Below are 144,179 nucleotides of genomic sequence, written 5' to 3'. Positions count from 1 at the left end.
TCCCTCGCACACCCAAACGTCTTTCACCTGCATCTGCATCATCATTCATGGATGCAGCGGTAGGTGTTCTATGGGTACTGCACCTCCTGCCAGTGCTGACTGGCACAGACATGCTGCTAAGGCTGGATGCCTCACTACCCTCTTACCCTGTAACATTGCTGTGCTCACCAGTACCAGCCTGCATCTGTTCAATGGCAGTGGTTATTTGGTCAAGTGCTTTGGCCACATCCCCACAACAATGGCTCATATCTATTTGCTGTGCCACCGACCTACGTGACAGCAGTGCAGTGCTGTTGCATAACTTGTTGTTAGACCTGGTATAGCCAGCCAAGCACATCATGAACTGGCGATGCCTCCTCCTCTGTGTGTTGTGTCCCTCCTGCATCACACAACCCAGCTCCTGCAGTGTTGTGTTTGTCTGTCTGTTTCCTTCCACAACTGCTGTAGTCATATCCCTCACACAGTCGGCCATGACTGATATGTTCTTATTAATTTTTGTAATTTGCAGAATAATAGCTCCCATGTGTCTTGCTTGCAGGCACTGCACCCTCATCATCTGGGACTCCATGCCACCCCACACATTGGGAGTTTCTGCCTCCTGTGCCCCGATGAGGGCCCTTGATCTGCATCTTCGACTCATCCGGACATGTGCCTGAGGTGTAGTTGTGGGGCGCACACTAGGCTGGATTGTCTCAGGAGCTGTTTCATGATCCTGATCTGTCTCCATTGGCTGCAGATGTGTGACTGTGACCCTGCGTCTTGATGGTGCCTGGGGTATGCTTGGTGGTGTCACAGGTGTCGACACGGCAGCCTCTATAGTAGCCTGTGTGCTGTCTCCACATTCACTGTCATCAGTGTCTACTTCTGCAGCACCTGTGGTGTGAAGCAGTGCAAACTTATTTTGTGTTGGTGCTAATTTTGTGCCACGTTAAAGTACTTTACATTTAATCTCTCACTGTCTCTAATCACTGACTGTAATGGATTTTTGTGACATTTAGGCTTACAATGTTGATTTTGACTACCAATTTGGTTCTGCAGCCTACAAGTCCCATAATGCATTTGGGTCCCCATGTAAAATGTGGACTGGAGTTTATTACTGTAATTTTGATGGTCACTTACTGATTGGGCACATTTAGTATGTACATTGATAAGTATATTTGAATGCATCTTACCTTGTGGACTACTGGCTGTCCCGGATGTGTCCAGCTGCATTACTCCCACCACTGCTTCTGACTGGATAGTGCCCTCAACCAGGTCCTCCAGGGCTGTGTTGTCTGGGACTCCTCCTCCGGTCCCCTTAGCCTCCCCTTAGCCTCCTTCAGTCTTTGTGCTATTCGTTCCTTGGCACGGCTACGCAGGTCATACCATCTCTCCTTTAAATCTTCGATGCTGCAGTGTGTCACCCCCACAGCATTAACTCTGTTCTTGATCCTGTTTCATATTCTTCGTTTTTCTGCCTCAGGTACTTTTAGTGAGAGCTTCCCAAAGAGCTTATCATGGGTCTTTGCTACCTCCTCAATTAGGTACTCGAGTTCCCTCTCACTAAACTTTACATTTCTCTTCCTGGCCATTGCACCCTCTTCTGTTGTTGTTTGGGACATTTTGACTCTCTTCAGCTGTTACCAAACCACAGTTTGTGATTTTAAAACTCTCCCCCAGCTCTCTGCCTCAGGCTTTCACTTCCTCTGTGCACAGAAAGTAGCATGGGCTGATTGACTTCCTGGTTGTGAGGTCATCAGCCTGCTCACAATGCAACTCGGTAATTTTGCGATCTCGCAATTTGCGATATCGCTAATTGCGATAATATAGGTTTTCTATGTTAGCAAATCTTTATTTTGAAATCGCTAATTTATTTTGCGATTTTTAGCAGTTCTTTATTTTCTCGCAATCTGCATCATGCATAGGTAATAGCAAGTCCTTATTTGCGATTCCTTAATATTCGCAAATAGGGATTCTCTATTTCTTTGCTTGATGCATATGCCTGTTGGTGTATTCCACCTCCTTTCTGTTGCCATCAGCCTGAAATTGAATGTAGGTCCTAGTATGCCGCAAACTGTTATTTTTACATAGTGGTTGACTTTTTCTAGACGCATTTGGCCTTAAAACATTTAAAATCATCTCTCTCATTCCTGTTAGCCTATTTAATTGATCTTTTTGATTTTTGCTCATTCATTGTTTCCTCTACTTTTCTAAATTAGTTTAGGAATTTTATTGTAGTGTGCAGTTTACTTTTAAATTGTTGGTACTGTTTGACCTTAGCACTCAGTTCCAGTAGCGGCCCCTCCCCAGCCAAAGCGGTGGGTGAGGCTAGAGGAGGGAAGTGGGGGGGGGATTCAGGGGACAAAATAAGAAGTAAAAACCCTTACCTTAAAGCCCCCACTGTCTACAACCTCATTGCGCTCTTCCTGCTTCTTGGCACAGGCTCCCAGACTGCACTGTGGTCAAACCTAACCCTGCATGAAAGCAGGGTTGGGATTGGCCTGAGCGCTGGCAACTTGCGCTCTTAGGTGGAGAGCCTTTACCTGCTCTCTCCAGCCCCAGCAATACAGTTGGGGCTAGAGAGAGCTTCACTGCTCATGAGGGTTCGGCCAGCCTGAGACAGCTGCCATACCTTCATTCACAGTGAAGGGAGTCCAGACACTACACCACCAGCAGTGTGTGTCATCCCCTGGGCCCACCCCAAAGACTTGTCAGAGTTCTGGGAATAAAAATAAATAAATAATAAAATAGGTTTTGCCTGCTGCATGTTCAATAGCTAACAGGGGTTGAACAGAGATTCTTTCAGAACTGTGTTTTGTAGTAATCAGAGCTGATAGGGGTAACATCCTATCAAATTCATGATCCCATTTCTGACAGGATGCAATTATGATTTCTTAGTTTCTCAGATTGTCTTGAAGAGACCCTCTTACAGAAGGACAGTTTCTCTGGATTCTTTTAAAGGCTACAAACCCATGTCTCACAAACACTAAAAGTGTGGGTTGACAGAGGCTGCAAGAATTTGGGCTGTTAGTTGAGATGGGTGGAAGCCCCACTCAGGCAACAATCACAATCCTAGTCAGGGTGAACCACACAAGTCGCTAAAGTAACCTGTGCTTAACCCTCTGGTAACTGTTGCACTTAGCAGTCAGGCATGATTTAGAGGGAAAGTGTAAAGTATTTATGCAGCACCCAAACAGTAATAAAGTGAACACACAATACAAGGAAAATCCCAACTTAGAAAACTAGAGCACTCTACTTCAAATCAATAAAACTGTAACAGAATGACATAAATCCAATCAGTAGAACAGAAAATTAAAGCTGTTAAAGTTTTAGGTGAGAACAGCACAACAAAGCAGAATGCCCCATTGAAGTTATCAGGTAAAGCTGGATCTGGACAAAGTCACAAGTTTAGGCTGACCACAATGAACCAAGTTCTGCCCTGTGGGAGTTGTACCTTGGTGTCCTTGGTGTTGAGATTCGCAATACTGCGTTTGCCTGCACACCACCTTGTCTGTTCCAGTGAAGCCATCGATCAGGGGTTGCAAGGCGCTGTGATGCAAGGTTGTTAGTTGAGTTGCATCACACTGTATTTGTTACAGTGAAACCAATGATCAGGAGCTGAAAAGAGCTGCTACGTGTGATCTTGTGTCGAGTTGCATCGCTCTGCGTCAGTTTCAGTGTAACGTTCTGTTGTGCCTTGCGAAGTACACTCTGACTCCAGCTGAGAATCCAGCCCCTTAAGGAGACATATGGTGATCAGCCCTTTTGTACCGCTTTTGGCCGCCATAAGTGTGGCAGGGTATGCTCAGACGTGAGTCCCTTGCTCACTTTGCCACTGGATTCAAGCAAGCCGGGCTGAAGACGGCTGGAATGCCAGAAACCGGTCGTCGGAAGCTTGTTTCCGGTCCAGGGAAGACATGGCTTGGCAGTTCGGGCTGGACTGTTCCCATGAGGCTCAGGGTCAGACTGATTTGCATATAGCCATGTCTGAACTGGGGTGGCAGAGTGGGCTAAAGAACGGTGATGGATTAAACCCAGATCTTTTCACTAAGTGTGAGTGTTCGATTGATTCAGATGCTCTGCCCATCACCACCCCCTTTTGTACCGCTTTTGGCCGCCTTAAGTGTGGCAGGGTATGCTCAGACGTGAGTCCCTTGCTCACTTTGCCACTGGATTCAAGCAAGCCGGGCTGAAGACGGCTGGAATGCCAGAAACCGGTCCTCGGAAGCTTGTTTCCGGTCCAGGGAAGACATGGCTTGGCAGTTCGGGCTGGACTGTTCCCATGAGGCCCAGGGTCAGACTGATTTGCATATAGCCATGTCTGAACTGGGGTGGCAGAGTGGGCTAAAGAATGGTGATGAATTAAACCCAGATCTTTTGACTGAGTGTGAGTGTTTGATTGATTCAGATGCTCCGTCCATCACCACCCCCTTTTGTACCGCTTTTGGCCGCCATAAGTGTGGCAGGGTATGCTCAGACGTGAGTCCCTTGCTCACTTTGCCACTGGATTCAAGCAAGCCGGGCTGAAGACGGCTGGAATGCCAGAAACCGGTCCTCGGAAGCTTGTTTCCGGTCCAGGGAAGACATGGCTTGGCAGTTCGGGCTGGACTGTTCCCATGAGGCACAGGGTCAGACTGATTTGCATATAGCCATGTCTGAACTGGGGTGGCAGAGTGGGCTAAAGAACGGTGATGGATTAAACCCAGATCTTTTGACTTAGTGTGAGTGTTTGATTGATTCAGATGCTCCGTCCATCACCACCCCCTTTTGTACCGCTTTTGGCCGCCATAAGTGTGGCAGGGTATGCTCAGACGTGAGTCCCTTGCTCACTTTGCCACTGGATTCAAGCAAGCCGGGCTGAAGACGGCTGGAATGCCAGAAACCAGTCCTCGGAAGCTTGTTTCCGGTCCAGGGGAGACATGGCTTGGCAGTTCGAGCTGGACTGTTCCCATGAGGCACAGGGTTAGACTGATTTGCATATAGCCATGTCTGAACTGGGGTGGCAGAGTGGGCTAAAGAACGGTGATGGATTAAACCCAGATCTTTTGACTGAGTGTGAGTGTTTGATTGATTCAGATGCTCCGTCCATCACCACCCCCTTTTGTACCGCTTTTGGCCGCCATAAGTGTGGCAGGGTATGCTCAGACGTGAGTCCCTTGCTCACTTTGCCACTGGATTCAAGCAAGCCGGGCTGAAGACGGCTGGAATGCCAGACACCGGTCCTCGGAAGCTGGTTTCGGGTCCAGGGAAGACATGGCTTGGCAGTTAGGCTGGACTGTTCCCATGAGGCACAGGGTCAGACTGATTTGCATATAGCCATGTCTGAACTGGGGTGGCAGAGTGGGCTAAAGAACAGTGATGGATTAAACCCAGATCTTTTGACTGAGTGTGAGTGTTTGATTGATTCAGATGCTCCGTCCATCACCACCCCCTTTTGTACCGCTTTTGGCCGCCATAAGTGTGGCAGGGTATGCTCAGACGTGAGTCCCTTGCTCACTTTGCCACTGGATTCAAGCAAGCCGGGCTGAAGACGGCTGGAATGCCAGAAACCGGTCCTCGGAAGCTTGTTTCCGGTCCAGGGAAGACATGGCTTGGCAGTTCGGGCTGGACTGTTCCCATCAGGCACAGGGTCAGACTGATTTGCATATAGCCATGTCTGAACTGGGGTGGCAGAGTGGGCTAAAGAACAGTGATGGATTAAACCCAGATCTTTTGACTGAGTGTGAGTGTTTGATTGATTCAGATGCTCCGTCCATCACCACCCCCTTTTGTACCGCTTTTGGCCGCCATAAGTGTGGCAGGGTATGCTCAGACGTGAGTCCCTTGCTCACTTTGCCACTGGTTTCAAGCAAGCCGGGCTGAAGACGGCTGGAATGCCAGAAACCGGTCGTCGGAAGCTTGTTTCCGGTCCAGGGAAGACATGGCTTGGCAGTTCGGGCTGGACTGTTCCCATGAGGCTCAGGGTCAGACTGATTTGCATATAGCCATGTCTGAACTGGGGTGGCAGAGTGGGCTAAAGAACGGTGATGGATTAAACCCAGATCTTTTTACTAAGTGTGAGTGTTCGATTGATTCAGATGCTCCGCCCATCACCACCCCCTTTTGTACCGCTTTTGGCCGCCTTAAGTGTGGCAGGGTATGCTCAGACGTGAGTCCCTTGCTGACTTTGCCACTGGATTCAAGCAAGCCGGGCTGAAGACGGCTGGAATGCCAGAAACCGGTCCTCGGAAGCTTGTTTCCGGTCCAGGGAAGACATGGCTTGGCAGTTCGGGCTGGACTGTTCCCATGAGGCACAGGGTCAGACTGATTTGCATATAGCCATGTCTGAACTGGGGTGGCAGAGTGGGCTAAAGAACGGTGATGAATTAAACCCAGATCTTTTGACTGAGTGTGAGTGTTTGATTGATTCAGATGCTCTGTCCATCACCACCCCCTTTTGTACCGCTTTTGGCCGCCATAAGTGTGGCAGGGTATGCTCAGACGTGAGTCCCTTGCTCACTTTGCCACTGGATTCAAGCAAGCCGGGCTGAAGACGGCTGGAATTCCAGAAACCGGTCCTCGGAAGCTTGTTTCCGGTCCAGGGAAGACATGGCTTGGCAGTTCGGGCTGGACTGTTCCCATGAGGCACAGGGTCAGACTGATTTGCATATAGCCATGTCTGAACTGGGGTGGCAGAGTGGGCTAAAGAACGGTGATGGATTAAACCCAGATCTTTTGACTTAGTGTGAGTGTTTGATTGATTCAGATGCTCCGTCCATCACCACCCCCTTTTGTACCGCTTTTGGCCGCCATAAGTGTGGCAGGGTATGCTCAGACGTGAGTCCCTTGCTCACTTTGCCACTGGATTCAAGCAAGCCGGGCTGAAGACGGCTGGAATGCCAGAAACCAGTCCTCGGAAGCTTGTTTCCGGTCCAGGGGAGACATGGCTTGGCAGTTCGGGCTGGACTGTTCCCATGAGGCACAGGGTCAGACTGATTTGCATATAGCCATGTCTGAACTGGGGTGGCAGAGTGGGCTAAAGAACGGTGATGGATTAAACCCAGATCTTTTGACTGAGTGTGAGTGTTTGATTGATTCAGATGCTCCGTCCATCACCACCCCCTTTTGTACCGCTTTTGGCCGCCATAAGTGTGGCAGGGTATGCTCAGACGTGAGTCCCTTGCTCACTTTGCCACTGGATTCAAGCAAGCCGGGCTGAAGACGGCTGGAATGCCAGACACCGGTCCTCGGAAGCTGGTTTCGGGTCCAGGGAAGACATGGCTTGGCAGTTCGGGCTGGACTGTTCCCATGAGGCACAGGGTCAGACTGATTTGCATATAGCCATGTCTGAACTGGGGTGGCAGAGTGGGCTAAAGAACAGTGATGGATTAAACCCCGATCTTTTGACTGAGTGTGAGTGTTTGATTGATTCAGATGCTCCGTCCCTCACCACCCCCTTTTGTACCGCTTTTGGCCGCCATAAGTGTGGCAGGGTATGCTCAGACGTGAGTCCCTTGCTCACTTTGCCACTGGATTCAAGCAAGCCGGGCTGAAGACGGCTGGAATGCCAGAAACCGGTCCTCGGAAGCTTGTTTCCGGTCCAGGGAAGACATGGCTTGGCAGTTCGGGCTGGACTGTTCCCATGAGGCACAGGGTCAGACTGATTTGCATATAGCCATGTCTGAACTGGGGTGGCAGAGTGGGCTAAAGAACAGTGATGGATTAAACCCAGATCTTTTGACTGAGTGTGAGTGTTTGATTGATTCAGATGCTCCGTCCGTCACCACCCCCTTTTGTACCGCTTTTGGCCGCCATAAGTGTGGCAGGGTATGCTCAGACGTGAGTCCCTTGCTCACTTTGCCACTGGATTCAAGCAAGCCGGGCTGAAGACGGCTGGAATGCCAGAAACCGGTCCTCGGAAGCTTGTTTCCGGTCCAGGGAAGATATGGCTTGGCAGTTCAGGCTGGACTGTTCCCATGAGGCACAGGGTCAGACTGATTTGCATATAGCCATGTCTGAACTGGGGTGGCAGAGTGGGCTAAAGAACGGTGATGGATTAAACCCAGATCTTTTGACTGAGTGTGAGTGTTTGATTGATTCAGATGCTGCGTCCATCACCACCCCCTTTTGTACCGCTTTTGGCCACCATAAGTGTGGCAGGGTATGCTCAGACGTGAGTCCCTTGCTCACTTTGCCACTGGATTCAAGCAAGCGGGGCTGAAGACGGCTGGAATGCCAGAAACCGGTCCTCGGAAGCTTGTTTCCGGTCCAGGGAAGACATGGCTTGGCAGTTCGGGCTGGACTGTTCCCATGAGGCACAGGGTCAGACTGATTTGCATATAGCCATGTCTGAACTGGGGTGGCAGAGTGGGCTAAAGAACGGTGATGGATTAAACCCAGATCTTTTGACTGAGTGTGAGTGTTGTTTGATTGATTCAGATGCTCCGTCCATCACCACCCCCTTTTGTACCGCTGTTGGCCGCCATAAGTGTGGCAGGGTATGCTCAGACGTGAGTCCCTTGCTCACTTTGCCACTGGATTCAAGCAAGCCGGGCTGAAGACTGCTGGAATGCCAGAAACCGGTCCTCGGAAGCTTGTTTCCGGTCCAGGGAAGACATGGCTTGGCAGTTCGGGCTGGACTGTTCCCATGAGGCACAGGGTCAGACTGATTTGCATATAGCCATGTCTGAACTGGGGTGGCAGAGTGGGCTAAAGAACGGTGATGGATTAAACCCAGATCTTTTGACTGAGTGTGAGTGTTTGATTGATTCAGATGCTCCGTCCATCACCACCCCCTTTTGTACCGCTTTTGGCCGCCATAAGTGTGGCAGGGTATGCTCAGACGTGAGTCCCTTGCTCACTTTGCCACTGGATTCAAGCAAGCCGGGCTGAAGACGGCTGGAATGCCAGAAACCGGTCCTCGGAAGCTTGTTTCCGGTCCAGGGAAGACATGGCTTGGCAGTTCGGGCTGGACTGTTCCCATGAGGCACAGGGTCAGACTGATTTGCATATAGCCATGTCTGAACTGGGGTGGCAGAGTGGGCTAAAGAACGGTGATGGATTAAACCCAGATCTTTTGACTGAGTGTGAGTGTTTGATTGATTCAGATGCTCCGTCCATCACCACCCCCTTTTGTACTGCTTTTGGCCGCCATAAGTGTGGCAGGGTATGCTCAGACGTGAGTCCCTTGCTCACTTTGCCACTGGATTCAAGCAAGCCGGGCTGAAGACGGCTGGAATGCCAGAAACCGGTCCTCGGAAGCTGGTTTCGGGTCCAAGGTTGACATGGCTTGGCAGTTCGGGCTGGACTGTTCCCATGAGGCACAGGGTCAGACTGATTTGCATATAGCCATGTCTGAACTGGGGTGGCAGAGTGGGCTAAAGAACGGTGATGGATTAAACCCAGATCTTTTGACTGAGTGTGAGTGTTTGATTGATTCAGATGCTCCGTCCATCACCACCCCCTTTTGTACCGCTTTTGGCCGCCATAAGTGTGGCAGGGTATGCTCAGACGTGAGTCCCTTGCTCACTTTGCCACTGGATTCAAGCAAGCCGGGCTGAAGACGGCTGGAATGCCAGAAACCGGTCCTCGGAAGCTTGTTTCCGGTCCAGGGAAGACATGGCTTGGCAGTTCGGGCTGGACTGTTCCCATGAGGCACAGGGTCAGACTGATTTGCATATAGCCATGTTTGAACTGGGGTGGCAGAGTGGGCTAAAGAACGGTGATGAATTAAACCCAGATCTTTTGTCTGAGTGTGAGTGTTTGATTGATTCAGATGCTCCGTCCATCACCACCCCCTTTTGTACCGCTTTTGGCCGCCATAAGTGTGGCAGGGTATGCTCAGACGTGAGTCCCTTGCTCACTTTGCCACTGGATTCAAGCAAGCCAGGCTGAAGACGGCTGGAATGCCGGAAACCGGTCCTCGGAAGCTTGTTTCCGGTCCAGGGAAGACATGGCTTGGCAGTTCGGGCTGGACTGTTCCCATGAGGCACAGGGTCAGACTGATTTGCATATAGCCCTGTCCGAACTGGGGTGGCAGAGTGGGCTAAAGAACGGAGATGGATTAAACCCAGATCTTTTGACTGAGTGTGAGTGTTTGATTGATTCAGATGCTCCGTACATCACCACCCCCTTTTGTACCGCTTTTGGCCGCCATAAGTGTGGCAGGGTATGCTCAGACGTGAGTCCCTTGCTCACTTTGCCACTGGATTCAAGCAAGCCGGGCTGAAGACGGCTGGAATGCCAGAAACCGGTCCTCGGAAGCTTGTTTCCGGTCCAGGGAAGACATGGCTTGGCAGTTCGGGCTGGACTGTTCCCATGAGGCACAGGGTCAGACTGATTTGCATATAGCCATGTCTGAACTGGGGTGGCAGAGTGGGCTAAAGAACGGTGATGGATTAAACCCAGATCTTTTGACTGAGTGTGAGTGTTTGATTGATTCAGATGCTCCGTCCATCACCACCCCCTTTTGTACCACAATGAGCGATGCAGCCTACTAGTATCATTTCATTTACAGGCCCTGGGTACACACAGGGACTTTCTAGCAGATTAAGTGTGCCAAATGCGTGTAGGCCAGTTTTAACATGTTTTAAGGAAAGAGCGCAAGCACTTTATCACTGGGTAGCAGCGGTAAATAGTACAAAGTCCTAATGCCAACAAAAATGATTTTTAAAAAGTTAAGGAATGAAGGAAAACATGATTTGAGAAAAACCGCGCCAAGGATGTTAGGTCTGACAGAGACTTAATGGGTGACAGGATACATTATTTTACTCACTACTCCACAGATTAATAGTGGCGCTTCATGGGGCAGCTCAATTAGTCAGCAGCTAAGGAAACTTTGAGCTCATTTCACCTAACTGGAAAGATCTACATTATGTCCATCTCGTCTATTTCCGGGTAGTCTGGGTGTGTTGAGAGGGGTTGTACAAGATAAGTGCCTGGAGAACTGAACAATGGACATCAAAAGTGTCACTGCAGACTGAACAGAGGCAGAAGTACCTGAGTTACCCTATAGGATGCAAATGCAAGGGAGGGGGTATGGGTGTCTGTGTGTCTCATGGAATCTACAATGTACGTAATCTGGAAAAGCCTCGATATCTGGCTTCTAAATTTGATGCATCTGGTTGCATAGGCAGCAACTAGTAGCTTGTCTTTTACCAGGTCCGAAATACACACGATAGCAAATGCACTCCCTAACAGGGCGTTTTCCAATATGAATTAAAAGTCCTTAATGATCTCTCTTTGCACTCGAGACTTTCGTCCTCTTATGGTTCTGGATCCGTAACATGCATGGCTGAAAATGAAAAGCACAATCCTAGTCCATTTTAAGATGGCCACTGAACACAAATTCTTCTCCAAGATGGCCACCAAACATCAACACCATTTTAGTGTATCTCTTTCTGAGACCAGCCCTTCCCTGCCTGCTGCTTCCTGTTCAGACCCTAGCTCCTTTCTGTTCTACCAGTATACACGGAGCCTCATATTAGATTAGCTGCGCATTGCAACTCCCCCAGCTTGCTCCTGCTGTTGGAGCCTTTGCTCCTGCTCTAGCTCCAGCTTCTGCTCTGCTCCGGTTTCTTATCTGCTCTAGCTCCTGTTCTGCTTCAGCTCCACTCAAGTCTTACTAGCTGCAGCTATGCCCCAGGCCTGATAGATTAAGCTATGATTCAGTCCTGATCATACACATGTTCTGCTCCAGGGCTCCTAACTTCAGCTCCATCTCATCATCAGTCCTGATCTAACTCTGCCTCTACTCCAGGCCTTTTAGTTCCAGCTCTGCTCTAGTCCTGGTCTTCCTCACTCCTGCTCTCCGCCAGTCCTTGTCTTACGCAGATCCAAACCTTCAACCCTGCAAGAACTGTCCTACAATCGGGATCCAACACATTGGAGGTTTATAAAGGGCATCTTCTCTGTAACTTTTGCTACATCTGGGACAGACAGAGTGGCTTGTGGTAGAGATCACCCTTTCCTTAGAGCCTCTATGAAAGAGGTGAAGGATTGACCGCTAAATCCAGCTTTTGGTCCAATTCTGGAAAATATCTCAAAGCTTATCTCATAGGAATCTTCCTACCCCTTAGACATTATCCTGCTCCCCTCAAATTCTATCTGTGATATCCTGTTTTCTACTGCATTTATTGCCTGTAGTTTATTGACTTCCCAATGTAAACATACCTGCAAGCCTTTCATGTGGGATATATATTCTGCAGCTATGTGGAATGCGTCGCTGCCTCTGGGACTAGGTTCACACATTAAAAATATCTGCATAAAATGAATAACCCAAACTTCACCTCAATTACACAAAATTGTGACATTTTCTATTGCAATTGAGTACAAAACTCTTACAAGCATAATACTAAACTGCACACTCCAGATGGAGAAAGAAAATTACATCATTACCATGCGCATTCAAAATATTCAAACAAAAGCAGAAATCATTGTAATACCGACGGGAAAAAATAAAATAGCTTTGATGTGTATAGTACCAAATCATTTTTTCAAATATCTTTATTGCGATTTTAAGATGCTATACAAGTCAGGGCAGGTATATCTGTATACGCATGGTATACATTCGTAAAAGCATGATGCAAACAATATATAACGTATGTATACTTATGCACGAACATTAGAACAGGTGTCCAGTCCTTTAACCTGATCGAAGGTACTCGGATGTGACGCTATTTGCTGTGAAGGTTTGCCAGCATAAATATGACACATAAGACCCCTGTAATGGAGGCTGAAAGGTGAAAATAACAAACCTATGTGATATGAGGTGAAGTACCATGGCTTATTTGCGGTCAGGAAGGCCTGTTGGAGTCGTGTATTGAACATGAGCATGGACATGCACACGGGTCACCCCCTCCCAGTCCAGCAAGGATTCATGTTCACAGGGTGTGCACTTAAGGTGGGCAAAGGGTGGATAAGTGCAAACCTTGGCTTGATTTTGGAGGGCAGTGCTTTCCATCCCTATGAGAGGAGATGCTTTCTCATGCCTTGGTCTCCTCCCTCTTGAGTGCGCCATTCTTTACCTCTGCCCAAATCACCATTGATTGATGCAACATGGACACAAATGGAGAAGCACTCGCCTTCCCATATTGGGTCAACACACAATTGCAAGCAGCAAAGTGAGGTCTAGGAAGCAGGCTCCAAGTTTGTTCTTCGGAGTTTGCCGAAATAGCCCAAAAGGAAAAAAATCCCAGGTGTGTCACTTCTTGTGATGTGAGAAAGATGTGACGTCCCTCCCTCCAGTATTGTGAAAAGGAAGGGCAAGACCATAGCATGTGGGTCATGTCAGCACCAAGCAAATGACAGTACATTCAGGAGGAGTTTGCATCAAGGAAGTACTCGTTTGTGCATAGTACCAATTTAAAGGGCAATGTCACACAAACACCTACACATATAACACAATCTAAAAAATAATCTAGATAGGTGAATGCATTACTGGTGGAAAGTGGGTTATTAGTAGTAGTAAATATGCATCTATCTCTGGCATTAAGGCCACTATCAGTCTCTGGCTCAGAATAGGTCTCAGTAAATTATTCCCATGCCCAACCCTGGGTAGCTTGACTACCGAGCAGGCAGGCTAAACTTAGGAGACAGGTATGTAAAGCATTTAAAAACACCAATTCAGTAAACAATAAAGGCACAACATACAATAAAAATCCCACACCAATTTATAAAAATAGGAAATATTTGTATCATTAAAATTACAACAAAATGACAATAATCCTTTGTAGATAACTGGAGATTTGAATTTTTAAAGATTTAGCACTATATAGCACTTGGAAACCTATAGCGACACTCTGTGACATCTGGTCGCGTTAGACCGGGACAAAGTCACATTTTCAGTCTGACCGTGTTGGAGCCCTGCTCAGATTCCCCTCACGGTAGGCCTTGGTCAAAATGTTACCTTCTGACTTAAAAACCTTTCTGGAGAGTTTTTTTCCGAGGTGTCTCGATGCTCTTCAGCAGGCAGGATTTGGAGAGGTTTTCCCAGCTTGCTTTTCAGACAGCTCCTGGTCAAACTCTGGAAGTCAGACCTCTGGAGCTTTTTAGCAGGACGAACCAGCAGCTCAGGCTGGTTTGCCGTTGACAGTGGCCCACTTGGCTCCTGCAATTGAGGCAGTCGACTTATAGAGATTTTTCCCAAAGCTGCTCCAAACTTCTCCAAATTTCAGGAACTTCTTCCTGAAGTACCTGTTGAGGGTCCAACGTGTATAAAACACAATCCAAGGGTCTGGAAGCTCCAAGATGGTCACTGAAAGTTTGGGACCACAATTTCCCCAATGCACGTGGACAAAACCCTTACAAATCCACTGGACACATTGCAGGAAGGAGTATCTTGGTGGTGATGGTCCAGGTGAGCTCTCTTAACTTGTAGCTTGCAAGGATTGTACTCTTCAATCCTTTCGGAGCAAGGTACATCTACAGGGATGTAGTTATAGATAATGCAGCAGGTGCAATCAGTTTGAATGCAGGCATGATGGTGCAAATCAAGTTTCCTGCTTGGCAAGCCTTCTTCTTCTCTTAGTTTCAAGCAGCAGACCTGAGAAGCCCTGCACCTCTCCCATGTTTATTCGGTCTTCTGTGGGGTCAAGCAGGAGAGCCCTACTGTCCAATGAGGCTCATGGCAACACCCCAAAGCATAACCACTTCTAGTGTAGTATAATCTTTACCCACAAAGCACTCCTCCTACAAAATTCAGTATGACTGAAATTTTAGCAGGGTAGCAAGAACTAGTTAAACCAACCTCCAGTATGGCTCATTTTCATAGCTCTCCGCTCCCTACCATCTGCAAATTCCTGCTTAAGCCTGCCATCTAACTGGGTAAGAGGGGTTGGTGGATAGATGGACCTGGCATTCTCCGCCTGTCCTATTACCCCTTTAAAGCTTCATTATTTACGACCTCTCCCCCCGGCTGTGGCATTCCTGTTTAGAAAAGCTCTCTCCACAAGATAGCCTCTCTCAAAGCAGCCTGGATATTGCTGTTAACGCTGACCAATCAGGGGAGAGGGCAGGAATGCTGAATTTTGGTTTACAGACAAGAAAGTCTTATAACTTATTTTTCTGTACTATTTCGGATACATAAGGCAATGGCATATTGCTGGTTTTATCAATATCATTCTCCTTAGTCCTTAAATGATATTTTAATTCAATTTCTAGCGATAGTTATGCATTCATAAACTATTGACACGTTATTTAATGAGGCTTGGCATCGACAATGGGGAAACTGCAATGTGCAATTACTCCATCATCAGGGCTTCTAAAAACACATGCCAGCCACACCAGGTAGATTTTAGAGGTCCTGAATATGCAAATATAATGTAGATCCTCACTCTACAGTGCTCCTAGCACCAACTTCGATTCTGGAGGCACTTTTATACAATAGTGAAAGTGAAATGTGCAATTTCTCTATCCCCAGGCAATATGAAACATATTTTAATGGTCCTCTTTATAATGACATGCCCCCCACCCCTGAGACACATAGGAGAGACACTGGAGGTACTATACATTTCAAAATATTGTGGTTTATCAGTGTTTAAGTGCCTATACCACCACAGTCAAGTTTGGGTGCTATTTACTTTAAAATCAGTGCTGCAACACAGGGCTGCTTTTAAGATGGCCTCAGCCTTTCAGCAGTGCACACATGAAAGTGCAACAAAGGTTGTTGGCCTCTAAACTGCCATGCTCTATTATATACTAGGGACTTAAAGGTAGTTTTAATCCCCCACTCTATTATCTGCTAGGGACATATAGGGTAGCTCATGCCCATGGTAAGTGTGCCTTACTATTTAGTGTACCCTAATGCATGTCTTTTTTGTAACATAATAGTGGGTGTTTTTAACATAGCACTGGATCTGGACCTGCCCAGAGAAGCCAAGGGCACATCCAAAGTCAGAAAAAAAGCACTCAGGTGTCTCAAAAAGGGAAAAAAAGTGGCAAGGCACTGAAAACAGGTCCTGATTTCTAATATTTCTTCTGTTGCTGGTACTGTTAAGTCCTCAAGTTGCTATATCTGCCATACCAATGCCATCCTTGAGGATGGAGGAATTTAAAGAACAAAAACATGGTTACTTCATTTTCCCATGCAAGATACCAGAAGAGAAACACCAAATATGAGGCTATAGTATGGCCTCCCATCCAAGGGTGATGCATTTGTTCTCAAAGATTGTCTCTTTCATTTATATACTTTCCAAGAAATGACTGCAAAGCTATCATCCTTAAAGTAAGGATAGCCCTAAAGCTCCATGGGTAATCTGGTGATCCTGCTAGGGACATGGACCACCAGCCTAGTCAAAGCTTTCAGACTCATGCTCTTGCTATGAATCTTTTGGGATCTAGCATCAAATGACTGTTCAGGGATTTTTTCAGTTTTTTCATTTGTTGACCAGGTGCATAACATGAGAAGTCATATTTCAAACCACCAGTAAAAAAAAATGCAAGAATATACAGTTGCAAATGGACAAATATTCTTTCTGATTTTGACTACTTGTGCAGGGGTTTTCCAAAGTCCAGGTTGAGAAAAAGAATATCATTTGTTTGTTCCTGTTACTTCTAATCACCACCGCAGAGCACAGATTTTTTTTCGCTTACAATAGCTAGCCGAGGCACCCTTGTTTTCTTTGACTCTCCAGTTATATCTGTAATTTAGAGGTCAATGTTTACTTTACAATACAATATCCTCCACCTCAACCGATGTCGCCTTCTTCACAGGAACCTGGATGAACTCCAGCTCAGCCCTGGACATTGTAACCACCATCTTCAACGGATAAAAATTTATCCACAAGGACCGCGTTAACTCTTTTGGTGCTCATGATGAGCTCAGCTCGTCATGAGGCACAGTGGCGCTGTGGTCATGACGAGCTCAGCTCATCATAACCGCCGTGGAACGACCACGCAGGGATTATTCCCCTGCTGTGCTGGGCGTTCCATTAAGCGGGCATGGTCATGACGAGCTTAGCTCGTCATGAGCACAGCTCCACCGTGCAGTGCGCGGCCACCCTCCCCCCCACGCCGGGGGTAATGAGCTCCGCAGGCAAAGGGGTTAACCGACCAGAAAGGAGGTATTGCCATCATACACAAAGGCACCCTCCACCTCACAACCAGCTCCGAAGACCACTCACCCAACATTTAGCACCTCTACTTCCAGATCCTGACCAACCTGAATGCCACCCTCTGCTGTACCCTTGTCTAAAGTCTTCCCGGACCCTGTGCCCCCTTCAACCAAGCCATAGCTGACTTCATTGTTCACCATGCTCTTGCCTCTCACCTACATCCTCCTCAGTGACCTCAATTTCCACCTGGACAGCCTCAAAGACCACAACAGCTCATCCCTACTGGAGAACCTCGCCATCATCGGACTCAAACAACAAGTCACAATGCCAACCCACTCAGCAGGACACACACTCAGCCCCATCTTCTCTGCAAGCAACTAGATCTCATTCAGCCACACTTCCGAGCCACTATGGACAGTCCACCACTTCAAATCCACAGGCACCGCACACCATCGCCTCGTCCCAACTAGAAAGAAAGCAGCCATCGAGGATCGCATCAACGTCAATGCATACAACAACTTCACAATCCAAGCCTCCTCCACCCAACCCACAATCACCTCATCCAATGTCTCCTTCCCACAGTAGACCTTTGCCAACTGGACTATCCTCTCCTCTGACGTCCCCTTCAGGATCATGAAGAGCATCCCTCCAGAGCCACCTCGGATCCCTGCCCTCACCACATCTACAACAGAGCCAGCACCTCCATTGCCCCAAAATCTGCTGCACCATTGACTGCTCCATCAAGTCCGTAACTTTCCCTGAAGACTGGTAGCACACAGAGGTCATCCTCCTGCTGAAGAAACTGTCGACCCAATGGACCTCAAGAACTACAGACCCATCTCTATGCTCCCCTCCTCAGCCAAAGTCGTTAAGAAAGCCATCACCACCCAACTCTCTGAGTTTGTTGAAAAAAACAACATCCTGGACCTCTCCCAATCAGGCTTCAGAAGCATCCATAACACTGAGACTGCTCTCCTCGCCACTACAAATGACATCTAGACCCTCCTCAACAGAGGCAAGACTGCAGCCCTCATTCTCCTTGACCTCTCAGCCACCTTCAACACTGTCTCCCATCAGACTCACTGCTCAAGACTCCTTCCTCACTGGCAGAACACAGACAGTCAAACTTCCACCATTCAAATCACAATCCACAGGACAAAGATCAGTTACAAAGATCCTCAGGGATCCTCCCTGAGCCCCCCCTCTTCAAAATCTACATGGCCCCACTTGCAGCCATTGTCAGAAGCAACAGAATCAACATTGTTTCCTATGCCGAATACACCCAGCTGATTCTCCCGATCACAGACAAACCCAGAGACGCCAAAAGCAACTTCCACGACCGGATGAAGGCAGTCGCATCAAGCTTAACTCAGACAAGACTGAAGTCCTCATCCTGGGCTCCTCCCCCTCCACCTGGAATGACTCTTGGTGGCCCACAGCACTCAGAAAACCCCCCACACCCATGGATCACACATGAAACCTCTGCATCATCCTGGACTCCTCGCTCTCAATGAACCAACAAATCAATGCTGTCTCGTCCTCCTGCTTCCACACGCTCAGCCTCATCTGTAAGAACTTCAAGTGGATCCCCACAGACTTCAGGAAAATGGTCACCCTTGCATTGGTCTGCAGCAGACTCAACTACAGCAAAGCACTTTATAACGGGCGTCAGCCAGAGATTAAAAAAACCCTGCTGTCTGTCCAGAATGCCTCCTCCAGACTCATCCTGAGAATCCCACGGTGCAACCACATCACTGGCCACCTCAGAAACCTTCACTGGCTGCCTGTCAACAAGACAATCACCTTTATGCTTTTCAAGCATGCCTAAAAAGCCCTCCACAACGCCTGACCTGCATACCTCTACCACTGCTTCTCCTTCTACACTCCCACCAGACATCTCCACACCGCCTAACTGCCCATGGCCACCATCCCATGGATTTGCAAGACCACGGCTGTAGGAAGATCCTTCTCCTACCTTGCTGCAAAGACCTGGCACTACCTGCCTCTGCGGGAAACGTCCTTCAAACCGAAGTCAGAATCCCGCTGTGCCTTTACTGCTCCAGCAAAAGAACGAACGCGTCTATAGTATGCATTCGTTTAGCACGCAAGTCTTTATAATGACTTGTCTTAGATGGATGCATTGGTGGAATGGTGTTGGATTTAAAATCCCACACTTTCCCTACTGTTGCACATACTAGAGTTGGAATAGTAAATTAATCTAATCCAAAATTCAGTCCCCCCCTAAGGCAAGTCGTTATAATGACTTACGTCCTGAACGAATGCATAATAATGATGCATTCATTTTAATGACAGTGCTGCACAGGCACAGCTTGATTCCAGCTTGTGGAATACTGTCACATATTTGTCTCTGCACCTCAGGCAATTACCATTGCTCCCGCAATTCATGAAGGACCTCAAGACCTGGCTCTTTGACTGAACTGCACATCTAGCCCCCCGCCCGCCAAGCATCTTGAGACCCTTTCGCGGGCGTAGTTGCGCTTTATAAGACATTGATTGATTGATTGAATATAACACAATATTTATATCAGATACTACGTGACCAGTCAGGATTCTGTCTTTTCAAAAGATTAGTTCTTCATAACATATTTAGAAAAATAGAGCACATTACACATGTCATGAGGGTAAACAACTAAAGCTCCTGACAATAACTGTTGATGTTTTATGACCCTAAGGGGCAGATTTTCTGAAAGGGAGAGAGCAGAACTGCACCATATCATTTAAAATATGGTACTCTCACTGCTGTGCTAGTGCATTTTATGAATCCTTGTGCCATACACATACCCTTGCACAATAGTGCAAGGTTCATTGGTGATGTCAGGCATAGGTTTGTACTGGAAAGGGTCTCTTCTAGTACAAAATACCATGCTTACACATATTTTAGAATTTTTTCAAGTTGTATGTGTACTGTAATGTGCAAAAGACATGCAAGGCCCTCTGTCTGGTTTTTAAAGCTCTCCATGGAATAGGGCCTCTGTCTCTGCAATCTAAATTTGCCTGGCATGCTCCGATCAGATTGCTTTGCTCTTCATCGGCTAGACTGGTGAAAGTGCCTCGATTTAGGAAGATCTGGGGCAGATCCTTTGAGGTGGCAGCGGCCAAATTATGGAATCTGCTCCCATACGAGATCAGGCACATTAAGGAGCTCCTTCCCTTTAGGAAAAAGGTTAAAACCTGGTTGTTTCCCAAGTAACGCAGTCTGACCAACCCGCTTTAACACTCTTCTGCCTTTTTGAGTTATCAGCGCCAGGATGCCTGCAAGGTGATAGTGCGCTTTACAAGACTAACAAATAATAAATAAATAATAAATAAACACTTTGGAAACATTTGGAGAAAAGAAGACTTTTCACTAACATTAGGCCTGCCTTTAGATTACTTATTGTTTTTTTTTTTACACAAATCTGTTGTTTGCTGAGTTAGAAGATAGGGATTTTGTCAAAACCCAGGGATGGTTGCATGGGATTCCCCATGTACCTATCCATAAAAGGTAATGGGAGGATTTCTTCTAAAAAGTCTAACTAGCAATTTCTTGGGGAAGCATTCCAGCCAATCAATTTTCACCCACTGTGCCACTTTGCAAATCAGTGACCCTGCGCCTTATGAAATCAATTCATAATCCATCTCGAACTGCTAGACAAAACGACCGCTCTAGAAAGGACAATAAGCTAACCGTGACCGGTTTCAGCCTAGTTATGCCTTATCATTGAGGTGGGGCTTGGGGCCTATGGCACAGTGAGCAAGGGACCCAAGTGTGGGCATACCCATGGCTACTTCTCACACAAATGGCGATGGGAAGAATACTTGAAAAAAAGTCTAACTACTGGCAATCGCTCAGGGTAGCATTCCAACTCATTATTTGTTGCCCACTGTATTATTATAGGCAGAGGCTGGCCTTATGCAAATCAGTATTGACCCGGCTCCTCCTGGGAACAATCCATCCTGAACTGCCAGTTTTTGCGCATGAAAGTAAATTTAATTACAACAGGTTGTGCTGGTTTGCACCACTTTTTCCCAAACAGCTGTTACTCCAATACAGTTCTCAGAGCATACAGCTTTCTTTGTCTTACGGTAAATGTATAGGTCACAGTTAATTATTTGGAGGTCAATATCTTTGAAATGGGTGGTGGTATAGTTCTTTCTGCTCCTCGTGCCTGTAACAGTTGCAGAGATGCATCTACAGAGCAGTGAGCCTGAAAGATTCATCTATCATACTAGACACGGTCCCGTATTTTTGTTTTCTTTGACTGCAACTCATGCGTAAAGGTCCCCTGCCCACCACAGAAGCCGAATGTTGCCCAAATAGGAGTCCAAGGCCATGCCTTCTATTGAGATCCCTACTTGAATACTTACCATGCAGTTAAGATTCCAGCTTTGGTCTCCTGGATATTCTCTTCTTGCTGTCAGTCTGTCTTAGGGTTGGGAAGCTGTTTGAAGTCCATGATTTCTAGCTCGTCACTATCTTCTCATGAGCTCTGGAGTGGTTATTTTCTTAAGGCTGCTTTACAGCTCCAACGGAGGTCCTTGGAGAACTGTATCAAAGAACTAGTAACGTTAACAACAGTGGATCTGTGTCCACCATTTAGCATGATGCATGCATAATATACTCACAATAATGGACGACTGAATTTTGCTCCATCATCAGACTCTGAACTCAAAAGTAAAATAAAAAAAATGCTCTTTTAGCATTAATATTCATGAGGAACAGTTTTGAGGATATACAGTAACATTCCAGACTTGGATTTTATCTGGAAGGTCTTGTGGGAATGGCATTAATTCCTTGGATATAGCAAGGTGGTATTGGTCCTCCCTAGGAGGTTCAAGGTAAGAGAGGTTTCCTAGGGGAATTACGCATAGTTTGTATTTTTTCATCAGACATCATTTAGAGATGATTTTGTTTATGCTTTTCTGTTTATAGAATTCACCATTTGCATACATTCCTTACCACAAAATCATCATCACAACCATGGAAAAGAGGTAAGCAAATATTAGGATAGTTATCATATTTCATAACATCCTTATTTAACAATATCTTTTGTATCTATAGGGAATACATGAACACACCCAAAAGTCATCAGAGGAGAGACAAGAGTAAAGTCCCTGCACACAGAAGGATCTGATAAACGGAAAATATAGCTCTTTTTTCTGTTTTCCATTCAATTCCCATTTCCCATAAATACTGGCACTTTGTGGATTTGTTGATATGGAATCTGGCATAGTCAGTAGTTGTCAGACAAATTTGGAACCAGCTTCTGAAATCATATCTTGCTCCCACAGGGTTACACTACCTGCAGAAGAAAACTGGAGAGCAGCTTTGTGCAAAAGGTTACAGTGCCTGAGATACTGATAAGCAATGAGGGTAATGTTTAAGTTAAAATTCTTGTATCTTGGAAACCACTGGTCACAATCCTGGCATGTCCCTAAAGACTTGGAACTTTTTTTAGAACCACCTAACTCAATGGGTAAAGGAACATGGGCACACTGAAAAAGGGCAAAGGAGTTTAAAGTCTGAGAGTCATGGCATTGCTATTGACTACAGGAACCTTCACAGTGTAACAAGATTTGGTTTATTCCAGCTGTCAGGGATTTTCACTAGATCTTAGGACAGTATCTGGCACATGCATCAAAAATGCCATTTGCGATTCCTTATTAGCGAAAAATAAGGTATCGCTAATAAGGAATTTCCAAAAGCCTATGCATGTAGTAATCGCTATAAAAATTGCAACATGCAAATTGTAAGTCGCAATGAAGGAATGGCTTCCTATTCATTCCTATGGGCCTTCAGGCAGGAATGGGAATTGCATGTGCAATTTGTGAGTACACATTAGGTACTCGCAAATTGCTCATGCAATTTCAAGGGAGCAAGTGTCAAAAGAACACCCTGTTGCACCCCTGAAATTAATATGTTCACCCATGTTGTGCACACACATGCCCCAAGTGTGTGTAACATGGAACGTTGAAAAATGCACTTTGGTGCATTTTTCAAAGTAATCGCAATTTACCATCACCTTTCATTTCACGGTAAATTGCGATTCTTAATTGTGAAATTGCTATTTTTTTTAACTGTATTGCATTGCATTAAAGGAATCATAAATTGTGATTCAATAAAATTGCAATCACAATTAAATGTAATCGCAATTTTGCGATTACTTAAATTGCGATTTTTGCATTTGGGATGATGCATTCCAAATGCAAAAATACTGGTCGCGAAGGGGCAGATTCTGAGAGTCTGCCCGTTTGCGACAGGTTTTTCCTTTGATGCATGTGGGCCTATGTACCTAAAGTTATTTCTTAAGAGTATCTACCGTTTACCACTGATTTCCTAGGGTCTTAGGCACTACTCAATAGCTGGGTACCACCAGAGGCTCTTCCTTGAGTCTTACATTTCTTCAGGTAGTAAAGGTTGGAGCTTGGTATGTTTGTTTGTAGATTTTTATAGCGCGGCTTATCACCTGTAAGGGTATCCAGGTGCTGTCTATGTGCAAGGGAGATGAAGTGATTTGCACAGAATCACAGGATGTTGCGCCGCTGCCGCGACTCAGACCCGGATCCCCAGCTCCTCAGTCGGCAGCTCTGGCTGCTGCGCTACATCCTCGCCTCAAAGGTTTAGAATAGCATGTGGTTAGAATAAGTTTAATAGATGAGTCCCCACATACTTACACCAATTTTGTATCGTTTTATGTTTCACAGTGAATGCCAACTCCAGTCCATGTCCTGAGGAGAACCCCCAAACAAATTCAGGGTTCGAAACGCATTGACCCTGTGCTGGAACATGAATTTCAATGAGTGCTACAGGATTGTAACTTAGGATATAATGCCCCTGTAACTAGACCCTTAAAATAAATAGTTTTCAGCGCACCTAAACGAGCAGGCCGGTATAAATTGGTGAACGGCCGCTTGTTTGTTTATATGTTATTAGGAATGGTGTCCCTTAAATGAAATAATTAGAGGCATCCTTTCTTTCCCTCCGGTTGCATATGGTGTTTACATGAATGTGTTTCACTTATATTGTTTGTAATATGTTTTTGTATTAATGGTGTCAAATGTGAATGTCCTGCCAAGAGTGTTTTGTTTTTTGGATATAATGAAATGTTTTTGTAAAATATATGCAAATAAGTAAAAAAGACTAAATGAAAAGTTTGCCCGCTTAGGATTATTGGCTAGGTGTGATGTTAAAACACTAAATGAATCTATCAGGCCATTTTTGTTGTTTAGTAAATTAGAGTGGTCTAGGCCAGGTAGCAACCAGACCCAAGCCTTCTTTGATTTCACGGTCCCTCGTAAAGACACCAATCTCATCTCTTAGAAACCATGACTTCAAAGCAGAAATATTATAAAAGTGCCTCCGAGTTCCCAGCCAAGTTATATCTAGATATCTCATTATTTCTATACTTATTGATAATGTTGTACTTTCTGGACTACATCGAGCAGTAGAGCTGATGATCCTCTATTGTTGTTCTTCTATTGTTAGGCAGCCTTTTTTCTTCAATCATTTGCTAACCGCAGGTCTCTACCAGAAGGACTTAGGATCTTGAAGTATAGGTCACGAAGTATAGGTCACGTCCTCTCTGAGGGCCGCAACAACACATGGTCTTGTACCTGGTGCACCTCATTCTCAGATCAGGTGCAGGGGGATTCTTCAAAGTAAAGTAGGAACTACAGAAATGACTCAGGGCGCCAATATAAATCCATAGTTGTGAGAAGTGGAAGGTAATCTAGGTTCCAATCTCAATCATGGGGGTCAGCCACCATTGAAATTTATGTGTGAGTCCAATCTATTCAAAGGGAGAACCAGGAAAGCACCAAACCATGTGCAATGTGTGTAGGGTTCACACATCTCATCCAGTCCTTTGTTCGCACTCCTGTTGCTTGACAAACATTCCTGTGTCTGTTATGAGCATTAAATGGGGGAAAGACACCCCATTGTGCTAAGCACTGCATGTGGCCCATTGCAGACAGGCTTTGGGCTATATGCATTAGAATTGTAAAAGATTAGACATGGAGAAACATCTAAGGGAGGAAAATGTGTCTTAGGACTCTAAAGGTGCTGACAGAGCCGGGTCAGATGCACAGGTAAATGTCCTTTATTGCCTCAATGAGCTACCCATTTTGTTTCACATTCATCATGCCCTTCTAAAATGACAACATCCCATGTAAAACATCATATTACCTTGGAAAGGTCGAACTATAACCTTTGCACTGGTAGCCCATTACTCGCAGCATGTTTCTGCTGGAGATTTCTGGCCAGCGCTTGTTTTGCTTTAATAACCTAAAGATCACGCGGAATACATTTAAAACCAACTGGGATGCTCAGACTCATGGCTGCCTTACCCATCTTATAACCATCCAGGGTCATATGACATTTTCCCTTTTGTACGGTAAGGGAATGGAATTACTACACAGAACGGGTGTCCCCAATCAATTTGAATCTCTAGTGCACATACATATTTAAATTATTTTTTTTACCCTCAACACAAGAAGTGCATTTTTTGCAGTTTCTTTTCTGGACAAGCACCCAGTCAGAGAAATCCAACAACACCAAGGGGCAGATTTATAAGCCCCCTGCGCTACCAGTACGTCTCTTTTTGGGACGTACTGGTGGCGGCGTATTTCACTGCTGCTTGTTTACAAGGACAGGAAAAGCCACCCTGCGTGACTTTTCCTGCCTCTGAAAATATGGATCCCTTACTTGCAGCACTTAACTTGAAAGGGACGTTCCATGGGTGTTGCTGTGGGTGTACCCACGCAACACCCATGGGACCAGACACTTTTCCAGATTTACGAGGAATCGTAAATCTGGAAATGCGTCAGTATGCTACGCCACTCTAGGGGTGGCGTAGCGAGGCACAACAAGGAGAACCATTTTAATTTCTCCTCGTTCTTTCCTCTTTCAATGCGTGCAGCATTCTACAGCACACATTGAAAGGGGAAAATGCCTGCAGTGATTGTTTTTGTGCAGGAAGGTGCCCCTTCCTGCACCAAAACAATCTCCCCATGACACAGGCATCCTTGCACCATCATTGCCGGTGCAAGGCAGGCAGCCAATTATGCACTAGCACAGGGGAGAGGACAGGAAACCAACATATTATTGTAAATATGTTGCGTTCCTGTGCTCTGAAAGTGACTCAGTGCAGCGCAACCAAATCTCTTGCGTAATGCACTGAGTCACTTTTTCGTAAGTCTGCCTCCCAGTATTTTCACCAAATAAAATATTTTCCACCCATGGTGCCATTCGAGCACCTATATTTAATATCAACCATGTCTCTCACTTAGCTTAATATTTATACATCATCAGAAAGACAACTACATTTTAATGACAAAAGAAAATATAAAACATGTTCCTTTTGCCAAAAACAGTTTCCCACGTGAGAACATTTACTCTGGTCAAAGATAGGGAAAGGTAAGAACTGAATCCTGTCTAATGGGGCTGAAGAACTACTTTGTGATCCAAATGACCAGCTGTATAACACAGTGTTTTCGGTTTGGCTGAGAAAAATTAAAGCCAGTCAGAATCCATCATTCTAAATAGTATGAGTATGATACACTTTACACTTATTTAATAATCTGTGCTCACCCTCTGGTAGCTTGGCACCAAGCAGTCATGGTTACCCTCAGGGCTTGAGTGTAAAGTATTGGCACATCACCTCCCTCACAACACACTGTGTACACCACAAAAGTACTCCACATCGTATGTATAAAACCCTTGTCTTTGTATTACACACTCACTCACTGAAATCAAAATAAGATACCCATTGTAAATACACTTTACATTTATATGCAATTGTAGAGATTTTCCATTAGCAGAAAGGTGAAACAGTTGCAGGTCATTGACTATGCCTCGTGACCCAGCCCCTCAACTCCACCAGCCCATGATACACATTGCTCTGGCTGGCACCCTGTTGATTAGACAGTTGGAACCACCTAACATGAAAAGAAGTTACTTAGTTTCATCCATCCGGATTAGACCTCCGAGTGCCTGGCGGCACCTGCAGTGGCCCCCCCACACTCCTTAAACTCCTCATGTCCTGGCACCTAAGATGGCTGCAGATCTTTTTGAGCATGCTCCTCTTCCACCGGAAGATGATGGCGTATGTCAGGACGGTCCTTGTCCCAACCATGATCACTTCCACCTGTCTCCGCCTCACCCAGTGCAGTCCTTACAATCTGGTGGAGACCGTGGGATTCTTTGTGTCCCTGGGATCTCGTGGACATGAGTCTAGCTCACCGGCCCTTGAAGAGTACATCAAGACCCAGGTCACAACAGTTTGCTCTTAGCTGTAGGCCAGCAAAGTCCCGGCAAAATCCACCAAGTGAAAGTCCCCATCCTGGAGCACGACAAGCTCCAAGCCACCACAAATCTGCAGATAGTCCAGTTGCAGTCCCTCCAGCCCTAATGATTCCTCGTGTCAGTGTCCCAGTATCGTACCAGCATAGTATGGTTCCAATTCCAAGAGTATCTCTACTTTTGAAGGCCAAAGCCCCAGTAGTTGTACCCACTAAGGCCTTTGAAGATACGATCAGTTCAAAAGGCCACCTTCGAAATGCACAGGCTCTTTCTGAGGGGCTTAATTACAAGCCCCTTGCGCCGCTGTTGCATTACTTTGTATGTGGGAAAAAGTGAAGCACCAGCAGCTCAAGGGGCTTTTAAATAAGCCCCTAGATTTTGTACTGTCTTCCATCCTACCCTGGGAGGTTTGAGCACCATCTTTAGTGGGGCCAAAACCCTGCCACTTGGAATGCACGTAACCGTCCTCAGAGTCAGAGGTCCACAGTTTCCAGTGAACCCCTTGTCTATCAGGAATGCACAGATGTGGCTGTCCCCGTAGCAATCATAAATCAGTTGTGAATTAGAAAACAGGCCTCCAGGCACACAGATTCATCCACATCGAAATACTCACTTTCCCAAAGTGACATTTCCATCCATGTAATGTCGAATCTCTTCCCACTACTAGACAGGATTTGCCATTACGAACTCATCAGTAGCAAACACTGATGTTACGATTCTGCCTGCATGCAATAATGTTCAACAGCCTTTACCAACACCCCCTCATGCAAATCCAACGCAAGAAACAAGCCCCATCATACCAAGCACACCATCCTGTGTCATTCTAGAATGCTTGCAGGTAATGCATACACATACCTGCCCAACCTCTTCCCAACACTGCACCCTGTCACCAGGGGGAACTCAAATATAGCAGGAGACAGTCAGAACCTTGTTAATTAGGTTTCTAAATGCCAAAACAAGTAACAGTGACACGTGCAGAAAGGCTCCACTAGGCCAAACCTGTGGAGAAATCGATGAGCTACCTCCGTGGATGGCACCCTGGTATAGGTCTTACCCCATGACAAGGATAGCTTGACTCCAAAGACATTGAGAGCACAGGACCCACATCTGAGCATGCCCGTCCCACTCGGGTGACAAATGCAAAAAGAACAATAAATGGACAGAATGCAGAACAATGTCATACATTCACCTAGTACAGAGATCTGGGCCTAAATCCATTGTTTTTTTTGCTCACCATGCCATTCCAGTTTGGACTCAGCCATATGCAAATCAGTCTTGACCCTGCCCCCAATGGGAACAGCCCAGCCCGAACTGCAAGGCCAGGTCCTCCCAGGACAGGAAACAAGCATCCTAGGACCGGTTTCGGGCTTTCAGCCCTCATCGGCCAGGATAGCTTGACTCCAATGGCATGGAGAGCACGGGACCAACGTCTGGGCATACCTGTCCCACTTGGGTGACAAATGCAAAAAGAATAAAAGATGGACAGAATGCAGAACAATGTCATACATTCACCCAGTACAGAGATCTGGGCCTAAATCCATAGTTTTTTTGCTCACCATGCCATTTCAGTTAGGAACCAGCCATATGCAAATGTGTCTTGACCCTGCACCCAATGGGGACATTTGAGCCTGAACTGCCAGGCCAGGTCTCCCTGGACTGGAAACAAACATCCTAGGCCCGGGTTCAGGCTTTCGGCCCTCATCAGCCAGGATAGCTTGACTCCAATGACATGGAGAACAAGGGACCCATGTCTGGGCATACCTGTCCCACTCAGGGTGACAAATGCAAAAAGAACAATAGATGGCCAGAATGCGGAACAATGTCATAAATTAAACCCAGTACAGAGTTCTGAGCCTAAATAGGTCATTTTTTTGCTCGCCATTCCAGTTTGGACCCAGCCATATGCAAATCAGTCTTGACCATGCGCCCAATGGGAACAGTCCAGCCCGAACTGCCAGGCCAGGTCCTCCCAGGACTGGGGGACAAGCATTCTAGGATCATTTCCGGGCTTGGATTATAACCAGATCCTTGTGACTGGGGGTGAATGTTTGAATTGTACAGCCTTCTGTCCATCATTTGTTTCTTTTGCATATGTCACCCTTAGTGGGACGGGTATGCCCAGACATGGGTCCCGTGCTCACTACACCACTTGTTTCAAGCTAGCCTGGCTGATGAAGGGAGTTGCCCTGAAACCAGTTCCAGAATGAATCTTTCCGGTCCAGGGAGGACCTGGCTTGGCAGTGCGGGCTGGACTGTTCCCATAAGGAACAGGGTCAAGACTGATTTGCATATGGCTGGATCCAAACTGAGGTGGTGTGATGAGCAAACGAATGATGGAGTTATACCCAGATCCTTGTGACTGGGGATGAATGTTTGCATTGTCCAGCATTCCGTCCATCAATTGTTTCTTTTGCATTAGTCCTAAGGCAAGCAAAACAAGATCAAAACCTGTGATCGGCAGCAAAAAATGTTAGAAAGGACCACGCCAAAAGAGACCAGGTCTAGCACCAGCTCACTGAATTTTGTGACTAGAGGAACCAAACAATGCCTGCGGAAATCATGGACACCCTAGCAAGGTTTGTCACAAATTGACTGTTTAAGTCAGTGAGCTCATAGTGGAACGATGTTAACTGAGAAGCATGTCAAATGTGCTCTTAACAACTATCAGTAAACAATTTCTTGGTTGTCTAAATGCCCAGGCAAATGCCGATGATAATCATAACGCATGTAAATGTACCTTTGGTACGGAGTTATCCACACATTCGGAGCAAAATATGTTATTGTGTATTGGTTAGTTCTTATTTCCCATGTCAACTGCATCTTTTCAGCTGCTGGGAACCATGGGTCTTTTTAAGAGGTGATGCCGCCAGTGAAACTGGTCTTAATACAGATATGTTCTTACATTTCAGTTGATTATAATTAATGTCCTAAAATTACCTTTCCTTCCTAAAAATTCGTAGACAATGATGGGCATATTATCAAGGACAGGCGATACATTATCGCCGCTTTTATTGGCAGGAAACTGCCGATAAAGCGGCGATAATGGCCTAGATAATATGCTCTATGAATTCCAATCGAAGCCCATGTTAGATGTGGTCAAGGCCATTATCGCCGCTTTATCGTCAGTTTCCTGCCGATAAAAGCGGCGATAATGTATCGCCTGTCCTTGATAATATGCCCCTGAGTACATAGAGTTTATCCGTGCGCCCTGTACTCGCCGTTTTTTTTTGTTTGACGGATCTTTGATTTGCTGGACTCTTCAACAATTTGCTGTAGGAAGTGTACGGTGAAGCGATTTTCAAGAGACGGTTTTCATCCTTCAACGTCCGATGAAATGCACAGAACAACTTTGACTGAATTTGCTGTGCACGAGACTGCTCTGATCATATATTTTACGAGCCAATGCAAATCAGACTGCCAAGTCTGAACAACTTGCAGTCTTTTGATTTGTCCCTTAGGCGTTCAGAATATTTACATTTGCAAAATCGATCTGGACAGTATCAGTGCTTTTATGAGGAATGCTCTTGTGTGGGTTGTTACAAAGAATTAATATTTCTGGCTAACTTCAGAAAGAAGTTGTAGTTTCTTTCACCACAACTTTCACCTAACTGTTAAAGACTTGTCCCAGGTTAAATGTTCCTCCTCAGTTCTGAATAGCGGTACATTTATAGGTGTTGGTCTCAGTCCAAAAAAGCCAAAGGGAAGATGGATTACTAACACCTCTGTAACTAGAGCACAACATTGAAGATGGACGACAATTCTTGAGCTGGTGCTTTTTAGTAAGTATGAAATCACCTGGGCAGCATTCTGTTCCATAGTTCCTTTAGCTCATCTATGATATTATCAAAGGGTGGCAGCCATATAGAAATCGTGGCTTCCAAAAAGGACAGTTCTAACCCAACTAGTAGGCCACGTCCTCTATGCACAGGTATACAATCAACCACAAATGTGTGTAGAAATCTTCTAGGGATGTGTTTGCCTTCTACAGGAGTGGTGGTGTCACTGCAGGCTTGATCCACACTAGCAGGTCCCATGTTTTCTTATATTCTGGCTCACCAACCAATCCAAGATGACTCACAGCACTAGGTCTCTCTTGGCAGTAATTTGCATCCTCACAGTTTTGAGGTCCTTATAGTCATCACTATTTGACTTCACAGCTTCATACCTCAGACTGTTTCTAGGTGTGCTCACAGCTTGGGTCAGTATAGTTGCTCCTCTGGGTCTTGTCATCTCTAGCTAGAGCAGAAGCTCCTTTGTGTCCTTTCATCCATTGGCATCTCCAAGCGGCCATCAAATTCCCAAGTCCAGCCAGTGTTACAAAATATGCTCAGTGATTTAGGCCTTAATGCAAATGCATGTGTCTTTAAAGTCTCTAGTCTCCAAAACCTTTTCTGTATAACGTATTCCTGCGGTCATAAGCTGCATTTACCGAATACTGTTGTCTGTGCACTGGTAATACTAACTCCTCACAGTGCTTAGTACCCTAATCATTATTGGTGTCAGAAACGTCTCTTACCCATCACATCATTATATCATTCATATATATATATATATATATATATATATATATATATATATATATATATTACCTACTGGCGGTCGCCAGTAGGTATATATAGTTAGGATTTTTTCTCTATGGGATTTTTGAAAATTCTATGTCAAATAACTTTGGCGTTTGTGGACGGAATTGGCTGAAATTTTCAGGAAAATGGCACATTTTGTTTCTGAGCAGCCCCTGAAAATTGGGGGGGGGTTCGTCCAGGGGGGGTCGAGAAAAAAGGGGGGTCCCAAAACGTGTTTTTAACATTGAGTTTTCCATAGGGCGGTTGGCCTCACTTTTAGCCCGAACGGCTGAATGGATTTGCACGAAACTTGGCAAAATTGTAGGGACTGGTAGCCCGATGTGCCTTTTGTAGGTCTCAATATATGTGCTTCAGTGGATTTTGAGAAATTAACATTTAAAAAAAGATATATATCTGTAACAGCGGACCGGGCAGCGCTCCGGTTCGCGGACTTTTCGCGCAACGGAGCTTTGTGAAGCGAAGCTGATTGGTTCTCCGGCGTCTGTCAACATTCCAAACAGTCCGTAGCGGCCGCCATTTTGTCTCTCGGTAGGATCGAGAGACAAGAGGAGGCCAAAGCGAAGGGGCAAATGACCATAAGGGGGCATAGTAGATCCTCGCTGACCCCCTAGGTTTGATGTGGAGGTTTTAAAAGGGCCCCGCGGGGCAAAAAAAATAAATAATAATAATAATCGAACGGCTGAATGGATTTGCACGAAACTTGGTAAAATATTAGGGACTGGTAGCCCGATGTGCCTTTGCTAGGTCTCAATATATGTGCTCCAGTGGATTTTGAGAAATTAACGTTCAAAAAAAGATATATATCTGTAACAGCGCTCCGCTTCGCGTAACGGAGGTTTGCGAAGCTGATTGGTCATTCTGTCACTGGGCTATAGTTGGGCTACATCTGGCTGATATTTGGGCTACATTTGTTTTTTTTGTCTCTGGCGGCCATCTTTGGGCTACATTGGCCTACATTGGGCTTCATTGGGCTTCATTGGGCTACATTGGGCTACATTTGGGCTCCAACATATATATAGGCCAATGTAGCCCAATATATATTTTTCAAAGTTAATTTTCGTAAAAACCACTGGAGCATATATCTTGAGACATAGCAAAGGCACATCGGGCTACCAGTCCCTACAATTTTGCCAAGTTTCGTGGAAATCCATTCAGCCGTTCGAGCTAAAAGTGAGTCAAACCGCCCTATGGAAATGAAGGAAATGAATGGGTAATTTGTAATTAGCAAATAGCTCATCGCAAACTAGGAATGGTAAAGAATCGCTATTTATTCCTTAAAGTTCGCTATTTAGGAAATGCAAAAAACTTTGATGATACATATGGCGGTTCATCTCTAACAAGATAAGAAGCATAGGGATAGATTTATGATGACTGGCGCATCACCAGGGATGTGTTAGTCATTCTGTGCCGCTGTTCCGTCACCTATGGTGTGCTGCATTTACAATGCGGCGCATCATGGGGCAAAAACAGCACAGATGCGTGATGTATCTGTGCCGTAAAGGTGGCGCATTGCTGGAGTTGTATCGCAAGTGTGATGAAGCTCCAGCAAGGGTCGGGGGTGCCCCTGTCGCAGGGTTTCTGTTCTCACACAGAACTGTGGACAGAGGATTGGAACCTCGGCGAATTAGGGTGCCCCAAAACTCACCTTAGTAATCAAAAACCCCTTAGCAAGCTAGGTACAGTGTCACATTGGATATAACAAACTCTCAATGTTTAGACAATCCAGAATATGAACTTATAGTACCTCAGGATACGTGGAACTCATGAACAGTCGGTCGTTATATATTTCTTAGAAACCAGAACATGGAGTTAAGAAGAACACATGTGTATTTGAAATGTTTATTTACTAATGCCGTCTTCTCAGGCGTAGTATCTTAGATAATGCAAGTACACATATTATCAGTAGCAAAATTACCAGCATAGTTACTAGTACATAAAAAGCGAATGGTGACAGTATGTTAACATGCTGTAAATGAATAAGAGTTAGCAACACTTATAAGCAACAAAACAAACAAAACAAACAAAACACAAAGAGCAGAACAAGTCTGAAGAAAAGTGTGTGCCTACAACAGTAGCCGTGTGGTACTGGTGATGCATGCGTGAAACACGGGTTTGCCAGAACCATTGGTTGGAAGTCGAGGGAGGCTGACACGATTCCCATCAGACCACCCATGCGGTGGAGTTTGCGTCATGTGGGAAAGGTTTTGTCATGCCCTCCCACAACCGACCATATAGTGCCGGTGCAGGGATGGATGTAAAAAACACTTATAAGCAGCCACGGGCCGTGGAGGGAGTTACGGTGGGGCAGGGAGGCGGGGAGGGGGAGGGGCAGGGTGGAGAGGGCTCCACCCTGCCCCTCCCCCTCCCCGCCTCCCTGCCCCACCATAACTCCCTCCACGGCCCGCGGCTGCTTATATCTCACCCTCCCTAATACACATATTATATTATTTGCTAAGAAGGTCTGTTTGTGTTGGTTTAGGGCGTGCCCATACTTTAGTGTCTTAGATTTGAAGGAATCACATCAGCATACACCAGCTCTCTCTTCATGTGAACCGCATCAACTGTTGTGTATGTGTGTTCGGCAAAGCAATATAAAACCCGCCTCATGCCCAGAATTGGCAGAAGCTGCACTTATGTTATGAGTATGAAGTCGTGGAGATCAGACCTCATAACAATTCTGTATCGTGTTGTTCTTGAAACTTCAGCACTCGCTGTACAGATATAGTTTAACAAGCAAAGCAGATAGTAGAGGAATAACATATTATTCTCATGTAAACCACGATGAACTACTAGGTTGAAAGCTAAAGCAACAACTAAGTGTCGTGTGCAGAAGTTGCAAAAAAGGAAAAATGGCGTTTAAACCGGTAATGAGCCCATGCTAACTTAACACGGTGTAAAGATATCCAGGACCTAGATGACACCTCCCCATGATCCGGAAACGAACTGAATAAGATAATAGAAGTGCCATCTCATGAGAGCAGATTGCAACTTTATATGTGGACGGTCCGCAAGGTAAAACATTAAAAACTAGGAAAATTTAATGCTAAAGAAAAATAAAACAGCCAAGTACTTTATCGAGTCTTAAGCCAATAGGCAAGCTAAATAATAAAAACTTGACAAATAAGTCAATGAATTGTCAATGAAATGCTAGTACTCAGCATATCAAACATGAAAAAGGTCTATGACATAACTGTGTATGCAAAATAAGCCTCCAATAGGAAGTCACCGTCTTCATCCGAAAAGAGTTCAGCCATCCAATTTAAAAGCGGAAAAGAACATACGTGCTCTCCCAGCACCGGATCCTCTATCACCATCAGAGGACAGCTCGGTGGGTTTTCAAGAAAGCTCTGTTCCAAGAAAGACTGTGTTGCCGCCAGTAAATTCCAGGGACCAATTAGTCCATGCATCAATGCCACAGCCATAATCCTTTCGCCAGGACAAACCAACACGTGAGTAATGATAGGAGTCATCAGCTGATTAAAGTCGACGTCAGGAGAAACCGGTCCGCAGAGACACAAATCAATGGCCCAATCGAAATCACAGGTCAGGCAGTGAAATACAGGCTGGACACAGGTGAAGTAGGAGAATCGAAAAGATAATCCATATGCCGTGCTTAATATCGCCAACGGCATTGTGCCATAATATTCTAGCATACGATTGCGGAACAGTGTCAGCAGCTGCAGGGCGGGAGCTTGCACAGGAGGGACATCCATATTTAAAAATGGAAAAAAGCACAAGAGCGTCCGCTGGTAATGCAAGTAAAAATGGGAATCCACGAAGCACAGTGGAAAAAAATAGAATGAAAGAAAGCAGGGATGACTCCAAAGATTTTCTCAAATGAAGTCACGAGACCACTGGTAACAACTTTAAAAAAGTGCGCCAGGCCCTTTGTGGAGGACGCGTTAAAGATAGTCCGAACCATCTTGCTGAAATGGAAAGGCGAATCTGTATTGAAAAGGGTCTGCACCTCTGTACGGGTGTTCGCTATGTGAAGCACGAAAGTTTCACGGGCCGAACTCAAGGCCACCTCTCTCTGAGACAAAAGAGCTCTTATTCTTGCCATGCCGTTGAAATCTGCTCCCAAGGTTGGTATTTGTGGCCAGATTGAAAACTCCCTATGTTCATGTGTGGGAGGAAATAGAACATTTCTGCAGCAAATAACCCGTTCACTTACTGTTACGATAAAAGGAATACTTTTAATTAACCCAGAACAATCTTCATTATTGAGCATCAAATAACTACCATTTTCCAACAACTTGAACGTGGGGATGATAGCAGGAACTGGCGTGCCTTGCAACACGCAAGCCATATTTGGTCGGTGTTTGTTGCATGAACCGTGTAACTGTATGTGCCTACACATTAGTGAATGATCTGGCGTCTCAGTGCATTCCTCTCCATTCAGATAAACTTCTTGATCATCTTTGAAACATCTGTATGTGTATGGAAGCGACCAGACCTCATGAAGAAAAGCACTACCTAAAGGTTCATAACGACCTATTGGTATATATTTCATACAATTTGAAAACTTATATAAAGCAAAAGGCAGCGTTATTAAACCGTGGATAAGGCACGTTGCCAAAAAACCCGCAATCCTCTGCTGATGATGTCACTGAGCATGTCATGAATGATGTAATATGTGACATCATCAGCAGTGGATTACGGGTAATAGTATCTCTAGTTTACTCCCCTATAGCTGTCTTTCTTTTAACATAAGTGTCTGTTTCCTTCCCTTATACTTACTGTTCTTTTTTTTAAAAAAAATGTTTGGTTCACTTCCGGTTCGCGTACCGGCGAGCGAACTGGGAAGCGAACTACGAGAAATAGAGGTTGGCACAGTTCCAAATATTGTACCAATTTTTTAATAACGGGGAGGTAGTTCTGAAAAGAACTTTTTTTTATTGTTTTTGTTGTTTTATATTTTTTTTATTATTTTTCTGAACATTTTTTTACTTTTTTTGAATTTTTCTGAACAGTTTTATATTTTTTGGGGTTTTTCTTGCAGGGGGCAATGAAAACGATTCATTGTAAAGGGCTCAACAGGAGCAACAAAACAAAAAAAAAGTATTTATTATTTGGGGCGTTTCGTACAAACTTGCATATGATAGTCAATAGCTCTGTTGATCAGAGTGATGCTTCTTTCTCCGTAGCAAATGAATCCATTGCAATGTACGCAGACGTGTTTTACTTCATGAAATCTCGTTTGAATATTTGGCACCATCTCCCTGCCCTCTGGTCCCGTTACTTCCGGTACAACAGATCTTCTGGCCATAATAGGGAGATTATCTAGGTCGTTACGAAACTGTGCAGCACTGTAGTTGTTAGGATGCCACCTAGTCATATGGCGATGCATTGTGTAGTTTCCGAAACTGTCTTTTTTGTCGGTCCCTCTGGACAGTCTATCTTGACATATAAGGCAAGTTACGTATCTTGCATTTACTTTTTTCTGACCTTTGGGAATTTAAAAAAATTGCCAAATTAAGTTTTCTTTCCGGTGAGACGTCCTGGGCTCCTCAGGCAAAAAGTGCCTCTCTTCGTGCTCGTCGTCCTGTTCCTCTTCTTCCTCTTCTTGCTGAATTATAACTTGAGCAGGTGGTCCACTCTTCCTTGGATGTGGTGGAGGTGGTGGGGAAGCACCAGCTGAAGCTACTAAAGAAGCCATTGCTCACTGGTAACAAAGGGTCTTTCTCTCACAATGATGAAAGTCAGAGTGAGGAAAGAAGGAGGGATTTTCATCATTTGGGAAAAACAATAGTTCTCAACCAATGAAAAGTGTTCATTTTAGATTATATGACCTAGTCTTACATCATTAGGAAACCAAAAGTGAAATGAACCAATGAAAAGTGTTATTACCAAGTCACATGACCTGCTGTGTTTACGTTAAGCGCTTTGCAGGGCCTCCCGGTTTGCTTCCAGAAACCTGTGCTTTGCGACTCGGTAAGCGTACCAGTTCGCTAACGTAGCACGTCATATGACGTATCACGCGACAACGCGAAACGTCATGCGGACGGGAGGCGTCACGATGTTGTTTTCTAACGTGGCAGTTGCGGTAAAGAAACGTTTACCGGCTCGCGGTCTATTTCGCGGCATCAAGGTCAGCTAACGGGAAGCTTCCCGATTCGCGAAGCGGGAACGAAGAAAAAAAAATATTTAAAAAAAAAATTATTAATAAACATATAAAATATATTTTTGGATTTAAAGAAGAATACATTTTACAGCTACAGATATTAGCTGTTAAAAAACCAATGAAATTCACTGAAAAAACCATAGGTTATAGACCATATATAGTTAGGAATTAGCATTTACAAAACGTTGAAAATTCACTGAAAAAACCATAGGTTATAGACCATATATAGTTAGGAATTAGCATTTAGAAAACCTTATTTTACTCACACAAAACCATTGAAATTCCATATATAGTTTGTTGCACTAACTATATATCGCGCACCCGCAATCCACTGCTGATGATGTCACATATTACATCATTCATGACATGGTCAGTGACATCACTGATGACATCACTGATGACATCACTGATGACATCACTGATGACATCTCAAATGACATCACTGATGACATCATGACACACCAATACCAGTTACTACATACGCACTCACTGATTCCTACGTCTACACACACATTCACTCATTCACCCATACAATCACTCATACATACAGTCACTCATTATTACAACACTATCATATGCACTCATACACCTATGCAGACAGTCACACACTGCCACTCATCCATGGAGTTACTCACACACCAAGTCAGTCCTGTAAAGAATCAATCACACTTCCATTTCTTCATCTATACAGTTAAACACAGAACACCATACTTCAGTGACATCACTGATGACATCACTAATGACATCTGAAATGACATCACTGATGACATCTCAAATGACATCACTGATGACATCATGACACACCAATACCAGTTACTACATACGCACTCACTGATTCGTACGTCTACACACACATTCACTCATTCACCCATACAATTACTCATACATACAGTCAGTTATTATTAGAACACTATCATATGCACTCATACACCTAGTCAGTCCTGTGAAGAATCAATCACACTTCGATTTCCTCATCTATAGTTAAACACAGAACACCATACTTTTCAGACATATACTAACACATACTTACTCTCTTATACAATCACTGATACAAGTACACATTGATATGCACAGCGTCACACACCTCCCAGCCAGCCACACACACACTCAGTCTTCCATCCATCCAGTCATTCTTCAATATGTAAAACGTATTTAAACTTTACAAAAATACACAGACACTAGATGATGTCATCAGTGATGTCATCAGTGATGTCACTGACCATGTCATGAATGATGTAATATGTGACATCATCAGCAGTGGATTGCGGGTGCGCGATATATAGTTAGTGCAACTAACTATATATGGAATTTCAATGGTTTTGTGTGAGTAAAATAAGGTTTTCTAAATGCTATTTCCTAACTATATATGGTCTATAACCTATGGTTTTTTCAGTGAATTTTCAAGGTTTTGTAAATGCTAATTCCTAACTATATATGGTCTATAACCTATGGTTTTTTCAGTGAATATATATATATATATATATATATATATATATATATATATATATATTACCTACTGGCAGTCGCCAGTAGGTATATATAGTTAGGATTTTTTTGAATAGGGATTTCTGAAAATTCTATGTTGAATAACTTTGGCGTTGATGGACGGAAGTGGCTGAAATTTTCAGGAAAATGGCACATTTTGTTTCTGAGCGTCCCCTGAAAGTTTGGGGGGGGGTTTCGTCAAGCGGGGGCCGAGAAAAAAGGGGGGTCCCAAAACGTGTTTTTAACATTGAGTTTTCCACAGGGCGGTTGGACTCACTTTTAGCTCGAACGGCTGAATGGATTTCCACAAAACTTGGCAAAATTGTAGGGACTGGTAGCCCGATGTGCCTTTGCTATGTCTCAAGATATATGCTCCAGTGGTTTTTACGAAAATTAACTTTGAAAAATATATATTGGGCTACATTGGGCTATATATATGTTAGAGCCCAAATGTAGCCCAATGTAGCCCAATGTAGCCCAAAGATGGCCACCAGAGACAAAAAAAAACAAATGTAGCCCAAATATCAGCCAGATGTAGCCCAACTATAGCCCAGTGACAGAATGTCCCAGAGTGTTCTAAAGAACAACTAGAGCGCTAACAGTCTTACTTATGACAAAAGTATGGCACACCTGAAGTCATCTTGATTGGAATAAAGTGTTAACACTTAAAACATTTAATTTGCAAAGGAACAAAATGAGGGGGCTCATTTTGCCATAGAAATTATGATTAGTGCTGAAGAAAGAAAAATTAGGGCACATTTTGAGTGACTTCTCAAATCCTCTTATATTTCATTAAAACATATCTGATATGCAGTCTCCCAAGATGGCCACCAGAGACAAAAGAGCCCAAATGTAGCCCAAATATCAGCCAGATTTAGCCCAACTATAGCCCAATGACAGAATGTCCCAGAGTGTTCTAAAGAACAACTACAACGCTAACAGTCTTACTTATGACAAAAGTATGGCACACCTGAAGTCATCTTGATTGGAATAAAGTGGTAACACTTAATACATTTAATTTGAAAAGGAACAAAATGAGGGGTTTCATTTTGCCATAGAAATGTTATATATATTACCTACTGGCGGTCGCCAGTAGGTATATATAGTTAGGATTTTTTTGAATAGGGATTTCTGAAAATTCTATGTTGAATAACTTTGGCGTTGATGGACGGAATTGGCTGAAATTTTCAGGAAAATGGCACATTTTGTTTCTGAGCGTCCTCTGAAAGTTTGGGGGGGTTTTGTCAAGCGGGGGCCGAGAAAAAAGGGTGGTCCCAAAACGTGTTTTTAACATTGAGTTTTCCATAGGGCGGTTGGACTCACTTTTAGCTCGAACGGCTGAATGGATTTCTATGAAACTTGGCAAAATTGTAGAGACTGTTTGCCCAATGTGCCTTTGCTAGGTCTCAAGATATGTGCTCCAGTGGATTTTGAGAAATTAACGTTCAAAAAAATATATATATCTGTGACAGCGTCCTGGTTAGCGCCCCGGTTCGCGTACCAGACGCGTAACGGAACTTCGCGTGGAGAAGCGGATTGGCTCTCCGGTGACTGTCAACATTCTAAACAGTCCGGAGCGGCCGCCATCTTGTCTCTCGGTAGGATCGAGAGACAAGAGGTGGAAATAAACGAAGGGGGAAATGAATGAAAGGGGGCAAGGTAGACCCCTCCTGACCCCCTAGGATTGATGTGGGGGCTATTAAAGGGCCCCGCGGGGCAAAAAAATAAAATAATTTTTTTTTCGATTTTTCGCGGTGGAAGATTGATGTGGGGGCTATTAAAGTGCCCCGCGGGGCAAAAAAATAAAATAATTTTTTTTTCGATTTTTCGCGGTGGAAGCGCTACCCGGTACGCGAACAGGGTAGCTCACCGGTAGCGTAACGGGAGTCCACCATCTTGTGTTTCGGACGAATTTAGTCACAAGATGGAGGATAAACAATGTTGGGAATGGGTATAAGGGGGCACGGGAGACATATCCTGACCCCCTAGGTTTTCTGAGGGTGGCTGAGGAGGCCCATATATGTAAAAAAAAAAACACATTTTTTTTCCAAATTTTCGCACGTTTAGCGTCCGGTCCGCGCACCAGGTAGCGTTCTGGAAAGCGTAACAAGGGGAAAACCAAGGGAAATATTAAAATAATATTTTAGAGTGCTTTGAGGTAGGGTAGCTCTGAATAGAGCTGTTGTGTTGTGTGGGTGATGTAAGTACCAACATGTAGGTACCAATGAAGAGTCTAAAATTCAATGTACACCGTCTCCTCTGTAGATATTTTGTATGTTCTAATATGGGTTATTTAAATGTAAATGTGTGGAAAAGCACTTCATGCTTTAAAGCAATTGTATTTTTGAACTGATTGTTCTTTCCTCTTAGTCCTCCTCTTTGTTTTTTTTCCCCTACACTCGTCTTCAGCATGATAGTTGATAAATTCGTTCCCTCAAAAAATGTATATACATAAAAGAATTATATTAAATACATATAAAATATATTTTTCCTTTAAAAGTAGAATACATTTTACAGCTTTTGATATTTGCTATTAAAAAACCATTGAAATTCACTGAAAAAACCATAGGTTATAGACCATATATAGTTAGGAATTAGCATTTACAAAACCTTGAAAATTCACTGAAAAAACCATAGGTTATAGACCATATATAGTTAGGAATTAGCATTTACAAAACCTTATTTTACTCACACAAAACCATTGAAATTTGCATATATAGTTAGTTGCACTAACTATATATGGCGCACCCGCAATCCACTGCTGATCATGTCACATATTACATCATTCATGACATGGTCAGTGACATCACTGATGACATCACTGATGACATCTCAAATGACATCACTGATGACATCACTGATGACAACATCCAGTGACTGTATGTTTCTGTAAAGTTAAAATATGTCTTACATATTGAAGAATGAGTGGATGTATAAGTGTCTGGATGAAGGATTTAGTAGGTGCATGACTGACTGTATGAGTGAGTGATTAAATGTGTCTCACTGAGTGCATGGGTTAGTGACTAAACTGTCTTAATTTGTGCATCATTATGTCTGTTGTTCTGTAAACTGCTGCATGTGTTGATCAGTAGCTATATGAGTAACTATATGGGTTATTGATTGGTTGCCCAAGTATTTGTATGGGAGACTGAGTGTGTGTGTGGGTGGCTGGGAGGTGTATGACTCTGTGCATAGATGTGTGAGCAGTTGATTCACTAGATGTATGGGTTCAAAAGTGGATGTGGAAACAGCTGTATGGGCGGTTGACTGTGTGCATGAGGGTATTGGTGAGTGAATGGATATCTCAGTGCTACATGTCAAAGTAAGTACATATGTAAAACACAGTACATGTGAGAGTTGACATATATAAATAACTGTGCATAAGAGCCAGTGAATGTGTGAGTGGCTGTATGGATCATTGTGAACTTGTATCAGGGATTGTATAAGAGAGTAAATATGTGTTAGTATATGTTTGAATAAGTAAGGTGTGTATAACTGTATAGTTGAGGAAATGGCGGTGTGATTGATTCTTTGCATGACTGACTAGGTGTGTGAGTAACTCCATGGATGAGTGACAGTCTGTGAGTGTCTGTTTACAATGAGTGTATCTAAGGTTATATTAGAGTCATTGTTAAAACAAGGAGGAAGGAAGTCAGTAGGCAAAGCCTATGCATATGGGTGAGCATTAAATTATTGCAAGGGTGTACTGCATATAGGGTGATTGTTCTACAGGTACAGCTTGTAAGGAAGCACGTTTTAAACTCGTATTCGAGTGTTAAACTCAGCTAACCTGCCTACTGTGCAACTCATCAAGCCAGAGAATGAGCAGAAACAAAGCTATCACCTATCTGAAGAAGCACTGATGGTTGTGCATACTATATGGTGTCTATTTTATCTTGTATTGTCATTATCAGGCTGTCAAAAAACTGTTGTGAGCAAAAATATTGTATCTGTAAAAAACAAGGATTTTACAAACCCTACACTTTTCTGAAGAGATTAAATAATCTGTGTGGGCATGACAACATCTTAACAGAATACATGTTTGTTTGCTGCAGTTACCAGGCTTGGTTTGTAGCCTCATTTTTTACATTAGTTCAATTTCCTTTGATACACTACTGAAAGGCATTAAGTAATTGTTTAATCAGATTATTCTTTTATTCTTACATATAGTTCTGCAAACATTCCCAACCAACACATAGTTTGTCTTGCCTCTTCACTAGGACTTTATCAGGACTAGAAAACACAAAAGTGTCCATCTCCAAAGAGGGCAAGACCACAACCCATGTAAAGACAAAATATTGATAAGAATTCTCATTAGTGAGAACAAAGATCATTTAGTCTAGAAGAAGCTAGACAAACCACTAAGTGCCTCTGAAGATTCAGAATTAGCTAGTGACTTGCTTTTTAGCACACCAACCAGCAGAACATGGGAGGAATTATCAGATTATGTTGAGGGACCAATCAATCAAGCAAAGATTAACACCACTTTTTTAGATGAAAGGAAGAGAATAAGGTTGGGCAGTTGGGACAAGGGTACTTTTACGGATGCAATCAATCAATCCAATTGATACTTGTAGAGTGCAGTGTATTACCTGTGAGGGTATCCAGGCGCTGAGCTGCTGGGTGTAGTTGAAGAGCAAGGTTTTGAGTCTCTTCCTGAAGTCAGTCGACGAGGGTGATGTTCGGATGTGGAGAGTGTTCCAGAACTTGGCGCCGCAATAAAGCAAGGTGTGAAACAAGGGAGGTAGATAGCACAAGGGAAAGAAAGGGCGTTCAAGCAGGATATTGGACCCACAGGAAGTGAGGACAGAGAGATATTAAGTTCATACAGCGGATTAGACTATGTTGTCAGTTCTGAAGAAAGACTTGGGCTTTTTGCCGTAGTGTTGATTTTGGTGTCAACTGAATCAAACTGACCATTACAAATTTGTATGAAAATTGTACTTGAGGAAATATTTTGAGAATAAAGCCAAGACTGTTCATCACTGTTCCACCCAGGGTGATTACTGAAACATTAGTTCACTTACAATACAGGAAATATATTATACAAACACCACTTTGAATAGTAGTGAGATCGATAGAGACCCAAATACAACTATAGATCTTGACATTCAAGGAGGATTAACTAAAGTTGGAAGATTGAAGAGAACATCCACTTGTATGCGTCTATTACCAAGTGAAAATATTGATTGATTTTATCAAATGGTACTAAAGGAAATTGATAAATGGACAGATAATATTGGAGGCAAAGTTAGATCGTATGTCCATGATAATCTGACACCTTCTGAAAAACTAGAATTGATACATTTGAAAAAGAATCACGATACCATTATAAGGGAAGCTAATAGTGGAGGAAATATAGTTATTATGCATCAGACTGATCATGACAATGAGATTACGACACAATTGGGTGCGGAGGGGGAGTGTACCAAATTAACATACAATCCGTTTCAAGAGATTACGAGGAACTAAAGAAGATTGATAACTAACTTCTCAATGGAGATGAGTATATTTTCCCCAAAATCAATAACCTATGGTACCCGTGCCTATAGACTTTACCAAAAATACGCAAGAGACTACCATTTCCACCAGACAGACCTATAGTTTCTGGTATTGATTCCCCGACTGAGCATCTATATATCTTTTTGAGACCTGCTGTCATGAAGCTCTTATCTCATTTTAGGGACACCATGCGTATTCTTGATATTTTTAGTAATGTACCACAGGAACAAGGGTTAATGCTTGTAACTTTTGATGTGGTTTCTCTCTCCTCTAATACTGAGAACACTTGGAGTCTGGAGACAATGCAATATTATCTGGCAAAATCGCTGGCTAACTTCTATGAACATGTTACCGGATATGGCAAATCTGATTCTGACTAACAATTTGTTTCTAATTAATAATTAGTGGTGCAAACAAGAGTGTGGGAATGGTATGGGCTCTCAATTTGCTACCTCTTATTCATGTTTCATCAAAGAGTGGTACAAGTGGAGACATGTCTGGGGCCCTGGAAGTGATGACTGGACCGATCATATATTGTGCTGGGATATATTGGTGATATGGAAGGGTTCTCTTGAACAATTAGAACAATACACGATGTATCTAAACAACAGCCCATACAACATTCTGTTTTCACTTGAATACAGCACAGAGATGATCTGTTTCTTGGATGTGGAAATATTTGTCAAGGAGAACAAGGTTGGGAGTCGCTTGTAATGCACTTTGCATGCCATATGCATACAAGAAATAAATTACGTGCCTATCCATATGGGGGAATAGTGAGGGCTAGGTGAAGCTGCAGTGAGGCAGTGAGGAACAGGAATTCATAATGACATTAAATTATATTGACAACAAATTTAGAACAAGGGTTGTTTTTTTTTGTGCTTAACTTAAGGCTGTACACTTACCCACCTCATATCATTATGAATCGTTATATTATATAAGTTCTATCTCTAACCTACCTCATGTAATGTAAAGCGCTCTCATACTTAAGGGTCTTGTTTGCGCTATATAAAACTCTATAATAAATAAATAAATAAATAAATAAATAATAAATGAAAAGTAGGTAATAAAACAGCAAAAGATATGGCCCTCAAACTGAGGAAGGATACTCTTAGAAATAAGAACAAGAACATGCGCAAGAAAGATAGTATGTGACTCATACCAGCATACAGTCAAGATACATTACAAACTCATTAGGGTTAAAATAGACAGTGGAACATCTTGACCAATGATTTAGTGACTGAAAAATGGATCACAAAGAATCCCAGAATTACATTTAGATGGGGTTGAACCCTCTGAAGCATAGCTAGCCCGTGTTTCACCCAACTAGCAAAGAAATTAACTAGATGACACACCAGAACACAGGGTATTATAAATGTGGGGACTGCAATGATTTCACATTTGCTGATAACAACATAATTTCAATATAACACCAAGACCATACATCATATATGCACCAAAACTAATTGTTTAACTATGTATGTGGTGCATTTGATTGTTTGTGGGGTTATCAATGTAGGCAGTGTGATTAGACCATTATGAGAATACATCTTAGAGGATTTGAGAGCTATAAAATACAATGATGTTAGATACCCCATAGCTGTACACTGGCATCTCAAATTAAATTCATGGCATACAGTATTTGCCAATTGATGCCAGGTCTTGAAACAGAGTATTTATGCTACTAAGAACTGAAGCGATCTGAATTTTGAAACTACAAGCAGTATATAAGGGTTTAAATGTCATCAAGGGATAACCTGTTTCTACTTTTGTTACAAAGGAATTGTAATAATGAGACTTGTAACGTTAAGAGTTTGTTATTTTGCTTTTGCAATCTTATTTCACAGGATAACACAAATCATTGGGCTTATATGTGGCAATGTATTCTGCCCAGTGCAACAAACAAAGAAAGTTTCTTTCCATTATGCCATGGCAATACAAAGCAAACATGATCACCTGTTAAGAAGAGTGGCATTTGCTGTAAGGACTTTTCTAATTGGTGTCAGGGGAGTTAATGGGTAAAACACGAAGAGGAAATATATTTGAAGTGGGCTACCTGGTTGTGGGGATTCAGCTCGACTGTCGAATAAATCCAGAGACACTGGGGTTTTCGGAAGTGCGGGTTTTATTACTTTATACAGTCTCCTTTTTATCGCTGGTATTCGGTAAAAGGGAAGAGGGTTTGCCACCTCCTCTGCCGCCTCTCGCACTCCGCTCCGCCGTCTCGTCTCCCGGTGCCTGCTGGGCGTCGTAGTCCGTGCTTCCGCCGTGGTCAAGATGATTCCGGGTGGGGATCCGCCCAACGTGCAACAAAACAAAAGGAAACCAGTATTACTCGGTTGTCCCAGCACAATCAGTGAGAGGAAGGGGATGTGAGGGAAACACGCGTGCAAATTATCTACCCCTCAGTAAGTGCGGGATGGTGAAGGGACCATAAACAGTCTAGAGGGGGATATGTCTAACGGTGTCCCGTAGGGGTCAAGGAGGCTTGCCCAGGGTACGTCCAGCCCAACCCAGGAGTCGTGACCGTACCTGTCCTAGCCACACTTCCCGGGAAGCGTGGCTGGGCGATGCGCCTTCACGGTGGCCTCCGTCCTCGGTCCTCCACCACTCCTCTCCGTCCAGTCTCGAGTTCCGCTCGTCTTCGTCCTTGATCCGCCACCACTCCTCTCCGTCTTCACTCCTTCGCCGCTCCCCTCCGTCCTCGCACTCCAGTCTCCACTCTCCGCCTCCAGGTGTAACACACACCTGTCCTGGGGCAGGGCCGGTTTTTATGGAGCTGCCGTGGATAGGTTCCTGCTCTGCTGCCGCCCATTTAAAGGAACAGGGTCCCTCACTGTCCATCACCGGAAGGCAGCTGACCACGTCTGTGGTTTTCCAAGTGTCGGTATGCTGAAACAACAGAGGGGACACATGAAAAGGTAGGCCAGGGGGGCCCGTATCCGGGTCCCCCGCGTCACACACCTCCCCCCTAGGATTCTCCCGATCGGGGAGAGGAAACCTGGACAGACAATCCGCATTGGCATTGTCACACCCCTTCCTGTGGCGGACCAGGAACCTGAAGGGTTGCAGCGCCAGGAACCATCTCATTACCCTTGGGTTGTTGGACACGTTTCTGCTCATCCATAACAGGGGCGCGTGGTCAGTATACAGCACGAACTGACGCCCCTCCAGGTAATACCGGAGTTTGTCTATCGCCCATCTTATTGCGAGACACTCCTTCTCAATTGTGGGGTATTTCACCTCTCTAGGGAACAGTTTCCGGCTGATATATAGTATGGGCCTCTCAACCCCCTCCCCTGAGTCCTGGGACAACACTGCCCCGATACCGAAATCGGAGGCATCAGTTTGCAGGATGAATGGTTTGGTGAAGTCCGGGGAGGTCAGCACCGGGCTTGTTGTGATCGCCCGTTTCAAGGTCTGGAAGGCCTTCCACATGGCGGGCGTCGGATTATGGAAGTCGCATCCCTTCGGGTTTTTTTGCAATGTGTCCGTCAAAGGGGCTGCGATGTTCGAGAAAGAGGGAATGAACCTCCGATAGTAGCCCACCAGTCCTAGGAAGGCTCTCATCTCTTTCGTGTTCTTGGGAAACGGCGTATCAGCGATGGCTCTTATTTTCTCAATCTGGGGTTCAATGACACCATGTCCCAGCAGGTATCCGAGGTATTTCACCTTCTGATATCCAATCCTGGATTTTCTGGAGTTGACGTGCAGCCCTGCGTCTTTCAACAGTTGGAGAATGATCCGTAGGTGTTGTAGGTGTGTCTCCCAGGAGGGGCTAAAGATGATAATGTCATCAAGATATGCCGAGCTGTATCCATGGTGTCCCCGCAACACCTCGTTCATTAGTCTTTGGAAGGTGGCCGGGGCACCATGTAGGCCAAAGGGGAGGACGTTGAACTCATATAACCCGTCTGGTGTTGAAAAAGCCGTCTTCTTACGGTACCCCTCCCGAAGGGGAACCTGCCAGTACCCCTTGGTTAGGTCTAGCGTGCTGATGTATCGGGCATCAACCAGTTTCTCAATAAGCTCGTCGATTCTGGGGATGGGATAGGCGTCAAAGGAGGACACCGCGTTGAGAGCTCGAAAGTCCATGCAAAAACGGCTGCTGCCGTCGGGCTTTGGCACCATCACGATGGGAGAGGACCACTCGCTTCGGGAGGGTCGTATCACCCTCAACCGGATCATTTCCTCGACTTCTCTCCGTATGGCTTCTCTTTTTGCGGCAGGAATCCGATACGGCCGTAGCTTAACGGTTACTACGGCAGGGGTATCTATCCGGTGTTCCGCCAAGTGAGTCAGGCCCGGAAGGTCCGAGAACAGGGATTCGAACGGTTGTAGGACAGCTTGTAGTCCCTCCTTCTCTTTCTCGTACAAGTCCTCGTTGACCACCAGGTCCCCCAGCGTGGTTTCAGGATGGCTACGTACTGCGTCTGCCAGATGGGAGGTCACCGGGGCTGTGCCCAGCCATTTCTTCAAAAGATTAATATGAAAGATCTGTGTCTTGTTCCCCCGCAGACGTAGACGGTAGGTGGTTTTTCCTATGGTCTCGACGACTTCGTAGGGCCCTTGCCACTCGTTCTGGAATCTTTTGGATGTGGACGGTAAGAGCACCAGGGCCCAATCGCCTTTCTGTAGGTGTCTCCATTTCTTCCCTCGGTCATAGTGTACCTGCTGCTTCCTTTGGCTGCCTTCCAGGTGGGCGAACGCCAGTTCGCGTATCTTGCCCAACTTGTTCCTTAGATTCTGGCTGTATTCCAACAGCGTTCTGGTCTCCCCCACTGGCTCTGATTCCCACACTTCACGGGTCATGTCCAGGAGGCTCCGGGGTTGGCGTCCGTACAACATCTCGAAAGACGAGCAGCCTAAACTGCTCTGCTTCTGGCCACGGATAACGTATAGGGCCAGAGGAAGCAGTAGGTCCCAATCGCTTTCGTTCACTGTCAACATCTTCTTGAGCACCACCTTAAGAGTCCCGTTATAGCGCTCCACCAGGCCGTCAGTCTGGGAATGATACACTGACGTTTTTATCTGGTGTAGCCCCAGGAGGCGGCATACTTCCTTCATTACCCGGGACATGAAGGGAGTCCCCTGATCCGTCAGGATCTCTTTAGGGAATCCGACCCGGGAAAACAGTTCCATGAACTTGTCCGCGATGTTCCTGGACGTGGGGCTTTTCAGAGGGAACGCCTCCGGGAAACGAGTAGCGTAATCCACGATTACGAGAGCATATTTGTATCCTTTGCGTGTCGGTGGTAGGGGGCCGATCAGGTCCATTCCAACCCTTTCAAACGGGGTTCCGATTATGGGAAGGGGTTGGAGGGGCACGGCTGCAGGTCTCTGGGTGTTCTTCCTTTGACACAGGTCGCACGTCTGGCAGTGGGCTTTGATGTCATGGTAAATACCAGGCCAGTAAAAGCTGCGTAGAACGTTTTGGGCGGTTTTTTCACTCCCGATGTGCCCCGCAAGCAAGTGCGTATGGGCATAGAACATTATTTGTTCTCTAAAGCATGTCGGTACAAGCAGTTGCAGGGGGTCTACTTGTTTGGCTTGTCTATAGAGGAGGTCCTCCTTAATCAGAAAGCGAGGATAGGTAGGTTGCGGATTGTTTTGTTCTTGGTGGGCCTGCTCCCAGGCGTTGAGTAAGCCGGCATCATTGGCTTGAGCGAAACGAAAGCTCCTGTCGCCCTCCCAGGGGTCGGTAGAGGTGAGAGCCGGGATAGCCCTGGTCCCGTTCTCGGTCTTTGGATGCAGGCAGTCCTTGAAGAGGTCCAGGAAGTGGGGATTGTCCGTCCCTAGTATGAGGGTCTCTGGAAGGGCATCCATAACCCCGACCTTCACTACCAGAGTGTCCTTTCCCTTTACCTCGATGGGGATGTACGCTACCGGATACCCCTTCACGTCCCCGTGTACACACTTGATATACACAGACCCCTCTGGCATTACCTGGTGGGGCCTCACAAAACCTCCCTGTATCACTGACTGCTTACATCCCGAGTCTAGGAGAGCCTTGACTATCGTCCCATTGACTGTAACACTCACGTGATAGGCTCCACCCAACTCCGCTGAATACATGACGGCCTTGGGTAGGAAGTTGATGTCCATGGGTTCCTCCTGCGAACGTTTCTGGGGGCAAAGGCGGGCGATATGTCCCCACATCCCGCAGTCGAAACACTGCGGGCCCCTAAAGGGAGCCTCCGTGGGCAATGGTCTAGGCGGTGGTAGTCCAGGAGGAGCCCGTATTCGTCGTTCTGGCCGGGGTACAGGCCGGGTCGGTTTCTCTGGTTCTGATAAGTGCAGGCGTGGTTGTGCGCGCGCATAGGTGGTAGCCATTTCCATCGCCTGTAAGGTGGATAACCCGGAGTGTTGTCGGAGCCACCTCTGAGTCCCAAAGGGGAGGGCCTCGAGATACTGCTCCAGGTATATCTTGTCCATAATAGCTTCCTTGGTGCTTGTGGCGGGGAGGAGCCACTTGTCTGCGGCTGTCTTCAAACGAAAGAACAGTGTTTTCGGGTTATCTCCAGGTTGTCCCCGTTCCTTGCGGAAGCGCACCCTATACGCCTCCGCATCTAATCCCAAATGATCCAGAATGATCACCTTGATTTGCCCATACGGGGTCTGTCCGTCGCCATTGGCGACCTGATAGGCCGCCTGGGCCTCACCAGTCAACAGGGGGGCCAGAAAGAACGGCCATTTCTCCACGGGCCATCCGCATGCTAAGGCCACCCGCTCAAAGTTAGTGAGGAAGGCGTCGGGGTCTTCTCCGGCGACATATTTTTGCAAGGAGATACCGGCTGGGGGTCGGCTCTCCCTCACCGGAGCGCCGGTTGCACCGACGGCGCCGCGCACCCCCTCGAGCTGGCTCACAACAGTCGTTCGGAAGGTCTCTCTGTCCAGTTGAGCGGCGGCCAGCTGTTGTTCCACCACCCATCCCAACTGCTCTTGGCCTTTCACCAGGGCTTGTAGCAGGTCCTCCATCTTTGTATCCTGGATGGGCTCTTCGGTTATGCCCGCATTCTCCACCACTTGTGGGGATTCAGCTCGACTGTCGAATAAATCCAGAGACACTGGGGTTTTCGGAAGTGCGGGTTTTATTACTTTATACAGTCTCCTTTTTATCGCTGGTATTCGGTAAAAGGGAAGAGGGTTTGCCGCCTCCTCTGCCGCCTCTCGCACTCCGCTCCGCCATCTCGTCTCCCGGTGCCTGCTGGGCGTCGTAGTCCGTGTTTCCGCCGTGGTCAAGATGATTCCGGGTGGGGATCCGCCCAACGTGCAACAAAACAAAAGGAAACCAGTATTACTCGGTTGTCCCAGCACAATCAGTGAGAGGAAGGGGATGTGAGGGAAACACGCGTGCAAATTATCTACCCCTCAGTAAGTGCGGGATGGTGAAGGGACCATAAACAGTCTAGAGGGGGATATGTCTAACGGTGTCCCGTAGGGGTCAAGGAGGCTTGCCCAGGGTACGTCCAGCCCAACCCAGGAGTCGTGACCGTACCTGTCCTAGCCACACTTCCCTGGAAGCGTGGCTGGGCGATGCGCCTTCACGGTGGCCTCCTGGCGTGTCGCTGCAGTCTCGCTTCTCTGTAGGGCTGTCTCCTCCGCTCTCCGCTCCCGGTCCGTCCTGGTCCCGCCTCGTCCCGCTTGGGTCGGTGTTTACTCCTTTCTCCGCTCCGTCCTCGGTCCTCCACCACTCCTCTCCGTCCAGTCTCGAGTTCCGCTCGTCTTCGTCCTTGATCCGCCACCACTCCTCTCCGTCTTCACTCCTTTGCCGCTCCCCTCCGTCCTCGCACTCCAGTCTCCACTCTCCGCCTCCAGGTGTAGCACACACCTGTCCTGGGGCAGGGCCGGTTTTTATGGAGCGGCCGTGGATAGGTTCCTGCTCTGCTGCCGCCCATTTAAAGGAACAGGGTCCCTCACTGTCCATCACCGGAAGGCAGCTGACCACGTCTGTGGTTTTCCAAGTGTCGGTATGCTGAAACAACAGAGGGGACACATGAAAAGGTAGGCCAGGGGGGCCCGTATCCGGGTCCCCCGCGTCACACTGGTTTTAACATTAAAATGAACCCTCAAATGTATGTGTGTCTTAGTTTAGATTATTGAACTCCACATTCTTTATTCATTTGGGTTCTGCCCTTTAGAGATGAGATTTTGTATACTGTTTCTGTGAGAGTACGTTTAAAGTTTACGTTATATATTTGGATGAATCACTCATTGAATTCCGATTTTCTGAAAGTAAGCATTCTCTGCTCCAAAGTAAGATGGTGTCTCTACCGTGACTAAATAGGTTGCTAAGTGTTAACTGCTCTGTACATAGAGGGATAGTAAGACACCTATTTGGTACACACTATACACAGAAGAGAGAGGATTTCTTTTGATTTTGGGACATGTTCTCGATTTAGACTACAATGAAACTTGGTTCCACTTTCTTGCGATAATCTTGTGGTTTGGGCACTACAAAATAGCAACTGCTACTTTCATCCAGACACATGGCTAATCCCGACCCTTTAAAAATGTTATGGATGTAGTATACAGTGACTACGTGTTTACTTGTTCCCGTGCAGTATCTGGTGCTGCGTTAGAAATAAGTTGTTGTGTTAACATTACTGTTTTAGATTTTGTGTTTTGTGTCCGAGTTGATTGGCACTCATAATATATTCCTATTTACAGGGTCCCAGATGATATCTGGACGACTGGTTGATATGCTACACACGATCAAATTTATTTGAATTTGAAGTCGAGAAGACTTAACACTAGTCTAAGATCAGTGAGTTTTGTGGGTTAATTTGGTGTTGACATGTGATTTTTTACAGTCTCTGTAGGACGGTTTAGCTGGAGTAAGGGTCTTTTTCTACATGATTTCTATACAACTGGCTGGTTGAAACTATTGACATGATTGGGTTTGTTTCCTTTCAATATGACTTTCCTATACTTGGTTGAGATATGTGCATGATGGCACTTTACTTTCTTTGGGAAACTTTTACGCTCTCACAACTTAGGTTGAGGTGAATGAGCATGTGTCTGAGTTTGACAACATGACCGTTTGATTTCAAGAAGAACTGTTCCTTGACCTGGTACATCAGATCTGACACTAGTGCCCAATTATAATCTCGTTTGGAAAGCATACTGACCGAATTGGTTCAGGAATGCCTTCCGTATGACTCGGATCGGAGGAGTTCAACCGAACGAGCACAGTGCATCCGTATGCATTCGAATACGATTTGGTCAGACTCCCCTTGACTTCAATGGGAGCATGTGTTCCGAACGAGAACACAGGTTCCCTTTGAAGAAATGGGTGGGTGAGGAAATCCTTGCACCCTGTGGCCGGCACCCCACGGTGCCTGCCACACTCTGCATGCTTGGAAAGGGGAGACCCATGGGTAGCCCCACAGTGAAGGACGCTACAGACAACCGTTTAGTTCCGGGCAAACCAATGCGGAAAGACTATCCAAATCGGTCATCATACTCACTCGTTCTGAAACTAAGTCCATAGAGCTGCACAAATTGCCTCCGGAAAGACTCGACCTGTCTGAATGCCTTTCAGAACCGATTCAGTCAGCCAGAACGGTTTCCAGGTATCGTACTTGGTCGTTTGGAACTGGCAACGAGTCGGTCAGTAACAAGGGCTCCGGAACGGATTTAGCAAACCCGAATCCGACTCGGAGACCTTCCGACCGACATCGGAATCAGGCCCTTACAGTGTTCCACGCCCCTTTTTTTCTTTTCTTTTCTCTTACAGATTGAGAATTATATTTGGTATGATTGGCCTGATATTAGGATATAAGATTTGTGACTTCATTGAATTACAAAGAGAGGATTTCCATATATTACTGTTAACATTACTACACCTGGGTAACACTCTTCTCATGTCTTGCCTCATAGGGATTGTACATTCGGATTTGTACACATTAATTGCAAATATACAAATATAACCATAATTTTCTTTTGCATCTTGAATGTTCTTACTCATTTTACCATAGGACTATTTTTACAGGTTTAACACATTAGCTCTGATTCTAGGCTGATAACAAAACTAGGTTGGTTATGTAATCACTCCCACCTTTCCCTCGTTTCGAGGAACCCTAGTTATTACACAAGCATGGGGGAGAGTACCCCCTGCCTATAAGGCCTAAAACTCGTCAGAAAGCCTCCGTGCGCACGCCCATCTTGAAACCAACTGCTATTGATAAAATGTTACAGCAGGCAATGGGGACTGTCTCTAGTGAGATTGAATGCACAGAACAACGGCTTTCTCTGACGCCTCATATCCCATTCTCACCTATGGCTCTTGGAACTTGAGCTTCTGACTCTTCTCAGTTTGTCGATTACTCCTGACCTAATGCAAGTCTCTGAAAAGACAACTCCTGTAATTGTCAACAAATCTGATATGGGGGGACAACCAGGAAAGGAGGCCAAAGGAAACAAAAAGCTCACAAGGGGTGGGGAGGCAAGTGAACTCCTCTTTGAGACTAGCGCCAAAGGCTCAGATAGAGGGCAATATGGCTGGCGGTAATAGTCCACCTAAAGTGGAGCCCCCGATATGGGCATCAAATTTGGCAAGAGAACTTAAAACACATATGGAAATTTTTATACATAGTGAGTTAGAAGTTGTCAAGAAACACCTAGAGAAGTTTACATTGTTGGTTGATTTATGGGGGATTAAATTGGACATTTTTTGGCCAACTCTAAAACTTTAGACCAAGCTCCTACCGACCAAAGCAACCTAGCGACCACATCTGCCCATATTGCCCTACCAGATTCTAATGCTCTAATGGGGTTTACGGGGCCTATCCCCCTAACTAATCAAACCATAGCCTGGGCGGGCTACAATCTGGGGCATCAAAGGACGGGGTTGATGGCCACGGCCCATTTAAAATGCTAACAACCCTAGGCCCGCAAGTTGAACACAATCTTCCTAGTATTAGCAGAGGAGACTATGGGAACAATTGACCAACATAATAGAGGTCCAACTAAATCCACCCTGCCACATATAGATCTACCCCCGGCCTCGACTCCTTATACTGTTATCTCAACTGGAGTACCTGAGCTGGAAACTGCTAGAGGGGAGACTTATTCTGAATTAAAAAATAAAATCATCTTTTGGCTAAACAAATATCGACCATTGCCACCCTTAATCCAGTGTGAAATTCTCTTTTCTAGGCGGGTCAGTTGGCTGGGACAGAGGAAGAAAGATATCCCGGGGGATTGTGTACAGATTAACTTCAGGGACATCAGGGCGGTTCAATATATTCTAAATTGGGACCAAGTAAGGGAGACCAGCGGTATACGGATGCCTCCTCTACGTTATTTCTATCCTTCTACTACCCTGATAGAAAGTATGGGAGGTGTATAAAAAAATGGGAAAAGAGAGCCCAGACTGGTTACTTGTTAAACATGGGCCGGGGCTCTGAGACAATCCCGACCTTTAATATTCCAGTCAGTAATAGATATAGTAGCTTAGATCTAGTCGATTGACTGGATCCTCCAGTAGAACCAGCTGAAAGTATAGCCATTTAACCAGTGTTACAAAATTGCCTTAGATCTGAGCTCGGGGTTCTTCCTCTCAGGGAAATTCCTGAGGTTATAGTAGCCCCGGGTGGATTGGGCATCCCGTTAAAAACACTGGGGTATTCTTCAGGTAATACACAAGATTGGGAGGGGATACTTTGTCAAACACCTCAGCAGGAGGTGGAAACCCCTAATATTCAGACTGAAAAATCAAAAGACTTACATAACACAAAGGTTCTATCATGGAACATAGCAGGTCTTGCTTCTAAGCTGGATCATCCCAATTGGGGAGCATACAATGACATCATCGCATGAGCATTATATAGGTTAGGATAGGCAGCCTATTCATTTCTAGCCCTGCAGGGGCCCAGGGGGAGACCTTCAGGGGGCCTATGTATTTAGGTTGCTACCCATTTGGGGTGCACAATTAAAGTACTGGATACTGGATCTTTGGATATACTGTGTATTCTCCTCTCATTTGATGACCAATTTAAGTTGTTTGTTCTTAATGTATATCTCCGCCCAGTGAAGTTGGGGCAAACTTCACAGACCCTAGACTCCTTGGCTTCATTCCTTCTTACTCTATCTGAGTATTTTAGGGGGAGATTTTAATTGTCACTTTGAACCTCTTATGGTATAAGTTCCAACATCACAAGCAAAGAAGACTCTGTCTGGTCAATTCCTGATTGTAATATCTATCTGATAAGGGGGTGGTCCCCCCTTGTTCTTCAGATGACCTCACTTACACTTACCCATTCACTTAGGGCCTGTAACGGTCGATTCCCCTCAGATAGCCGGGAAAACCAACTTTTAATAAAATAGGACAGGCCTCTACAATTGATTATATCTTGGTAGATGTAGAGAATTGGTTCAGAATTAAGGATTTCACTGTTCAATTTTGATGTGAAAGCGACCACAATCCATTTTTACTTGAGATATCCTAACCTCAACTCAAGCACGACCAGGGTCTGCTAACACATCCACCCCCAAATTTAACTGTAACAGAAGGTGGTAGAAGAGTTTGCTGGGGTACACTAGCTGTTTCAGACGAAAAAATGGCCTCCTTGTACACACAGACTAATGATTTTCTAGAGATTGCTTTCTATGTGATTGAAAACCACCAAGGCCATGAATCTATGTTGCTGATAAATACTATAACACAAAAGGGCACTGGGCTAAACCAGGTACCCTGAGGGTAGGAGAGGTAAGGACCGGAGTATGTCCTCCCAGAGAAGTACAACACGACAAAATACTCCAGTGGACCCCAGGGTGGTCAATTGAGTAGAAGGTGAAGAATTTTAACCTGAGGTCTAGAACTAAAAAGGTAGGAGCCACACGAATAGAGAAACTATAAGTACTCTAGAAGGGTTGGCAACCAGGCCGAAGGTCAGGCGCACAGCTGTGGTTGAAACTGTACCAAGAAAATGATAATCACAGTGAACTCTAAGAGAGAAAGGGACAGGTTACCATACAGTCCCCGGAAAGCCCTGGATGTAAATCCAGAGATCGTCAAAACTTGAATTGGTATCCCTCTGAGCTCCACAAAACAATAGTAATGCAAACTTTCGCAAGTTATTATAAGGAATAGTTCAAGTGCAGAGTAATGTCTTTTTTGATGGAAGATATATTCGTTGAAGAAAGGTGATCCACAAATTCAATGTAACGAAAATCCAATGTCTTTTAATAGAAGATTCTTCAGATATAATATCCACACGGCCACAGCCAACACGTGTTTCGTCAGATGCTAGTTATTGCATCGCTTGACTTCATCAGGGCTGCAACCCAGAAAATAAGACAATATATGTATATGTCAATCAAACTTAAGTTAATATATACCCATCACCAAAATCCAAAGGTGTGGGAAAAGAAATTCCAAGAGAGACTCCCAAGAAACTGGAGAAAGTCAATAAAATGACACCACAGTGAAAATGCATATGTACCTTATGTACCCTAGAACCAAGGGTGCTAATGTAAACATAACATGAAAATATGATAAAAGAAAAAGTCCCAACGTACCAAGTAAATAGCTGAGAGTAAAGGCAAATAATTTACCTTAAACGATAACAAGTCCATCTTTTGGACAAAAAATCAAAGTAATCCAATTCTGAGACAAGTGTGGAATTACCTGGAATAAAGGTATACTGTCCTGAACATTCATAATCGAAAAAATGTCGAGATCAACCGTCAATATTATGCCATGACATACATCCTAGATTCCTATATGTAGAAACATCGCATGTCCAAAACTATTAGTACGTCAACATACTAAAAAGATGCTTTCACAAAGGAAGTGAAGTAGTAAACTATATATCTACCAAGTACCACAGAAAGTCCCTTGAATTAATACCAATGCTGCATGTATGTATGCAGATCGTATGTAAGGAGTATAGCCTCACCTCATTTCACACTATTCTTGTACTCTACTCGTTTTGCTCGGTAAAGGGGAAAGATTATGTAGTCGTATGTTCCGTAAAGAGACAAGTTGTAATGCACTATTACACGCCAACAGTTGTCACCCTAAGAGCCAAATTAATGCAATTCCATATGGAGAGATGCTCAGAGCCCGTAGGTATTGCTCACTGGATTCAGATTTTGAACATAACCTGACAGACATTGCCAATAGATTTATAAACAGAGGTTATGACAAGAAAATTGTGACAAATGCCATGTGTAAAGCTAAGCGTATTAAGAGAGAAGATACTCTGAAACCTAAACAAGCTAATATTGGTGATGGCAAATCCCAGAAGATCAGATTGGTTACGAGTTATGGCACGGGTAGCCATAAACTTTATTCTATAATTGATAAATACTGGCATCTGTTAAAACATGATAAAGATGTCTCACACTTTCTTACTGATAGACCATCGTTAACATTCAGGAAAGGTATTACATTGGCAAATATTGTTAGTCTAAGCTATCCTATATCAATTTCTAGAGACAATTGGTTAACTGATAGACGGACAAGATTTTATTACTGTGGCAAATGCAGCTCTTGTAGATGGGCATTTAGAAAGATTCAGCATTTTGAATATAACAATACAGGCAAACACATTATCAAGTCATTTATCACGTGTGTTACGATGTATGTTGTTTATGTGATAGTTTGTACCTGCAAGAAGATTTATGTAGGTAGTACCGTGAGAAGACTGAAAGACAGGATGATTGAGCACTTTCGTGCTCTTAAAAATGGAGATACGAGGTACCCAATTGCTGCCCATCTAGTCCAAAACTGTTATGAACGGGATAATCACAGATTTATGTATCATGGGATTGAGCAAGTATCGTTGGACAGTAGAGGCGGCAATAAAGTACTTAAATTGAGACGGACTGAGGCAAGATGGATCATGAAATTTAGAGCAGTTGAGGATGGTCTTAATCTGGATTCTGAGCTACAGTATTTTTTAGGTGAATAAATTAATCACCTATGGTGTATAGCCCTAAGTGAAATATATACGTCAGACCTATGTGTAATGTTAATTCAATCTTGGATGGTCTGATTATATTATGTTTCCTGTTATAACCAACGGATGTAGATCATCTACTGTATGCAGCAAAGACGCTTTTCTTAATAATTATGAATATGACTATTTTGTTTAGTAATACTGCCAATGCAAATAGACGTTTTCGTTACTGATGTGTGTAATTGTTATGAAATTACCATAATAACATGTAGAGATTTTCTACCTTTTTTTATTTTAGATCTTTACTTCTATTTTTCCTCGCATTACTCCTCTCCGTGGTGTTTCATTCCTATTTTATTCGATATACATAATGATTAATTGGTGACAAAGTTGGTGAACTGTGGATATAGGTATACCAGTCATGACATCTATTTGGGATATCTCTCGTAGCCATGATGTTCGAGACAAGACAGCTAGTTTTGAGATCGCCGGTTCGAAGTGGCTCTGAACTTGGTAGTTAATTATATTTCACACTTTTAGTAATTCCTGCTAACTTTTTTGGAATCGGCAATACGGCAATTACATTATCTTTAGGTGATTTGTAAGATCAATTAAAGTAGGATAAATTCATTTTTCTTTGTAAACTTGGGAAACAGCAACTGAAACGATAAGAATCTGTTTGTTGGTAGTCCTTATGGAAACCGAAAGAGGACTATCTCGGCTTCCCAACTCTGCCTGATTTATGGTGGAGTTTTAAGACATATATAACTGTACGATGAACATATTATGATACGCGACGATGCAATTGTTAATTGGGGCATATGACTAATTTACAGGAGCCAACATCAATGAATTGATAGTATACTAACATTTAGTTAATTTACGTGACTACAATATTCACGGGTCACGGTTCTTATTGTCAATTTCGTTTCAGTCTTTACATACCAAAGTACTAAGAGTTACTTGCTCCAAACAGAAATAATTGGGTAGGTTAACATGGCACCCGTAATTCGGACCCACGATAACCATTTAAAAATGGCGCTTGGGTACAACGCCAATGCGAGAGCCACGAGATGTACGAGAAAGCACGGTTTTGAACAGGACAGGTGAGTGCCGACAATGAGGGGAACAGGGTTGCTTATTAGTGGTATTGATATTTAATCGTACTTGTAACCTTCTTACAGGTACATGTACTCGTGTATCCTGTATTTTGGATGAACTTTTACCGAGCAAAACGAGTAGAGTACAAGAAGAGTGTGAAATGAGGTGAGGCTATACTCCTTACATACGATCTGCATACATACATGCAGCATTGGTATTAATTCAAGGGACTTTCTGTGGTACTTGGTAGATATATAGTTTATTACTTCACTTCCTTTGTGAGAGCATATTTTTAGTATGTTGACCTACTAATAGTTTTGGACATACGATGTTTCTACATATAGGAATCTAGGATGTATGTCATGGCATAATATTGACGGTTGATCTCGACATTTTTTCGATTATGAATGTTCAGGACAGTATACCTTTATTCCAGATAATTCCACACTTGTCTCAGAATTGGATTACTTTGATTTTTTTTTTTTTATCCTCATCTGCCCGACACACGTCCCTTAGATGCGGGGAAGACCACCCAACCAGCTCACTGCCATTGGGAGCAACGCCCTGGAAATTGTGCCGCTACACACTTAGGCAGAGATTTTTATGAGTTGATGGGAACAACCATACATCTTGTAACGATGTCTCAAGGCAACTTCATGCCAGTAAAGCCAGTATGTAAATGTCGAAATCTGGCCAGACCACAATACTGAACTGTTGAGTAGGTGGGCTTAATCATCGGATATTTGGGGGAAAAAAAAAAAACCAAAAGGACTTCACTTCCACTCTGTCAAAAATTTCCAAAATGTGAGGTTCTGGACTCTACATGATCTTTTCAAGTCTACCTTTGAGGTTTCATATAGTGAGGTTAGCCATGCTGAGTGAGTGGGAGGGGCGGTGTCCACCCAATGTATGCAGATCTGCCGTCTTGCCAACAGGATAGCATAAAACAACAAGCATTGAAAATGCAATAGGTCTCGCAATAGAAGAGTTTCACATTTTTCGTTTTGCAAATGGATGAGTGGCGTTGCGTGGATGAGTGGCGTTGCGTGGATGAGTGGCGTTGCGTGGGTGAGTGGCGTTGCGTGGGTGAGTGGCGTTGCGTGGGTGAGTGGCGTTGCGTGTGTGGCGTTGCATGTGTGAGTGGCGTTGCGTGTGTGTGTGGCGTTGCGTGTGTGTGTGGCGTTGCGTGGGTGAGTGGCGTTGCGTGTGTGGCGTTGCATGTGTGAGTGGCGTTGCATGTGTGAGTGGCGTTGCATGTGTGTGTGGCGTTGCGTGTGTGAGTGGCGTTGCGTGTGTGAGTGGCGTTGCGTGGGTGAGTGGCGTTGCGTGGGTGAGTGGCGTTGCGTGGGTGAGTGGCGTTGCGTGGGTGAGTGGCGTTGCGTGGGTGAGTGGCGTTGCGTGGGTGAGTGGCGTTGCGTGGGTGAGTGGCGTTGCGTGTGTGAGTGGCGTTGCATGTGTGAGTGGCGTTGCGTGTGTGAGTGGCGTTGCGTGTGTGAGTGGCGTTGCGTGTGTGAGTGGCGTTGCGTGTGTGTGTGGCGTTGCGTGTGTGTGTGGCGTTGCGTGTGTGTGTGGCGTTGCGTGTGTGTGTGGCGTTGCGTGTGTGTGGCGTTGCGTGTGTGAGTGGCGTTGCGTGTGTGAGTGGCGTTGCGTGTGTGAGTGGCGTTGCGTGTGTGAGTGGCGTTGCGTGTGTGAGTGGCGTTGCGTGTGTGAGTGGCGTTGCGTGTGTGAGTGGCGTTGCGTGTGTGAGTGGCGTTGCGTGGCTGAGTGGCGTTGCGTGGCTGAGTGGCGTTGCGTGGCTGAGTGGCGTTGCGTGGCTGAGTGGCGTTGCGTGGGTGAGTGGCGTTGCGTGGGTGAGTGGCGTTGCGTGGGTGAGTGGCGTTGCGTGTGTGAGTGGCGTTGCGTGGGTGAGTGGCGTTGCGTGGGTGAGTGGCGTTGCGTGGGTGAGTGGCGTTGCGTGTGTGAGTGGCGTTGCGTGTGTGAGTGGCGTTGCATGTGTGAGTGGCGTTGCATGTGTGAGTGGCGTTGCGTGTGTGAGTGGCGTTGCGTGTGTGAGTGGCGTTGCGTGTGTGTGGCGTTGCGTGTGTGTGGCGTTGCGTGTGTGGCGTTGCGTGTGTGTGTGGCGTTGCGTGTGTGAGTGGCGTTGCGTGTGTGTGTGGCGTTGCGTGTGTGTGTGGCGTTGCGTGTGTGAGTGGTGTTGCGTGGGTGAGTGGCGTTGCGTGGGTGAGTGGCGTTGCGTGGGTGAGTGGCGTTGCGTGGGTGAGTGGCGTTGCGTGGCTGAGTGGCGTTGCGTGGCTGAGCGGCGTTGCGTGGGTGAGTGGCGTTGCGTGGGTGAGTGGCGTTGCGTGTGTGAGTGGCGTTGCGTGGTTGAGTGGCGTTGCATGTGTGAGTGGCGTTGCGTGTGTGAGTGGCGTTGCATGTGTGAGTGGCGTTGCATGTGTGTGGCGTTGCATGTGTGTGTGGCGTTGCGTGTGTGTGTGGCGTTGCGTGTGTGTGTGGCGTTGCGTGTGTGTGTGGCGTTGCGTGTGTGTGTGGCGTTGCGTGTGTGTGTGGCGTTGCGTGTGTGTGTGGCGTTGCGTGTGTGAGTGGCGTTGCGTGTGTGAGTGGCGTTGCGTGTGTGAGTGGCGTTGCGTGTGTGAGTGGCGTTGCGTGGCTGAGTGGCGTTGCGTGGCTGAGTGGCGTTGCGTGGCTGAGTGGCGTTGCGTGGCTGAGTGGCGTTGCGTGGCTGAGTGGCGTTGCGTGGGTGAGTGGCGTTGCGTGGGTGAGTGGCGTTGCGTGGGTGAGTGGCGTTGCGTGGGTGAGTGGCGTTGCGTGGGTGAGTGGCGTTGCGTGGGTGAGTGGCGTTGCGTGGTTGAGTGGCGTTGCGTGTGTGAGTGGCGTTGCATGTGTGAGTGGCGTTGCATGTGTGAGTGGCGTTGCGTGTGTGAGTGGCGTTGCATGTGTGAGTGGCGTTGCATGTGTGTGTGGCGTTGCGTGTGTGTGGCGTTGCGTGTGTGTGTGGCGTTGCGTGTGTGTGTGGCGTTGCGTGTGTGGCGTTGCGTGTGTGTGTGGCGTTGCGTGTGTGTGTGGCGTTGCGTGTGTGAGTGGCGTTGCGTGTGTGAGTGGCGTTGCGTGTGTGAGTGGCGTTGCGTGTGTGAGTGGCGTTGCGTGTGTGAGTGGCGTTGCGTGGCTGAGTGGCGTTGCGTGGCTGAGTGGCGTTGCGTGGGTGAGTGGCGTTGCGTGGTTGAGTGGCGTTGCGTGTGTGAGTGGCGTTGCGTGGTTGAGTGGCGTTGCATGTGTGAGTGGCGTTGCATGTGTGAGTGGCGTTGCATGTGTGAGTGGCGTTGCATGTGTGTGTGGCGTTGCGTGTGTGTGTGGCGTTGCGTGTGTGTGTGGCGTTGCGTGTGTGTGTGGCGTTGCGTGTGTGTGTGGCGTTGCGTGTGTGAGTGGCGTTGCGTGTGTGAGTGGCGTTGCGTGTGTGAGTGGCGTTGCGTGTGTGAGTGGCGTTGCGTGGGTGAGTGGCGTTGCGTGGGTGAGTGGCGTTGCGTGGGTGAGTGGCGTTGCGTGGGTGAGTGGCGTTGCGTGGGTGAGTGAATGGTTAGCTGTTGCTTATGCGACGTATAGCACTTAATACTAAAGTAGGCAGACCTTCTTAGCCTTTGTGAGAATAATAGCAAAATAAAAATAAAAACCAGATCAAGTCAAGGACGCAAACGGCACCATGCTATTGTTTATTTACTCAGATGATTTGCATAAAAATGTAACTTGTGAGCACGTTTCTCTAACTCTCCAATAATCCCATTACAACACTTTGTACAAATGAGATTGGGACTCATCCTTCCGAAGTCGAGAAAAATGTGCAACGCTGTGTTGTAGTTAATTTTTTTAATTAACAAAATGCAAATAATGTGGAGAGATTTCAAGTGATTCAGGAATGGGCGCCCTTGTAAAGAGAAAGTACGGCCGGCCTTGGCAGTGATAGGGGAGGAGGGAGGTGCTGTGCCTGCCGGCCGGCCGTGAATAATTAGGGGGTGAGAAATGCGCTCGGAGGGCTGCCTTTGATGTGGTAATGCGAGGCAGGCAGGCAGGCGGCTGGTGGCATTGTGCACGCGCTTTTTAGGGCTTGCGCAAGCGCAATGACCTAAAAAGCACATGCACTTGAAGGAATCGCCAGTGGAATCGCCAGTGGTGGATAAACACTGGATAAGCCCCTATAGAGCTTCGCCAGCTATGCGCTGAAGCGCATCAGCAGGCGAGCCCTAAAAAGGACCGTGCAGCCCCTGTGATGTTCTGGTCGAAACCAAGAATGACAAATGGTAAGGATAAAGAAATGCTGGTTTTAATAATTGAATCCAAAGTTACTTTGATCTCCATCCAGTAAGTAGTTATGTGGGGGCAGTCCCAGAACATGTGTATGTCAGAAGCTGCTAACAGTTGGCATTTATTACAGCATTTCCCCTCTTGATATTTGGATAGACGTAAAGGGGTGAGATATGCCCGATGTAAAGTAAACAGGTGGTTTCGTCTAAGCCAAGCGGGTTTAATCAATTTATACAGAAGGGTAAAGGATTCTATCCACCTGTCCTCATCCAATGCCGCAATTTCTCTACCCCATAGCTCCATTGGGAGATGAAGGTCCCCATCTATCTCTTCCAATATGGACCAATACCAAAGGGCCACCTCCTTACCTCCTATCTGTTTTTCGACTAGCTGTTGTTCTAGAGGGCTAATTCTACCGATATTAGGGTCTTTCCTGATTAATTCTCTGGCCCAGCTGCTAATTTGTGTGTATTTAAATCTTGACAGTGTCGGCCCTACTTTCTCCCTAAGGACTTCCCACGGTATCAAGATACCTCCATATAACAATTCACCCCATCTAGTAAGCCCAGCTGTAATTAGGGGGGTTGACAGAGAATCTTGCAGGCACAGTGGAAGCCCAGGGGAGTCCCAAATTTGAGCGTGATTAGAGTAGTACGCCAACCCCACTCTACGTTTAATTTGTACCCATGACTTCAGTTGTGTTAGTAGAGTCTTCAGCCTCACCTTCTTGAAAAACTTTCGATCTCCGAACTTGAATAAAAACCCGTCTAGTGGGAGTTTTGCCCCTACCAGCATAGCTTTAAATAGCTTCCCATTTGAAGTAAGATCTGGTGACTTCAAGAGCATTCTTGAGTGGGAAAGCTGAAATGCCCAAGAATAGTACTGGAAATCTGGGAGGGCCAATCCACCTTTTTCCCTCCTCCTCCTCAGTTTTTTCCAAGCCAACCTCATGGCTTTGTAGCCCCGAATGAAAGAGTTTATTTCTTGTTGGCACTTAAGAAGTTGCTTAGAGTCAAATGCAATGGGAATTGTGTTAAAAATAAAAGTCAGTTTCGGAAGGATAGACATCTTTACGATGTTAACCTTCCCAAAAATTGATAATCTAAGACCTACCCAGGATCTCAAAAGGGCCCTGCACTCTTTGGCGACCAGGTCTAAGTTTGCTTTTGCTAAGACTTCGATATCTTGTGTTATTTTAACTCCGAGGTAACGTATTGAGCGAATTGAGGGCGTCACCCCAACACCCGGATTAGCAATGTTCCATGTCATTAGCTCAGTCTTATCGGCATTAATGTCGTAGCCTGAAATACTTCCGAATTCCTTGGCTTTTTCGACCACTATGGGAAAAGCATTTGCTGGATCACTGGTATAGATTACAATATCATCAGCGTATAGCCCTACTTTCTTTTCCCAGCCGCCAAATTTAAATGAAGAAATTCTTGAATCGTCCCTAAAAAATTGTGCAAGTGGCTCAATGTATATGTTAAAAAGTAAAGGGGATAGGGGACACCCCTGTCTTGTCCCCCTAGTAATCAGAAAGGGCTGGGTACATACACCATTAACCATAATACTTGCACTAGGATTTGCATAAAGGAGTCCAATTGATCTCCGAAAATTTGGGCCGAATGCGAATTTCTTCATGGTTTCAGCTAGGTATGTCCAATTTACTCGATCGAACGCTTTGGTAGCGTCGAGAGTCATAATGGCCAAAGGAAGAGAGAACGTAGAGGCTATATCCACTGCCCCAATTAAGTCATATGTAAGGTCCGAGACTTGTCTACCCTTAATGAAGCCCTTTTGGTCAGTATGGATTATTGAGCCAACCTCACGTCCCAACCGGTTTGCCAACACGGCTGAGAAAAGCTTATAATCGCTGTTTAGCAGCGAGATTGGCCTATATGAGCCACACTTAGCTGGGTCTTTCCCGGGTTTCAGGATCAGGACAATAATCGCCTCGCCGTTTATTAAGATGTCATTAAAAAGCCTGGTCAGTACCGAAACTATTTCAGGTGCTAAGACGCGTAATAATTCACCAGGGAGACCATCCGGGCCAGTTGCCTTACCCCTCTTCACCTTTTTGATACTTTCCCTCACTTCTTCCTCTGAAATAGGCCTATCAAGACGATCTCTTTGTTCAGAGCTAAGAATGGGAAGAGTCATCTTCTCCAACCATCTGGATTTTGAAATTGGGTCCTCCAAGGTCTCTTCCTTATATATTTGCTGGAAAAACTCCAAAAATGCTTCTCCGATGTCTTTGACAGACGATCTTTCAAATGTCTCGCCCTCTACAATAATATGTTTTATATGGTTTTTTTGCCTGCTCCGATTTAATTTTCCAGGCGAGGACCTTTCCTGTGGACTCACCGTATTCAAAGTTGGAGAGCTTACTTACTTCCCATCTCAGTGCAACCCTTTCCTGGAGAATATTTTCTAACTTCTCTTTTAGATCTTTACGCTGTTCTTGTTCCATGTTAGTCCCATTTCCGGAACCAATACATTGGTCCAATGATGCAATATCCCTTTCGATATTGGCGATCTTTGCCCTATATATTTTCCCTCGATATGATGCCCTGTTAGTTATATAGCCTCTCAAATAGGCTTTATAGGCCTCCCATACTATATTTAGCTGAGTAGAATTTATATTAGTATCCATGAAAAATGTTGTATCTTGAATGAGGAGGTCAGTTTCTTCTTCTTCTAAGAGAATTGTGCGATCAAATGACCATAAAGTCTGAGAGGATTTCTGAGCCGATTGTAGAGAGAAAGATATAGCGGCGTGATCCGATAAGTGTGAGGGCAAATATGTTAGGTCCTTTAGGGGGTCTCTTAATGAGTAACTGAAAAGAGCGTAGTCTATTCTCGACTTATGGTTATATTTATAATTATAGTATGATACACCGAGTGCCTCGCCAGCTCTCTCCCTCCATGGATCTGCCAATCCGAGTACCGACATAACATCCCCCAATACCTTCCTGGATTTCTTAAAGGTTAAAACCCTTGAGTTGGGGGATTTATCCAATTTTGGGTTAAGTACCAAATTAAAATCTCACATCCAAATTATTGGACCTTGAGTTGTTAGTAGCTGACTCTGAATTTTATTCAAATATGAGGGGTCATCCTGATTGGGGCCGTAATAACCAACCAAATTATATATACTGTTCTCTAAACTAACTTTAGCGTATAGCCATCTCCCACTAAAGTCCTCCTCATATGCAAGAATCTGAGCTTTTATTTGTTTTTTGAAAATAATTAATATACCACGAATATTCGCATTGTGGTTAGTGCAAATAAAACAATCTACCCATCTGATTTTACTCAACATTTCCCTTACTTCATGTTGAAGAAGATGTGTTTCCTGAATAACAATGACCTGCGCTGGAGAGTCCCTCAGATATTGCAGTATTCTATACCTCCTACTCTTAACACGCAGGCCATTGACATTCCAGGACAAGAATTTTATTCCCATCAGCTAATGTCCAAACCCCTACTTCAACTCAATAGAAAATTGAGTCTTGAACAGAATAAAAATAAGAATATATTTGATAAGAATTGCGAGTTTGGAACGGTGACTGAACGGTGAGGATATTTTATAATTTTACCCCTTCCCCCCCCCCCACTCCTCCCTGGAAAACCCCCCCTTAGTTAATCTGGCCGTTGGTGCCAGATTTGTCTCTCTAAGGAGTTCCCTTGCCCAGGTCTGTTACATAGTTGAAATATAGCCCGGCATACCTAGATATATTCTTTTTAGGGGAAACCATCATAATTATAGAGAGTATTAATACTAAAGTTGGGTATTTGTCGCATAGCTTTCCAATCGGAGTTAGTGCTCTAATAGCTTTCCGTTTTTATTTGTTATATATATACTTTAAATATATATAAATAATTTTCCCCTTTTTTTTTCTCCCTTCCCTCCGTCTCCTTTCTCCATTTTTTCCCCCTAGATATAAACACCCTCTGTGGAAAAGAAAAAGAAAAAAAAAAAAACACCCTCTTCACCACCCTCCCTATTATTTTTTTTTTCCTCCATTTATTTATTATCTTTTTTTTTTCTTTTCTCCCTTTTTCTTCTTTTTTTTTTTGTATATACATATATTTCTTTCATATATTTATTAAATTTTCCCCCTTTTTTCCCCATATTGTTTATCTCTGTTTTCTCAGTGTCTCCTTACTGTTTTTTACCTGAAAGCTACCACTAGATGTTGCCCTGTTGATGGTCATTAATAGATATCAGAAGTTCATCCTCCTCCAATGGGGAGTGAATATTATGCATTTTATTGTTATACATAACCCTCAAGAAGGCAGGGAACCTCATCTGGACAGTGGCTCCCAGGGCCCTAAACTTCTCCATTTTCTGGCCTAACTCCCATTGTCTATCAAGAGTAGTTTTAGATAGGTCAGATCTAACAACATAAGAGAAGTCTGGAGATTTTAAAGCTGTGGATTTTAGAGCTAAATTCAATATCTTCTCTTTAACGGAGTAGGTCAAAAAGTTAACCAGGATCTTCCTTGGTTTGGTTCTCCCCTGTTTTAAACGGAAAGGATCTCTGTGAGCTCGTTGAATATCTTTTTCCAGATCTTCCACAGATTCCCCCAGGTTCAGGGACTCTTTAAGCAGGGAAGCAACACATTTTTTCATTTCACTCCCCTCTTTTCCTGCTGGAACTTTTAAGATTCTGATGTTATTCCTCCGTGAATAATTCTCCAAAGATTCCACTCTCTCTTTTGTTGCATCTCCATCGCGCTTTAAGTAGTATATCTTCTCATTTGCAGAATCTAATTTAGTTTTTAATTCACTTACTGTGCTTTCAAGAGTATCTGTCCTCTCAGAGAGAAGATCAACTTTCTTATCAAGGGCATCGAACGCCGCGCTTGGATTCAGCGAACCCACTTTTGATTTCGTGTAGTAGATCTTCCAATGAAATCTTCTCCTGTATCTCTGGGGTCTCACCCACCTTGACCTGAGGAGCTGAAAGCCCAACTTCCTCCGAGATATTATGAACAGGGACCCCTGAATCTACTTCCACTTCCACCACTTCCACGGGGGCGGATCCTTGGGTATCTTCTATACCACTCATCTTTTTAGTCTCCTCTTGAGGTCTGCTGGGAATTTCTACGACTTGAGGCAACACCTTAAAGTATGTTTTAAGTGAAGGGGTGAGCCTCACTGCACTATTTTTAGTATTTTTGGCTTTTGGTTTAGCGCCTAGTTTTAAGTCTTTTAGGCCTTTTAGAACAGACAGTCGAGGAGTTATAACCGCAGTGGCTGTAGTGGCAGAACTAGCGATATGGACACCGGAAAAAACAAAAATAGAAGAGCCTTGGATTATCTCACTAGAACCACAAACTGAATCTTTAGCTCCCTCCTTTGCGCTATCAGGATCAGAACCCACTTTAATGAAAGTATCAATGGGAATGTTATCATCAACAATGTCTTTGTCTAGAGTCTGTATCTCATCATCTCTTTTGCCACCTTTAGCACCTTTAGCACCCTCACACCTCTGCCCAAACACCTTACTTGTAGGTAGCGCTTGAACAAGTGTTTTTCCTGCAGTATCTTCCTCTGGTGCAGCCCTATTCCTGGCTTTAGGTTTTGGTTTTGGACGACGGATCCTCTGGTTTTTATTTTTTTCCACGTTGGGAGCACCACCTGATTGAGCTCCTTTAGTTGTAGTAGGGCACTTTGATGAGGAGTGGAGGGTGCTAGGTTCCCCAAAAACACCACGAGCAGCCGCTCTGCGGCTCCTTCGCAGCTCCACGGCTGCCTCTGTCCACCGGGAAAGTGAAGCAGAGGGCGGGATCTTGGAACCGCACATCCATACACCCATACACTCGCCAGATAGGCGTTTTCACTTGGGGCTGGGCTGGAGACTGAGAGATCTGAGAAATCTGTGCGGACCTACCCAGACCCCCACGACAATCCAATGACCCCCCAGAGATAACTAACAAAACAGCCGACAAGCCTGTAGGCCGACAAGCAGCTCAGCGGCAAGGCAGATGCGAGCGGGTGGAGCCAGGAACCGCCTGTGCCTTTCGCAGAACGCCCGCTCGCTCAGCGCGGCTCCCACCACGGGAAGGGCACCGGACACCAAACGCCGGGAAACAAGCAAGGTAAAGCACCGAATAGGTTTTTCGTGAGGTTAGAGCTTCTCAGGGCATATTTCGTCAAGGAGAGAACTACTGATCGTGCCGATTTAGTCATAAATCACCGGGCTTGCAGGAGCTCCGTAGGAGAGACGCGACCTGCCCTAGCCGGCGGCCGCCATGTTTTCCTCCGATTACTTTGATTTTTTGTCCAAAAGATGGACTTGTTATCGTTTAAGGTAAATTATTTGCCTTTACTCTCAGCTATTTACTTGCTACGTTGGGACTTTTTCTTTTATCATATGTTCATGTTTTGTTTACATTAGTACCCTTGGTTCTAGGGTACATAAGGTACATATGCATTTTCACTGTGGTGTCATTTTATTGATTTTCTCCAGTTTCTTGGGAGTCTCTCTTGGAATTTCTTTTCCCACACCTTTGGATTTTGGTGATGGGTATATATTAACTTAAGTTTGATTGACATATACATATATTGTCTTATTTTCTGGGTTGCAGCCCTGATGAAGTCAAGCGATGCAATAACTAGCATCTGACGAAACACGTGTTGGCTGTGGCCGTGTGGATATTATATCTGAAGAATCTTCTATTAAAAGACATTGGATTTTCGTTACATTGAATTTGTGGATCACCTTTCTTCAACGAATATATCTTCCATCAAAAAAGACATTACTTCTGCACTTGATTTGAATATTCCTTATAATAACTTGCGAAAGTTTGCTTTACTATTGTTTTGTGGAGCTCAAAGGGATACCAATTCAAGAGAAACTATAAGGTTGTGTCTAGCGCAACCGTGTATATGGGGCAAAAAACTAGCTTATTTATATTACCCTCACACACCCTAGTGGTGTCATGCTTCATCATCGGGTCACCCCGACCCCTACAAGTCAGGGTGGGCTCGACCACAGTGTTGGGAAGCTCTTCTGATATATTTGAGGAGGGGGCTTAACGTAAAATAAAATCACCCAGATAGATCCCTGGTGTCCCTTTATTTTGGGGTCTATCTGAGAAGTTAAAATACTGTATAAAAATTATTTATACAAATGGGTCTCGTCAGGGTATTATGGTCCTATGAGAAAACATGAGAAAACTCGCAGTCTGGATGAACGAAAACTGCCTCAAATTAAATGTTTATCAAATCCCCTTAAATATGGATCCACCAATCTGCACACTGTTGGAAGTTACTCTGGTGTTGGGCAAGTTACTTCCTAATAAGGCACCGGGACTGGACAGCATTCCTGCTGACCTGTTTAGAACTGAACAGGTAGTGTGGGCGCCCTATCTGCAGATTGTATTTAATGCCATCATTCAAGGTATGGAGCCCCCTTCGACCTGGGCTGGTGCGCAAATCATCAACATTTTTGAAAAAGGCTCCCCATTAAACCCAGCAAATTATCGGCCTATTAGCCTCATTGATGGCACTCAAAAGATATTTTCTCATGTTCTCCTGGGGCGATTGCAATCATGGATGGACAATTCGAATGTCCTCACTCCTTTAAAAGCTGGATTTAGGTCTAAAATCTCAACCCTAGATCAAATCTTCAGATTGCAGTTAATTTACTGGAAAACAGTAATCCTCGAAGGGGGTAGCCTTTATCTAGCCTTTGTGGACCTATGTCCGCCTTTGATATGGTCCATCGTGAGCAGCTATGGGGACTCCTTCACGACATTTTGGTGCCGGTTTACCTTTGTTAGCTTTTGAAGCGTTTACATGGCGTTTACATGAAGGAACTTTTGCAAGGGTAAGATATGGCAAGAAAGGAGAATTGAACGCTCCTTTTCCTGTGGAGAAAGTGGGGAGGCAGGGATGTGTGCTAGCATCAACACTCTTTTCCCTCTTTCTGAATGGTCTAATTGATACTCTCTTAGCAGTGAAGGATATAGACTCACCAAGGTTAGCAAATAGGAAAATACCTGCCCAATGTTCGCTGATGACACGCTGCTCCTGTCTAAATCACCAATGGGTATGCAGCGTGTTTTGGATGAGTTCAGTGCATTCTGTAGGAATAGGAATCTGGTGATAAATGTCCAGAAAACCAAATACATGGTCTTCCTTGTCAAAAACACCAATTGTCCGCATCCCCTTGGAGAGAGTGCCCATTTTCGATTATTTGGGCATTACATTGAATGATAAGATGGACTGGGGGACACAAATAACAAAGCCAACCTAAAATTAACACAGTCAATAGGAGGTATTCTGAAAGTTCATAAAAACTGTTCCCAAAAGGTGGTTGGTCCCCTGGTAGAAATCTATAAAACCCAAGCAAGGGGAGCCTCCCTATATGGAGCTGAACTTTGGGGTCACTTCCCATCTCATATTCTAATGGTGACTGAGAACATATTTATTAGGCAGTTATTGGGCCTTCCAAAAAGTACGTCTCTAACCCCACTCAGGTTAGATTTGGGTATTGGCCCTATTTCAGATTTAATTGCCTCTCGTCCTCTCCTTTTCAGGCGCCCCATTTGGAGCACACCAGAGTTAGTTAATTATATGGAGGAACTGAGGGATGTCATGTCCAAATTGGATTGTGTTAAAAACAGGGGGTTATACCCAAATATAGTCACTGGGACCTGGGTTATAGTAGTACTGAGAAGAGGGGTCCCAGAACGTAGAGAGTAGAGAAAATAAGTACATGTAGTAAAATATAGACATAAATCTTAAAGTAGTCACAACATTGTTGTTTAATCACAATGTGTGCGGTACGTTTAGTTACGAATAAGTATATACAATTCAAGCGTATTGTGTGCCCCAGGAGGGAGGGGGAGGGGAAGTGGTAGTGTTGGGAGGAGTGTGGGACGATTAGACAAGTGACATAACAATGGTCAAACGACCTTACTATACTGTAAACTCAAATGATTTACAAACAAAAGGACCAGTGGTTCAAAAATAATTAAGCATCATGCTTCCAAGAAGGTAGTACAATCAATGATATATATGCGGAAGGAAGCTGGGAGTACAGAGAGCTGTCGACGTTTCGACCCACGAATAGATGCATGTATATATGAAAGGGTTGACCCAGACAAAGTCGAGGGACCTGGGTAATTGAGCATTAAAGATAGAGGGGTCCTAGACTGGGAGAAGCAAATAGAATCATACAAAGTTAAAATAATCAATGTACAAGGATTCAATCTTAACAGTATGGTTGTTTTTATTCACAACATACCGAAAAACCTACAATTGGTTTATACATTGCAAATCTAAATAGTCAATAGATTGTTGTAACACAGTTGTGCCCACGCGCGCAAAGGGAGAGGGAAGTAGGGAAGTGCTGGTGTTGTGTATGAAGGAATTCGGTGAACAGTGGAGGGAAACTTCATTAATCAAAAGTCACATAGAATTGCATTTCATTCTATTAAACAATTACACATTATTTCACGCGGTTCCCCCTTCAGGGGCCACACTAAGCTGCTTTAACAAGTCAGAGAAAGTTAAAGAAAAACCAGTCTTCTATAATGGCTGAATTAATCCTGCTTATGGACAGAAGCTGGTATCGTGGTAGGTATGGTCTAAGTTTCGACCCTTGGGATAGTAGGGACAGTTCCCCTTACAAGGCGGGTCTTCATCAGGACGAGGGTTGGGGTGGGCAAGGGTCCTATATGTGATTAAAAAACAGGATTTAGGGGGGGGGTCAGGTGGAAGATCCCCATATACACTTAACAGTGAACGCCCCATCGAGCGTGATTCTATTGTATTGAGTTACCAAATTTTGGTTATCAACCCAGTCTAAATTCATTTAGAGATGTCATGATAAAAGATAAATCGTCCTGGTGAGAAAACAAAACCATATTTACAATTTATAGCCACATGTGTTGCATCAGATCCATAACGAACCCAGCCCAGTCTAGTTCATTAAAAACACCCTGATGAGAGATAAATCATCATGATAAGAGCAAAGGCAGATTACAATTTGCCACCACATGTTTTTACGTCCGAATCTTAACGCACTCACCTCACATAGTGTAGGTTACAATTTATTGCATATTACTGAAATGGAATGGAAATTAATGTAAAATCACATGTTACAGTGCACGTGCCAACATAGGGTCGTGAAGACTGATAAATCATATAGACCTTTTTCATCACTCAGAAGGATCATGGCAGACAGTAGAATAGTTTGGAAAAAGGAAGGAGAGTCTGAAAAGAAATCATAGATTGGCTAATTGGGAAAAAAAAAATTCCGCCTCGTTGAGGCCGTTCTGGACCAAATAAAAAATTGAAATCCATTTTAACTCCCTGACATTGAGAATTGGTGTGATATCACCTCCTCTCGGTCCCAGTGTCACATGTTCTAGAATGATCCATTTTAGACTTTCAGGAGTGTGGTTCTTGATCTCACAGTGTTCTACCAACGGAGCACCCACAACCTTACACCTAACACGACTATGTTGTAAGAAACGTACTTTTTGAAGTACCTAAATTTTCCCCAACCCCCAAAGGACTATACTTACAATTACCAAATATCACTCATCAATAATCAGTCGATTGGCAGTGTAGAAAGTTCAATCGTTTATTAGCAAAAATACTCTGCCAGAGGAGCTCCCAGCGACCTCACACCCCGAGGACCGCCGAGAAGACTGCTGGCACATTATCAGAACAGCACATATATACTATCACATTTTGCAACCGTTACCTAAGATGGAAAAGTACAAGTTGGAACAGGAGGTGGCAAGGGATATGACCATATATGGAACACAAAAGCTTCTATCTGAGCCCAGTATAGCAAGGTCACGCTGGTCGACTCCCTTCTGGGAGTTTCGGTGAGAGTCCGCACAGCGCCTGCAAGAATGTGCTTATCTGGCCGGCCCCCTCCTATAACCTTGACAGGCCCAAAAGCAGAAGCAGCTGCATGCTACATATGTTAAGCTATTTCTCATGAAAACAGGGAAACGTGAAAACGCAGAGCCATGGAAGATTTCAAACAGCATTACAGGCCGACTAGGCCACAAAGATGGGGCCGGTCCTGCTAAGTAGCGTTAACCTATTTACAAGAAGGAGTTAGAGTACGATTTTCATAAGGGGTGACAGAGTGTAATTAAAAGGGTATCTTATGCCATAGGGGCGTAAGTAGCATGCTAATTAGATGCATCACGCTGAACACTAACTAAGAGAATGCAATCTATGTCCCCGTGAAAGGCCTAATTGAATTTCTATTCCTCAAACCCTACTTTTAGCGTGATGAAGCTAATAATAGAGGACACTAGTCATCGAAGAGATCTTCGTCGATTGCCATAAGTTTGTGTACCTCTTGCTGGAGCATCTGAGTTTTGGAGGGGGTCGAAGAAGGGATGGCGGCCGCTGTTAATCTAGAGGCACAATAAGAACAGCACGCAGGACCGCACTGTAGACAGAGACAGCAGGCGAAAAGAACACCCGCCGCTCCAACCAAAATCAGTAATATCTTCCATCCCCAAGTACATAGAAGACCCCAGAACCACCCAGACATGTACCAGGACCCATTTTCTACATGCAATTCTGCTGCTATTCGATGGAGCTTCTAAAGGGCCAAATGAACCGTAGGGGCGGAGTCTGGGATGTAGACACAGCAAGAGCTGCTGATCACCCGGCATGCACCACCGCGATCAGCTAAGATAACGTCTAGAACCATTCGATTCTGAAGAGAAACAAGTCTAGTAGCCTGAAGCTCCTCTGCGATGTTGACCATTATATCAGTAGTGATGTTAATGACGTTTTCTACCACCCTCGACAATCTCCTGATCTCACGGCTATTGAATATCGGACCCCAGAATGGAACCAACCCCTTAGTGAAATCGGTGAACTGTTGCAGCGATGTGTCTGTCTGATCAACTTCAGTCATTGTAAGCTGTCTTCGTTGCCTGTGAGGGGCCAATTCGGAGGTATACAACTGATGCGTCTTATGATAGTCGGGTGGTGCGATGTAGACCGGGGGATACAGAAAGGACAAATAACACTGGCCCGCCCAACCGCGAGGTAACCAGGTGTAAGCATTTTCTCCACAGACGAAATACACATTCGGGGGAATCAGCAGAGGCGGGCTACCGAATATTTTCAGATTATACGTGTAATTACAAAGGCTGATACCAACTTGCACATGACCTGCACCTCTGATGCAGAAAGGGGAAGAGGTGTTCAGGATGGGAATAGGCATAATACGTTCACTGGTAACATTTCTAGAAATAAACTGTTGAAAATATTGCGAATCGTTAAAGCTGGCAAAATCAAATAACTCATCTATTAGCCAAGTATCATTTATATCATCTGTATAAACATTCATACAGGCACTAGGATCTAAGGATCCTTCCCCGTTATTGCCCTCGGGATCAAAACCGTGATGCGTCACAATGTAGGCCAAACCATTTCATAGTCCCTTTCGGAGTACTGCTTGGGATGGGCCACATAATGGGTATACATAGCCGATAACATCTGAAACCAGGCTTCACAACTTCCTAAGAACGACAAAGGCAGAGAAAGGAACAAATCGTGCTTGTGCATAACGGATGGCAACAACCCACAGACCGAACATTTAGTCATATTCGTAGTACTGTGTGTCTGATGAAGCATTTCTATAAAAACATTCTTAGCATATGTCTGACGGTGTCTTTCTTTATGTGGTGCTAAAGTGAACATAAAGTGTTCAGGAGGAGTAGCAGTCGACATTATCATTGATTGCATTGGGTGCTTATATTCTAAGTATATAAAACGTCCCATAAAGATTGCTAAAATGACTGCGATTGTAACTACAAAAGCTATTTTCACATGCATGGTCCAAGTAGAAAACATTGGTTCGTAAAAAGGCAAATATCTAGGAGCAAAAGGGCGTTCTTCTTCAGGTACAATACGACCAAAAGGGTACATTCCTAGCTAAAAGTCCAAAGTAACTAAGCTGGGCCAAAACAACCTTCCTGCCAGAGGGTTCTTCTCCCTGTGTCCGTCAAAGCCTCACAGGCAGGCTTCTATCGTTCCTCAAAAATCAACAAGCACATCCAATGACGTCCCACGATGCAGATCTTCCGAAAGAAATTTAATCAAACAACCTGGCCAGTGACAAGAACAGAGTCTTTCTTTCTGAACAGAGCACAATATCAATGTTCCAGCTCTCAACGGGTTCAGTCCAGTATCTCGCTCAGTACCACAGATTAGAATCTAGCAAACCCTACTTTTATCCGAGTCTTTCCTTATCTCCTAACAGGGTCATCTGAGGTACCGTGACGTTTTCTTGGCCGTAGGTTGTAACGGACATGACCGGACACTTCCTGATCAGGAAATAACAAAGGGGAAGGTACAACACCTTCATCAGAACCACCGCCAACCAGATCAACATGGACAGGGCCAGAGGCGATTGCAGATTCTCCAGAGACTGCTCCGTCGGGCCCTGTCTTTCCTTCAGCTCCGATTTCACAAGCGTCGGAGAACGGTACCAATGCAACGGCTCTCTCACCCTCTTGTGTCAGGATTCCATCAGGGTGTCGTCGGTCATGAGGAAGTGGAAGAGGGATTTTCTTTAGATGCGACACATGGATCCAGTGTCGTTTTCCATCCACCTTTACCGCCGTCCGTGTGGCCAGGAGGACCTGATGGGGCTCAGACCACCTCGGAGCCAAGCTGGTGTCCCGATCGTATTTCTTAACCAGCTCCCACTGGCCGGGTTCCAGGCGATGTCCGGGGCCCTCTGGCAGGGGTTGCAGTACAGACGCTACCTGCTGATGAATAGAACGAAGGTCTTTAGTCAAAGTATACAGGTAATCGATCAACATAGGATATTCAACATCAGTAAATGATCTTGGTCTAGGCACGCCCCATACATTAGCGGGTCGCCCAAAAACTATCTCATAAGGAGACAAGCTAGAGCGTGAATGAGGGGTGACCCGTAGGGACATAAGAGCTAATGGGAGGGTGTCAGGCCATTTCAAACCAGTGCTCTCTTGGATCTTTGCCATTTTTAGTTTCAATATTCCATTATATTTCTCAACTAATCCTGCTGACTGGGGGTGTCTAGCTGCATGAAACTTTTGTTTTATCTGGAGCCCATTGCATATACATTGCACAAGGGCCCCATGGAAATGCCTGCCGTTATCAGACCAGATCATGCGAGGCAATCTGAAGCGCCGGATAAACTCCTTTATAAGGGCTTTTGCTGTGGCTAGGGCAGTATTTTCTTTCGTAGGGTACGCCTCAACCCACTTGCTGAAGGCACATACCACCACCAATATGTATTTCAAGTTGTTGACGCACTCCATATGGATATAGTCCATCTGGAGCACCTCAAACGGCAATGTTGGGGGTGCAAAATTCCCACTCAAAACAGGTTCTCCTTTCCCCGGGTTATGTTGCAGACAAACCATGCAATATTGAACAAGGCGTAAAGCTGTTCTCTGTATATTGGGGTTATTCCAAACTGGATCCAGCAAGGCACAAATGCCTTTAGCTCGAACGTGGGCTGGTCCATGGGCCATAGTAACGACAGCCTGCACCATAGCATTGGGCAGCAGCCATCGCTGTTTGTCTGTCAAATCCACCCAACAGTTATTCTCATCCAATCTTCTTGCTTCCTGTTCCCATCGGGCCAACTCCACTGAGGTTGCTTCTTTCTGGATTTCTCGCACACTTTCAATAGTATTATCAAACAAGTCGGACTCCCCCACCCACCTGGCAGAGGAGTTCACATACATAGAAGACACCATGGACTGGGCTGTTTGTTTAGCTACCTGATCTGCAAAGGCATTACCCTCACCTACTTCATCCACCACTGTCTTATGTGCACTACATTTTATGATTGCTACTTTCTTGGGGAGAGTCAAAGCTGCAAGTAATCGTAACACCAAGGGGCCATTCTGTATTTTCTGTCCATGTGAGGTGAGAAACCCTCGTTCCCTCCACACCCTCCCAAAACTATGGGCTACGCCAAAGGCATACTGGCTGTCCGTGAAAATGTTGACCTCTAATCCCTCACTTAACTCACAGGCTCGTAGTAAAGCCATCAACTCAGCAGCTTGGGCTGATCGATGGGGTATTCGGAATGTTTCAACTACTGTTTTTAGAGTGGTAATTGCATATGCAGCTGTCGTTGTGCCATCTGCTAATTTGAAACAAGAACCATCAATATACAATTCCCCTTGGGGGTCAGATAAGGGAATGTGTGTGAGATCGATTCTTCCCTTCGTTTCTTCTTCTGTCCTAAAAATACAATTATGGACATCGTTTGCCTGTTCCCCGAATGGAGGGGCAACAGTGTAGCCGGATTCAACGTGGCACAACGCTTAATGGTCACATGCGGAGCAAACATAGTCAATTCATAACCCGTGAGGCGCGCGCTCGTCAGATACTGTGTCTTAGTTTTATTTAACAATGCATCCACAGCATGCGGCACCATCATGGTCAAATTAGAAATTAAAACAAGTCCTTCCGATTGTCTGATGGCCGCCGCCACAGCAGCAGTGGCCCTCAGGCAACTGGGAAGTGCTCTGGCCACATTATCCAATGTGGCCGAAAAATAAGCACACGGTCTTTGCTTACCACCAAAGCCCTGTGTCAACACTGAAAGCGAACAACCGTCGACCTCGTGCACATATAGTACAAAAGGTTTACGGTAGTCAGGAGTACCTAAGACAGGGGCAGAACACAGAGCAGATTTCAGAGAAGCAAAGGCAGACTGACATTCATCAGTCCAAGGGAGAGGTTCATGCACATCTTTAGTGGTTAAGTGTAGCAAAGGTTTAGCAAGAAGAGAAAAATTAGGAATCCATTGACGACAATAAGAGGTAATGCCGAGAAAAGCACGGACTTCACGTTGAGTACAAGGCACAGGCATGTTAGAGATGGTAGTAATTCGTTCAGGCGACAGACGCCTACCCTCCTTCGATAGTAAGTGGCCTAGGTAGGTCACTTCCTGTCGACAATATTGGAACTTGGACAAGGAACAAGGAGATGGTGCAACAATCTAACTGTGGCCTCTTTACAACCCTCTTCAGTGTCAGATGCTATCAATAAATCATCAACATATTGCAAGAGCACGCTACCATCTGGCAGGGACAGGTCATCCAGGACCGCCTTAGGGGCTTGGCTATAGATGCTAGTACTCTCGGTATAGCCTTGAGGAGCGCGACAGAATCTGAAGCTTCGGCCTGATAATGAGAAGCCGAAGATCTGTCTGCTATCAGGATGAATAGGGATACTAAAAAAAGCATTCTTCAGATTGATAACAGAGAAATATTTAGCAGTGGGAGGTATCATAGTAAGAATCGTAGTGATGTCAGACACCACTGGAAATTGGGGTACCACTATCTTATTAACTTCCCGTAAATCAATTACAAAACAATAGACATCAACATTGTCAGATGTCGCTTTTTTTAAAATAGTCAGTATAGGGCTTTTACAAATATTCGATACCGTTTCTTCCACCACCCCTTTATCAATTAGATCATGTATAGTAGAAAGCAAGGTTCGCTCTCCAGCTGGGGAGATCTTGTATTGGGGTATGCGGGGTAGCCTAGCACCGGGCTTTAATGTAATATGGACAGGAGGGATATCCAGTTTACCGACATCCGCATCTCCTGTTGCCCACAAACTGGACGGTATGCCCGCAAATTCAGGTGGCAATGGGTCATTTTTAGCAAAACATTGCTTTGTGCCTACATCGGGATTTTGGATTGTCAAATAAACACCATCTGGAGAGCAATGTATTTTAGCGTTCAGTCTTTTTAGCATATCCAAACCCAAAAGATTCTCCCCACAACTGGAAGTTAATAGGAAGGGAGAGTCAATGGTAAACGGACCAATCGTGAAGGGGAGAGGCTGAGAGATGGGGCTTATTACGGGAACTCCTGAAAATCCTACTGAGACGTTATTCTGCCCAGACAGAGCGGCCCCAGGGACCAACGAGCGAGCAACCGAACTATTCATTGCTCCTGTGTCAATTAGGAACTTATCGGTGGTCCCCATCAATTCCCCTGTCACATAGGGTACTTGTTGATTGACCGGTATCGACACTTGGCCCCCACTCTGTCCTTGGCTGTCCTATACATCTCCGAATCTATCCTGATCTTCGTAACCATAATCTTCATTGTAGTATTGCCTACCTTGGGGTTTATCGAAATGATTTCGCTCGTGGCCTCCCTGCACTGCTTCTTCTCTGTGCATATCACTAGGGTCCGGGCCGCCTCGTCCCCTACCCCTTCCTCGGACAGCTCCGTTCTGTGCTAACAGCAACGGACACTGATCTCTCCAATGACCCTCCTGTCTACAATACGCACACTGATTGGGTCCCCATCGAGAGGTCTGACCCCCTCCTCCTCCTCCTCTGGAGACCGGCCCGCTGGCCACGGGCCCTCTGGCGCCTCTTCCTGCACCTCGACCCCTCATGACTTGCTGTAACAGCACTCGAGTTTTAAGGTCCATAGCTTTCTTTTCAACCTTATCCTTACTCTCGTTTTCCCTGTGTTCATAGTACTGAGCCATGCTTAATATGATTGAAGGGGTGGACGTAGTCCAAGTACTTTCAGCAGCTTGCAGTCGTGCTGAAATCTCAGGAGTCAATTTTGTTACAAATCTATACAAATAATCGTATTCCTCCCTCGCTAGCGAGGTACTGACCACTGAAATCAATGAAAGTTCCCTCGAATCTAGTAAAGAAATCAGAGACACTTTCGTCTTTCTGTTGCTTACCAGCAGTCAGTTTATCTCAATCAACCTTTCGCGGAGGAATCAAAGTATGCATTTAAGCTATAATCTTCGCTGGAAGGGCAATTATTTCAGCCTTCGGCTTATCCCCCGGCTTACGGTCTTGATCCCATGCCTTAAGCTCGTCCCAGGTACCCTCCAACTCGGCCGCGTGGGGAGTATCATGGGCTTGCCGCCATATATCTACGGGAACCAACAATCCGAAAAACAACTCGATGTCTGCTAAAGTCATGATAGCGGAAGACGCTGCCTCTGTTAATTCCTTATAGTAGGCAGTGGGATTCTTGCGGGGGTCAGGGAGTTGTGCTTTCAAAGCCAACACTTCACTTCGTTTCCATGGTGTGTACACCCATTGTTCTTGGAACCTGGCTTCTACTCTGTCCCGGGTTACTTTATTTTGATCATTGCGCAGCTCAGGTATCTCGGGATGATAAATGGGGTGACCTCCCTCATGGGGTGCTGAGAGCCCAGCTCAGGGAACCTTGACAATTGTCTGCCTCGATAACTCACCAGAGTGTCAACATTTGTGTACACTTCTTCTGGGCTTAGTTCAAATCTATGGACACGGTCCTTAATGTCATACAGAATCTTCGGGGCCAATCCTGTCTCCCCAAAACACTGTTCCCAGATTTCAATAAGAAATCGGGACATGTGTCGCAGGGCAGTCTGTTGCATCACTGGCTCAAAATCCTTCATAGTACTCAATATATCGGGCAATGTATATAAATCCCTGTACATCCATCTAACTGCTTGGTCTGCTATTACTTCCTTCTCTCCATAGCCCACCGACCCTCTTGTAAATAACCGTCTGATGTGCGAGCCCTCTGGGTCCCCCATGGGGCTCGATTCCTGTTTTCAGAGGTCGTGCTGGCTGACTGTGAGGTCCCTATGGGGCTAAGGGCTGTTAATACCATCGGGGAGACACCCGCTGCCCCAAGGGGCTGCCGTGTGTCCGGGATCAGAGTGGCTAAGTTCCTAACAGAGGAAGCAGCGGTGCCTGGCACATCAACGGGAGCCCGGGGCGGGGCTTCCCCCTGAGCCAGTGCTGCAGGGGCTGTGGGTGACAAGAGGGGCACCGCCGGATATATACGCTGTGGTGCATATGGCGGAGGGGGGCGAACATCCAATAAGTCTTCTATCTCGTCTTCGGCTTCCTTACGGGCAACATAACTCTTGTCTACCTGTAACCGAAATTGTCTATCTAGATACTCAATGTTCTGCTCAGTCTCGTTTTGCCTTCGGAGTAATTGTCTGTCCTTGCTTCATCTTTACTATTTTCTCGGCCCTCATTCTCCTGCGAGTGGCCTCTTTCTGCCATGTCCTCAGGGTATCGAACATGGACTGCCTGCTGCGTTTCGCAAACAGACGTTCCTGCAAATAATTGATCTTTTTCTCATCAAAAGACCCTGTTAATGGCCAGTGCAATTCTACATTATCCTTGGTGTACTTATGCCATATACGATTAAACACCAAAGGTCCAATCCCATGCTTGCAGTACATGTCATGACTAGGAGTACCTTCCGGAGGGGCTGGCTGACTTTCATCTAATCTAGTGCTATTTCGGCTGGTACAGCCAAAACATAGTTTACTGACGCACGGCATTACTTTGCTATATTCTAATTGTAGCTGTGGAAGGAAAAAAGGCAAGTTATTATTTACAATACTCTTACTTACATGGCCATGTCCAATATTCACTCAAACACTCATTCATACACTAAGAGTCATATGACAATTCTGAACACAGGCAAACATAGACAGAACACAGACAAAATACGGACAGAACGAACCAATACGAACCAATGCTAGCCCAAATCAAAAAGACGGAGCCCGTCGACTCTCGTCTGTGGAGAACCGGTATATTCCAAAGTTTCAAAGCAAAGAACCAAAGATCAAAAACAGCCTCACCATAAGGGCTGCCTAGAGATAGCCACACAGGTTTTCAAAACGACAGACCGACCTACCGACCATCCGATTGCCTTCTTGGTTCACCTCCCGGACTATGCTGGCTTAGCCCGCTTTTTCAAGTACCGCTCCAGATCTGTCCGAGTGCTACCCAAGCATGACCGTCAGCATTTCAGAGGGCAGTCCGGCCAGGTGTTAACTCTTCACAAGTCACACTTAGGCGTCTGAGTCATATCTCTATCAAATACCAAAATAGGGGTGTCCGCCCGTGCAGTCTCACTACGCCACGTAAGACCCTCTTCCAAAATACCGAGATCTCCGTGGTCTACGACCACCAAATTCCAAACCAAAATGCAAGAGGATATCCAACATGAAACAAGACAAAACACTCACCTGGTGCACTCAGGTCTGATTGCAAATTTCTCCACTACCAAATCGATCTGCTCTTCCGGGTTTCACCCGTAGGACTCCGGCGTGGGGCCACTAGCAGCCAAGGCATCTCCCGATCGGAATAGCGGAGCAACCCTTTTTCTTTGGTCAGTCCACCCCCCGACCGAGAATACCCCTTTTAATGTCCCGTTATTTTCCAGATACGGAGGGACGACCCCAACACAGAGTCCCGGCGGAGTCGCCAACTGAGTACCTAAATTTTCCCCAACCCCCAAAGGACTATACTTACAATTACCAAATATCACTCATCAATAATCAGTCGATTGGCAGTGTAGAAAGTTCAATCGTTTATTAGCAAAAATACTCTGCCAGAGGAGCTCAATGTGACCTCACACCCCGAGGACCGCCGAGAAGACTGCTGGCACATTATCAGAACAGCACATATATACTATCACATTTTGCAACCGTTACCTAAGATGGAAAAGTACAAGTTGGTACAGGAGGTGGCAAGGGATATGACCATATATGGAACACAAAAGCTTCTATCTGAGCCCAGTATAGCAAGGTCACGCTGGTCGACTCCCTTCTGGGAGTTTCGGTGAGAGGCCGCACAGCGCCTGCAAGAATGTGCTTATCTGGCCGGCCCCCTCCTATAACCTTGACAGGCCCAAAAGCAGAAGCAGCTGCTTGCTACATATGTTAAGCTATTTCTCATGAGAACAGGGAAACGTGAAAACGCAGAGCCATGGAAGATTTCAAACAGCATTACAGGCCGACTAGGCCACAAAGATGGCGCCGGTCCTGCTAAGTAGCGTTAACCTATTTACAAGAAGGAGTTAGAGTACGATTTTCATAAGGGGTGACAGAGTGTGATTAAAAGGGTATCTTATGCCATAGGGGCGTAAGTAGCATGCTAATTAGATGCATCACGCTGAACACTAACTAAGAGAATGCAATCTATGTCCCCGTGAAAGGCCTAATTGAATTTCTATTCCTCATTTTGCCTTCTGTTGTGTCTGTCCCACATAGGTCAAATCACATGGACAGGTAATGCAGTAGATAATGTTTGCCGTGTTGCAATTGGTTTGGGACTTCAGTTTTATACGGTGATGTTTCAGCACAAATTCTTTGGTCAGGATGGTGTAGGGACAAGCTTTACACTTCCCGCACTTGTAATGTCCCACAATAGGTGTAAGATTCCAGATAGATGTTATAGTGGGTGCTGCAGGTGTTTCAAGGAAAGAGGAAACCACATGGTCCCGGATACTCCTGGCCTTTTTAAATTTATGCATGGGTAGAGTGTTGTTACCCAGTTCCTCAGCTACTAAGGGCCAATGTTTATTAATTGTCTTTTTTATGGCATTGCTCTTCGTAGTGTATGTTGTCACACATATTATTCGTTCCTCTACATTTGAGGGGCGGACATTGGGTTCCAGAAGTGATTCTCGATGGTTGAACTACGCTCGTTTTCTTGCCTTTTTTTGTGAGCTTTTTCGGGTATCCTCGTTTAATCAGGCGTTCCATTAGATTGGCTGAATCCACCATATAGTCTTCTTTTCTGCTGCAGTTTCCCCTAATTCTTAAAAACTGTCCAAAAGGTAAGTTGCCGCGTAGGCCCCTAGGGTGGTGGCTGGAGTACTGGAGTAGAGAATTGCGTTCCGCAGGTTTCCTAACAAGGGTCGTGTGCAGCACATCATTCTCCGCTATGATTGTTAGATCAAGAAAGTCAATCCTATTCTTGTCAGATTGTATCATGAACTGAATATTTGGAGATTTCAGATTGAGCCAAGAGTGGAACGTAATAATTTCAGATTCAGTTCTTGACCAAATCAGCAGGATATCATCGATGTAACGCATCCAGAACTGGATGCTGGATCTGAAAGGATTAGAGTCATTATAAATGAATGTGTTTTCGAACATAGACATGAATAATATAGCTAGATCAGGGGCGAATGCTGCCCCCATAGCTACTCCCTTCGTTTGTAAGTAGAAACAATTCTGAAAAACAAAAAAGATCCTCATCATGGCAATTTTCAGGAGAAGGATGATGAATGTAGTAGGGACGCGGGTTGGTGCTTCACGTTGTTCAAGTGCCATTTCCATAATTACCAATGCCTCCTCTTGGGGGATACTAGTGTAAAGATACACAATGTCACATGTGGCCAAAAGATCATCTCCTGATTTGAAAGGTCTACCCTCTACAATATTAATAGTATGTGTGGTATCGCATAGATAGGTGGTGGTTTTTTCTGCCAAGGGTTTAAGAAAAAAGTCAATGTAGCGGCACAAAGGCTCCAAAAGAGATCCATACCCTGAAACAATTGGCCGACCTGGTGGGTTCTGCATATCCTTATTAAGCATGAGCGCAAAATCCGCTCCGATCGCGGATTTTGCGGATTTTCGGCAAATCCGCGAACTCTCGCGGATTTGCCGAAAATCCGCAATCCGCGATCGGAGCGGATTTTGCGGTCAAAAGTTCAAGCGCGCCTAATTAACGATGGCGCCGGCAAGCTGCCAGCGCCCATCCTGCAATAGTTACTTAATTAGCTTCAACAGGAAGCTCTAACAGATAAGATACAGCAGGGGCTCGAGCGCCTGCTTTATTTTAGCAGTTGGAGCTTCCTGTTGAAGCTAATTAAGTAACTTTTGCAGGATGGCGCTGGCAGCTTGCCGGCGCCATCGTAAATTACTTCAACAGTGGTGTGTGTCTTCTTGAATAAATATGAAGGGCAGGGTTCATTCGGGCACGACGGTCCTGGCACAAAAAAATAAACACACACACAAGAGGCATGCTCGCATGGACGCCCCGTCCGTTTGGCCCCGCCCACACACTCGAGGTGTGCACCGTCTTCCCGCCATTTACCCACTATGATGGACATTTCACTCAAGGGACCCCTGCGCACTTCGGCGCGATTGCATAGTGACACACACTTGGTCGCTGGAACTAGTTGAAGCGCAAATGCAGTGACTCATTCAGCAGCCCAAAAAAAAACGTGAGCGTTGGGAGGCTGGGCATCTTTGACTTTTACGAGCGCAACCCCCGTGCTGTTCCTGTGACCAGGGGCTTCTGTCTCTTAATCTGCTGCTCTGATCGGTCTCTGACCTTTTAGACACACAAGAGGCATGTGCGCTCGCGTGGAAGCCCCGTCCGTTTGGCCCCGCCCACACGCTCGAGGAAGCCCCGCCCCCAAATCCGCAAATCCGCTGAATCCGCGGATTTTGCGGATCCACGATCCGTGAATCCGCTGAATCCGCGAATCGTGGATCCGCAAAATCCGCCCATGCTTAATCCTTATGGACCTTTTGAAAGGTGTAAATTGTGGGCAAACGGGGGTTCCTTTGATTTAGGTATTGGTATTCCTGTTCTGATAAGAAACCTTGGTCCAAGCCCTCTTTGGTCAACCTCTGGATCTCGGATGCAAGCTCCTTCGATGGATCCCCAGCCAGTTTCTTATAGCTAATACCATCGTTCAATTGTCTCCAGATTTCCTCCTTATATTTGGTTACATCCTGGACGACGATGGCACCGCCTTTGTTACAGTTACAGTAACAGAACACTTTCACGTGTCGCCTGAATACACTAAGACGTGGCCCTACCACTATCATTTAACACCATTGATGTTCCCGACCTACCTTGAGATTATCTCTACCATGTACCCAGTATTCTTTCCTACATGGTAACCCGCCCCTCCCCCGTCCTGATGAAAACATCCTGTGCCTGCATCTATTCATGGGTCGAAACGTCGACAGCTCTCTGTACTCCCAGCTTCCCTCCGAATATATATCATTGATTGTACTACCTTCTTGGAAGCATGATGCTTAATTATTTTTGAACCACTGGTCCTTTTATTTGTAAATCATTTGAGTTTAGAGTATAGTAAGGTCGTTTGACCATTGTTATGTCACTTGTCTAATCTTCCCACACTCCTTCCAACACTACCACTTCCCCTACCCCCTCCTTCCTGGGGCACACAATACGCTTGAATTGTATATACTTATTTGCAACTAAACGTACCGCACACATTGTGATTAAACAACAATGTTGTGACTACTTTAAGATTTATGTCTATATTTTACTACATGTACTTATTTTCTCTACTCTCTACATTCTGGGACCCCTCTTCTCAGTACATGTCCAAATTGGGGGCAACCAACCTACCTTGACTGTCCTATATTAGGAGTGTCTGTCTTTCATTGGGGTGGGCTAACATGTGGTCAAATTAGGAAGAGACCTGCCCCAGTATCCCTAAAAAGTCCCTAGTTTCAGTTTTTAAAGAATTTAAACTTGCCCTATTGAGCCGGAGCACGAAATCATGCTATTTGACATCAAGGTTCTTGGATGCCAAGCAGCAGTATAAAATGGAACCGACCTTGGACAGTATCCAACCATTCATGGCAAAATAATTGTTTCTACAATTCAGGCATGGTACATTTCCACTCCGTGCATTTACAAACAAATGGAAGGGTGCAGCCAAATCAGATTGTCCTGGTTGCTCCACCTTGGAAGAAACAGAGCTCCATGCAATGCTTTTCTGTCCTGCTTACCATAGGTCTAGATCGAAGTGGATCCTTCAACTATGCAGAAATTTGGGGCTTAGAAATTATACCGAGGTATTCAGGCTACTTAAATACGAAACACTTCCATTATTTGTAGTCGCTACCTCGAAATTTCTCTTTGCAATGTGGTGCATACGCAGAAGACTCCTTAAGGGGAAAGAGTTGGGCAATAGTTTGATGGTACCCTCTAATTCATTTTTCTACTACTCTTTGCTGCCATATAATTTCATCTAGAGAATTGTGATGACATTATTTGTTCTTTTTCTTTTCTGCTCACGTAATGTAACTTTAATGTTTTTCTTTTTAAATAATTTTTTTAACAAGTAGTGCAACAAAACATGAACATTTGTATCGATACTGGTCTTAATAGTTTTATAATTCTAAAGTAAGAGACCTGGGTTCTATTGACAGTCCTGCAAGTCAATATTTTGAGGGTCGGGTAGATACGTAGTGACAGCTAATATCGTGGTAAACTTGTAATATATTCATGTTTTATTAAGGAATAGATATTTTGAATACTTACTTCTAACTGCCTTGCTTGTGTAATATTTTATCTTATTTTCTGGATTGTAACATATATTGTGCTTTTATAGCTATAAATAGCCGAAATAAAGTATTTTCTGACTGACTGTAACATCCCCTCGACTATGTTTCTTTGTGCTCACTCATAAGAATTCTTATCAATATTTTGTCTTTTCACAGGTTGTTGTCTCGCTCCCATTGGTGATGGAAGGTTACCTGTTGTATACTTGAGCTGACTAAATGGGGCTCTTTGTCTTTGGATTTTCTAGCCCTGATGAATTTCTGGTAAAAGGCTGATTGAAATACTTGTTTGCTAGGAATGTTTGGAGAATAACTAAATGCAAGAATAAAAGAAGAATCTTGTGAAATAATCAGTTCATGTCCAGTGTGCATTGAAGGATATTGGACTATAGTTTTGCATGTTTCCTATTCTTGGAGGGCACTGCTGTGGCTGCTCTTCCCTCGTGATTACGCCTTTTGGAACTAATAAGATAACTAGTACACAGTAGGTGGAGTTTGTGCCAACATTATTCCTGCCACCCAAACTCCCTTTCACACATACTTTACATTTATGGTGACTGAAGACCACTTTGAAACCATCACCATACTTTTACAGTAGTGAACCCATCTTTTTTTTTAGATCATAGTAACATACATCTGTAACTTAATATTGGCAAGACCTTTTGCTTCCAATACATTACATACACTTGAAGTAGGCTTTGGTTCAGCTCCTTGTACATGATTGGATGGCTTTGTCATCTATATTACTTCCCTTCTCCTGCTTTGACTGCTTACCTCCTTATCAATGTCTTAACAAAGGCCCCCACAACCCCCGCAGTGTGGGGGCCCCATGAACTACAGGCGGCCTCCTCAGTACAGTACCCTGGCCTGAGAGTACCTGAGTAAGTCTGAAAGAGGCTCCTCCATGTACTTTGCACAGGAGCCCTCAAGTTTCATTGTGCCCCGCTCCCTATTCTTGTGTTTTCCCTGCCCATAGGCATTTCGGTCGTACATTCACCTGCTTGGACGACATATCCTTCCGCTGCTCACATTACACCTTGCTTTCCAATGCGGGGTAGGGATTATTTTCTATCTGATCTAGGAAGGTAAAAAGCAGAGACAGAGCCACCAAGCTGCACAACCAAGACCTACTGGCTTTGCTGTCTGATTTTCACCTGCTCTTGTTGAGTGTTCATTTTTTTTTTGTATGTACGGTATACAATCACAAATACTGTTGTGGGGTTAGCCACAACTGGCATAGAACGTTCGTACAATGCTGTATACCTGGTTACCCTCTAGTTCGTTCGTTTTTGACAGTGAAGGAGATGTAAGGAGGAAAGGACAGAAAAGTTAGAGATGAAAGAACACGGGGGATAGGATAGACATATATAGAGGTACATTTTCTTGGCTTTACATTAGTTAAAACAACTGCATTAAACAATGTTTAACATGTGCTGGTGATGGCCAATGATACTCATTTTTGTGGAACAAGATTTTATCATCAGACTTTGACATAGGGCAAGAGATAGGACCCCAGGAGAAATAAGGAATGCGTTAAAGGTAAGAAAAGAGTTCCAATGGTAGGGGCAGGCATGAAAAATAACCACCAAGAGTCAGATAACCAGACAAGAAGTATAAAGAGGAGAAATAAAGAAGCATGATTTGTAATCAAGACAAGATAGTCCTGACATTGTGCAGCACAGATGACCAGCTCCTAAGAAAAACTGACTCATGTGCGTTGTTCTGTTTTACAAAGTGAGCACTGAATTTAAAGATCTATAGGAGTGTGAAATTTTATTAAGCAGAACAGAACGAAAAAGGATAGCCACACTTGGAAATTTTTCATTGAACTTTTCCTGGCATAACATTTCTAAAAGTCATAAAATATACTAACTCTGTTGTACAGGATATTCGCTCAAATCCTTTAAAAATCGCAACAATTTAGTCAAAAATGGATTAAGGCGCTGTTTATCCAGAATTGTGTCTAGATTAATAGTGCCAATTTGTAAATGTCATAACTGGAATAGATCTAAAAATAAACCCCATGCACATGTAGGAAACAGAATTTAATGAAAAATCAAGACTCGCCATTCCATCTAAAAGTTCCTATCCTGTTAGTTTATAAGGTTCGTTTTTTCATGGGTTAAGATTACAATCGGTTTGGACAGTGAATGGAGATGCAAGGCAAAAATCCTCTCGAAAGGCATCTAAAACGTCAGGAGAGGATCGCTGATGCAGAAGAACTGAGCTATTATTATTAATAATAAATACATTTTACTTTGATATACTTAAATAAGCTAAGGTTTGGAGCCTGATCTCCCTTAAAGGAAGAGGAGCAAAGCAAGCCCCTCTCCTCTCCAGAGCTCTGTCTTTCAGAAGAGAACACTGTTCGCCTGCAGTGCTGCCGGGAGAGGTCATCATCGTGACACATACATTGTTGGAGAGCCGCGCACCTGAGGACCTGTGTAGCTAGAAGGTGGGGGGCCGTGGGGGTGCCGCTGCAACCGTAGCCTCACACCCGGTGGGGACTTGCATTGCTCGCTCATTTACATTTTGTAGTTTAAATCTCACAATGTGAGCACCACGTACTGAGCATAGTTCCAGCACTCTTGGCGAGGGCAAGCATGGAACTGTATTAATTGTGGATTTTGGAAGAGCTGATAGCGCGGACCTTGTGTTCATCAGGCCTGCATTGTGTGTTCTTTCTTTTTTTTCCAGGCGCTCCGCGGCTCTGCAGCCTGCAGTATTCACTGAGAACAAGGCTGCTGTGCTTCCACAGCCGTAGTGATTTCCCTTGAGTTGCTGCTTTGCCTGTAGAGAGTCGGCTAGGTTCCATATGATAGCGCCAAAGTGTGTTTCATTTCGAATGTAACACGAGTAATATATATGTCAGAAGGCAGTGCTCGGGGTCTCAGGTATAGAAGAAAACATTAAGGCATCCCGATTGTGTTCTGCCTTTCTAGGAGGTTTAATGTACCTTACAGAGACTCCACAACCTCCAGCCCAGAGCTAAATAATCTGGCTGGTCCCAGATGTCTCACAACCCTAACTCTACAAGCTAGTCAAATAGGTTTTCACATTTTTTTACTTCCTCTAGTGTATTGCAACCCTACCTCTATGGTTTGATTTGCACATTGTGAAAGAAAAAAACCTGGGATCAGTAACGGCTTCCCCGCTTGTCCAAATTGGGTGATCCTTGGCAAATATTTTATTTCGCAGGGCCTCCTTTTTCTTCAATATAACATATGAGAGCCCCTTGAAATACATTAGCTCAAGATGTACACTGTACAAAAAACCTATGTTTACTTTTTTTAATTAAAAAAAAATGTTGCATCACGTATAATAAGAATCTAGGTCGCATGTATGGTGGTCATGACAACGGACTTGTCTCTTAGTTCACTAATGGAATTGCCATCAAGCTGGAAGGCAGGTATGTTTCCAATTTCATGTTTAAAAAAACTATAAAGTATAAAAAAAATGGCCCTCCATTAAGTGCTTTAATCTGATGTAATAAGGTGAAACGCTTCCTCAACTTGGAAAAATAAGCTGAATACAGTTACATAGTTTGTTGTATGATTTACATGTGTGTCTTGTTCACAGCACATCTTGTGCACGAGCTCTTAAAGCCTAGTCACACCCTTGCCTTGGCTCTGATTGTCAAGGTCGAACTTGGACAAGAGATGAGCCTGGGAGCATCATAAAGTGGCCCACATTAGAAAATCTGGGCCCTGTTTTACTAACATTTGATGTTCTGAGTGGCTTTGTGTGGCTTTGTAAAACAAAAGTACATAGTGCTCGCTTGCATTGCCCGGGGTTAGGTAGGCACTACATGCCTGGAGAAAAGGTGTACGAGTTATCCACCCATGTATTGCGATGCAAACCTATATATACAAAGATACGCAAACATGGGTTTGTGGGAAGATGGGGCACCTACCCAAAGCTTGCATACAGAGAAAAAATATCTTTATTTCTCCTTGTTTTTCCTCTTGGCATTACTCCTGCATTCTGCAATACACATACAATGAGGAAATAGCCCCAAAGGATAGTTTTTGTACAGGCTTTGCTGCGCAAAAACTATCCTGACCACAACGGAGGCATCCTTGTGACATGATGGAGAGGAGCCTGTGTTGGTTGTAGGAAGTCACAAGTGTGGCAGCACTATGAGAGACCAGAACTGTGCCGTAGTTTTGTAAATATTGCGGGAGAACTTTAACGCTGGTTTTGAAAACTCAGTGTCATTCTTGGTACGTTTTTCACTTTCACCAGCTCTCTGAGGTTAACTGCAGCAGGCACAGAGAGGCTTCAAGAGAGAGAGAGAAAAAGAGGGTAAAGGAGAGAGAAGGTAGAAAGAAAGAGATTAGAGAGGAAAGAAGGAGAGAGAGAGAGAATGAATGGACGAAAAAAATTAATTGGGCAAGGAAACTGGATTTTCTTTTTTTTAATATCAAACATAATACCTAGGTCTATTTTAATTATAACAACTCGGCTGCACTAGATCACATTTTTAAAAGTTGATTTTTATTTGTTGTGTGCAAATTGTACACACTCATGTGTTTCATTGCCTTTTAGAAAGTTGTTGCAAATCAGTAAAGTAACATTTTCCGTTGCTTCTCACTGAAGCAAAGTATTCTGCAACATTACAAGGTTATCATCAAATCAGGGACATTTTAAGTCTGCTACTTACCCGTGAAGGTCACAAGGCGTGGGGGGAAGCAGCTCCGGTCAGCCGAAGAGCCAGGTCTTGTGGGACTTCCTGAAAATGTGCAGCATGGGGGCACGTCTGATGTTGATCAGCAGCTCATTCCAGGTCTTGGCCGCGATGTAGGAGAAGGTTCTTCCACCTGTTCTTGCTCTACGAATGCTCGTAGGTTCCGCGAGGGCGAGGTCGACAGATCGGAGGTTCCTCTTGGGTATGTGGAAGGAGATTATGTTATTGAGATATTGGGGTCCGGTGTTGTGGAGGCATTTGTAGGCGTAGGTGAGTATCTTGAAGGTTACTCTTTTCTAGACGGGTAGCCAGTGGAGGCTACGCAGGTGTTGGGTGATGTGTTTGTGTTGAGGGTTGCCGAGGATGAGTCTGGCTGCAGTGTTCTGCATGGTCTGGAGTTTGCGGAGCAGAGACTTGTTGATCCCGGCACAGAGGGAATTTCCATAGTCAAGTCTGCTGGTTATGAGTTCGTGGCTGATGGTTTTCCTTGATTCAGGGGGATCAATTTGAAAGTATTTTGCAGGATGTGGAAGGTGTTGAAGCAATTGGAGGCGATGGCGTTGACCTGTCGGGTCATGGAGAGGGATAAGTCAAATACGATGCTGTGGTTACTGGCGTGGTCCGTGGAGGGATGGTGGCTTCCTAGGACGGTGGGCCATTAGGTGTTATCCCATGCAGAGGGGAAGGGTCTGAGGACGAGGACCTCTGTCTTCTCTAAGTTGAGCTTCAGTCAGCTGCTGCTCATCCAGGATGCAACAACCTTTATTCCTTCCTCGAAGTTGATTCTGGTGGTGATGGGGTCCTTGGTGAGGGAGAGGATGAGCTGGGTGTCATTGGCGTAGGCTACTATGCTGAGTCCATGCTGTCAGACGATGGCGGCGAGGGGGGCCATGTAGATGTTGAAGAGCGTGGGGTAGAGCGATGATCCTTGGGGTACTCTGCAGTTGATTTCCGTGGGTTCTGAGAGAAAGAGTGGAAGTCTGATTCTTTGGGTTCTGCGGAGCCAGTCGAGGGCGGTTCCCTGTATGCCGGCTTCATGGAGTCTGGTGGTGAGCATTTTGTGGGTGACGGTGTCGAGTAGGATCAGGGCTGCAGTGAGTTCTTGGTCGAGGAGGGTACAGATGCCGTCTGTGGTGGCGTGTAGGGTGGTCTTATTGGTGTGGTTGCTGCAGAATCTGTATTGGGAGGATCGAGGATGGAGTTTTCATTTTTTTTATTTCAAAGACTTTTATTAGAAGATTATTGTATATACAGTACAGTACCAATACAGTGAGGGCAATACAGATGGGCTACCAACGCCGTTGGGGTTACATTAGGCGTGACATCAGATATGGGTGATAGGCTGTGCTGTCGGTCGTGGTGAGTTATAACGGGGTATACCCTAAGAACTCTCTGACCTGGGTCAGTTAAGTAGATACGTATAAAGTAGTCAGAGTCTATTGATTAACAAAAACATCAAATGGCTCACATGAATATTGTCATTTGTAAATTATCAACATTCCATCCATATAGTGCAAAAACTTTTATTTAAGCACCTTGTTACCTGGATACCTAGTATCATTCAATAAGTACCAGAAATTGTAGAATAGAAATTAAACATATGTGAAAAAAAAAATTCTTCAATTAATTCATTGAGTCAAACAAATAATTAAGGACACAAGTATCAATTTAGTGCATAGAAAGACTTCATTTGTAGAAAAAATTCACACATATTATCTACATTATAACATATCGACGCGCTCAAAGTGATGAGGAAAAGAGGTAGTTAGATGGGATGGGTGTGATGGGGTAAAGGTGGGGACTGGGTAAAGGTTGTTGTGACCATAAAACAATCGCAGTGGTATTCAGTATGGCCTTTACAGTCTGATTAGGATCAGTAGTTCCAAGTAACTCTTTAGCATAGGATCTGTATTACTCCATTAGTTTTTCCTATGGTTAGAGGGTAGGTATGGTCTGGTCTACGTTTCGACCCCCGGTTTAAGGGTTGGTTGAAGCCTCATGCTGGGGTCTTCTTCAGGACATAAAAAGAACAGGAGCGCCTATGAATAATACAATTAAAATGAATGTATCAGGCCTTTAGTAGAGATCATAATTGCACTAGGACTGGGTAGAGGAATTAAAATTCTTACTTTGTGTAAGGCCGTTCAGTGGCCATAAGAGTTGGACCATCCTCGGTTCCTATGTGCTGTCGGTCGTGGTCGGCATCTTGGCGTGACTGGCTGTGATGAACTCTTGTGTTACCCTCAAGAAAGAAAGGTGAAAGTAGGAAGAAAAGAGAAAGAGAGGAGAGGAGAGGGGGGACAGGGTAGGTGGTGTGATCGTGCTTGTCCTGCATCCAGGCGTTGTGGTGCATGATGCCAGTGTGCCTATGGAGGTTTGGCTGCTCCCAGGTATTTGTCCAGGGCGGTCCCCCCTTGCTGTGGGTTGGGTGAGTAGCTAGCTGTTATGTTATCCGCCCCCCTGAGGAAGGTAACCCAGTTAAACCAGCTTTTGAAGGAGGCCTTCCCGGTGTCCTTCCAGTTCGTTAGAACTGTTTTAACCGCCGCTGTTAGCAGAAGGTCAACCAGGTCTCGTTCCTCTTTGGCTTGGAGTTCCGGGGCCATGAAAGCGGTGACTAACCCTATGAGGTCAGGTTGTATGGTGTATCCCACTACATTGTTTATGAAGCCGCTGACTTTGGTCCAGAATAACTTAACCTTGGGGCAGTAGAGGATAATGTGTGCTGTCACCTTTCTCTTTGTGGCAGTTCCAGCACAAGTCGCTGTCCCGGATCCCTATCGCCGCTAGGCGGGCAGGGGTCCAGAACGCTTTATAGAGAAGCCAGTATTTGGTTTGTGCAAGTTGTGGGGTGACTTTGTCCTTGGTTGCTGAGTTCCACAGGGAGATTTTTTCTTTCTCGCTGAGGGCTCTTTTGTGTAGGATTTCCCAGGACTCTAGGGTTTTGTCATTTAATCTCGATTTTTCTGGGCTGAGTAGTTTATAGAGGTGGGATGTCTGGTGACCAGTCTTGTTTAGATTCGTCATGTAATTCAGGATGGATGGAGTCTCTTTACCCAGGTTTGCTCTTGTGATCGCTGCCCTTATCTTTAGGAAAATTCAATATCTGGCAGGTTGTGTAAGTGTTTAATAGTTTCGAATGTGAGTGGCGTACCTAGGGGAGAGGAGTTGGCCTAACGGCTAGGGCGCTCGACCTCGGACCTGGGGATCTGGGTTCGAGTCTCGGTAACAACGCCAACACCTCCTGTGATTATTATTATTATTATTATAGGGTTTTGTAGAGCGCGTAGTAACCCGTAAGCATCCCAGCGCTGGACCTGGACAGACGAGAGGGAGGGTAGCAGAGGAGATCAGAGGGATCAGGGGAAGAGGTGCGTTTTCAGAGATTTTCGGAATAGGAGGTAATTTGGTTCCATCCTAAGTTTACGGGGGAGGGAATTCCAGAGGTTCGCCGTGTTCACAGAAAAGCGCCGTCCCCCAGTGCGGGCCTTTTTCACTCTGTGAACTGTGATAAGGTGTTCATGGTCTGAGCGGAGTGATCTGGTGGCTTTGTAAGGGGTGATGAAATTTTTAAGGATGGGGGGCCTTCTTTATGTAAGAGTTTATGGGCCAGGCAGAGAGCCTTGAACATAACTCTTTCTCTAACTGGCAACCAGTGAAGTTGCTTTAAGGCTGGTTTTGCCGAGGATCTTGCCGGGGTGCTAGTGAGAAGCCGGGCAGCGGCATTCTGGATTCTCTGCAAGTTATTGAAGGTGGCTTCGGGGGCTCCCAGATAGATGGCATTGCTGTAATCCAGCCTAGAAAAAATGAGGCCTTGGATAAGCAATTTCCGGGAAATGAGAGGGAGCAGGGGGAAGATTTTCCTGACTGACCGGAGAAGCCCAAAGCAAATGCCTGCAGTTTTTGTTTGCCTGGGTTCTGAAAGACAGGTCTTTCTCAAGCCAGATCCCCAGGCTCTTGACCTCAGTTTTGGGGACAGGGGTTTCACCTAGACATGAGGGCCAGATGTTGGGGGGTAGGGAGAGCCCTTTTTGTCCCAGGAGCAGGATTTCGGTCTTAGACCCATTGAGTTTCAACGCTGAGTTGTTCATCCACCCATGAATTTCAGAAAAGCAGCTGTGGAGGTTAGATGGTTCTTGGTTGGGATGGGAAAGGGTCACCACCAGCTGGGTGTCATCAGCATAATTGATGATTTTCACTCCAAACGGGGCGACCACCTCCTCCAGTGGGGACATGTAGACAATAAATAACGTCGGACTCAGCGACGAGCCCTGCGGCACTCCACACTGGAGGGGAACTGCTGGGGAGTGGATGTTGTTCTCCCAGACCTGGAAGGAGTGGTGGGTAAGGAATGACGCGAGCCACGCTCGGGCGATGCCCTCCTCTCCGATGTCTCTGAGACGTTGGATTAAGACCCGGTGGTTGACAGTGTCGAACGCCGCACTGAGGTCCAGGAGGATCACTGCCACTGATCCTCCTGTGTCCAGAATGCGCCTGGTCTCCTCCACTGCCGCCAGGAGAGCGGTGTCCGTGCCCTGACCTGGACGGAAGCCGGTCTGTGAGCTCCTGAGTAGGTTGTTGGCCTCTAGGAATAGGGAGAGCTTTTTATTCACTAATTTTTCAGTGATTTTACTAATCACAGGGAGGAGGGAAATTGGCCTGTAATTGGCTAAATCCTGCGGATCAAATGTAGGTTTCTTAAGGAGGGCCTTCACTACAGCCGCTTTCCAGCTGGGAGGGACCTTTCCCTGGAGTAATGAGGAATTAATGAGGTCGGTTAGCGGCGGGACAATGATGGGGGTCACTTTTTTCAGGAAGCGTATGGGTACCGGGTCGCTGGGAGAGCCACTTTTGATAGTGGCGAGCGTTGCTAAGACCTCTTCAGTAGTTACTGGACCGTAGGTGTCAAGGAGGGGAGCGGGGGTATCCGGATAAGGGCTAGTGGCAGGGGGAGGTTTGAAGCAGTCATCACCTATGACACTGGTATCGATTAGGGGTAGGGAGGCGAGAATTTTCTGAATTTTCTCGTTGAAAAATGTTGCCAGTTTGTTGCATTTGTCGCCCGCGGTGTTAGAATCGAGGGATTTCTCTGGGGGGTCCGGGACTTTGAGAAGTTCTTTTAACATAGTAAAAGTTTTCCTGGCGGAACAGGAGGAGTTTTTTATTCTTTCCTCATAGAATAGACTTTTGGTGTTGCGAAGCGCGAATTTGTAAGTTCTTATGGATGCCCGGAAGGTGGCTTTCTTGCCTGCGAGTTTGTCCTTCCTCCATGCGCGTTCAGTCCTTTTACAATCCTTTCGTAGGGCGGTAAGTTCAGGGGTGTACCAGGGGGAAGGGTTTACACTCTTGGCTCGTTTGAGGGTATTAGTTATGGGTAGTAGGCTGCCCAAAGATTGGGTGAGCCAGGAATTAAACTCCATGTCAGCGGTTGCGGGGTCAAGGGCAGGGGGAGGGGGGGATTCCCTGAGCTTAGAGGCCCATTCTTCAGGCGCAAGTTTGTGCCAGCGTCTTTTAATGACCCTGGTTTTGGGCCGTTGGGGTGGCGTGACCTCAAGATAGGGCTCAGGAAGTGGTCTGTCCAAGGGAGAGGGAGGGGAGTGCGTGCTTTGGCATCATGGATATTGGTGAAAATGGGGTCTAGAAGGTGGCCTTTGTTGTGGGTGGCCTGTAAATTCATTAGTCGTAGGCCGACGGAGGAGAGATCCAGCAGCAGATCGGCTGCCGTTGTGTCCTTGGGGTCTAAAAAGTGGAGATTGAGATCTCCAAGGAGTAAAAAATTCGAAGATGTCGTTGCCATAAGGGTCACAGAGTCCATGAGGGAGCTGGGGAACTTGGCTGGAGCACCAGGAGGGCGGTATAGCAGAAGACCGGAGAGAGAGATTACCGGTGAGATCTGTAAAGTGAAAAGGCAGCTTTCACAGTCTTCGATATTGCCATTGTCAATTCTGCAGGCAAGGTGTTCTCTGTAGATTATAGCCAGGCCACCTCCTCTACCGAGGGGTCTGTTCAGAGAGCGGATTTGGTAGCCTGGTGGTAAGGCATTGACAATATCGGAGTCGGTGTTAGGTGTGAGCCATGTTTCCGTGAGAAACAGAATGTCAATGGCACGGTCTCGGATAAGGAGGTTTATCTCGTGGGCATGTTTGACGAGGGACCTACAGTTAAGAAGGCAGAGTTGAAGGCCGTGACAATCTGCTTCAGCACCGGCCGGATTGCAGAGGTCACAGTTGCTAAAGGGGCTTTCTCCTGTATAGATGTATTTACAATTAGTGTGTTTTAGGGGTTTTAGTCTGAGTAGCCTGTCTTTGGTGTAGGTAAGTTGGCACTTCAGAGATTTAGGCATAGTGGCAGGGCCTAGGGCCGTCCGGGCCCGGACGGGCCCAGACGGGCTTGCCTTAGGCGCGCCTTTGGCGCGCAGACGGCGCGCCCACTGCGCCCATCCGCTGCGCTTCCGTGGGAAACACATTTTTTTAGGGCGTGGTCAGGGCGTGGCCTCGGGTGAGTGGGCGTGGCCTGTGAGGCCCGGTGATGGCGCCAAGAAATGCTTCCCTCGCCCCGCCGGCAGCGTTTACCTCGGCTGCGTGGGGGATGCTGAGGGAGAAAGAGTGCCCAAAAGTGCAAGGAGCAGGTAGGGAATAAACTCCAAAACAGTTTAAAAGTTACACGAAATATTTTAAAAGCAAGCTAATACACACAATGATTCTGGGCAAATCACTCAATCTACCCGTGCCTAAAATGAATGTGTGTCCTCATGTAACGTAACTGGTGCTATGTAAAGCGCTCTGATACCCGATTCGGTTTGGGTCTAGTTCGCGCTATATAAAACTCTGCAAAAAAAGAACCTAGCTTTCCCAGTTGTTGGGGGGTGGAAATACCCCGTTCACACCAGGTCTTCATGTCTAGTGCTCTGTCTTTGTATTTTATTCTAGTGTTGAACCAGATGGATTCCCATCCCATGTTCTTGATGCTTTGTTCCATTCTCTTATCGACCTTGAGGGGGGCGGACCTAGTGTTCTCAAGAATAATGTTGTTGGTCTCAGGATGTTTGTTCGCTCTGAGCATTGCTATGGGCTCAAGCCCTTCTAGGATGGCTCTCTTGAGTGACAACCAAACTGGCATGTAATCTTGCTCCGGTATTACCCAGTATATCCCCTGTTTGGCCAGACATGCGGTTTGGAAAGTTTTAAAGTTAGTGAGGTTGAGTCCTCCTAAGTTTTTGTTTAGCCTTAATTTCTGCAAGCTTGTTCTGGGCTTTTTGTTTCTCCAGATGAATTTGTTGATCATATTACCCAGCTGCTTATGGAAGTCATCTGTTGCTATGAGCGGGAGTATGCTGAGCATGTAGTTAACCATGGGTGTTACCATCATTTTAATTGTTTCTACCCTCCCCCACCAGCTGATAAACGTTGGTGACCATGAGTCAAGTCTCTCTTTCAGTTTCTTCAGCATCTTTCCGTCGTTGTGGTCCACAGTGGACTTAAGGTCCCTGCCAAAATACAAACCCAGGTATTTCAGGAAATTCTTTTGCCAGGTTAGCCCTGAGTTCCCTAGAACTGCTCTGGTCGTGTGGACATTCAGCGGTTTGCATTCTGACTTATCTCTGTTTAGCTTGTACCCTGAGACCTCCGCATATTCCTCAATGGTGGACATTAGTGCTGCTATCGATGGGCCGGGGTTCTCAATTGTAATTAGTATGTCCTCTGCGTATGCAGCTAATTTAACCGTTCTCCCTCTTACTGGTATACCTTTTATTTTCGAGTTATCTCTGATCATGGACAGTAATGGTTCAAGCGCCAGTAGAAAGAGAGCTGGAGAGAGAGGGCATCCTTGTCTTGTACCTCGCTCTAGGGTCAGCGGCTCCGATGCGCCCCCATTGACCACCACGCGAGCCCTCGGGTCTTTGTAAAGCGCCATCACCATCTTTCTATACTTGTCTCCCAGTCCGAACTTTATCATACATCGGTCAAAAAAGGGCCATGAGACTCTGTCAAAAGCCTTCTCTGCATCCAGGGCGATCATGACCGCTGGGTCCTTGATGGTGGAGGAGTGGTTAATTTGATGGCATAGGAGACGCGTGTTGTCCTGGGACAGTCTATTTTTGAGGAAACCCACCTGCGAGTTATGGATTACATTTGGGAGTTGCGCGTTTAGTCTTGTCGCTAGTACTTTTGCATAGATCTTGCAATCGACGTTAATTAGGGAGATTGGCCGGTAATTTTGGGGGTGCTGTGGGTCTTTGCCTTCCTTGGGGATGACTATTATGTTAGCTTCCGGCATGGAGTGTGTCATGCTCCCCTTTTGGACACAGTACGTAAAGAACTCTATCATCGTGAGTTTCAGTAGGTGGAGGAAGTGCTTGTAGAAACTGGCTGTGTACCCGTCCGGGCCGGGCGCCTTGTTATCTTTGAGCGATGCTACCGCTTTCCCGATTTCTGCCCCTGTTATGTCATTCTCTAGTGGCGCTCTCTGATCCTCTGACAGCCTGGGTAGGTTTAGCTTGTCTAGGAGGTTCGCTCCCCCATCTGCTTTGAGGCCTTTGTCAACCCTGTAGAGCGCCTCATAGAAGTCCTTGAAGACCTTGAGAATCTCTTTGTTAGCTGTTTGGGACTTATTATTGCTATCGGTTATAGCGGCAATCGCGTGCTGTCTCTGCTTGCTTTTTAGGTAGGAGGCTAACGCTTTCCCTGCTTTATTCGCCGTACATAAGTTTATCGCTTTGTTGTATCTGTTTATCCACGTCCCCGCTCTCCCGCTCAAGATTTTGTTCAGTTCGTATTTTTTGTTTTGTTAGTTTGGTGAGGGTGTTACCATCCGTTAGGTTGGCACAGTGGCCCCTTTCCAGTTCCCTGATCTGGTTCTCAAGCTCTGTTATCCTTTTGTTTCTTTCCCTATTCTTTCTGGCTTTGATGCTTAGGATTTTCCGTCTTATGGTGGCCTTCAGGGCATCCCACATGGTGCCTTTGTCTGTATCTGTGTTATCGTTGAATTCGAGGTATTCTTTGATAGCCCTCTCAATTTCAGCTATGTTAGCCGGGTGTTTGCGGATGTCGCTATTCAGTCTCCATCTATGGGTGGGGATCTCGTTATGCCTTCCGCTAAGTGTTAGGCTAATGTGCGAGTGGTCGAATATTGTTATAGGTGCGATTTCCGTTTGGCTTATCAGTTGTGTGTGTGAGGCAGACATGAGGATGTAGTCGATTCTGCTGTATGAATTTTGTGGGTGGGAGTAGAATGTATAGTCCCTGGCATCTGGGTGTTGTAGTCTCCACGGGTCTTTAAGCTGGAACTTGGCACACAGGTTCCTCAGGCTGTTTAGCTCCTGGGATCCATGGCTCGCCCTGGGCGGGTGTCTGTCCAGTGCCTGATCCAGCACCAGGTTGAGGTCGCCCGCCACCAACAGGAGGTCATCCTGGGGTAGGTTGCTTAGTCTGGTTTCCACCTCTTCCCAGAATGCCTTGCCTTCTGCGTTCTGCCCATATATGTTGGCTATGTGGATCATCTCCTCCCCCCTGCTGAGGCTGGTTATTAGTAGTCTCCCTTCTTCGTCGGCGTAACTCTCGTGTAAGGTAAGTCTGGCTTTCCTGTTTATCAGTGTGATAACCCCCCTCTTTTTATGTACGGCTGGTGAGCACGCTGATTCTCCTATCCAGTTCGCCCTCAGTCTATGAGCATCCTCTGCTCATAGTTTCGTCTCCTGGAGTACGCAAACATCGCACTTGAGTTTTGTTATATAATCTATCACTTTCCTTCTCTTAACTGGGTGGTTGAGTCCCTTAACATTGAGTGAGACCACCTTAATGTCCGAGATTATCTGTTTGTGTGTTGGCGGTGTCATCCCTTATCTTGAGTGTCGCTTGTCATCCTGGTGTCTATAATCGTCTCAAGCCTATCTGCTTGCTTCCATAGTGCCTTGATTGTTAACGACCCACTACCCTGTAGGCCTGGACGCTGTGGCTGATCTAGTGAGCATATACTCCTGTCCTGGAAGTAAAAGACAAACCTAAAAGATGTGGTGGGAAGGAGAAGGATAAAAAGAGTAAGAAAAGAAAAGAACTGTACCTGGCAAGCACCCCCTCTGCCCCGCCCCCCTCCCCCGGCGTATTGACCTATGGGCGTGTGACAGCAAAGGTCCCTCCCTCCCCCTCCGAGGATTATTCTGGGCACAGTCCCCGAAAGTTTTTAACTGCTGGCTTTTACAGGATATGTGCAAGGTCTATGTCATCCATCTTCCAGCTTGCTTTTGGTCTATGCATGACCCGGAGAGATATTGAGGTAGTTCGTTCCGGATGAGGGACCTGTGGGATCGTTCCGGTTTCAGGTCCCGACCCATCCGGTAGATGAGGTAGGGTTTGTCCACTTGAGGTAGATCGGTTTATTTATGAGGGTGTCCCTTACAGTTATTACTGAGTGTTTATCTGTGCGCTTGTTAGTGCTCCGCACCGCCGCTCGCTTCTGCGTCGTCTGGTGGCGCTCTCCTTTTCCCAGTTCCTGAGTTTAGGGCTTCCATGTCTTCCGGCGCAGGGCCTTGTAGGTACCTTCTTAGTTCTTTGGGATCATTGAAGACCACAGTTCGCCACTTGTCAGTTATCCTCATTCTTGACGGCCCCGCAAAGGCGAAGTTGATGTTGTCTCTTTGTAGCCTGTCTCTTAGTGCGAGGAAGCCTTTCCTGGTCTCCACAGTTTGTCTTGAGTAGTCCTGCGTAATTATTATCTTGTTTCCATTCCATGACAGGTTCTGGTTTTTCCCTGCTACTGCGAAGATTGCTTCTGTTTGATTTGTTCTTAGGGGTTTGACAATGATGGGGCGTGGGCCTAGACCAAGTTGTGATTTGATTGCAGGTACCCTGTACGCCTTGTCAACTTCAAACTGCCTGTCGAAGTTGATGCCTGTCAGTTTTGGTAGTAGATCCTCTATTAGTGCAGCGCAGGATCCTGGCCTATCTTCTTCCCCCTCGGGGACGCCCAAGAGCCTTATGTTCCCTCTTCTGTTTCGGTCTTCGTGCTCGGCAAGCTGCTTGTGTAGGCTGCTAGAGGCTTTAGTTATGTAGATCAGGGATTTGCTCGCTTGGGCGTTGGCATCTTCTATTTCGCTAATCCTTTTTTCTGCTGCATCAATCCTGATGTTTGTTTTGCTCTGGTCCGCTCTTATGGCTGCCAGCTCTAGTTGCATATTGTCTATGTTTTTTTTTGTTGATTTGGCCAGCTCATTCCCTTCATTTATCTTTTTTTAGCATCGTGTCTAGAGTTATCTCATTTTTGAGTTCATTTTTGGGCTTCGAGGGTGAGTCAGGTGTGTCCCTTCTGTATTTTTTGTTCTCGCTGGCTATCTTTCCGTCCTGTCCTGCCATTGCTTCGAACCCACGTCTGACGAGGTAGGTATGCAGTCTTTCGTCTTTTTGTTGCTTGGTTGTGTCGCCTATCGTAGCAGGGTTAGCTTTGTCAGTGCTTTGTTTGTCTAGCCGGTACCTGCAGGGTTCGCGAATGGACCTTGTCCTGGTCTTTGCCCCCGCCAGCTCTCCCTCCTTTGCTTTGTGCCCCTGGCCTCGCTGGAGTTGCACTATCTTCTCCTAGCCTACTCACGGGTGGCCTGGGCACTGCTTGGTTTGTTTCTACCACAGATCTAGCTCCTCCCCCCTTCGCAGTGTGCTGGGTAGTGAGGCGCTGTGCGCATGTGCCTTTTTGCTGAGGATGTATCAGCCCGGCTCACTCTGTAGCTCGGCTCACTCTGTAGTATGCTGCCTCTGTGGGTTGAGGTTTCTGGCCAGGTGCGCCCGCCGCTCGCTTTCACTGTAGTGCCTTTTTATGACGTTTCCTTGTTGCGGGTAATGTGCCAGAGTGTGGTGTTTCCGTTGTGGCCTCTTGGCCGCTCGCTGCGATGGTGGGGTTACTGCTCCTGTGTGGGCGTGTCCGTGGTGTTTCCTCCCTGTATTGCTTCCTTGGTCTCCCTTGGCTGAGGTTGGTGCAACTGCACGTGTGTGTTAGACTGCCCTGGAGGCTGCCTTCTGTTTGGCCTTAGTGCGTCCTTCTGCCCCCTCCTTAGTCTGCCTTCCGTGCTGTGACACTGCTTCACTTTGCCTGTTTGTTGGCGTAGACCTCCACCCCCACAGTGCGTTGTTGGTGCGCAGCGTGCCTGCCTTGCTGCTCTGTGGGTTTCCTACGGTCGTGCTGCCTGTGTGTTTCTGGTTCAAGATGGCTGCCCCTGTGAGAGTGCCTTCAGTTTTGTTTTGCCAGCTTACTTGTGCCTCCTCCTACCCCCTTCTTCCACACCAGTTTTGCAGTATTTAGGGTACCGGAGGGTGGCGCGGTGATTTGCGGTGCTGCAGCTCCCCCCTACATGCTCGTGATTGATTTGGGGTGCCGCAGTAGTGCTTCCGTGCTGTTCCTCTACCATCGTGATCGTTCGCAGCTCTTTGTCTCTCCGTGGGTGTGGCTATGAGCAAGATGGCCCACCACACTGCGCTTTCGGTTTTGCCACGGTGCGCTTTTGCTCATTTGGCGTTAAAAAGTTCTCTTGCCCACTTACTTGGTCCTGTTGGGAGAGAGAGAGTGGCGGGGGTGGGCCGACTTGCTTCGGTCCTTCTTTCTGCTTGTATTTCGCCAATCTGATGCGTTCTTCGTTCCGTTATTCCTGGTCTCGGGGTGCCGCTATTTTGTCGCTGCTCAAGCGCCTGCAGCTGCCTCTCCTCGTTTATTGGGTCTTACTCTCTTACCCCCTCGATACCGGTTGTCACCTGGCCGGCGTTTCGTGCGCCGGACATTCAGACACCTCGTCGTGGGTTTTGAGCAGGCACTGTGCATGTATTGCTATGTCGCTCACTATTATTTGCCTCAGGGTGCCGAAGGTATCGGACTCAGGCACCCGTCCGCATTGCCGTCCAAGCCTCGCCCGAGGATGGAGTTTTCATCAATGAATTTCGTTAGCTGGATGTTGACGGTCTTCTTAGTGACTTTTGCTGCGAAGTGGAAGATGGGTTGGTAGTTCTTGAGGTCCGGGGGATCTGCTGAGGGCTTCTTGAATTGGGGTCTGACTTCTGAGCATTATCAGTCGTCGGGAGAGATGCTGGTTTCAAATGGTGTGCTGTAGTTCTGGAGCAATGGGGGCGGAGGCTCTGTGGAAGGTGTGCGGGGGCTAGGATCCATGGGGGTTCCTGAGTGGATGCCTTTCATTTTCGAGACAGTGTTTTCGGTGGTGACTGAGGTCCAGGAGGAGATTGTGGGCTGGCTGGCATTGCTGGAGGAGGGAGTGGTTTCGGAATCCGGTGTCTGGTCGCTGATGTTGTCTTAGAGGCCCTTGATGTTCAGTATGAGCTGAGCTTGTTTCAGAGTTCCCAGGAGGGGATGATGTCCATGATTTCGCTGGGGATTGTGAATTCCTGGCTAATGCTGAAGAGTTCCTTGGAGTTGCTGGAGCTGGAGATGATCTAGTTCTGGATGAAAGTCCTTCTGGTGGATCTGATGTGTTGGTGGTATTCTGTCCTGGAGTTCTTGTAGGAGGTGTGGTCTTCCAAGAATTTGCTGATCACTTAAGTTGTCCAGGTGGTAGTTGAGGTCTCCAATGAGTATATAGTCCATGGAGGTGATGGTGTGGGGCGCGATGAGGTTGATGATGTTGATGGTGAATGCAGTTCGAGGTCTGGGAAGTCTGTAGGCAAAGGTGCCTCTTAGGGTCGTTCTGGGGCTAGTCTGGATCTGGAAATGGAAGTGTGTGGGATGGCAAGTCCTCCTCCCAGGCGGTTGGGGCAGTCCTTCTTCTGGATCTTGTATCCGTCGGTGATTGTGGCGGCAATGTCGGGGGCGGAGATGGAGTTGTTCCAAGTTTCTATGAAGAATGCGATGTCTGGCGAGAGAGTGTTGAGGAGGCCCCAGATCTCCACATCGTGTCTGTGCAGGGAGCGCACATTGAGGAGGATGCACCTCAGGGCTTCGGTGGTGGTGTTTGGCATTGAGGCGTGGCCATGGGGGCACGAAGGGTGGTGAAGGTCTGGCCGCAGTGGCAGCAGTAGAACTGGCCGTCGGTGGTGCTTGGCGTGGACAGCTGGCAGTTGTTGTTCCTTCCGGGGTTGAGTGCGAGGAGGGCAGCTGAGTTGTAGCGGTTGGTGGCCAGAGAACCAGGGTCCCTGGCGCTGGTCGCTGACGGGCACAAACAGGCTTGCCTTTGGTGCTCCAGCGGCATGGCAGCACATCGGCAGCCATTAAATAGGGAAGGGGAGGGAAACGCATCTGGGAGGCGGAAGCGGGAAACAGCAGGGGGGAGGGACTGCAGGGGCAGCAGCAGACGAAAGGACAGAGGCAAAAGGGCACAAATACAATACCAATGTGCTCATAAATGCAATACAGATACACGCACAATAAGAAAAATCCAAATACGGGCACAGTGAAGACAGGCAACTCGAACACTTACTAAGAGAGGTGTAAGGAGAGCGGCAGGTGACACAACACCTGAGGTGCTGGAGGAGAGAGCAGGTCTCTGACCAGAAGGGCAGAGGTCTTGGTCGCGCTCTCTTGCAGCAGCCGCCATTAAATAGGGAAAGGGGGAGGGGAGCGTAGGTGGGAGGCAGGAGCGGGAAATCGCAGGGGCCGCGGGGCAGCTACAGTGGAAAGGGCGGCGAAAACGGAGGACAGAGGCAAAAAGGCACAAATACGATACAAATCCCGGGAGATTTATTTAAGCACCAACCCAGGGTCTGGGCCCCCTACCTCTTGGAAGTTTATAATGCAATCCTTGGGGGAATGGCGGTCCCTAGTACTTGGCTGGGCTCAGAGATTGTACCTATCTTCAAGAAGGGCTCTCCTCTGCTCCCAGCCAATTACAGGCCAATCAGCCTCATTGACGTTTCACAAAAAATCTTCGCGAGGCTGATACTTGACCGCCTGCAGGAATGGATGACAGACCATTCAATCCTAAGCACGTTCCAGGCTGGGTTTAGGAGCAAGGTGTCAACTACGGACCACATTTTTCGTCTGGCCCTCCTCTTTTGGAAGACGGTGCGGGTGGAGGGGGGTACGTTGTATACCGTCTTTGTTGACCTCCACGCAGCCTTTGATTTGGTTCAGCGGAGTAAATTATGGACGGTACTCGCCAAACTCGGCATCCCTCCCGCTCTTTTAGACATCATTGTTCATCTACACACACATAATTATGCACAGGTTAGGTGCGGGAGGATGGGTAGCCTTTCAAAAAGATTTCCCGTTGGCAGAGGGGTAAGGCAGGGATGTGTTCTAGCACCGACCCTGTTTTGCCTCTTTGTCAACGGGGTAATCGATTATCTACATAATGTCCCTAACACAGATGCACCAAGGCTCGGCGGCAGCAGGGTGCCCGCAATTATGTTTGCGGACGACACCCTGCTGCTGTCGAAATCCCCAATGGGGATCCAGCGTATTCTGGAGGGCTTTGAGGCATTTTGTGGAGAGCATGGTCTCGAAATAAATGCCCTGAAGACCAAGTACATGATCTTTAATCCTCCCAAAAAAACACGTCCCAACCCCTCCATAGGCCTGAACAGGTTAGAAAGAGTCTTTACGTTTGAGTATCTGGGTGTGACCATGAATGATAAATTTGAATGGGGCGACCACCAAGTTAAGTCCCAGCTCAGATTGGCTCAAATAGCAGGGGGAATAATTAGGCTAGTTAATTCTAATAAATCTTCTGTTAGACCGTTAGCCCCCCCGTTGGAGATCTATAGACTCCAGACCAGAGGTACGATTCTCTATGGCAGTGAACTCTGGGGACATGTCTGCAAAAAAGAGTTGGTCATTGCTGAAAACAAGTTTCTTAGACAACTCTTAAAGTTACCGGCGAGCACCCCCCTTCTGCCCCTTAGGTTGGATCTGGGTCTGAAACCTTTGGACGAAGTATTGGGTGTAAAGCCCCTAACTTTTTGGAGAAGATTATGGTCCACTCCTGAGTCAGCCAACTATAGGCAGGCACGGCAGGAAATTCTTGCTCTTCCTACTATAGAGAACATTCCGTGGTTTAAATATCTAAAAACTGAGTTTGCCCGACTGGGTCTTCCGACCCTGTGGAGTGATCCCGAAGTGGCCTGTCAGGGACTGTCCCGCAAACATCTGGTGGCAACTTTCTATGCATGCAATCTCGCATCTCACACACAGGGTACACGCCCAGATTCCTTGGCTAACACTTTTCTTGGGGTGAAAGATTTTTACAAGTTTGAGTCAGTTCTTGATGACATTTTTCCAAATCTGGCCAGGAAATTATATCTGCAATGGCGATATGGCACTCTTCCGCTAAGAGCATTTACCACTAAATGGAAGCAGCACTCCCTGGAAAATTGTCCTGGCTGCAATTGTAGGCTTGAAGATGAATTGCATTAAGTTTTCTTTTGCCCTGCCTACATTGCGGCTAGAAGGTTTTGGATAATTCCACTATGTAAAAATCTAGGTTTTGCTAAATGCTCCGAGGCCTTTAGAATTCTTAAGACTGACCTTTCAAAAGTAACTGTTTTTGCAATGTCCAAATTTCTTGAAGCAGCATGGCACAAGAGACTGCTTTTAATTGCTAGGGTCCCTCATCCCTGATCCAGATTATCTTTTAGTTAGTGTATAAATTTTTCGTACCAGGTCATTTTATGTAAGATTTTAGCTATATTGTTAAATCGCTCCTATTTTTAAATTCGTAAATTTATAGACTGTTTGTACATAATTAATCAGTACTGATTCATTCGATTCTTTTTATAGTATAGGATGATGTGTATTGGGGCATTCTCTCTTTTCTACCCGTGTGCTATCCCGCTATCGATGTAATACTGATGTCTGATTTTTGTTTTGTATTAACTCTATGCTTATCTTTTATGGCAAATTGCCGAAATAAATATTAATGAAATGAATTCAAATATGCTCACAAATACTACGTAGAATTACCAGGAATACAGTTACAGGCACAATAAGAAAAATACAAATATGGGCACAATGAGGACAGGTAACTTGAACACTTACCAGGAGAGGTGCAGGGGGAGCGGCAGGCAGCACAACGGCAGAGCTGCTGGGGGAGAGAGCAGCTCTCTGACCAGAAGGTCAGAATTCTCGCTTTGGCTCCCTCACAGCGGCCACCATTAAATAGGGAAGGGGCAGGTAAATGCAGCTGATAGGTGGAGGCGGGAAACGGCAGGGGGAGGGGACAAGGGGGCAGCAGCTGCAGAAATGGCATCGAAAACTAGGTACAGAGGCAAAAGGGCACAAATACAATATCAATATGCTCACAAATACAATACAGAATTACCAGGAATACAGATACAGGCACAATAAGAAAAATACAAATATGGACACAATGGGGACAGGCAACTAGAACACTTACCAGGAGAGTTGCAGGAAGAGCGGCTGGCGGCACAACAGCGGAACTGCTGGGGGAGAGAGCAGGTGTCTGACCAGGAGGTCATGAGCTTTATCTCCATTAACATGTTGAAATTCTGAATGTGCAGCAAACGTTTTTAACTTCACTTGCTCTTGATTCAATAAACCATACGATTTTTCTTCAATGCCACAAATCATGTGTTCAACAGCCAATGAAAAATAACGTGCACATAGGTGTTTTGAATTGAAAAATGATGAGAATGGTGCAGTGCATGTTACATGCATGTTACAGTGCATGTTACATGCATGTTACAGTGCATGTTACAGCGCCAGGATACCCGCTGGGTGACAGCTGCGCTTAATAAGCATTAAAATACATACAAATACATACATACATTATATAATGTACCTCTTTATGTTATGTTGTGTCAAAAACATTGAATGCTTTCTTCATCCAGAACATTATAAAGGCTTTGTTATTTGGGGAAGAGTCAGAGAACAGTTTACTTCTTTTTTTCTTGATTGCTTATAAGATGCAAAGCGCTAGGTATATATTTTTCTATAGAATTCAGTTTTACATTGCATTGCATTAGATAATTTTAGCATTGTACATTTTAGAAGTGCTGCTTTTAATATTTAGACAAAGACATAAGTCTATTTTTGAGGGGTTACAAAAGTCATAGCAATAAATAAAGATGCCTTTGAATTCTGTATGTATCTTATCGCATTTGCTGTGCTACAAAGACAGCGGTCAAATGGCACGCTATGTCTTCTCCTGCTCATTTATAGGTTTTCGCTTGCAAAGGTTGTGAAATCTATTGTATTTAATATAAATCTTAAAAGGCGCTTGAACCTGACCCTTTGCTTCCCTTCCTTTCCATTGTGTCCTGTGCTTGCCACGTAACTTTCCCCAGTTTCTATTGGCTGCAGCATACTGTTTCCTGTTGTTCCTCGTGTGCTTCTCTTATCAGTTTCCTAGCACCAAAGTACTGTTTCCATCCGCTTTTGTTGAACTAAGTAAGTAAGTAAGTAAGTCAATTCTTTATTGTTTGATTATTTAAAATCTTACAATATTTCCAGTACAAAAACATATTTAAAAAATACAATATAATAAAAGCAATTATATCCTAAAAAATTTCTATAAAAAATATTCTTAAAAGCATTTTTTCTAATTTATTCTCCCAGTTTTGTAGATGCTATCTTTAGGAACTTTACAAAGGCAGCATTCATGACTATATCATTTGAATGAAGACAGATTTTCAGTGCCTGCCTACATGTCCTTGTTCCACGCATATTAAAGTGAGGTTTAAGTAATGCGCATCTTTCGTTACGGAGTCCGGGACAGATACATAGGAGGTGGACAATATTCTCTTCTCCACCGTTACATAGTCTACACAATGTGCTGCTGTTGGTTTTTTTTCACGGCGGGGCGTGACTAAGGCCTGGTAGTATTCCAAATCTTGCTCTCACAAGACATTGTTTGCTTTTTTCAGACCAGGGTATCTCCAAGTATTCTTGTACTTTCTTTTTTTCGTATCCATTTATTACTGACCACAAATGCTTTCTTTTTGCCAGTGTATCTTTATCATTTACAAGTGATAGGTGATTTGTTGTTCGATTTACTATTTTTTTAAATGATCCATTGCTTATCATATTGTTCCAGATTGGCATTAGTGCAAACTCTTCTACTGCCTCATTGAGATGTTTCCATGCAACTGATTTCGTATTCTTATTTATTTCTTGCAAAAGTAGCTGAGATATATGATTATCATGGTAATTTTTAATCCTATACCATGTTTTAATAAATTGGCCTTTTCTTGCAAAATCTCGATTGTTTAACCCGAACTCCAGTCTAATTTGTGCTGGTGAAGCATTATTTGGGAGATAGAAAAGAGTTTTATATGTTTTAGTAAGGACCTTGTTTATCAATTCCGCATCCATCCCCATTAATGCCTCACTACCATATGTTATTGTTGGGAGCAATTTAGCCCCTATAATTTTCAAAAGCGGCCGATAGGTCAGATTTCCAAGCGATTTCTGTGCTATCTTGAGTACTGCAGTTAGTGAATTAGCTTTTCTTTGTATATCCAGTTTTTGTAATTGATAACTTCCTTTCTGGTCAAATAGTACACCCAAATACTTGCACACTTCTATTTGTTCCAGTTGGGTATTTTCCATGTACCATTTGTTTTTTTGTCTCAGTTTTATGTTCCTAGTGACCACCAAGATTTTTTTTTTGGTTTCATTTATTACCATTCCATTTTCCTGAGCATACAAAACTGTTCTGTTAATTAAGCGCTGAAGACCGATTTCAGTATGACTTAGAAGGATGGCGTCATCTGCATACATTAGGTTAGATATCGGTTTGTCCCCTAACTTCGGAGGATGTGCATTAAGTTCGTCCAGGTTCCTTGATAGATCTCCAAGGAATAAATTAAAAAGAAGGGGGGCCAACACACATCCCTGTTTTAGCCCTTCTATTGCTGGAATCTCCATTGTTAGTGATCGGCCATCCCCCATCCTTACTCTTACCCAGATTTTACTGTGTAGCAATTGAATCAGTCTTAATAGTTCAATTGGAATGTCTTTTTCAAAAAGTTTTTTCCACAATAAATTCCTTTGCACGCAGTCAAAAGCAGATTAAAAATCTACAACGCATAGATACAAGGGCTGTTTTACTCTGAGTAATTTTTCAATTATTAGTGATAACGCCATAATGTTTGTTATTGTTCCAATCCCTTTAACCCCTTCGGGGCTAATGACGCGCTTACCTGTGGTGCGCTGATGACAAGGCCAGCTCGTCATCAGCCCCACCCTCCGGGGAAGCGCTGGCGCTCCCCCCGAGGCTCTCAGATCTTAGTTTTTTCAATGGGGGCGGCAGCGGAAGAGATTCCGCTGCCGCCCCGCCCCCCCATGGTAATCCCTGATGACGTCAGCGCGCACAGCGTGCGCTGACATCATCAGGGATTCCCAGTGCTCGGGAAGCCATTTGCTTCCTGCGCGCTGGGAAAGAAGGTAGGTTTTCTGGACTCCGGCGGGGGTTTGGGGCAGCGAAGAGGCATCAGGGGAGAGGAAAGAGATTTTCCTTTCCCCTGATGTCTCTTTGCAGGGCATTTCTGCCTCACGATCGCGCACAGCGTCGCGATCGTGCGGCAGAAATGCCCCCACTAGACACCAGGGATGTAATTTTAGTTTTTAGGAGGCGACCCCTTGGGCAAGGGTCGCCTCCAGGCGGGGTCTGAGTATGTTTTCGTTTTTCTGCCCCCCCTGGGGGGAAATCGGCCCATTTTTTCAGCCGTTTTGCCCCCAGGGGGAGCAGAAATTCCCCACTAGCACCAGGGATATTTATTATAGCCAACATGGCGGCCATAGCTATTGTTTACGTTTTTCTGTCCCCCCTGGGGGCAAATCGGCCCGTTGTTTTGCCGTTTTGCCCCCAGGGGGGACAGAAAATGCCCACTAGACACCAGGGATTTCATTTTAGTTTTTAGGAAGCAACCCCTTGGGCAAGGGTCGCTTCCAGGTGGCCTCTCATTTACTTTTCGTTTTTCTGCCCCCCCTGGGGGCAAATCGGCCCGTTTTTCAGCCGTTTTGCCCCCAGGGGGGGCAGAAATTACCCACTAGCACCAGGGATTTTTGTTGGGGCAATGTGTTTGTTTTGGGAAGCGACCCCTTGGGTAAGGGTCGCTTCCAGGTGGACATGATTGTGTTTTTGTTTTTCTGTCCACCCTGGGGGCAAATCGGCCCGTTTTTTTTGCCGTTTTGCCCCCAGGGGGGGCAGAAAATGCCCACTAACACCAAGGAATATTTAGTGTTTAGGAAGCGACCCCTTGGGCAAGGAGTAGTGCTTGGCTGGCGGTGTGTGTGGAGTGGCACTTGGCTGCTGGTGTGCGTGGAGTGCTACTTTGCTGTCTGTGCACGGAGTGCTGCTTGGCTGGCGGTGTGTGTGGAGTGGCGCTTGGCTGGTGGTGTGCGTGGAGTGCTACTTTGTTGTCTGTGCACGGAGTGGTGTTTGCTGGTGGTGTGTGTGGGGAGTGGTACTTGGCTGGATGGTGTGCGTGGAGCGGTGCTTGGTTGGCGATGAGTGGCGCTTGGCTTGCGGTGTGCGTGGAGTGGTGCTTGGCTGGCGGTGTGTGTGGAGTGGTACTTGGCTGTCGGTGTGCGCTGAGTGGTGTTTGGCTGGCGGTGTGCGTGGAGGGGTACTTGGCTATCTATGCACGGAGTGGTGCTTGGCTGGTGGTGTGTGTGGAGTGGCGCTTGGCTGGTGGTGTGTGTAGAGTGGTACTTGGCTGTCTGTGCACGGAGTGGTGCTTGGCTGGCGGTGCTTGTGGAGTGGCGCTTGGCTGGTGATGTGCGTGGAGTGCTACTTTGCTGTCTGTGCACGGAGTGGTGCTTGGCTGGCGGTGTGTGTGGAGTGGCGCTTGGCTGGTGGTGTGCGTTGAGTGCTACTTTGCTGTCTGTGCACGGAGTGCTGCTTGGCTGGCGGTGTGTGTGGAGTGGCGCTTGGCTGGTGGTGTGCGTGGAGTGCTACTTTGCTGTCTGTGCACGGAGTGCTGCTTGGCTGGCGGTGTGTGTGGAGTGGTGCTTGGCTGGTGGTGTGCGTGGAGTGGCGCTTGGCTGGTAGTGTGCGTGGAGTGCTACTTTGCTGTCTGTGCACGGAGTGGTGCTTGGCTGGCGGTGTGTGTGGAGTGGCGCTTGGCTGGTAGTGTGCGTGGAGTGCTACTTTGCTGTCTGTGCACGGAGTGGTGTTTGGCTGGCGGTGTGTGTGGAGTGGTGCTTGGCTGGTGGTGTGCGTGGAATGCTACTTTGCTGTCTGTGCACGGAGTGCTGCTTGGCTGGCGGTGTGTGTGGAGTGGCGCTTGGCTGGTGGTGTGCGTGGAGTGCTACTTTGCTGTCTGTGCACGGAGTGCTGCTTGGCTGGCGGTGTGTGTGGAGTGGCGCTTGGCTGGTGGTGTGCGTGGAGTGCTACTTTGCTGTCTGTGCACGGAGTGCTGCTTGGCTAGCGGTGTGTGTGGACTGGCGCATGGCTGGTGGTGTGCGTGGAGTGCTACTTGGTTGTCTGTGCACGGAGTTGTGTTTGGCTGGTGGTGTGTGTGGAGTGGTGTTTGGCTGGCGGTGTGTGGGGAGTGGTACTTGGCTGGATGGTGTACGTGGAGCGGTGCTTGGCTTGCGGTGAGTGGCGCTTGGCTTGCGGTGTGCGTGGAGTGGTGCTTGGCTGGCGGTGTGTGTGGAGTGTTACTTGGCTATCGGTGTGCGCTGAGTGGTGTTTGGCTGGCAGTGTGCGTGGAGGGGTACTTGGATATCTATGCACGGAGTGGTGCTTGGCTGGCGGTGTGTGTGGAGTGGCGCTTGGCTGGTGGTGTGTGTGGAGTGGTACTTGGCTGGCTGTGCACGGAGTGGTGCTTGGCTGGTGGTGTGCGTGGAGTGGCGCTTGGCTGGTGGTGTGCGTGGAGTGCTACTTTGCTGTCTTTGCACGGAGTGGTGCTTTTCTGGCGGTGTTTGTGGAGTGGCGCATGGCTGGTGGTGTGCGTGGAGTGCTACTTTGCTGTCTGTGCACGGAGTGCTGCTTGGCTGGCGGTATGTTTGGAGTGGCGCTTGGCTGGTCGTGTGCGTGGAGTGCTACTTTGCTGTCTGTGCACGGAGTGCTGCTTGGCTGGCGGTGTGTGTGGAGTGGCGCTTGGCTGGCGGTGTGTGTGGAGTGGCGCTTGGCTGGATGGTGTGCTTGGAGTGGTACTTGGCTGTCGGTGTGCGCTGAGTGGGGTTTGGCTGGCGGTGTGCATGGTCTGGTGCTTGGATGGTGGTGTGGGTGGACTCGAACTCTGCTGGCGGTGTGTGAGTAGTTACTTTCTGTTGGTCACTACACACACTGCTAGTTGAGTGACACTCTACGCAGTCCATCATTTTCTGTAGTTGCTGTGTCAGATATGTGGGCGTGTGAAAGTGATGGGCGGCTGGCGGTGTGAATGTTTTATATGTGTCACATGTACAAAAGGTGTATGAATGTCCTTACTGCCCCTGTGTGATGTGGGTACTGGTAGGAGCAAAAGACTGACTGGCACCAAAGTGGTCAGGCAGTTAAAAAAATTCAAAAAATTATCCAGTGTCTTGATGTTAAACCTCATCTAATCTCATTTGGTCGAAGCCCTATTTGATGGCCCATCTGGCCGAATTTTAATTTGGGGGGGGCAAATTTGTGTGTTGTTTTAATTGTTATATTGTTTGTGAAATGTGGTAGTAATTTTTTTTTCTTCTCTATTTTTGTCTTGTTCCAGGCTTTTGCTGTTTGGATTGTTGTAGGTTGCGTGTCTGTTTGCAGCTTGTGTAGTTGCTTGTGCTTGGTAAGTGAATGTATTTTGTACTACTTCCCCTTGATGTTTGTCTTTTTGAAAAAGGTTGTACTTCTAGCAGTTTGTGTGGCTCTGTGTTTTTTTTTTCAGCATTAGTGTTTGATGTGCACTTTGTTTTCTAATCTGTCATTTCTTTTTTTCTTTCTAGTGGGATATCATTTCTTTTCGCTGTGTCTCAACAGAGTAGGTGCTGGTGAGTGTAGCTATATTTTGTAAGAGTGAAATTGTTTTGGATTGTATTTATCTTTTAGTGAAAGCCTTACCTTGTTTACTTCTTACTTTGCACAGTGTAGGTTGTTGTTCACTTGTGTGTGCAGTCTTCTTGCTTTGTAAGGATAATGGCTAGTCGCAGGATTACTGCTCAGCAGGTTCTTGGTTTGCTTTTTGAGTCTTCCTCTGACCATGGTTCAGAGTCTGAGTCCGATTCGGACTCCCAGGAAGCGGCAGAAGATTCAGGCAGTGAGTTTTCTCTTCGCATGGAATCATCATCATCGGATGATGACTCTTCTTCTAGTGCTGATGAAGGGCCTATGGTAGAGGAGGACATTGTATTGCCGGTAGTGGGCCAAGAGGCACCTGTGCTGCTGCCTAGGGCCGCAAGGTTTCCTTTCTTTTTACGTCGGCAAGAGGCATGTGGGCTGGAGCCTGCACCCAAAAGGCTTCACATTGCTGTGGTGCGCAAAGAGGCATCTGGTGCTTTTCGTCTTCCTGCTGGTGTAGTGCAGTAAGAGGCATCTGGGGCTGTTAGGCTTCCCATTGGTGTAGAGCGGCAAGAGGCATCTGGGCCTGCTTGGTTTCCCGGTGGTGTAGTGCAGCAAGAAGCATCTCAGGCTGCTAGGCTTCCCGTTGGTGTAGTGCAGGAAGAGCCCTCTGGGGATGCTATGTCTTCTGTTGGTGTTGTGCAGCCAGAAGTATCTGTGGCTGGTAGGTTTCCCATTGGTGAAGAGGGGCAAGAGGCATCTGGGCCTGCTTGGTTTCCCGGTGGTGTAGTGCAGCAGGAAGTATCTCAGGCTGCTGGGCTTCCCGTTGGTGTAGTGGAGGAAGAGCCCTCTGGGGATGCTATGTCTTCTGTTGGTGTTGTGCAGCCAGAAGTATCTGTGGCTGTTAGGCTTCCCGTTGGAGAACAGCAGCAAGATGTTTCGGTGCTGCAGGCTGGGGTGGCTGCTCCCCCCGTTGATAGGGATGGCCTCTGGGTTCCCCCTGGCTTGGTGCAGCCGGCATTGCCAGAGTTCACTGGTGTTCCTGGGTGTAGAGTGAATACTGAGAATTTTCAGCCAATTAATTTTTTTCAGTTGTTTTTTGACGATGTGTTTTTGCAAGAGATTGTTGAGCAAACCAATTTGTATGCAGAACAATTTTTGAGGGCCAACAGTGCCAGCCTTAAGCCCTATTCTAGAGCAATCCGGTGGACTCCCACAAATGTTGAAGAGATGAAGAAGTTTCTGGGATTAACTTTTTTGATGGGCTTCCTAAGGAAGTCATCAATGACTTCATATTGGTCCACTAGTCCCTTGATGGCAACAGCTATATTTCCAGCAGTCATAAGTCGTGATCGGTATATGCTTCTTCTTCGGATGATGCATTTTGTTGATAATAGTTTAGCGTTGTCACGCGATCACCCTGATTGTGACCGTTTGTTTAAAATTCAGCCTGTCCTTGATCACTTTGTTGATCGTTTTTCTGAGATTTTTGTCCCTGGTAAAGAAATTGCAGTGGATGAGTCTTTGGTGTTGTTCAAGGGCCGCTTGGTTTTTAGACAATACATTCCTAGTAAGAGGGCACGCTATGGAATCAAACTGTATATGCTGTGTGACAGTGAGACTGGATATGTCTACAATTTCAGGGTCTACACTGGTAAGGAGTCCAGCATTAACCCTCCTGGTTGTCCCTCTACTTTTGGAGTGACTGAGAAAATTGTGTGGGAACTAGGTAGAGGATTATTTAACAAAGGCCATCATTTATATGTAGATAACTTCTACACTGGTGTGCGGTTGTTCAAGGAGTTGGCCAAAGTGGGCACTGTTGCTTGTGGCACAATGCGCAGTAACCGTAAAGGTTTCCCAAAGGAACTTGTTTGCAAAAGGCTTGTGCGGGGACAGTCTACGGCATTGCGATGTGGGGAGCTTCTAGCTGTGAAGTATTCAGACAAGAGAGATGTGTACATGCTGACTACTATCCACGATGAAAGTACAGAACCTGTGCCTGTGTGCATTCTAGCTTACAATAAATTCATGGGTGGTGTTGACAGAGTAGATCAGAGGTTGGAACCTTATGCTGCTCTTCGAAAGGCTTACGTTTGGTACAAGAAGTTGGCTATCCATCTGTTCCACTTGGCATCCTTTAATGCTTTTGTTGTGTACCTGAAGTCTTGTCCTGAGAAGAAGATGCCTTTTGTTAAGTTTCAGGAGTCTATAATAGGCAGCCTTGTACTTGTGGAGCAGGCAAGTGTTCCTAGATTTGGAGTGGTGGAGGAAGTGGCTAGATTGCAAGATCACCACTTTCCTGAATCTATTCCTTCCACTACTGCAAGAGACTTTCCGACTAGAAGATGCAGAGTCTGTTGGCGAAGAGGCGTGCGGAGGAGTCTCGTATATACTGCCCTGACTGTCCTTCTAAGCCTGCATTGTGTCTGTCAGCTTGTTTTAAATTGTACCACACGCAAAAGAAGTTTTGGGAGTTTTAATGAGCTGTAAAGTGAATTGCCTGGTCTGCATTCTGTAAAACATTTTTAGTTTGTTTCAAGGATTGGCATTAGTGCAAAGTTTTTATTTTAAGAATTTGTGTTACCTGATTTGTAGGTATTTCCATTTGTTTAGTGTTATTTTCAAAAAAAGAATTCTAAATGTGTTTGTGGTGTGTGCCGGCTGGTGCTTGGCTGGCGGTGTGTGCGGAGTTGCGCTTGGCTGGTGGTGTGCGTGGAGTGGTACTTGGCTGTCTGTGCACGGAGTGGTGCTTTGCTGGCGGTGTGTGTGGAGTGGCGCTTGGCTGGTGGTGTTCGTGGAGTGGTACTTGGCTGTCTGTGCATGGAGTGTTGCTTGGCTGGCGGTGTGTGTGGAGTGGTGCTTGGCTGGCGGTGTGTGTGGAGTGGTGCTTGGCTGGCGGTGTGTGTGGAGTGGTGCTTGGCTGGCGGCGTGTGTGGAGTGGTGCTTGGCTGGCGGTGTGTGTGGAGTGGTGCTTGGCTGGCGGTGTGTGTGGAGTTGCGCTTGGCTGGTGGTGTTTGTGGAGTAGTACTTGGCTGTCTGTGCATGGAGTGGTGCTTGGCTGGCTGTGTGTGTGGAGTGGCACTTGGCTGGTGGTGTTTGTGGAGTGGTACTTGGCTATCTGTGCATGGAGTGGTGTTTGACTGGTGGTGTGTGTGGAGTGGTGTTTGGCTGGCGGTTTGTGCGGAGTGGTACTTGGCTGGGGGGTGTGCGTGGAGCGGTGCTTAGCTGTCTGTGCACGGAGTGGTGCTTGGCTGGCGGTGTGCGTGGAGTGGCACTTTGCTGGTGGTGAGTGTGGAGTGATACTTGAGTGACTGTGCACGGAGTTGTGCTTGGCTGTCGGTGTGCGCTGAGTGTTTGGCTGGCGGTGTGCATGGTCTGGTGCTTGGATGGTGGTGTGGGTGGACTGGCGCTCGGCTGGCAGTGTGTGAGTAGTTACTTTCTGTTGGTCACTACACACACTGCTAGTTGAGTGACACTCCACGCAGTCCATCAATTTGTGTAGTTGCAGTGTCAGAAATGTGGGCGTGTGAAAGTGATCGGCCCTTGAATGGCGCTGTTTGCTGGTGTGAGTGTTGAAATGTGATGGGCCCGCGGCTGGCGGTGTGAATGGTTTGAATGTGTCACACGTACGAAAGGTGTATGAATGGCCTGTAAAGAGGTTGGTGCCTTGACGTGGCTTTACAGCTCACGAGCTGTGAGTCAGTGGTTCAGTTAATCATACTTTCAATTATGCGCAGTGTATTTCATTTTTTGTGAAATAACTTGCGATTACAAATGTATGTACTGAATCATCACTCACCCTCGTGCCAAATTCAACCAGTATGTGTGTGTGCTTGCGGATTAGATGGCTGTGCCGTTAATTTTTGGGTTTTTTCTCTTTCTGCAGTAGGGTGTACCTTGTCCCTTATTGTGATTGTTATAATGTGTTGCTTTTCTTCCAGATGGTGTCAGTGGTCTTGTTTGTATCAGGTATGAAAGGTGCGTGAATGGCCTGTAAAACGGTTGGTGCCTTGTCGTGGCTTTACGGCTCACGAGTTACGAGTCACTGGTTCGGTTTTTATGCATTTATTTATTGACAGAGCATTTCATTTTTTTAAAATATCTTGTTAATAAAATTTTATGTACTGAACCATCACTCGCCCTCGTGCCAAATCCAACCTGTGTGTGTGTGTCTTTGAGGAATAGATAGCCGTGCTTGAATGTTTGACTTTTGAGTAACTCTGTTAAGGTGTGGTATCATTTTACTCGGGAGAACAAGGGGAACACTGGGTGGGAGGACATTTTTGCCGGCACGGCGATCCCACGCAAAAAAGTTTTGAAAAGTGCTATTTTTACCTAATTTTAAGGTTTGCAAGGAGTTCTGGGTAGGAAAACATTGGGGGACCCACGCATGCCATACCTCCCTGGACTCTCCCTGGTGTCTAGTTTTCAGAACTGTTTGGGTTTGCTACTTTCCAAAGAATACCACCCAGCCCCGGGCCAAAAACTCAGGTGCCCCCCCCCCCAAAATCAAAGTTATATTGCTTGAGGGTATTTTAAATTCACCACCGTTAGATTTGGACCTTTTCCTGTTGCAGCCACTATGGCTACCCACGCAAGTGAGGTACCGTTTTTATCGGGAGACCTGGGGGAACGCTGGGTGGGAGGTAATTTGTGTGAGCTCAGTGATGCCACGTTTTTCCAGACTACAACGTGTGAAAAAATTGATTTTTTTTCTGCTAAAATTGAGGTTTGCAAGGGATTCTGGGTAAAGGAAAGTTGGAGGATCCCCGCAAGCCATACCTCCTTGGAAGCCCCCGGGTGTCTACTTTTCAGAAATGTGTGGGTTTGGTAGGTTTCCATAGATGGCTGTCTCGCACGGGGCCAGAAACCCAGGTAACCCCTCTTGCAAAAGCTGGTGAATTTCAAGTCCACCAGCTTTTGCAAGAGGGGTTACCTGGGTTTTTGGCCCCGTGCGAGACAGCCATCTAGGGAAACCTACCAAACCCACACATTTCTGAAAAGTAGACACCCGGGGGCTTCCAAGGAGGTATGGCTTGTGTGGATCCTCCAACGTTCCTTTACCCAGAATCCCTTGCAAACCTCATTTTTTGCTTGGAAAAAATCAGTTTTTTCACACGTTTTAGCGTGGGAAAGCGTGGCATCACTGGGCTCACACAAATTACCTCCCACCCAGCGTTCCCCAAGGTCTCTCGATAAAAATGGTACCTCACTTGCATGGGTAGGCATAGTGGCTGCTTTAGGAAAAGGCCCAATTCATACTGTGGAGACCAAAACATTACCTTTAGCCAAATAATCTTATTTTTTGAGGGGGTCACCTGAGCTTTTGGCCCGGGGCTTGGAGGGCATCTTTGGAAACTGCCAAACCCAAACAGTTCTGAAAACTAGACACCCGGGGGAGTCCAGGGAGGTATGGCATGCGTGGGTCCCTTGATGTTTTCCTACCCAGAAACCCCTGCAAACCTGAAATTTTGGTCAAAAAACCCACTTTTCCGTACTTTTTTGGGTGGGATCTCGCTGCCGGCACAAATGTCCTACCACCCAGCGTTTCCCTTGTTCTCCCGAGTAAAATGATACCTCACTTGTGTGGGTGGGCCAAAGGCATGTGACTCAGGCTGGGGGGCTTAATTTGTAAAACTTAAATATGACTAAAAACTACTTTTTTCAAAATTCATTTTTGGCGTGTTCTGCTTTGGGGCACCCACACAAGTGAGGTATCCTTTTACTCGGGAGAACAAGGGGAACGCAGGGTTGTAGGACTTTTTTGCCGGCACGGCGATCCCACGCCAAAAAGTTTGGAAAAGTGCTATTTTTACCTAATTTTAAGGTTTGCAAGGAGTTCTGGGTAAGAAAACATTGGGGGACCCACGCATGCCATACCTCCCTGGACTCCCCCGGTTGTCTAGTTTTCAGAACTGTTTGGGTTTGCTACTTTGCAAAGAATACCACTGAGCCCCGGGCCACAAACTCAGATGCCCCCCCCCAAAATCAAGGTAGTTTTGCAATAAGGTAATGTAAATTCACCACCGTACGATTTGAACCGTTTCCTGTTGCAGCCACTATGTCTATCCACGCAAGTGAGGTAACATTATTTTCAGGAGACCTGGGGGCACGCTGGGTGGGTGGAATTTTGTGGATCCACGCAGATTCCAGAACTTTCCACCACAGAAATGTGAGGGAAATGTGTTTTTTTGTCAAGTTTTTATGTTTGCAAGGGATTCTGGGTAACAAAACCTGGGGGTAGGCAGACGAGTCACCCCATCCTGAATTCCCCTGGGTGTCTAGTTTTTAAAAATGTATAGGTTAGCTAGGTTTCCCTAGATGCTGGCAGAGCTTCGGCGCAAAAAGAAAAGGTAGTCTTTTTGTCCAAAGCGTGCTAAATTTCACTGGGAAATTTAGGTGCGACCATGCTGCGTTTTGCGCTGTTTCATGTCCCAGCCACTATGCCTATCCACGCAAGTGAGGTACCATTTTTTTCGGGAGACCTGGGGGCACGCTGGGTGGGTGGAAATTTGTTGATCCACACAGATTCCAGAACTTTCCACCACAGAAATGTGAGGAAAATGTGTTTTTTTTGTCAAATGTTTAGGTTTGCAAGGGATTCTGGGTAACAAAACCTGGGGGTAGGCAGACGAGTCACCCCATCCTGAATTGCCCTGGGTGTCTAGTTTCAAAAAATCTATAGGTTTGCTAGATTTCCCTAGGTGCTGTCAGAGCTACGGCGCAAAAACAAAAGGTAGTCTTTTTGTCTGAAACTTGCTAAATTTCACTGGGAAATTGAGGTGCGACCATGCTGCGTTTTGCGCTGTTTCATGTCGCAGCCACTATGCCTACCCACGCAAGTGAGGTACCATTTTTTTTGGGAGACCTGGGGGCACGCTGGGTGGGTGGAAATTTGTTGATCCACACAGATTCCAGAACTTTCCACCACAGAAATGTGAGGAAAATGTGTTTTTTTTGTCAAATTTGTATGTTTGCAAGGGATTCTGGATAACAAAACCTGGGGGTAGGCAGACGAGTCACCCCATCCTGAATTGCCCTGGGTGTCTAGTTTTCAAAAATGTATAGGTTTGCTAGTTTTCCCTAGGTGCTGGCAGAGCTACGGCGCAAAAACAAAAGGTAGTCTTTTTGTCCGAAACGTGCTAAATTTCATTGGGAAATGGAGGTGCGACCATGCTGCGTTTTGCGCTGTTTCATGTCGCAGCCACTATGCCTACCCACGCAAGTGAGAAACCATTTTTTTCGGGAGACCTGGGGGCACGCTGGGTGCGTGAAAATTTGTTGATCCACGCAGATTCCAGAACTTTCCACCACAGAAATGTGAGGAAAATGTGTTTTTTTTGGTCAAATTTTTATGTTTGCAAGGGATTCTGGGTAACAAACCCTGGAGGTAGGCAGACGAGTCACCCCATCCTAAATTTCCCTGGGTGTCTAGTTTTCAAAAATGTATAGGTTTGCTAGGTTTCCCTAGGTGCTGGCAGAGCTACGGCGCAAAAACAAAAGGTAGTCTTTTTGTCCGAAACGTGCTAAATTTCACTGGGAAATTGAGGTGCAACCATGCTGCGTTTTGCGCTGTTTCATGTCGCAGCCACTATGCCTACCCACGCAAGTGAGGTACCATTTTTTTCGGGAGACCTGGGGGCACGCTGGGTGGGTGGAAATTTGTTGATCCACGCAGATTCCAGAACTTTCCACCACAGAAATATGAGGAAAATGTGTTTTTTTGGTCAAATTTTTATGTTTGCAAGGTATTCTGGGTAACAAAACCTGGAGGTAGGCAGACGAGTCAACCCATCCTAAATTCCCCTGGGTGTCTAGTTTTCAAAAATGTATAGGTTTGCTAGGTTTCCCTAGGTGCTGGCAGAGCTACGGCGCAAAAACAAAAGGTAGTCTTTTTGTCCAAAACGTGCTAAATTTCACTGGGAAATTGAGTTGCAACCATGCTGCGTTTTGCGCTGTTTCATGTCGCAGCCACTATGCCTACCCACGCAAGTGAGGTACCATTTTTTTCGGGAGACCTGGGGGCACACTGGGTGGGTGGAAATTTGTTGATCCACGCAGATTCCAGAACTTTCCACCACAGAAATGTGAGGAAAATGTGTGTTTTTGTCAAAAATTTATGTCTGCAAGAGATTCTGGGTAACAAAACCTGGGGGTAGGCAGACGAGTCACCCCATCCTGAATTGCGCTGGCTGTCTAGTTTTCAAAAATGTATAGGTTTGCTGGGTTTCCCTAGGTGCTGGCAGAGCTACGGCGCAAAAACAAAAGGTAGTCTTTTTGTCCGAAAAGTGCTAAATTTCACTGGGAAATTGAGGTGCGACCATGCTGCGTTTTGCGCTGTTTCATGTCGCAGCCACTATGCCTACCCACGCAAGTGAGGTACCATTTTTGTCGGGAGACCTGGGGGCACGCTGGGTGGGTGGAAATTTGTTGATCCACGCAGATTCCAGAACTTTCCACCACAGAAATGTGAGGAGAATGTGTTTTTTTGGTCAAATGTTTAGGTTTGCAAGGGATTCTGGGTAACAAAACCTGGGGGTAGGCAGACGAGTCACCCCATCCTGAATTGCCCCGGGTGTCTAGTTTTCAAAAATGTATAGGTTTGCTAGGTTTCCCTAGGTGCTGGCAGAGCTACGGCGCAAAAACAAAAGGTAGTCTTTTTGTCCGAAAAGTGCTAAATTTCACTGGGAAATTGAGGTGCGACCATGCTGCGTTTTGCGCTGTTTCATGTCGCAGCCACTATGCCTACCCACGCAAGTGAGGTACCATTTTTTTTGGGAGACCTGGGGGCACGCTGGGTGGGTGGAAATTTGTTGATCCACACAGATTCCAGAACTTTCCACCACAGAAATATGAGGAAAATGTGTTTTGTTTGTCAAAATCTTAGCTTTGCAAGGGATTCTGGGGAACAAAACCTGGTGGTAGGCAGTCGAGTCATCCCATCCTGAATTCCCCTGGGTGTCTACTTTTCAAAAATGTATAGGTTTGCTAGGTTTCCCTAGGTGCCAGCAGAGCTAGGGTGCAAAAACTACAGGTAGGCACTTTGCCAAAAAAGGGTCAATTTGTAACTGCAAAATTTAGGTGTGACCACGTTGCATTTTGCGCCGTTTCCCGTCGCAGGCACAAGGCCGACCCACACAAGTGAGGTACCGTTTTTATCGGGACACTTGGGGTAATTCAGATTTGTAAATCAACTGTTATTACCAATTGAGCTTTCTTGCATTTCTCCCTTTGAATGAAAGACATTGTGTAAAAAAAAAAACTTTATGAAAAATGACCAATAATTCTCATGCTAGTATGAGTATTCCCAACTTTGAAAATTTGCAATTATATACTGTTTCTGAACTCTATAATTTGTACCCAATTCATAAATACATAGGTGTCTTTCATACAGATTATTCCATGTATACATTTTCCAAGACAAAGTGCACTATACCCAGTAAATGAAAAAATACCATTGCAAGTTGCTGCTCAGTTTTTGGATCTGGGTTCGTCGGGTCCTATATATCCCCACAACCAGGAAGGTCTAACGGATGTAACGGTATATTGCTTTCCAAGAGCTGTCGAAATTAGAAAAAGTTATAGGTGAAAACGTTGAGACAAAAGGCTGTTTTTTTCAACAAATGTTCAAATATTCCAATATCTAACTGTTAGTTTCTATAACGAAACCTTCATGGATTTAGACAAATGACCCCTTTCTGAATTCAGAATTTTATCTACTTTTCGAAAAAGTAAAGCTTTCCAGGATCCATTATTGCTTTCAAACTCATTTCTACCATTAACTGGAAGGAGGTGGAAAGCTCTAAAAATAGCAAAAATAGGCTATGTCCCAGAAAAATGCCAAAACTGAGTGAAAAATGTCGGTTCTCTGACAAAAGACTGTCATTCCCTAAAAGCTGAGGAAATGGAGATTTCAGCCCCACAAACCCTTTTTTGATACCATTTTCAGGAAAAAACCCAGAGGCTTTCATTTGCAGCCCGTTTTTCCCATTGTTCTGAAAAAACAAAAAAATCACTATATTTTGGTTAATTTCTGGGACCCCTCCAAGGGAATCCCCAAACCCTGGGCGTCTTTAGAATCCACATGATGTTGGAAGAAAAGGACGCAAATTTGGCGTGGATACCTTATGTGGTCAAAAATTTACAAGGGCCTAAGCGCACACTACCCCAAAACGCCAAAAAAAGCCTTAGCACAGGAGGGGGAAAAGGCCTAGCAGCGAAGGGGTTAATAAAACCTGTTTGATTCAATGGCAAAATCTTGTTTTCTGATGCCCATTCCTTTAGTTTAATTAGTAGTACTCCAGAAAACAGCTTAGCATCTGTGTCTTGTAGGGTGATGAGTCTATAGTTCTCCGCAAGCGCCCAATTACCTTTCTTGAATATGGGGGAAATTAGAGATCCTCGCCAGTACTCAGGGATGTTACCTGTCTCTATAACTTCTTTGAATACCTTTTCCAAATAGCACGACCAAAAGTCAGGGTTTTATTTAAAAAGGGCAAACGGTATCCCATTGGGGCCTGGTGCCCCATCTTTCTGCTTCTTTATTAGTTTTACTAGTTGTTCTTTTGAGATTACAAATTGTTCTTGCATCTCATCACTGATTATAGAGCTGTGTTGTATGTTCGCAATGATTTTTGTAGCTCCATTACTGTTTAGATGCTTTTCAAGAAAAGTAGCCCATTCTTGCTCAGTTAAAGTTGATAAAACTACCAATTTGTTCGGCCGTACTAATTTGTTTATAATTTTCCAAAATTCTCTTGCATTTGCTTGTTTGCTTGCATGAAATAATTTAGACCACATTTCCTGTTTAGCTTGGTATTTCTCATTCCATATTAGCTTCTTCAGGTATTGATTTAATGCTTTTAGATTGTTCAAGATTTCCTCATTAGTTACTGTGGTTTTTATTTGTCTTCTTATTCTGTTTTTTGAGCTCTTTTTAACTTTGTTATTGTATACGGAAGATTCATATATGAGTCCTTTCCTTCTTCTTTCCATTTTACACTCCTTTTATTGGGGTTAACCTGGGTTTGGGGTTTCACTAATTTCTTAGTAAATGCCACCCACTGCTCAACTGCTGTTTCCGTCGTATTTTCAGTAAAGCAGCTCTTTATAATGTTCTCAACTTTTTCATTCATACTATCCTTATTCAGATTAGTCCAAATTAGTTTTTTATAATTTATTGTTCCAATGTACCCCGGCACAGTATGGTATGGTTGGTTAATATTGTTTCTAATGTTGGTAGTTATTAACTTCTGGCAATGGTCACTATCTCCAACTTTAACTAACCTATAAGAATTTATGTTTTGAAATATATTGAGTGAAACCATTGTATAGTCGATCCTAGTGCTTGCATTATGTGCGATATACGTGTATGCGGGGGGTGTATCCTCTTTAAATTGGCCATTAAGGACTCGCAATCTCAACGCTTCTATATCCTTAATGAATGTTATACCAATTTGGTTTCGTGCCTGATTAATCGTGACGCCTTGGTGATCCTGCTACTGAATTGACCACTGAAGGTCTTGTGATTGTGCTGCATCATCCCTTATGAACGGTGTTAGTAAATTAAGGTTAAAATCCCCAGTCATCACATAGTCCACTAATGGATTTTCTACCATTTGTTCCAATAGTATAGTGTTAAGGGTTGCACATATAGTTGCTCTACTTGTTTTTGTTGGGTGGATATATACATTGATCATAATTAATGACCTATCCTTTTGCTCTGTATTTTTATATTTCAGTCTGACTATAAGAATGTTTTTACTATGTGATACAAGTTGCTCATGTTCAGCTTGTATGCCACTGGAAATAAAAGTTGCTAACCCCCCACTCGGACGTCCATACCTATGAATTTTACTTGCGTTTTCATAGTATCCTACATAACCCTCCAATACAAAAGGGTGTTCTTCCCAGATTTCCTGGAGGAATAAGATGTGACATGGTAAAGGAATAGACCTTATTTGTGCATTGGAAAGCTTTGTCCCTACTCCATTTTTGTTCCATGAACACATTCTCAACTCAGTTACTTTTGTTTGGGGGATTGGAATGTTATTCCTTCATTGTTCTGCATTACTATGCAGAGCCTGTGCAATCCATTTTTCATTTATTCCTGAAGTTGTTTCTGTTGTGGTAGGTGGTGATGCCACTCTTAATGTGCTAATGGATCTCCCCCGGGCATTCCTTAACACTGTTCCTTTTTGTTTGGTATTTTTTTCTGTTTGGACCAGATTTGTCTCATTAATAAACGGAGTAGGATAAACTTTCGGCGCCTGCTTTGTGATGAATATTCCCCAGGCCTTAAATGTTGAAAACTCTTTTAATATTTGCTCTGCTATTGACGTTGATTTTAATGTTACCAGTGTCAATTCTTGGGTACTATTCTTATCGGCAATGAATTCAAAAGAATTAATATCATCGTTCTTAATGTTGTCTAATGCTGGAATTGATTTAAATAATCTAAGGATGTTCCCTCTATTCAATGTGTCATATCTACCTCTGGATTCATATTCAGGCTTAAATATGAGCTTATTTTCTCAACTGGCAGTAGGTTTTCTTTGTATGAGGCTTCCGTTATGTGATTTGTTCTATATCTAATTAGTTTTTCTCCTTCCCGTTTTTCAATAACCAAATGATCCCAATACGGAGATTTGATTTTAGGCTCTACTGTTCTTTCTATTCTCAATCTTGCTACATCATTCTTGTTGACTTTCAAACCTGTTTCTGTGTTCACATTGTGATGCTGATATTGTTGCTCGCTTGGTTTTATTGTTATTTTTAATGGCATACTGTCAATCATTCCGTTCATATGATCGTATTTTAAATTGTCCTCCTGGATTACATCTTCTTCCCTTATTTTTTCTGTAATCAGTGGTGGATTAGTTGTAGCCATTTGGTTTTTTTTCATCACTTCTTGTCCTTTTTTAGCCTCTTTATTAGATGCTTGTTCCAGTAATGGTTCTTGTACGAATATTGGGAATACTTTTTTAGGCTCATTCTTAGTTGTTGGAGAAGTTTTTTCTTCAATTGATTTTTCTCGTTGCAATCCATTATTTTTTGTTGTACCATCAGTTTTTGTTGACTCCTCATACTTATAGTAATTAGGCTTTTGATTTTTCCTTGCTTTGCGTAGTTTTTTCCTTTGTCGTTTTGACATAATATAACCGTTTGGGTCATGTTCTTTACAATCATAATCTACCTTTGTTACTATACTAGTTGCTTCCTCATGTGTTTCATCCCTTAGTTGGGTTTCTATTGACAAGTCTCTTTCATCCTGTACATTTTCTTTTTCCTGGGACTTCCTCAATGTTGGTAATTCTTCTTTATCCACTATTGACGTGGAGTTATTATCCTCCTTTTTTGTTATTTCCATCTCTTCCCATTTATATTTCCTTATGTTCACTTCCTGGCCAATTTCTTTTTTTATAGCCTTTTTTGTGTCTTCTATTATGGTATGCAAAACATCAGGTATTGCTACAAGTTTATCCATAAGTGGGGTGCAAATACATTCAATGTCTGTTTTTTGTTTATCATTTTGGACTCTGATTATCAGATTATTAAGCTGTGCTTGTTTGTTATCTATCCCTGTAACTGCATTTGCCATCATTGTGAGTAGGTCAATCTGAATGTCCATCTTATTCGATTGATATTTTAACGCTTCTAGAGTTAGTGTCGATGTCTGATAGAATATGTCCCAATTTATTCCAACCTCTGGCATTTTTATTTCTTTTAGATCACTTTCAGTTGACCTTCCGTTTATTTGTTCCGTTAGTAAAGCACAATCTGATATAAGGAAGGTGTTTGCTTTTGGGAGCTCATCCTCTATTGTTTTACTATTTTGCCATATTTTCAGCATTTTATTTTCTTCTTTTTTATCATACCCAGTATTTTGACTTATTGTACTAGTTGATTTGATCTTGTTTTCATCAACTGATGACTGAGGTTTTTTCATAATTTCCACATTTACTTCCAAGGGAATTACTGCTAGCTTTGTTTCCATCGTGCCGCTTTTAGTAGGTACGTCTTGTATATCCTGTATATCCAGTATTTCTAAATCCTCTAGATCAATTGGTTTATAATTTTTTATATCAGGATAGATGGTTACATTTGAGATATCCCGGTCTGTAATTTGGAATTCATGCTCCTTCCTTTGTAAGTTACAATCTCTGTTTTGAGGAGTACTTTGGATGACTTGCCTATTGTATTTTTCCGTACTCGTCGGCTTTATTGGAGTTTGTAGTTTGTCGTTTTCCCTATCCTTATGCATAGTGATAAGAGCACCAGCTGGATCTTTCATGAACTCAAACTTATCTGGGATTTTTCCTGCTTTTGCGAACATTCTGGCTATTGGGGAAATTAGAGTTTGATTTGCTCCTGCAATATTTGCTTTCACCTTTGACTGTTGAATTTTCTTTGTACGTCTGACAGTTGTTCCCGTTGTTCTCACTTTGCCAGAGCGCATAATTCCTTGTATTTTTCCTATAAAGTCCGCACTTTATCCCCGGTCCCCGGTCCCCGGTTTTGGCGAGGGCAGTGTGCACAATTCTGTTGGATTTCAAGCTGCTGCTAACAGTTTATTGGGAGATAAAAAGTTCTTATCTAGCAAACACACTATTGTTCTAAACTTACGGCCTGTGAGTTACAGCGGCATTGTTGTCACAACGCTTTTTCCTCAGCGCTCACGCCTGCATTCAACACACTTACAGCCTGACTTACAGCCTGACACCACCTGTGGGCTACTGTGTACCAGGGGATCTTCAATTTGCAGTGGCGTTGTTTTCCCAGTGCGTATCTCCGCGCTCACGCCTGCATACAACCTGCGTCCCACCTGCGCTCCACCAGTGCAAGCCCTCGACCCCCTCAATTTCTTATTCTTTTAATTCTTCAATAAGAATCGTGGGCAGGCTTCTCCAATATCAAAGTTTGACGTGGGGAAAGAAACTGGGTGGTATATATACCTCCCACTGATGACCGCTCAAATTTGCTACCCGTCTCTGCCTCCCGTTCACCCTTGGGTGCTCGCCCTCCCAAGCCCGTCTGCCCTATAGATAATGGACAGCTGCCGTCAGGGAGGGAGCAAGGACAAGGGCGGGAAGGAAAGGCTGAGCACTGTAGTAATATAGCAAGGGTCCTCGGTGAGACAATGTGGGCCCTTTATGTTGTCCACCTCGCCCACCAGTACCAGCACACTTCTCCCCCCCAACCTCCAAGTTATCCAAGTTATCCAGGTTTTCGAAGATCTTTCCAAGGCCTTTCTCCCCCCCCCCCCCCCGCAGCTCCCACAGTACACAGTACACAGTTCACAGTATACAGATCACAGTCACCCAAATTGTACTCACTGAGTTGTATCTGTTGAGGAGGGGAGCACCAGGCAAAAGGTAGTAGGCTCACTGGCTCACTGGCATTGACGTCACAATAGCAATTGTTTACTATTGTTTTCCCGTTTTTTATTCCGTTTTTCCAGCAAGATTCAGCAAGTAAGAAAAATAGGCAAAAAAGGACTTTTGCCGTTTTTGCTGGGGGTCCTTCAGCTATGCAGAATGGCGATCCTCCGTAAAGTAGTGGTGTCTCATTTTGTTCCTTGCACTCCTTAGCGCTCTCCCTTAGGAGCCACTGAGCCACTGCAGGATCCTATCTATGTTTTGTATTCCTTTCAGACGTCCTTTCAGGCATCCTTTTGGGCGTGCGGTCTCTCAGACCTGCTACCAGCACCCAGGTCACAGCTCCCGCTCCAAACCCGACTTTACTTTACTGGCAGCCTACACTAACGTGACGCACCGCCTGCCGCCCGTGCTCCCCACTCGCCAGATCGCCAGCTCAGTCCGGCCATGGAGCCGCAGAGCCACGCCCACCAGATGCGGGAGGTGCGGTGCAGTGGTGGCGGCGCGGCAACCCCAGACGCCTGCACGGGTTCAGCGGTACAAGGGTTGTGGCAGCGAAGCCTCCAGATCTCTTCACAGCCACAGCCAAACCTTGCAGCCACAAACAGACAGCCTGCGGCCTGCTGACCAGCCGACCAGGTCAGAATGGCGTCCTTGCATTCTCGATGCGTTCTCAATGCTCACTAGCTCCCTCTTTTGTTGAACTATGTTTTAAGTTTTGCGGGCACAGTACTTGCTACTGTAAGTGCAGTTTTTCATTGAACGCGACTAGTTGGGTCGAATTAGGTAAACAAAGCGGCAATCTTTTAAAATTGCATTTTAACTGCGATTGTCATGGCATAACTTGTATTCCTTATTACACAAGGCTTGGAACTCATTGTTCCCCAAGCCTTGCTTTCAGTCCTGATCCCCACCCTCCACAAAGCCTCAGGGAAGGGAAGATTACACCAATTGAGGCTAAGTGCAGCTCGAGCGAATGGGCTAACCTGTTACTTACTTCTTTGTCATGAGACAGTTTCTGCCACACAAAGTGCTCTGCAGTCCCTGGAGAGAGAAGGGAAATGCCAGGCTCGGGATGTGGTTGGAAGAGCTGGCATTACTCTGTCAAGCATGACCACACACCAGGCAGTGGGCAATGTGGCAAAGGTTAGTCTGCGCAGAACCTGCTCCTAGGTAGAGTCGAACTTTATGGAGGAGGAATGTTGTTGAGTGCTGCAAATGTTGGGTGTGAATATAAACCTATTAAATGGCAGTGCCAGGTTTTCCTTTCTTAAAGATGATGGAGCAAGTGTCTCCATCGAAACCTGCGTCTGCTCAGGTGCTAACAAATAAATTCTCTCTCTCATTTTTTTGCAGTGCAGAAAACTGTCCCTTGGGACCCAAACAGCTAAGTGGCAAAAAGAAAAGTTTCTTCACACTAGCTATCATGGCACTGTGTCTGCCTTACAGTTTACAGCCTTCACTGTTTCTGGCCAGATCGCCATCCTCAGCAAAATAATTGAGTGAGTGGCTCTGTAGTGGAATGAGCATGCTGAAGTGATCCCTAATCTGGGTGCTTGAATTCAAGCAGGTTGGGTCAGCCCTTAATCCTATGCAGGATGACGAATTAAGGGGCATATTAGCAAGAACTTCGTTAAAATTATCACCGTTTTAGCGGCAGGATACTGCCGCTAAAACGGCGATAATGGGCTTGCTAATATGCGTTAAAGAATTCTAATAGAAGCCCAGGTTAGATGTCCTGCACATCTAACCTTTGCTTCTATTGGAATTCTACAGCGCATATTAGCAAGCCCATTATCGCCGTTTTAGCGGCAGTTTCCTGCCGCTAAAACAGCGATCATTTTAATGAGGTTCTTGCTAATATGCCCCCAAAACATTAAAAACAGTAATGCTGTTTATGGCTCATGTTGAAAAGAAGGTAAAGAATTGCTGCAAGCTCTTTTTCCAAAGTTCCTTTTAACCCAGAATATCCTGCTTTTCAGGAAAATGCCTGCCTACTGTGTGTCGCAGTGTGCATGATTTGGATTGACAGCTGTGCCCTAAAGTGGAGTTGTGACTGTTAGTAACCTACTGTAAAACATGAGCACGTGAATGTTCCTACTGTTTCCTGAGTGAGCATCACCCGTCTGGAATAAGGGTGCTTACATATATTTTTATAGTTTCAACACTCAGTATATAATTTTTGGTCTTTTGGGATTAATTCCTGCAGGCGGAGTATATTTTTATTTCTTGGTTAATGCCCACAAGTTCGGTAAAATTTTATGTAGGGAATTAGCTTGGTTAAGACCATCTTCAGTGGTTGGTGAATTCAATCTTTTGACTGTCCCTTCTCTGTTTTTCTCAAGAAGGACCCATACACGCCTCTTTAATGGTACACCATTCAATATTAAGCCCTTGATAATCTCTGCTGAGAAGCTAAATGTTACCTCACAGACAAATGTTTTCGCTGGCAATGCAGACCAATCTTGACAACCCCTTAAGACCACACTGTGAATAATACTTCATTGCACCTACTTGTAATATGTCTAGGTTATTGAGGTTTCATTTCCAGAATGTTTTCCACCAGCTTGAACTAACCTACATAGTCAGCTTCATTTAATGGTTCAAAGGCTAAACAAGAAAATTGAATTGAATGGAGGCAAAGCTTTTACATCCCTGAAATTTAACTGAGACCAGCTATGTTATGCTAATGCCGAAGAGTGGCCAGCATAGTTCGGGGGGTAGCAGGATAGGTGTGGGCACATGCGGGGGCAAGACATAGGAGAAACGGTGCGCAATGTAACAAAAAATAATAATAATAAAATAAACAATTACCTTGCCATGCCGGGTTCTGCGTCCCTGCTTCTGCTCTTCTCATCGGACTGAGGCACAGGAAGCACAGCAAGGCTCCCATGACCAATGACAATGCTGCTATGCAGTGTTGTGATTGGTTTTGAGCCATCTGGTTTGATGCTCAAACAAGGAATGGGGGCACTGGGCATGTTCTCCATGCAGGCTGTAATGCAGCCTGCATTGAGATTGGGAAAAGTGTGCATGATTGGCTTGGGCGGCCCGACAGGGCCTACCAAACAGTCATTGCGCACTTAGGAGTGAGCAAACCACTCCTTCACTGCCCCATTCCGAAAGCAGAGCAACCCCGCCCGCCTTCAAAGTTATTATCATTTATGATTCCTTTACTTTGCAGTGCACTGCATAAAAGCAGTAGGGCGATGTACCACCGCCATAGCGGAGGAGCCACCCCTGCCAATGCCCTGGTATTAGACCAACAACTATTATTATATGGAGCAGGCAATGCATTCTTTCCTGTCTCGCCATTTTGTCTCCACTTTCTGAGCATAAGAGGTGAGCTCACAGATGCCCTGCTGGAAACCATGCCAGACCCTAACGGAGATCTGAGGCAGAGCAGGGCCGCTGGCCACATTGACTCGTAGAGCCCTCCCTAGACGGCAAAACAGGTGGTCAGGCCCTCCTGGGAGTCCAGCCCACATTACATACAATCGAAAGGGCCCTCGCCCCACACCCCCCAATAGGCAAGCCATAGATCCCAGGTGGTGCATAAGAAACAGAGGAGCAACAGGCAGTGGTATCCAGACCCGGCCACATCATCCCTGCTCTAAGCGAAATGGAAAGGTGGACAGAACCAAGGAAGAGACGCGAACGTCACACTTCCAATGTGGCCACCCCCTGACAAAACAAGGAGGGGGAATAACTTTCACAAGTGCCCACAACTCTGTATCCCACCTGGTAGATAGTATATCTGGGGAGGAGGCCCTATCCACCATGAGGCACTTTTCAAGAGGCAGCTGACACTATTATAAGCTGGACAAGGGGACGAAGAACAGTATATAACCACCATCAGTGGGTTACAAAATTCTTCACTATGCACATCAATTGAAGCACTACACCCCTGGGTGCCTAGACAGACCACGTACCCCCACAAAAGGGCCATAACAAAGACACAGCCACACGTGAGACTCTGAACCTACAGAGACTGCTACTGGTGTTGTGCGGTACATAGCGAGAAGCCTTCGCAGTGTACTAAGTTCAAATGTACTGACGTGTACTTGGGGCGCTCCCTAGGGATACAGAACCCGGCCCATTGCTACAGGGGACCTCACGTACCAAGGCACCCCACAGTGACCCGTGACCATCGCCCCGACACATCCATCTACCCAGGAAATAAAAACATGGGCAAGGACAGGCCGCAGAGGGGGGCTCAACAAATGAAGATGTACCAATACAGAGCACAGGGGGGAGCCTTGAAGTCAGATCCCACGCAAGAGGTACCCCTAGAGAGGGAACGTGCACTGCTAGGCCCCACTGAAACTCAAATCCTAGCAGCCATTGTGACTTCTAGCATGGAAGTACAGGCCAAAATAGATGCAATGTACCTTGATATTGGACCATTGCAGGTCGATTTCAGCAATGTGGCAGAAAGATCCATAGCCACGGAACAGAACATCACTAAACTATAAAGCTATGTCTCCACATTGAAAACAGCCCACACAGACTTAGCTGCCAAATCAGCTGCCCTGGAATGGCAGGCGCAGGACGTTGAGTGATGCTCTCGAAGGAGCATTCTCAGATTTGTCGGATATCTGGAGGGAGCAGAACGGAGAACCCTGTAACTCTTTCTTGAACAATGGATCAAAGACACGTACCCCAAAGAGGAACTATCTGCAATATTTGTAATCAAGGCCCACCCCTCAAACTCTCATTGCTAATGTCCTCAACTACTGGGATTATGACTGTATCCTAAAAGCAGCTAGCCAACAGGGGGATCCGATTTATGAAAATATGCATTTTCCCAGACTACACACACCTGGTGCAACAACAAAGACCATCCTTTGGAGGGGTGAAACAGAAACTCAGGTATATGAACCTCCAATATATGCTCCTTTACCCTGCTAAGCTGAAGGTCATATGCAGTGATCGTACACATTTTTTCACATCACCAGAGGATGCATGGGACTGGTTTGATGTGGGAGAGGAGTGGAGGACCCTACACCGGGGAAGCACGAAGTTGAAGACACCCGCCGCCAACACAATGAGAAAAAACAGTGGTCGAGGAAGGAGATCCAGATGGGTCTCACACTCAACCCAGCGAGTGGTGGTGCATCACGATGAATCCCTGGATCTGGAGTGGCCAGGCTCATGCAGCGACAACAGGCGGTTGTTCAAGGTGGACTCGTTACTACAATAGGCCGAGCGAGAGGCTGCAAGGGCTCTGGTGGAGGTAGTCACCACCTTGAACTCGGATGCCAGCATGGGGGATGTAGTAGAGGACACCCCCAACCAGATGAACCCTGACACAGTCATTCACTGAGACAGTATATATAAAACAGCAGATTATAAAAAGGATGAGATGAGTGCCTAACGTTGAGAATGGGAAGCCAAGCCGAATGCGGTTGTTACTTGGGTGGATGTTCGCAGATCTAGCCAATGCACGGAGCTAATGAGATGGATGCTATTACGTGACGGGCAGAGGTCCCCTCCCCTCCTTTGTTATTCTTTCCCTCAATTCCACTTTGCAACTTTATCTTTACTTGACACCTATCCCCTCTCACCCCCTCCTTCTCTCAATTTTTTGATCGCTATATTTTCCTCTCCCGCGGATGCATGTATAGTATAAAAAGGTTTTAGTGATGAGATGTATGACTGGGTGTGAGTGGAGACTGGATTTGGGTAGGAGTAGCTGATGGGACCAATATTGTGGCCTCAACATACACCAGCCCACTCTGGCACTCAGTATACAATTGAATGACTGGAAGTGAGTTGTGTGAAGACATGGTGAGGGCCACACGTTGTCGTCATCTCATGCTTGGGTGATGTCTAGTGTCATTTTGTTTTTCTTTATAGCCATGGTTTACTTGTTATTCACCATCGATGTTTGAGTTATGGCAATGGTTTTGATGCTTATTTGCTGATCAGAGACCTGGGAGGGCGCAAGGTGGTTACAAATAGGTGGGAATGCACGTATTATTTATGCAGTGTCTACCCAGGGGTGGATTGTTTCAATTGTTAGTTTTAAGTTCAGTGATGCCGTGACAGTAGTGGAACGATGGGCAGACAGAGCAGAATCGGCAACAGGTAATGAGAGATGGGAAAATTTATATTTATAACATGGAGTGTGAGGGGGCTTAATTCATTTGTGAAGCGCTTCAGTTCAGAATTACCTACGCAGACAGGGAGCTCATGTGGTGATGCTTCTGGAAACTCACCTGTTGGTCTCCGAAATTCAAAAACTAAATAAGAAATGGAGGATACAATTGTTTCCTTTACATACTCCACATATGCAAGGGCTACACATACCGCCACGGTATGGGTAGCCCCACAAATCCCGTTCCAAGCGCACGGTTACACAGCAGACATAGAGGGAAGATATGTAGTGATACACAGTACACTAAATGGTGTGGAGATGTGCCTGGTGAATGTATACGCCCCAAATGTGGACAATGGCGAGTTCTATCTAGAACTAGCGAAACTGTTCATCCCATATATAGGGGTTCCATTACTATGGGTGGGAGACTTTAGCTGCGTATTAGATGGCAACCTAGATAAATATCCCCCGAAACTACATACTAAACCCAATATGATTGCTGCTTTGCGAGATGTGACACATCACTTGCATTGCGTCGATATCTGGCATGAAACACACCTCGGAATGCAAGGGCACACATGCTATACACCATCCCGAGCCATATCCAGTAGACTTGAACCATTTTCTCCTCTTGGAGGAGGCTTAAGGGTGTGTAGAGCAGACCCATTTGCTTGGCCACTTTCTGTCCGACCATGCCCCAGTATTGCTGGAGAGGGGATCAGAACGCAGCAGGCCAAAGGTGCTTTTGTGGTGTCTGCATCTGAAAGCCCTCCGAGAAAAAGTGTTCTGAGAAGAGCTGAGGGAAGCCATTATGTTTCTTCTCTGTCTACATTGACAAGTTAGTCTAAAAACTAAAATCACTACTATGAATATGGTCACTGGTATTAGTATCTTACCTATTATAGATCTATTTATCTCATAAAACCAATTTCTAACTGCTGATAAACTTCTACCAAGTTCTTCAAGTACACCTTCTACTTCTAATGGTTCTATTTCTTTATGCAATCGGGTAATATTTGTAATGTATTTTTTAATGTTCTGACTCTTGTCTGGGATATAGGTGCAACAGTGTTGGACCTTCAAAATTCCGCAGACTCCTCCCTCTTTTGTCAATATTATATCTAAAGCAAGTCGATTTTGCATCACCATACTTCTCATAGCAAACATTTCTGTATTGACCATCAAAAATCCTCCAGCTGTGTCAGTTGACAATTTATCTACAATTGTTGACAATTTTCTTATTCGATTTGCATTAAATGATACGCCTACTGCTGGTATCAATGCTCCAAATCATCACCTACTGTTTCAATTACACTTTCTCTTTTACGACGACTTAAAGGTTTGCCTATTTCATGAATTCCATTCGTACCTCTGTCAACATGAAACATTTTTTGAAAGACCAATCCAATATAACATGAACCAAACCATTGGTCAAGTAACCTATAATAAGCTTTGTTCCCACACAGAAAATATATACCTGGAAAAACTGGGTCATTTCCACCTTTAGATCCCCATCCCCCTCATATAATATATGTATCTTCACATTGACTTGCACCCACAAAATAATTGTCATACACAGTATTATCTCTTTGGATACATAATTTTCCTAACATTGGTGTATCAATACTTATAGCAACATTTACATTATGTCCTTCATATTATCATCTGAAAATACCCATTTGGTGGTCTTAGTTTGTTTAACTTTTTCTCGTTTCTTATATTGTTGTCTCCTTTCTTTCACCATATTCAAAAAAGCGTTTTCCTCATTTCTCATTTTACAAGTCAAATTATGTCTAAAAGCATAATCGTGAGTCAATTCTAGGGGTTTCCCAAAAATATTCACCAAAAACTTTTCCAAGCTTAATTTTATTTAGTTCTGCTACAATTTTCAATTTTGCAAATACATCATCCGAATCAGAATAATAATATTCTAATTTCCTAGATCTATAAAATAGACTTCTTATAGCACTACAGGTCACACCATATGTCAATGGAAAATGGTGGTAGGTTACACCCTCTGACACAGATGCAGGCAATTTTACACAGATGTAACAATCGCTGGCATCCATTGCTCTCACATATTCAGACAACAATCTTGAAAAAGTATTCCTAGAGAAGTCACTTACAGAATTATCTTGATGGATTTCAGGCCTATATACATGTAGTTTCTCATTTTTCAATTCATTATTTTTATCTTTCAGACTTTCATTTGCTTTCAGTTTTTCAATGTCAGGAGTAAAAGGAATAAAAATAGCAAGAATTATCCATATCAACATTAATATTCCAGTACAAATTAACCACATTCTACACCATTTTCTAAAAATGTAACATTTTGACTTAGTTATTTCATTAGTAGACATTTTTTTAACACAGCAAATATTTCAATCTTTTTACTTTCAATTGTCTCTTTACAATCTTATTTCACTTCCAATGTTCCTTCAATTTCAATTACAACTTTCGTTTGGATATATATATATATATATACCTTTCTTTTCACTAATACATTTAGAAAATCATTTTACTTTCTTTATGTTACAGCTTACTCACTTTCTTTTTCAACACCTTGGCTATACAAGTTTTCTTGGCTGCTGTTTACTTCCCTTATTGGAGGTAATACCATGTAGGTCCACTCAGGTGATTTGTATTTTTGATTTGGTGTTCTCACTCTTTTTGGCCTTTGCAGAACTTCTATTATCTTTCCCAACAATTCATTTTGACTGGTTATTTCATTTACTTGATCCTCTTGGACTTTTGCTTCGTTAACCAGTTTAATTGTTAGTCCATCAATTTCTTTAGGCCAACTATCTCCTTTTCTTACTCTCTTTATTTCAGGTTCAGTTGTGTTTCTTTCTACTCTCCTAGTCAGTTCTTGAACCTCTCCTTAATTCAGTTTCATCATCACTGTCATCGCTCTCTATCTCAGATCTTTCCATAGTTTCATTTATAATCAATTTCATGGGATCTGATTCTTTTCCGGAATTTGAATTGTCTTTGGTCAGTTCTTTCACTCTGTTAGGAACTTCTCCATAGCTGGTACCTGGAAGCTCATCCTCATCGTGAGTTATTTCCTTTTCACCAGTTTCGAGATTTCGGTTCCTGCTTTCAGAGCTTTCAAACTGTCCTTCAGTATCTCTCAAATTACCAGCTTCCTTTTCACTTTGCTCAGTGTCCTTGCTGGTATTAGTTTCTACCAAATCTCGACCTACAGGACGATCTTCAATATTTGGTACTTCAACAATTTAATTTTCTCCTTCTGATGCAAAGCTAGTATCTGATATCTCCAGATGTCGACGAACAGGTCGAGCTTCAGTATCTGGATCTTGTTCTGGTTCACCTTCAGTATCTGAATCAGTGGTGCTTTCACTCTCCTCCTGCAGATTTTCAGGCTCTGGCACACGAATAGTGTGACTAGCGCGCACCCATCTTTTGAGTCCAGCACACTTAACTGCAGTGGTACTAACAAGAATGCCTTGTCGTGGTTTCTGCCATCGAGGCATCAAACAATTTCTTCACCTGTGAACTTTTATCCGTACCCAATCTCCAGGAACTAGATCATGAGCTGGATGCTTTTCTTTCGTTTGTGACTCAGTTCCCACCTGGTGGAATACAGAAGTTACTACGTCAGACAGATTTTTTCAGTAATCCAGTATGATATCATCATTTATGCTTAACAGTTTATCAACTGGTACAAATGCTTGTCTC

Source organism: Lissotriton helveticus, chromosome 3_1 (genome assembly GCF_964261635.1).
Source record: "Lissotriton helveticus chromosome 3_1, aLisHel1.1, whole genome shotgun sequence".
Lineage (NCBI taxonomy): Eukaryota > Metazoa > Chordata > Amphibia > Caudata > Salamandridae > Lissotriton > Lissotriton helveticus.
Note: the sequence above shows the minus strand (reverse complement) of the source record.